This window comes from Dermacentor andersoni, chromosome 6 (genome assembly GCF_023375885.2).
Source record: "Dermacentor andersoni chromosome 6, qqDerAnde1_hic_scaffold, whole genome shotgun sequence".
NCBI lineage: Eukaryota > Metazoa > Arthropoda > Arachnida > Ixodida > Ixodidae > Dermacentor > Dermacentor andersoni.
The window spans coordinates 44512809-44656987 of record NC_092819.1 but is presented as its reverse complement, the minus strand read 5'-3'; the positions used below and the strand labels follow the sequence as shown (position 1 = coordinate 44656987).

Here is a 144179-nt window from a genome sequence, read left to right as displayed (position 1 = left end):
CAAATGCTCTACCATGTGGGTGGCAACTACAATTACAGGCCTTGACTAGACACATTTGTGCTTTGTAAACAAAGTGTAAAACTTCGCTACAGTGTCGATCATTTATTAAGTTAGGCATTTAAATACCACCTTTAAGGATCTGCTGATATATCATTAAACTGGTACAGTGTTAGTATAAAAATGAAAGAAAGAAGCACTCACTTTAAGTTGCTAGCTATAAAAATATGGCATGGCAAAGCAAGTGCAATCACTTTCTGAACAAGTCAGCAGGTGCAAGGTTCAGCTACATTGGAAGGCCAGTGCTGTCAGAAAGCAATTCAGATGCTGATGCAATTTTTCAAACGAAAATAGAAATTTCTATTGGTGTAGCTCCATATTAGAAATATCGTATTCTGGAGCGACTTGGGAGCACGATCACTAGCACTTCATGGTTCGTGTGTGTATGTGTATAATCTTGGTAAAAAAAGAAGCTTATGCTTTAACTTCATGCATATGTTCTACCTACAATATTTTGTTCTTTAGGGCTATGTGATGAAATGGCAACATGGTAGCTGCTAGAGAATTTCATGTTGGTGAACATGAGGGACAGTGAAGAATTTCATTTCAATAAATTATTTATCCCACAACTAAGTTGCATTCAGCACTTTTAGCTGAAGTGAAGACCTTTGCATTAAAAATGGCAAACATATGTTAATATTCTGTAAGCTCCACTAATAATTTTTGTTCTGCTGTATTCAGTGGTGTAGACATGGTAAAGAGAGAAGCTAAAATATTGGTTACATTCAAGAATATCGATAAGTAATTTGGCCAACCGTAAGTTGAACATGCCAACAGAGCAAAAAACAAGGTAGACAATAAAAACAAACGCAAACTGTTTGAAACATAGCAATTTCAAGAATACTATGGACAGACTTTGCTCGGCTAAGCCCTACCCATTGCTTGTTTCACCATGTGTAACCTCTGTTTCCAACGCAGAGTATGGCGAACTGTTACGGAGGTGCTGCGCCGCAGGAAGTTTCAGGAAGCCTACGATCAGAGGCTTAACGTGCTGAAGTTAACTGAGCCAAACTACCAGCCCATGGTAACAGCTCCAATAAACATACTTTGAGAGCACTTCAAATGCAAAGGTGTTGTTTGATTAGACTCCTGAATACTGTCACAAAGTTTTAGTTGTCTTTTTTGGCACAATTTGCCAGATTGAGGAAGATCATTGAGAAGTTGAAGGAGCACGTAACGTTTAACCAATAAGGTGAAGTGGAACAAATTGCTTGTATCAGAAGCGACAAACTTGTACAGAAATTTGATTTTACTGTCAAACCTATAAACACACACACAAAAAAATATGTTGCATTGTAATCGGAGCACAGCCATACCTTACCGTAAAGAACATGGCTATAATAACCGAATGCAACAAAGCCCACAAAAAATAAGTTGCAAGTAACCAGAGCAAACCTCAATATATTGAACATGGATATAATGAATAGTCAAACATAACAAAATAAATCTCAATTTTCCTCCATTACATTAGTATCTAACAAATGTTTGTCTAGAATATCGGATATAATGAGGGTATCTTCCCGTGAGATGACAGTGCATCGCAGCGGGACTCGACTGTATTTGTTATTGTGAGCAGGGTCCTGGGAATATCTGTTTTTATTTCATTGATACCAACATACTGACTTAGGATACAGAACCAATATCTGCTGATTTCAACATCTCTAAGCAGATGTTTCTTTACTGCAGCTGTTCAAGAAAGAAGGGGACGACACCTTCAGCTACAAAAATGATTTGAAAAGAAAGTCCGAGAAGAAACTTCAGTAGTGCCTGGAATGTTTTTTCTACACCGACAGCACTGCAAGACTGCTCTGTGCCTACCCACCATCAGAGAACTGTTGCATCGGTTTCTTATAAGCTGTAAAGACCTTCAAAAATTTTTCTTTTCATTATGAACATACAAGGAAGCTATATTCTAGTCTCATTTTTACCTACTGCCTTAAAAACATAATAATTTCTGCTATTCAGTTTTTCTTTTAATGCATAGACTTGTGCAAGTCTCATGTTACAGTTGGACTCTTTCCTAACGATTTTGCACAAAATTTCCGTAGTGGTGATTGCGCAAATGAAAAAAAATGTTTCCATCATTTTTTTCTTAAGAATATTTTATTATTAAAGTTAAATTATTTGTCCCTGAAAGATGAAAATATCCCGTATACACTCATATCAGCTGATGTGCATAACACATTGGCAAGTAAAAAACACACTGACACATCTTTATGCTGATAGCTACGCATGGCTAATCATGGCTTGTTGGTTTCTTCGTAGGAAGATTACCCTTTGCACCTAAAGGACACAGCCAATACAAGTGCAAAATCAAAATCTACAGTTCATTAATTTTTTTATCGTAAACTGGAGGTATAGGCAATCTTTTAATTATGTTGTTATCAACATAAAAAGTATTAAATGTGAGCTTCCATACACAGAAAAGAAAGCCTAACTACACAAGTTAAACAACACTAAAGCCAAATATACACAGTTAGAGTAATAAATCACTCTTATAGAATTTATCAGCATTTGTTTGGCATTAGGAGATGACTAATTTCCCAAGTGAAAATCACAACTGTAAGCAGCTCCCAACTGGAAACTGCAAATCACCCAACGCTGGCAGATTGTTCAAGAAATTAGACAGTTTTAGTATAGCGTATGCTATACCATTGCATACGCTATAAAATAGCAGGTCATCACTGCACATGCGCAGAACGCTAAAGGACCCATAGAGTATAGAGTACGCACGCCATTTCTCAGATTCAGCATTAGCGTCTTTGCATGGTTTGTGGAGTTTGCGTGAAACATGGCGGCGGTCCCGGCTGCCCGCTTCAAATTGAATTTGGCGTTGCTTTTGTAAAATTCGCTTCGTTCGTAGCAAATTATTGTGTTAACGGCTTTTGCTTAGTCTCAGGCCGCTTCGACGACAGAGCATTATGGATAACTTGTTGTGTTTTCGAGATCGCTTCTCCTTTCGAACAATTCGAAGCCTAACGAAAGAAACATTCGAGATGTCTGCACCACCTATCGGTACAGTCAGGAAATAGCCGCAATGACGTCATATGGCCTCTAAGATCCAAAGATCTCGCCGGCCAACTAAAACTGTAAAAAACGTGCACTTCTTAGCGTAAGCTACACTATAGCGTATAGCGTACGCTAAACTAAAACTGTCTATTGATGGAAATGCATAATCCAGAGCAGTTCGGCAGTCCTGCACTGCGCCAGCAATATTGCAGGTCATGCTCTGCCTTACACCACTGCCCTCGCTAAAGTCGGATGCACTCCAACAAATACCCAATGACTTATTCCGCAGAACAAATCAGTAAAAGTGACCAAACTACACTTCCTTTTATCTTCAAATGCAATATGATTCTTTCTTTATTATCAGGGGCTGACTACTACACTTACCAATTATGAACATGACACAGTACGTCACTGGAGGCTGGTGATATAGTTTCATAGCGGTGAGACCAATCCCATCCTAACATTTACGCTTTCTTGCTTAGCTTACAAAATTTTTGTCTTCAGTAAAACTGCTGTTTCAAACATTTTGATTTCAGCTGTCTGGCCATAGTCCCTTTAAGTACAGCAGAGAAAGCTTGATTGGCTTTTCTCAGATGGCTGCATGCAACCCTGCTTCAACCCTCCAGATGTTACAAATTAAGGAGTTTAAAGAAAAAGCGTTCTTTTATCAAAAATGAAGCAGTCCTAAAGCAGCCATTAAGGTAGGCTGCTATGGTCCTTGTCCAGACAACACCCCACTCCACTAGTGAACCACAGCATTTAGTGGTTCAGCGCGCATGTTCGCCAAGTCTAGATGCATGTCCAACTCGTCGTCCACTTGCCCGACGACAACCCTGGAAACGTACAAGGGGAATGATGACAATGTCCAAGCTCTCGGTAGCCAATATGTCAACAGATCAACATCACGAATAGTTTCACTACAGCACTCCTGCTGCAAAGAATGCCATTAGTGGTAGCTCTTAGTGATTCGAATGGCAAACATGGCTATAAGTACCTAGTTTTATATTTATTTTTTAAATATTTTGCTCTCCCATGACAAACCACATTGAACCTTAAGAAGTAGTGACTAGGATGTGAGCATAACAAAATTAAATGAGAATAAGAGTAATGCAGTCAAAGAAGAGCTGAAAGTGTGTGTCTATGAGTTAACCATCCCCACTGGCAATAATCCATTTGCAAAAACTAGAATGGAGCTGGCCTCTGCATTGAACTCATGGTTGCCCTTGGCCTGAGTGCAGTGGATGCATGGCAAGGACTACTAACACTACAGAAGCAACAGCACAGGTGCGCGAGTGCTCCGAGCCTCGCGAGATTGGTCTACTGCACATGCACTGTTTGCACAAAACAGTGTGCATTAGCTCTGTTTCTTGTGAAGAACAATGCACACGACAAAACAAGTGCTGAGTGACACAAACTGAAATGTCAAGAAGTCAGGTTATGATTACCAGGGCTGGAAGCTTGAAACAAGGGACCCTGTGCAAACGGGTGATGTTTTGACAATGTTTGATTCATGCCACAACTTGAATATTGAAAAATTCTTGCACGTTACCAGTAGTCATTAAAGTAACATATTCTCATCACTCAGATGACGGATGCAGCAGTGAAACACTGTCAATTTAGCACAGTTTTCATCAGTTACAAACTGCCCACTCGTAAGGTCTGCATCAGTACAATAAGGTGTAAAGCTAATCATGTCTGCATCACGACCTCCTCTATAAACTCCCGACCTGCTCACTAACACCGCCCCTATGGGGTCACGCGGGCCTAAAAGCTGTTGTGTAGAGACCGAAGGTGCCACCAGGTGCCGCCTTAACTGATCCCCGCAGTAGACAATGTGATATCACGCCCGACGGTCCTGGCACACTGGTGTGCGCGTTCTTCTGTTTGTTTTTCGTGTTTCTAACGTGTAGATTAACAAAACGAGAACAAGGTGAAAGCAGAGCCAATGTTTCGAGAAGTGGACTTGTCTTCTTCAAGGCGACATATGCTTTCCTCGCCACAGTATATATAGCAACATACGCTTTCCTCACCACAGTATATATAATGTGTAGATTGACAGTATATATAATGTGTAGATTGACTGATTCATGGGGTTTAATGCCTCAAAGCAACACTCCGACCAAGAGAAGCACCGTAGTGGAGGGCTCCAAAATACTGTTGACTACCTGACCCAGTTGCACGAGCGATTTTGCAGCTGGAACGCATAGGTACGAAAAACAAGCAAACAGAAATAATATACAGTGCATGGCCTGGAGAATGCAACCCTTATATTCCTTTCCTTGCTTCATTTTGTGCAGCAGCGCCTCACTGTCTGCTGCAAAAATAATTCGTCCGTGGGCTAGTTGGTACAGTGATTTTGAAACCCCGAGTTTCTGCAGAGCGAATAAACAGAACATATACAAACAATGTACATGGTCGCCCGTCTAAGTCGTTCACCTTTACGACCTGTTCATTCCCACTGCATGAACTCTAATTTCAAGATTACCTTTATCATCCTGCACAAGGGAAGCGAGTGGAAGGAGCAGTCGTGCTTTATGCATCGGGGTCTAATAATAGCAACCTTCTAAGGATGAAAGTGCGCAACATAACCGTCAGCATACCGCTACGTGCTACAGTGACTATTCGCACCTACAATATTTTCAACACGACCCCTAACACCATTAGTTCTCGCGGTTACAGCCCCCGTTCGAGTGTCGATGGAGCTTCGTTCGCATTCACATCGGCGGTGTTCCCGAGCTTTCATCACTGCGGCTGCGTAGTTTTAAGAATGCTTCAGATAAAAGGGTTAGGAGACAAACCGAACTCAAATCAGCAACTCTGGTGAGCAGTACTGATTGATAAGGATGTTGTGTAGAAAACCAAGCTTCATTTAGTATGACTAGTTTTGATACTCTACCCATAAAAATCTTGTGCAGAGAAACTTTTTCTTTTCGTAGGATTTCCGTCTTGGAAAAAGAATATGTATTCTGGTTGGGAATTTTTAGATGTCACAACCTGTTCTTTGCAAAACTAGATTATAACCTGCATGGTATAGCCCACTACTAATACACTATGCCTATCACTACACTATACACTATCAAAGGCTGTATTTTCTAAATTCTTCGTTGACACTTCAAAAGCCTCCGTAGCATAAAATCCAATAACGAAATGGGTAATGGGAAACTCATGGAATGATATCCCAGTCGTTATCCTTGACTTGCCAGCCGCTCGACTTGCAAAAAGGAACGCAACAGTACAGCATTGCAGGAAACGGTGTTACTGCTGCCGTACCCTAACGCTGTTGTTGACTGTGCAGTCGCAAACTGCACACGATCACCGCTGAATGTCACAAAGGCAAGCGCCTACCGCACAGACCAACAAGCAGGCCACGCAGAGACATCAACTGAGAGCGAAGTAATAGGGGTAAGCTGTGGCGCCACAGCATGTGGTGGTGGCAGCGAACTAAAAACAACTAGACAAGCAAAAGCAAATCTAGCATCAGAAGGACTGTCGGCATGAGCAGGTCGGAAGTTTATAGAGGAGATCGTGGTCTGCATGTTGTAGAAATAACACTGCAGAACCCTCAGGAAATGGCATTTGCACAAGCAAACACAACCTGAATTGTAGTACTGCACAGTGTTAAATTCTGAGAAAATGTTCAGTGTTACAAATTTTTAGTACATAAGTGGAGTAACTCCAATGCAGAGCAAAACTTCATGTGTAGGTACAGTTCATGTAACTTGCAGGCGCAGTGCTTTGAAACTAGCAGAAATGCCGTAGTAATAATTACTGCCCCTTCCCTTGTCAGCACATCACTAAGGCCAATGATACTAAAACATTGATCCCAACTAACCACTGTACAGAGCTACACTGCGTTTTAATCTTATGCTCACATTACCCATGCAATGTATAAAAGCCCGCCACATTATGCCATGTCAGGCATGTATTTTCAGATGTTCACAATAAAAAGGAAGATCATTTCTTAAGTTTCAGTTAAAATAGCACAGGCCAGATGCAGTGAGACACTAAATTACTGAGTAGAACCACAAGATGCTGTGAATGTTCAGGTGGATACATACACATTGTCCCCTCGCACAATGTACAGTCCCAGAGGCACCTGCTCAACACCATGGTCTGAACTATAGACGCGTTCATGGCTTTCGTCCAGTATCAGGTTGATGGTCTGGTCAAAGCCTTTCAGGGTGCCCTGGAGACAAAGTGCAGACCATTAGGCCTTCACAATCTTAATTGGCTACCAAAGACATGTGCTGCATGGCCCTCCGTACCAACTATTTTCACCTGTGTATGCATACTATGCTTACTTCTGTTGTGCTTAATATATTTAATACCTTATGGTAAGTTATCTAGCACTAATGCAAATAAATATGTTTTATTTATAATGTGAAGCAGCACTTTTAAGTTCAGAAACCTAATTGCCAGCCACAGACTCACTTTTGTGTGGAAAAGGTTGAAACACTCAGGCATGTGAGGAGCAGCACCACACCTTTGACACTCTCATCTATTGTTGCTCCCCCCCACCCTTGTTTTTGCACTGCCATGACGGATATTGTTTGCCAAGATTCATCATAATAGGATATGAAAAATTCGCCCACTACGCTGCTTTAAGGCACGTATGTGTCGGAACTCGCACTACACAAAACATTCTCAGATGTCATCTAAAAAAAAATGTTTAAAAATCAAACCACCCCAAAGTCAGCACCTAATGCCATCTACTGACAATTATAAACTTGACCAGCTCCAGCATATTTGCTATTGCATCCATGCATGAATAGCTAACAATACCACCTATCCGGCAAATTGTCGGCTTTGGAATCCACTGAGTTAACCTAATTAGAAAAAGATTAACTGTCAATGCACAAAACATATATTCAGTATCAGTGTGTTTGTCATAAAGCAGCCAAGTTGACTTAAATTTCTAAATTGCAATATGAAAACAACATTTGACAATGTAAGCATTTTTGCCTCATTACGCTCACATGCATAAAGTAGTGTAATGCCTTATTAAACTGTTGCACAGCAAAAACTTGAGAATATGAGTTCAGCTGCATGCTGTAGTTAGATATGACACATATCCTGTGCTAATGGCAAGTAGCAAGGGTTGATAACACACACAAAAACAAGAGATACCCTGCATCACAGATGTTCGTCATTAAATGTTTGACACTTGCACTACTCACCTGTACATTAAGTATTCAGGTGGCTTGCCACCAGCGACTTACAATGAATACAAGAGCATGCAGACAGACATAGCAGCTGCAATATTTTGCCAGCAGTATGAACTTACCACTATGTGACGACCATCAGCAGTAATAATTGATACTGTGTCTGAACAACAAATGTTAAGGAAAATCTTGGAAGTAATGAGGTATTTGTGATTCCAGCTGGAGGAGCAAACTAAAGGGGCCCTGCCAACACATTTTCTACATAACTGAGAACGCAATGAAGTGGATGTGATGCCTTCCAATGAATACAGTACCGCCGAAATTTTCTTAATTGGACCTAATAATAGATATAAAGAGTGGAATGTTTACATTCCCAATTTTTCCTATACACAAGATTTTCTCTCAGCTGAGGTAGTAGTCAGAGCAATGTTCCGCCTAGTGCTCCTTTTTTACTTATTCTTTCCGCAGTGCACTTATATTAACCTTTCAAGGTTGGTGTTTGACAAAGGTGTTCAAGCGGTGAAGGATGGGCAGAACACATTAACTGCCACTTCCCCATTTACTAGAAGGGACATGAATGAGAGGCATGAATGCATGCATGCGTGAGATACTGCTGGAAAGCAACCCATGATCATGAACAATCATCCAGTGGTTGCCATGTACAGATTGTCGTAAGACTATGACATCATAGGCCTATGACATCAATAGAGAGGGCCTCAAAAGCCACAGGAGAGGGTATGTGATCTCCCGGACAAGATTGCGGGCATGCAGAGGAATAAGATTTGGCTTGCATGCTCATGGCAGTATTGTCTAGATGGCAAATATTTTCCTATGATGCTGAAAAAGTGTTACAGTGCCCCTTTAATGAATGACAGCTTTACAGCTTAACCTTCGAACTCCAAGTTAGAAGTGCAGTTGTCCTTGCAGTTATCAACACCACATGCCATGAGTCCCATTTGTCCAGGACTCATTCTGCTTCACTTGCTACAAAAAAAAAAAAGCCACACATTTCATCCACATAACATAGGTCACTCTGGGTGTCAAATGTGAACTTCTGCTACAATAGAATAAATCACCTTGAACCTTACCAAATATGCAAAATGACCAAGTGTTTCATATTTTTGCAACTATTAAAAAAAAAGAAATCCTGTGCATTATGCACAGAATCCCTCTACCCCCCTAATGGTATATTAAAACAGTGGTACCCAAAGTACATATCTTCACTGTTGTCTTATTTTAGGGCTGTTAACATTCCCCAAGAAACATATATCCATGTGTGCGTTGAGGAGTGAAGAGAATAAGCATTATTATTTAGTAACTCTGCCACAACTTAAGCGCCTATCCTCAAGTGCTATTTCATGTGACCCGGCTGTCCCAAGAACTTCAAATAAGTGTGACACCGTGCGTCTGAAAGCACTCACAAAAACTAATTTTTGGCACTTACATGGTATGCAAGCTTTAGCATCATGGGTTTGTTCTAGTTTTCCGCTCATCTCATGGCTCATATGCACTATAAGGGTTTGACCAACAATTCGGTGGGTAAAGCAAGAACCAAAGGCGAGGTATGGTAGACTAGTTCGTTCCTTGAGAAATGGAACAACCGACTATGGGGGATAGGCCATGAAAAAGAATTTTGTAAAAAATATATATATTAAAAGAATGTAAATAGTTTGGTTTGTCTTTGCATAGTAGTATATGGTCTCTATAATGTCGGTACTTTGTGCTAAGACTACAGTACAGTGTACTAAGACGAAGCAGTCAATACACACGCACACATGAACGCAGCCCCCCAGCCCCACGGCGCTTTTTTTTTTCCCCCCTCTCAGAACAACTCTCTTACTAAGGGCTGTCTAGGGGGAACAGATGGTCAAAATCAATCGCAGTACATTTCTGAATTTGGAGCACGATGTACAAAAAATTAGAAGGATTGATGGCTGCGAGCCAAACATGCGCGAGTGTACATGTACACACGAAAGTGCGATTCCCGCGTCAACCCAGCACAGACTTTGACATATGAATACTTACTAGGAAAAACAAACTTCAAAAAGGATACGGTTGACATATCCTTCCAGCGATGCGGCCATTGTGGAAGAGTCGATTCAAGCTTTCAACCAAAACGATTTCACGACGTTCGAACCTAGGCGCACGCCGGGTCAATTGTAAAATGACGATTCACATCAGCGCCGAAACACTTATTGTTGCCGTCACACGTTTGTGGAACGTAGTGCGCTACGACAGGCGATCGCTAACCAAGCGAGAAAAGAAGTAAGAATTTCAAGTCAAAGTAGTTGAACTTTGAAAGCGCGCACAGCCATAGAATAAAGACTGCACAGCCGCAAACATGTGTTTTGGTGTCAATACCGATGTCGCGTTAGTGGCGTTAGTGCCAGCTAGTGCCAGCCAAACACCCCTCCATGAACGCCATCCGAGTTTTGCTCGTGGATGGAGTGGCTTTAGTGCCAGCAAGAGTATAAAACTTTTTTGGAAGCTCTTTATTCATGCTGTAATTGACAACAATAATGTATAAAGTCGGTACTTCCTTTTCTTTTAGATAGAGTTTGGTTTTCACATTATTCTCTGTCCGAAATGCAACACAGCAACCGCCAAAGGTTGCCATACAAGACATTACGAAATCTAGCCGAAGCCGGGTGGAGACACACGCGTGTCCGGCTGCAGTCACGGATGATCTGAAGGGTAAATACGTTTTGCGAAATTTAAACATTTACAAATGCTCTTCTCGCTGAACCCGTAGGCGTCTTTGGAATCTGTACAATGTAATATCACCAACCGAATGCAGCTCGTGTGCTTGTTGTGCGTATTCCTACCTTGCGCACACTAGTTTAGCCCTTCGTAGAGGCCCTTCTACCCGAATGTTGTGTTGGACGAATTAGTGAGGCTGCCGAATGTGCGGAGCGCCTCCTTGACCGGGCTTCGCTCGTTTTCGCGGTTATGTGTGAATCATATAGGAAGTCAATTCACATTTTGTTACATCTCGTCTTTGGCATCGTGAGTAATCTTAAGCTGTACTGAAAATGAGTTGTGTTTCGCTCTCACTGAGCATAGCGCTCGCACTGTACTCGCTAATTGGTTTCAGTGCTTGTATAATGCTCTGCTGCTGGTGTTGCAGACTGCCCTAGTGAACCGACCATCAAGCCATGGCGGTGAGCCTCCTAGCAAACATAGCCCGCACGGCGACTTCGTTGCTTGCGGCTCAGTTGGAGACGCAGCTGCAAAGCCTGCGGTTGAAGTCCATGCGGGCGTCGCGTCGGATTCGTGGTTATCCACGACCGCTTCTGGAGACCGTGCAGAGGCCTGAGGCACGAAAATACGGCTGGCGGCCAATATTGCCCGAAGACGGCGTCTACACGACTAAAAAGCTGCCGATCCGCAAACTCGCTGGCCGGGATCCAGTAACAGGTGAGCAGAGCTGTCTTTACCCGATACTTCAGTTTGATATCACGTCGATTGTAGAAACACCGTGTTCAAGCGTGGATGCACTTTAATGGTGATTTCAAACAGTGTCGCGGGAACTTCGACTGCTCTCGCATTTGGTCGCGCTAATTAAGAAATCGTACCCGTGTGAACAGGCCCCTAAATCACGGGCATTTCAACGCATATAAAATGCTACATTCCATTTAATCCATTGTTCGCAATTCGAATCTGCTATCTGCAGCCTAAGATTACGATATTAGCCTTGATGTATTGAAGAAGGACGGCAGTTTAGTATATTAATGCGGACACGTAAGCACCATCACTGGCTGCAAGTCCTTGTTTTATGACAGAAGGAGGAAAAATTACTGTGTGAGATGTGCTCTCTTTGTTGGCAGGTAAAGTGGTCGTGAGGACTATTGGAGGAGGTATGAAGCGCTGGTTTCGTTGGATTGACCACAAGCGAGTAGCTGGAGAAGATGGAAGTAAACTGGAAGAGCGAGTGTACCAAGTGCGCTACGACCCACTGCGCACGGCACGCCTTGCCCTGGTGGCCTCCGGTGATCGTAAGCGATGGTTGACGGCCACTGAGGGCATCAAGCCTGGTGATGTCATCACCACTTCAGGCGAGATCCCACGTATTCCAGGTGCGTATCTCCATGTATTATATTCTAATTGTTTTCACTCTTTATCACTGGTCTGAGCTGTGCTCCACTGACATGGAGAGGCAATCCTTCACTGGGATTGGCCAGTCATGAATGGCATATGATAAAGAATGAATAGAATTTATCAAAAGGATTCGTTGCATTTTACCAGCCCAATGCAACATTTGTCCATATTCAAAAGGCTACGCGTAATGACCTTGAAAATATCTCATCTTCAGCATGTCTGACTCCTCTGCTAAAAGCCAGGCAGGAGGACTTCAATCCCTATAAAAAAAGGCTATATTTTTGGCTGCACTTTTGAATAACAGAGAGCCCAGGTTCACAAAACATCTCTAATGCAAGAGCATTCTTTATTGGCTAGAATTTGGGCACCAGACAATTACCGCGATTGAAGCCAGTCACAGGTGGCATTTGGGTAACATTAGTTTTGTGGATGTGGAGCCCATTCAGTACTCATTTTTATATACTGATACACTGCTGCAGCTATGACATTCTGCTTCTGAACATGAGGTTGCGGGTTCAATTCCCAGCCTCAGCATCTATGGTTACTTGAATGTCACAACAGCGCATAACATTCTTATTTTAGCACATTGAATTCATGTAAACAGGGACATTACTCTCGGAATTTGCATGCACTTCAGTCTGAGCTAGCTTGAATGATTGAAGTTGCCTCTAGTGAATTCATGTAAACTGCTGGCACAAATGCACTTGCATTTGGGCATGCGTTAAAGAAGCCCAAGTAGTCAGAACTTAGCTGGGTCTTTTCACTACAGTGTGCCTCATAGCCCACTGTGCATCTTATAATAACCAAAGGCATGCTCTGTCACTGATCCAGTGCAACCGAAGGATGGTGACGCCCACCCATTGGGTGCTCTGCCAGTGTCCACTCTGGTGCACCACATAGAGAAATTCCCTGGTGAAGGAGGTGTCATGTGCCGGGCTGCTGGTGCATCTGCTCAGATCCTTCGCAAGGTATGCCTTTCGCATTTTCATCATGGAATGCTCTTAAAGCGAATAACTTCCTTTGACTCTTTTGCCCGTTTTTGTGGTTGGTGGTTAAATTTTCGCCACCAGCGCAAGGCACTAATGCAAAGGATGCATGCTCTTGCACGACCAAGTTACGGGGCACGTTTGTAGCCGAGTGCCGACTATTTTAACTCTTTGAGACACACATGTTAACCAGCTATACTGCCGCTGCAGATGTGCTGGTTAATGGCTCTGTTCTCTACGAAATTACTCACTGAAACAACAAATGCTACCAAAATATCTTCACTACAACAAATATACTCCGTCAAGTGCCTCACTCCTTTAATAAAGCAAATAGCTTTCTTGAAGCGTTCGGCTATTCACCTACTAGGATATTGACCATCATGGTCGATGGTTCCTGTACAGTTTTATTTGAGTATTTTTGCAGGTGCATTCCACCCGTGTTTCTTTGTTTCCTAATAGCACAGCCATGTTTATATTCGATGCATCATGTTTTACTTTCCATTGCTTAAATTTTTGGCAGCAGAAATTGTGGGGAGACGGAGTGGGCAATTAAGTGATGGCCAGCAGCTGTATAGATGTCTACTGAAGCACACATGTAGGCATGAAAAACCAGAAATAAAAGCAGAATGAAATGTCACATGCCTGACTGTAAACCTATTAACAAGCTTTCACACCATCTTACTTGCAGATGGTAGCACATTTATTATTACTACAAACCCTAACTCTTGCCCTATTGGACTGTATATAGCACATTAAATGGACATTCACAGCTTTGTTCTGCACAATGCCATGTTAGACCTCTAAACTTCTTTTTCTTTTCTTTTTTTTTCATAGAAGAGTACAAAATTCAACCTCTAAGACAGGACACACTGAGAAGCAAATAATGACATTGTTACACTGAGTGTTTCAGCTGGCGCTAGACAGTATCTTTCAGATGAACTAGACACATTGCATTCTCACATAAGATAATTAGCAGAGGTGGGCGAATATGAATGTTTTCAAATACAAATCGAATGTGAATAGCAAGTATCAAATAGTCAAACGCAGAGGCATATCTTTACAGCAAGAAGGCTTATTTCGGTACAGTTGGATCCCATGCCTGTACTGACAAGGGCGTAAAAAATACAACTATCAGAGACAAATGAGCAATTTTAAACCAAACATCACTAATTGTCATATAAGTGAACTGCATAAATAGCCTCTCCACAACTTTAGATCCTGGTTGCAAACAAGTTTTCTAAGAAAGAATGACTACTGTATGAAATAGCTTTCCAAGAACACTAAATAAATGGTTGCCCGAAAGGAGTTCAGAAGATTGGAAAAAGAAAAAGCTGCTGTAGTACTTGTGTGCCGTAGAAACATGTAAAAAGGCTGTTTGCAAAGAAAATGTCAGGGTTGTAGCATAAAATATAAAACTGCTACATGACTGCCAAAAACACTGAACAACAGACTAGAAGCAAAAATCATAAATTGTCATGTAGGCTTCCGCCGGGAAGATGAAAACAAAGCTTGCATTGTCCATTTTGTTTTGGCATTGCTTTGAAAAATTTTGTCTTGGTCATATGTCTGATAATTTGCAATACTTTGTATCGCAGGCTGAGAACATAAGCTGACTTTAGTGTTCGGCTGTGACAAAATATTTGGGCAGTTTTGAATATTCTAAAGTACTGAATAGCTTTTCTTTTTTAGGATATAAATATGAATAGTTAGTGTGTAGTATTCTATTCGTATTCAAACTTCAAATATTCACCCACACCTAATTATAAGAGAATGTATATCACAAGATGTGATCGATTCGTAAAAGTCAAGCACTAAAGAGGCAGTGGGATTAAGTGAATTGCTCCAACCTCATGATAATTATGTAATGTTACAGTCACCTTGGAGCACATTTCGAACGTAGTAAGTCTGCTCAGCCACTGAACACCTTGGTGAGCATGAGAACCAAATATATAGTATATTGTCTGTTACTGTACTACACACAAAAATTAATATAAAATTTTGCTAGGAAGACTGCCTTCATTTTGTGTTTATTGTGAAAATCAATAAGCAAAATGGCTATTGACTTCTTTTTTTTTTAACATACTGCAGCCCTGTTGGGTTATAGTAGCAGGAGTGGGGAGGGAAACAAACAATGGAAAAGTTTGCACACATGAAAAACATGAACAGAAATTGTTATGAAAGTAATGCATTTAACACTACAGCTCTTATAAAAGGTGAAGTGCAAATAAAAGAAACCAAGAGCACTGACTGGAAAGCACGAAATGTTAATTTCTCGAGCCCATTTTTCAATGGCAGGGAATGAGTAGAACTGGGTAAGAGTTCCAATTGTCAAAAAGGCAAGGGAAAAAAAAGCTATATGTAGAAAGGGGTGTTATTAAGGTCTTGTTGGCAACAAGTAGATGAACTGTTTGTGAAAATTGCATAATTGCCGTCACATGTTTGCTGTCGGCAAAGGGGAAGTTGGTGAAGAACAATACTGTGGCCTCCGAGATTTATCAATGCAGTGAACCAATTTTCGACACCACGCTGATACCAGAGCTCTTTTCAATGACGAGTGGAGCAATGCTGACATTGATCCATATCTTCACAGCAGCACAGTTTTGAAAGAAGCGGAAGCATGCAAAATTGTGGCAGGGGCAGTATTTATTGAGAACTGCCTGAGTAAAGCACTTTGCGACACTTTCTTGCCAGCTACATTAATGTATGCACACACATGTGCACCGAACCATGCCATTTCTACCAAACCATACTTCCTGCTCTTGGCTGCTGTTGAGGTGAACCTGCAGCCGGCAAGTTTGCCTTGGTGCATCACTGGGCCTCTTCAATTTGTCATCCCGGACTGTCCAGAACTGCCCAAACGCTGCATACACCACGCTCATTGGCTGAAAGAATTGCCTCTGACAGTCTGGTGCTGTCGGGGATGAATAATCGAAGAGGCCCATTATTGTCACCAACTTTTGGCCTATTGGTCAGTGCATTTTTCTTTCTCATGCCCCACATCTGATGCGGGGATTTATTTCTTTTCTTGATTACTGTTCACAACGTTCCCTGATCTTTTGACCATCCATGTTGCATTTATTGATGCAGCTCGAAGACCGCGTGATCATCCAGCTGCCATCCAAGTTACAGGTGTCGCTCAGCGAACGATGCATGGCTGTGGTTGGCCAGGCATCCAATGCTAACCGCCGCGAGACCTTCTATCCTATTGGGAGTCCCAATAGATTGCGTCGTTTGGGTCGTCGACCTCGCTCTGGCTTCTGGCATCGTAAAGATGGCTATTGCGGCCGCAAGATACGTCCCCCACCTCCTGTCAAAGTGTACCCGTTGCAGAGGCCCACAATGCAATAAAGTGTTTGCCTTTTATGTCCAACCGAAAGGTGCCTGCATGGTTTGTATTGTAAAAGTTTGTTGGTCCCAACTACCGTCGTAACGCGCTGCGGACGTCGCTGCCAGGCTGAAAGCCTACAATGGCTTAGCAAGCATCCCAACAGCGGTGCCGACGTGAGCGCCACTTCCACCTGCAGCGGTGATCTTGTGCATCAATTTCATGTCGGGTACGCGACGGGAATATCTAGTGGTACCGTGCGGCTCATGCTGCAGTTACCCCGTTACTCTATGCTTCACAACTCCTCTTCCTAGTTGTGCTGTCTGTGACGGAAGTAGCACGATTCCAATCGCGCTAAGCTGGCTAGAGCTGCTACGTCTCTAAACCCTTTGTCAGCCTTATTACTGCGACGACAGTGACAACACTCTTCTGCATCGGTAAGCTCTTCCATACACGCACGAGATTCACGGGAAGAAGCCATATGCACCGAATTCGCTCGTGCTAGTTCAAAACCTAAATATTTGAGCTAAAAAGTAATTGATCTACGAACAGTGACGGACGCTGTTACTTCGGGATCGACGCGAAATAAATTTAAAGCTGCCATGAACAGCGTACTCGATAAAGTACAGTTAACGTAGTGGCGCACCGCGCGCATATCACACGGCGCGTGATTCGACCGGGGAATTCCGCTCGCGAGCGCGCCGGCTTATCTGCAGCGCTATCGAATGTTTTTTCGATCACATACAGGTGATAGACGCTAGTTATTAGCAAAGGGCAGAGAACAAAGGTGCATTTTCTCCAGCCAGTCTGTAATGTTCGGAGAAATTACTCAGCGTCTGACGCAAACGGTGTTGCATAAAAAAAGCCGTCCCACGCACATTGCTCAAGCGTACCGCTACATTCACGCGAAAGGCGGAACGGAAAATCATTCAGGTAACTTTTGACTGCCGAAAAGGGAAACTTGCGTGGCCACTTAGTGTCTCGCCATGGTTCACAGGCGTTGCTTGCGGTGTGATCAACCGGTAAGTACCACCCTTCTACTCTAGTCGCGGTACCGAGAAGGTAGGGTTTGATTGGGCATATTATGCCCGCACATATGCCGTATTTTAATGCGATGTGCTCTCTCTCTCTCTCTCTTTTTTTTTTTTCTTGTACATGTGAGGTCGGAAAAATTCGGTTCCGAGACTTCCCACAATACAAATGCAGTGTGTAGTCACGGGAATCGGAGAGAGGTGCGCCGAGGAAATGCCCTCGTTTCATATTTCCTCATCCGGTGAATGACCTAGTGTGAATATGCCTGCTTATAATGGTGAGAGATGCACTTATTGGGCGCGAAGGGGCAACGGGCTGTTCTATTACAGTTGTGTTAAAACCAGGAGCGATCCTGAACATCGTCTGAAAACGGACAGTTAACCATACATACGTGAGTATCGCGGTGCATTAGTCTAGTCTACTTTTTAAAATTTCTTCATTTCTCCGTAGAAAAAAAATTTTTTTTTTTCATTTAAGCAGTTGGAGATGACGGCAAACTTCTTGCGATGGATCTTTGCAAACTTAATCTGGCAGTTACACATCATATACTTGATTGTAGAAGCACTTGTTTAAGCAATGAGGTGGCAGTAGCTCCCTTTTATGGAAGGAAAAAAATATGTGGTATCTGCACTTTTGCCCTCATCATGGTCCTCATCATAAAATCTGTGTGGTGTTAGCCTCCATAATTGAGCAATTAAAGGGTTTCATGTCAACTTGGGGATTTCGTATAAGTGTGTACTTCATTCTAAGATTAATAATAATGAAGTTACTGTTCCTAAAGTGAGTTCTTGTGGTTCTTGAGGTCAGAACAGAACACTTCATATGAGGAAGGAGTATAATGCAAAGTTCTGATTGGGTGCAAGTCAGTGCCAGTGATCACACCTGCATGGCTACAATACATTTTGTGCACTCAAAATAAGATAACACAGGCTGTCACAATGGCCACACCTCTTAATGGCGGGTTATTACAATGACGAAATAGCTGGAGGTTTCATGCCAAGTTAGTGCATTCAACTTACAAAATGAAGCTACTGGACATTGATGGCAAGAGGGGATTACTGTTTATCTTAAACTAAATCACATTAAGAAGGCCAAGATGGACAGCATCAGCAAGCATAAAACACAGCCAATGTACAGCACAGCTAATCTGAGTTCATTGTTGATGTTTATGTCAGGTGGTACTTTTCACCTCTAAAACTAAGAACAAATGTAACAAATATGCAGACACAAATGTAATTTTTTTTCTTTCAATGTTTCTCTTCAAAGTATAAAAATATTGTAATTTTCTTAAAGTGATCACTTACCCCGAAATATGCTGATGGAAGAGAACAGCAATTTACAATAGGTAGTGAGGCACTGGAAGTGGTAAGGGAATACATCTACTTAGGGCAGGTAGTGACGGCGGATCCGAATCATGAGACGGAAATAATCAGAAGAATAAGAATGGGCTGGGGTGTGTTTGGCAGGCATTCTCAGATCATGAACAGCAGGTTGCCATTATCCCTCAAGAGAAAAGTGTATACTAGCTGTGTATTACCAGTACTCACCTACGGGGCAGAAACCTGGAGGCTTACGAAAAGGGTTCTACTTAAATTGAGGACGACGCAACGAGCTATGGAAAGAAGAATGATGGGTGTAACGTTAAGGGATAAGAAAAGAGCAGATTGGGTGAGGGAACAAACGCGAGTTAATGACATCTTAGTTGAAATCAAGAAAAAGAAATGGGCATGGGCAGGACATGTAATGCGGAGGGAAGATAACCGATGGTCATTAAGGGTTACGGACTGGATTCCAAGGGAAGGGAAGCGTAGCAGGGGGCGGCAGAAAGTTAGGTGGGCGGATGAGATTAAGAAGTTTGCAGGGACGACATGGCCACAATTAGTACATGACCGGGGTTGTTGGAGAAGTATGGGAGAGGCCTTTGCCCTGCAGTGGGCGTAACCAGGCTGATGATGATGATGATGATGATGATGGCAAGTGTCACAGCTTTTGCAAAGATCTTTGACACTTTGTTAGTGGTGATGCTGGCACTAAATACACCACCTACTCTCCAGCTTGCTTTGTTTGTCATCCATTGTGGCTTTGCTGCTTGAGCAAAATTGGCATGCGTGAATCCTGCGCAGGTTCTCTCGGTGCCATACTGCAGCCAGTGCTGGCCTGGGAACCGGCAGACCTTCTCCCAAGAGATGCCTTGGGATCCCAACGGAAGCCACCACGATGTGGTGCCTGACGCCATCCCCATACCTCACAGCAGGCGCCACGAAGTTATTGCAGCATTACACAATTCTGGGACGTCCGGTGATCGCCAACAGGACAGCGCTGAAAGAAACCTGCACAAACCTGCGCCTGCAACCAGGGATGCTGGTACCATGACAGAACCACAACAGAGGCGTTCAAGCTACAACAAACCCGCGTCTCCACACTTGGATTCTCACCACTCCGAACAGCAAGGGAGAAAAGCGATGCTTGGGCATACCACAGAGAAGCCTGCACGCAAATAAGAAATGCAACTGTTTTTACTTTGAGAATTACGTTGTGGTCCAGCACAAGAAACAAGTGGTGGAAAAGGAAGTCCCACATTGGGAAATGAACAGCTCCTCCATATGACTAGGAAGGAATGTTAGTGTTTTCACACAGTGCGATGTAAGGACCACCCTGGCAGAAGTGGCCAATGTCCAAGCCGACCAACGAATTTGCAAGTCCACAGTGTCGTGAACAAAAGGCACAAAGGCAGCCACACCAAGTGTTTGCTCCGCTTCACCTTAGCAGGCAGCGGTGGCCACTGTGGCTGGTACTCGACGCATCCTTCCACCTGCATTTTAGAAAAACGACGACAATGTGATGTCTGCTTTGCCATCCAGCGCCCACACAGCAGCAGCAAAGACAAGGAGGTGAACGACTGCAAGAACGCTACCTCAAATTCTAGTAGATGACATAGTCAAAACTGGGATGAATTGATATGGCTACACAAATGTGTGCGTGTGATGTAGATAATATCTGGATGATTATGTACTAACTGAAGGAGAAGACTCCCAACATTTGCAAAGCATTACATGATACACCAATTCTTTCGACGTAAAAGTGTGTTGACAAAGCATGCATCAATTTAGTGAATGCATGCTTCCAAGGACAGCAAATGTGCAATGCCCGATGCCTTACGCGCATGTTGAACGAAGGCTGAATTATTTATTTGCTTTAACACCTCATGAGACGTTCTAGTAACTTTGCCAGTGCCTTATGGCTGTGAGGCCTTTATTGCCGTCTTTACTTCGCATTCATAGTACTGTACCTGAATTAATTTGCAGCTGACAAATAGCACATACATAATGGAAAGGCTACAAGCTTGTATGAAATTAGCAGAGCAGTACTAATTAAGATAATTAATTAGTTAGGAAACAAATAAAATACTTCCAAGGCAGGTGGTCACAAGAAATAAAAATTTTTTGTTGATGCCTTATTGATTGTTTGCTCAGTAATACTTGTTATGCAGCAAAATTAATGACCTTCACACGAAATGTAGGCAAGAAAGACAAGTCTTTTCGCTTCATCAAAACTGAAAGGCAATCCAGTAGTTTGATTAGCATTCATGAACATGAATGGGCACACAAACTGCTCAAATTGCAGTGGTGAACAAGCCAAAATTATTTAAATTAAGGAAGTGCTGGGGAAAAGGTATGACTAAATGTACTGCTGTAGAAATACAGGGTAAGTCACTCATGGCACATCTGCTAAATTCAATGTACAGTAAAACCTCGTTAATTCGGATTTGACGGGACCGAAAAAAATGTCCGAATTAACTGAATGTCGAGTTATCGAGTATCAAGAAAACAAACAAATGCTTCCTACATCAACACGTTCTTATCTACTGCATTAATCAGCAAGTGCTGTTTATATTTTGCACAATAGTAGTGTGGGAACTGCAATTCTCATGATCTTGACACTGATTAGCGCTCGCAGCGGTGAAGGCCTCAAGACTTCCTTCACAGGGAGGCCGCAGCAGGCGTCTTCATCTGACAGACTCTTTTCACTACCGCGCGCACATCCAGATTATTTTTTTGCCAGGTCGCCACCCATCGCGATGTAGACGGTGCTATTCATCCTGGACAGCCTTGCACTGGTAAAATTGAAACTACTGCTTGCCGCAACCGCTGCGTGCGAAACCGCGGCCGCTGTCGACGTGATCATGGATGGCGACCTTGCGGTTCTGAAGGCGCGCTGCCGACACACAGGCCAAGTCAAAACGAAACTACCGTTTGCTGCAACTGCGATGAAACCGCAGTCGCTATCGACGCAATCACGGATGGCGACTACGCAGTCATGAAGGCACGGAGCCAACGCGTTGCTATGCGCAGCGGTAAATGCAGGAATAAAGGCTGCAAAGGCACAAATAGACACAAAGAGTTCTGGCATTGCTGTCATTCACGTACGATTTCCACTAATGACTATGGCGATGTGAACTCTGCCACTTCGTGTTTGTGGACGCTAATGCCGTACTTGCTCTTGTGCATCGCGCATTTACGGCGCTCGCCAAGCTCCGAGAGTTGTCCGAATTAACTGACGCGTAGCCAAATATGCCCAAATTAATGAGAGTTTCCTTGCATTAAATAATACACACGCCTGCCGAAACCAAAGTACGAGTCCAAATTATGTGATTTTCTGAATTAGTGAGGGTCTAATTAACGAGGGTCGAAATAACGAGGTTTTGCTGCACCATATTTGCACAATTCTATCGCGCCCTCGATTGTAGCGCGCATTTATATACCGCGACAATATTTAAAGATATAACTTGGTGCCAATTCTACCACACACATCAAGTAACGAAACCTGAATCAACATGTACCGTGTTGAAACAATATTATGGAACATGCAAAGGAACACTACACTGGAGGAAATAGCTGAGGCACAAGAAAGAGCCCAGTTCATTAGACTCTCCATCACGCGATCAGGAGGACACATCCTCAAAGGGATTGGTATACCAATCACAGCACTACATAATAACCATAGAGAAATTCCCAAAAATCTGCGGAAGAATATCACAGTCATGCCTGTTCCAAGGAATGTTCACCCCATTCATAATGAGGGCAGAAGGTAAGCCAGAGCTAAATCCCTACTAGAGAAAGCTAACAATCAGGCTGAAGAAAGCTCGTTCGTCGATGCGGCTTTCATGTCAAATAGACTAGCCTTCACAGTGGTTCTTCTGAATGGCAAAGGTGAAGTCGCCAACTCTGCTTCCTCGTGCATCATATAACCAGAAATTGCAGAACAGGTAGCCATTTCATTGGCACTTTTAGACTTAAAGAGATCCAGGATCCACAGCGATTCTAGGGCAGCCGTCCGAGCATTTGCCAAAGGAGTCATCTCTAGACAGGCCCTGGCAATTCTCGACGGAAAGGTCGTCAAACCCCCCAAGATCATCTGGTTTCCTGCTAATATGGGAGAAATCACCGGTGCTCCCACGAGCCTCAACGAATCTGCCCACAATGCTGCATGAGAACTTGCCAACCGTGCAGCCACAAGGAAAGAAGATGCTGAGGTTCCAGATTGCAGGGACCACCTCCTCACGTACAACGAGCTAACCAAGCACTTCTACCTAGGCCGCAGGGTCTTCCTCCTCCGTGCATTAAACTAACCAGATCTCAGGCCATTACGCTAAGACTCCTGCAAACAAGAACCTACTTGAACCCGTTTCTAATCAGCAAGATCTATCCAGAGTTCTCTACACCCACAACATGCAATAAACGTAATGACACCATAGATCTTAGTCATATGCTCTGGCGTAGCTCTGCGTTACACAGCGACAAGGACAACACTGAAGAGCAGTGGGATGCAGCTCTACGCAGTATTACATTCGAAGAACAGCTATGGGCAGTCCAACGAGCCCGCGAAGCGGCCAAAACGCTTGGCCTTTCGATCCCAATGTGGGAACGGCCCGCTTCGGGTAGGAAACTAGCGCAATCTAATGGACCATAATAAAGTATTTCCATCCATACATCCATGCAAAGGCACACAGGCATGCACACAGCTGACTCTTAGCAGCTAGTCGCTATTGGAGCCGGAGGATACCTTCTTTTCGCTGTCTACCGAACACGGAAAGTCATCTTCAGTTTCATCTAATGCATCAGAAATGCCACAGGTACAACGAACTTAAAAATAGTGACCCTAAACCAAATCAGAAAAAAAAAAATGCACGTTCGATGGCAGTGTGGCTAGCTACCTTGCATTGAACTTTTATTTTTTTCAGTAAGAATCTATTTTGTTTTTAATTTTGAGTAGAATTACAATTGTAACGCGCAATATTGAATGCACCTTCCATCTAAAAAAGGTGTGCATTAGAATCGTGCAAATATGGTACTAACTCATTTCACTTGATTATACTCCTTATAATCCATCTCTCATGACTGACCAATCCTAATGATAATGAAGGCAAAGCACTACTCCAACCACTGACAAAGTGTGAAAAAGGAAACAGTTGAAATAGAATCGTTACATTTTCCCAGCCCTGAACTTCCAACTAAATATCGCCTCAATGTGTTCCATCCACATGCACAGATGACAATGACTTAGAAATAGCCATGGTATCTGAGCCAGCTTCAATCATAATTGCCTGTTTATGAAAGAGCACGCACATTGGCTGTCGACTCTGGCTGTGACTACTTTTAGCACATTACCAAAAATAATTGGGCCAAGCTCCTGCAGGACATCTTAGTATATACAAAAGCTTCAATAATGCAGCTTAAGCAGGACCTAAACAATACTGTGGCAGTACTTTGGCCTCCTGCACAGTACAGTCCAGTGGCTTCGTTATTACAATGACTAGAAGTAACGAATGGGGTTAAAACAGCTAAATACAGCAAGCACAAAGGACAGGGAAAAAATCAGAGACCACATACACAGCGCTGTTTTCACCCCCTCCATCATGAACCAACCAGCCCAGTTCAGCACACCCCGACTACAAATAAAACACTGAAGTACTATGTTTTCTATCAGGTGTTTCATTTATCATTAGTCAAATAGACGAATGTAGAGAAAATAGCTGGATGCTCCAGCATATAAATTTGACATCAAGCAACAAACAAGCACAAAAGATTTTCATACAAATAATACAGGAGAGAGGGCCAGCGCAAATGTATGTGTGCGTGCCAGTGTTGTGGTTAAACCAACCAGTATGATGGACAGTACACTGATTTGCCTTTTAAGATTTAAATCCATTATTCTGGACTTGGATGTCCTCATGGATTCTTACGCTAACATCCTTATGTGATATGCTTGTCACTGCAAATTCGTTACATGGCTATGATTAGTCATGGTGATATTCTGCTAATATTCTTGGGTTATGCGCTTGTCACTACAGATTTGTTACATGGCTGATTAGTCATGGTGGTATTCTAGTGCTTTCAGAACGTTACGGAGATAGTTGTTCAAAATATCATGATTAATCTACTCATATCGGGTTTTATTCTTCGGATATAATTTAGATTCAGCAACAAATATATAGTGCTCAAATGTGTCACAATTCATATATTAGCAAGAAATTACTGCTTCATTAACTAATCATGCAAACAGTGAATACTCAACTGCTCAAAAGAAACATTGAAAGGCAAGCACATGGAACAACTGAGCCAGATTGCAAATAAAAATGTCGCTGTGTGTTTCCTTGATGAAGCCATTGAAAATTCACATAAAGTATGAAACAATACAAGAGGGAAAACCTAATTTGTTATAATTATTCACTATGTGTTTTCATCTTAATCCATTATGTTAATGCATAAGAAATAGGTTTACAATTACACACGTAATCTCACTGAACACTTTTTTTGCGGAGCATGTGTGATCAGCCACAGCGGCCTCTTGAAAGCAATTTGCATGTTCCCTTTCATATCTTTCGAGAGGTACTACAAATGCTTACCAAAGTGGTTAAGTTTCCATAGAGTTTTCATAGAGTTTCCTACAAAATTTACATGACGGAAATCTAGCCCTAGTGTCAATTGGAGCTGCAAGCACGGTGATTCAACCAGCATGGAAATGAAGGGTAGCACATGTATACTACAAGGGGCGTTCATAAAGTTTGTGTTATCAGTACCATAAATTTCTGGCACGCCTATATGATAGGCATGAAAATGAGTGCAAGTTTTAGCCTAGCATTAGTGGAATATAAGATTTGTATCCTATGAACTGTTTAACATCACTAGAGCATCAAAACGAAATAGGCGACATCCATCAGGAGAGTTGATTTAAGAACAGGCCGTGATCCGCTTTCTGCATTTCAAGAGGCGCAAGTCCAAAGAGATCCATGCCGAGCTGGCGGCGGTATACCGGTGACCGTCTACCATTGCGGTATACCAGTGACCGTATACCATTGCTAGTCTTGAGCTCTATCACAAGTTCTTTTTCAGTACCCTTCATCATGTGCCATACATCGTTCCTGCGGCACGCATCTCTCACCGCACCAGTCACCAGCCCGCGTGCCCGAACCACTCATTTTTCCGCCTCATTCATTCCTCGAGCAGCTAAAGACTGGAACGGCCTTCCTGCTGACAATGTTAGCATCACTTGCCTGTCTTCATTCCTACAGCGTGTGATTGATCACTTTCAATATAACTTATGAAGTGTACCAAATGTGGAACTTATGTTAAACCCACCCCTTATGTAATACCCCCTCCGGGGGTCTTTAAGGACAATAAACTGAACTGAAACTGACCGTCACCATAAACCGGGCTGTAAGGTGATGGTCACCATACACTGGGGTGTATGGTAAGCCAAGCACCTGAAGATCCATGTCCTCCTGCACATCATTTCATGTCCTCCTGCACATCACATCATGTCACACATCACATCATGTCCTCCTGCACGGTCGCATCGGAATGAATATGTGGCTGACAAACCCCTTTGTCTTCATGCTCCAGGTGCTTCCTGTATTCTTGGTGGCTGGACCGAGTGCCCTCGTCGCCTCCCGTCCAGTCCACATCGACGAGCCTCAAAGCAGTGACCACGCGTTCACGGACGATAACTGGGCTGCGCGACAACGTCTGCACAACGACGCTCAGGCTTCCATTCCGTTCCGTTTGGATCACCACTTCTTCATGGCTGCAGCGACATCGGCAACCTTATCGACATCAACCGCTTTAAATAGCAGCTGCTTCCACGAGTACAGCATTGGGCACGGTCGCATCGGAATGAATATGTGGCTGACAAACCCCTTTGTCTTCATGCTCCAGGTGCTTCCTGTATTCTTGGTGGCTGGACCGAGTGCCCTCGTCGCCTCCCGTCCAGTCCACATCGACGAGCCTCAAAGCAGTGACCACGCGTTCACGGACGATAACTGGGCTGCGCGACAACGTCTGCGCAACGACGCTCAGGCTTCCATTCCGTTCCGTTTGGATCACCACTTCTTCATGGCTGCAGCGACATCGGCAACCTTATCGACATCAACCGCTTTAAATAGCAGCTGCTTCCACGAGTACAGCATTGGGCACGGTCGCATCGGAATGAATATGTGGCTGACAAACCCCTTTGTCTTCATGCTCCAGGTGAGCAAACGTTTTGGCAAATGTTACCGTAGTAATTGCTTGATTCTTCTTGTGCTGCCGTGCCCAAGGCAAATGTGTTCTTTGCTTCGAAACTGCATAGTGTCTTTAAGATACCTGTTGTTGCTGGGAGGGGATGTAGAGAGCAACCCTGGTCCCAACATGCAGGAACTTGCTGCTGAAATTAGAAAAATGGCTGCCGACATCACCGCTATCAGAAACGAAAATAAGGGTTCAAGTGAGTCGTTAGCAAGTATTCACTCCAAACTAGATCTTTTAGGACAACTTGAAAGTCGTATGTCAACCATCGAGGAAAAGTGCATACAACTGGAAAAGACCATGAAATCATTTATGCGTCAAATTGACGACCTAGAAAACCGAAGCAGACGGTCGAACCTAATTATTTACGGACTAAGCGAACTCGAGGATGAAACATCGGAAATCCTAGAACACGAGGTTAGCACTAAACTAATTAAAGAAGTGCTTGGTGTAACGTTTTCCGGTTTCGAGCGAATTCACCGCTTGGGAGGGAAGAAGGCTAACAAAACGCGCCCCGTGATCTTCAAGCTGTTCGATTACAGAGACAAAGCCAAGATACTTAAGAACTGTTTTAGACTGAAGGGTTCCAAAATTTCTGTCAGCGAAGATTTTTCTCTGGCGGTACGCAATACAAGAAAAAAACTTTGGGATAGTTGCAAACTTAATAGAGAAAAGCATGAAAAGGTCAGACTCGTTTACGATAAGATCAAAGTAAATGATGAACTCTTTGCATGGGATGAAGAATCAGGCGAGAAAATACCAGTAAAAAAAGAGTCTCCTCGAATTGCCGAACGGCAACCTGCTAAGTTAAGAAAAAACTAACTTTTCTTAATATCAACGCCAGGAGTATAGTTAATAAGACGGTAGAACTTGAGGCCTTGTCTCTTGAACATGAACCGGATATCATAACCATTAGTGAAACTTGGCTGTCATCATTTATCTTGACAAACAATATATTTCCCCCAGGTTATATAGTTCTTCGTCAGGATAGATGTACACGTGGCGGTGGCGTCGCGATTTTAGTGAAAGACGACATTCAGACCACACCGCTACCTAACATTACCGGCGCAGAAGCACTCTTTTGTAGGATCACGATCGGCGTATATTCCCTTTATGTTGGTACAATGTACAGAGCACCGAATTCTGGCCCGGAGCCATTACATATCTTGTCTGACTACATGCAGCGTCACCTTCAAGGGGACAAAAAGGTTGTTCTTACGGGGGATTACAATCTACCAGGTATAAGATGGGATTCGTACGATGCTGGTGTTATCGATAAGGACAGCGCTGAGGCGACACTTGATATGGCCTTCAATAGTGGTTTAAGGCAAATCATTCAGCGACCCACACGTGTCGCTTTGTCGAGCAGCACAATTCTTGATCTGACCTTTGTGAGTGAAAACATTCCTGTAGAGGACATATCATGGGAAATAATTGACGGAATTTCGGACCACAAGGCAACCAAATGTTGTCTATCACTACCGTCGTCAGCACGCTCAGAAAAATTGATCACACGAATATATGATTGGAAAAACGCAGATGATGTCGGCATTCTTGACTTTTTTGATTATCACTACCCCAATTTTTCTTGTCTTTTCCATGATAATTCTGTGACAGTAGATGAATTATGGGCGAAATTTAAGACCTATGTACACGAATGTTTATCAAACTTCGTACCCATGAAAAAAAAGAAAGTGCACAAAAGAAACCCTTGGATCACAAGGAATATAATACATATGAAACGTAAAATGTCAAGGCTGAGGAAACTTAAGGGTAAGACATCAAATCCCTGCTTCTCTGACAAAATTAGAAAATTGGCACATGAGTTGAAAGTAGCGATAAACCAAACAAAACATACGTACATGAACGTCACACTTAGCAACTTCATCAAGACGGCTCCTCAAAAATTTTGGAGATATTTCAACGCGAACGTGCATAAGCAAAGCAATCTGCCGCAGAAGGATGCTTTCCAAAGAGCAAATCAGTTTAATAACTTTTTTAAATCCGTTTTTACACAAGACAACGGAATTTCACCAGATTTAAACCACCAGCCGAGGGGAACCGGCGACATACTTGGTGATATAGAGATAACAGAATCAGGTATACTTTCACTGCTGCTTAACATCGACATTAAAAAATCTTGTGGCCAAGATGGGATCCCCAATACTTTCCTCAAGAGATACGCAGAATGGGTCTCTAAATACCTCTTACTTATCTTTAAAAAATCTCTAGAATCGTCTGACGTACCCAAAGACTGGAAAATAGCAAAGATTGTCCCGATTCTCAAATCAGGTGACGCAACAAGCCCATCAAATTATAGACCGATTTCGCTAACCTGCACATCTTGCAAAATTCTCGAACACATCATACTAAAACACATCGTAACCTTTGCGGAAGATAATAACTTGCTTAGCATCAACCAACATGGTTTCAGAAAAGGGCTGTCTACTGTTACGCAACTGACACAAACTGTGCATGATCTCGCTCTAACAATTGATAAACGCGGGCAGACTGACATAATATTCTTAGATCTATCGAAGGCCTTCGACCGGGTATCCCATCCTAAACTCCTGGGCAAACTACAACACATTCTCGGATCTGGCAGCATAATAAACTGGATAAAAGCTTATCTTGCAGGTCGGCAACAGTACGTAGAAATTAAAAGTCAGCAATCTGATTGGGTAGAAGTGTCATCCGGAGTACCACAAGGAACAGTCTTAGCACCAATTCTTTTCTTACTATACATCAACGACATGGCAGATAACATAAAATCAACAATGCGCATGTTTGCAGATGATTGCATTATATATAGGGAGATTAGGAACCATAATGATCAAGTAATACTAAATCACGAGCTTGCGCAAGTAGCAAATTGGTGTCAGGCATGGCAAATGAAGATTAATTTAGACAAGACTGTTTTTATGAGAGTAAGCCGAAAAAGAACCCCTCTAGAATTCACCTACACGATCGAACAGCAAAAATTAAAGATAGTCGATGATTATAAATATTTGGGCATTGTCCTATCATCCGATATGAAATGGGACAAGCATGTGTCACACATATATTCTAAGGCATTTACAACACTTTGTTCGCTTAAACGCTCTTTAAAATCTGCCTCACCAGACACTAAGATGCTAGCCTACACCTCATTCGTTCGTCCTATACTAGAATATGGTATTACCTGCTGGTCTCCACATACCAAACAATGCATAAAACGCCTAGAAACAATACAGAGAAAAGCCATCAGATTCATTTATAATAGGTACAACCGTAATGATTCTCCGACAGAACTCCTCGATAAAGCTTGTCTCCCGACTATTTACAAGCGTGCGAAATACTTACGCCTCAAGTTTCTGTTCCACCTCCTTAACGGGGTCTACAAATTAAACAGTGGTGCATATGTATCTTTCACTGAGCAGCGAAACACTAGAACTAAACATCATAAACATTTAATTGAATACAGGTTCCACACAGACACATTCAGGTATTCTTTCTTTCCCCAGACAATCAGAGACTGGAATTCATTGCCTAGTGATATCATAATTTGCTCACCTGACGATTTCCTTCCTATGATGGAAAAATATGTCTATGAATGCGCATCTTGATTTACCAGTACCGCCTGCAGACCCCGCATTTTTTGGTTTTGATGTACTTTTTTGTTGTTTATCTTATGCTTCTGTATTTCTGTTCATTAACCTTTAAACTGACTCAGGAAGGTCACACCCTTTGTTGTATTACTCAACTACGTCTACTTGTAAACCACAATACTAACAAGTGTATAAGTTTGTCATTCTTATTTTGATGCAATGTAGGTATCTTCCCATGTCCTGCAACAGCCTCAAAATGGAGGCTAGCAGTATGTATGAAATAAATAAATAAATAACAGTCCCAGATTTTCCTCTTCAGAGGAAAAGTGTAGAGGAAAATCTGGCATGTCTGGCAGAGGAAAATCTGGCATGTCTGGCAAGTTTCCTTGTCAAAATGTTAGGCCCAGTGACATTCTTTGTTTGACTACTGTTGATCAAGATTTCCCTCTAATTAAGTAGGCAACCCTATGAGTTATACAACAGCAGTGTCCCATTTCCCTCTAGTGACACAAGCAGAAAGCTTGATGGCAAGCACTAACCTTAGCTGCCAGTTGGTCTAGTTTGCGCATCTGCATGGCCAATGAGCACAGTGCCTCGTGGGCTTCCCTGAGCTCCTTACGCAAGTGGCGGGTGCTACAGAGGTCACGACCCAGCTGCAAATCTTGGGGTCTCTTGGTCAGGTGATTCCCCAGGTGGCTTACTGACACCTCTAGGTGACCCAGGTGCTGACGCAGGGTGGACACAACAGACACCGCCTCTGGGCACCTGTGCAGAGAAGCACAGCAGTGGCGCTACATCAGTATTGCGAATTGAAGTAACTCGTAAGATACTGTGTTATAAATTGATTGTGATATTGTAAGCAACATGGTATTACATATTGCAGGTTTGATTACACAAGGTTCTACCAGGCTGGGCTAGCTGGTTCACAATGAACAAACTGAACAGCACAGACGACGAGGCAAGTGACATGAGCAGGACAGACACACTGTCCACATGCGACAGATACAAACCAGTTGTCCTGTCAGCTGTGCTGTTCGCCATGTTGCCTGTGCAGCGATTCAATACTGCTATTAGAATTGCTAAAAGCTGTCGCACAATTCTGAAATTTTCATGTTATAAACAAAGACAAACACACATTATGCCACCAGCTAACCTTGACTCTTATTTTTTGTACGACATACAGACCTTGTCTTCCCACCTATTTCCTTTATTCCAGCTCTTTCCGGGTGCTGCTTCCCCTCCCCACCCCTCTATTTAATATATTCTAAGTCCTTCCATGCTTCTACATGTATCTCTTTTTAGTGAGCCATCCTACCAACCTTTTTTTCCATCACAAGCCCTACCAACCTGCCTGCACCCCTCTCCCCTCCCTTCTTTTCATACTAAAGAATGAAGGGGACAAAAAAAAAGTCACAAAAAATGCTTCCCATACGTTTCCTTATGTCAGCACAGTTTCTGCAGTGCACGCACCCCTGGTCTTCTTCAGTGCCTTTACTTTTTTTTTTTACTTTTGTCTGTCTGCAATGCCGCCAACAACACCAATTCACTAAAGAATGACATCCCTTTAAGGATATTGCTGCTCATTGCAAACTTCAAACAGTTGGCAGTGCATCGATATAAGACCGCTCCGGCTAACCATTTCCAGCCATTCCTTCAGTTTCCCCAGCCCATCTCTCATTGGCTGCTCTCGGACTGAGCAATTGACTGACCCATCTTTTTGATTTATACATGGGTGCCTTTTACATTTAGCGGCTTTTTTTTACCAGTCTTCCCAGTTTGTTGATACCCTGCCTTTCTTCTTTGATACTGCTCCCCCTCCCCCATTACATTTCACCCGTTTTCGCCCTTCTTTATTCAACTCAGCTCTCACCACAGCAATGACTAGAAACACAAAATGGAAGCATTCATTTTCTTTTCAGTTTCTTTCTTTGCAGATAGTCACCATCGCCAGTGACACCAGATCACGTCAGTCTTCTAACCTTTCAAAACTAACATGTCAAGGATGACAAGGCCACTTTTGACAAAAACAGGTCCACCGATTGAAATGTTGGCCACCCTGTCTGAAGCACTTTAACCCTGTTTATCCAAATTTTATCCCGCAGTATGTTCACTCCATGTAATGGGGGGACCATCAAGGGTCCTTCAAGCCAAAAACATCAGAACAAGCTGCAATGAAAGCATTGGTGGTGGGATCTAGTATCTACTTGGCTTTAATATGGGGTAAGGACCAGAAGCACATGGCTAGCAAGCGTAGACACAGCTAGTGCGTGAACTTTTGCATGAGCGAAAGCATGAAAGGCAGCTGAAGGCTTTCATTTCTCAGTTTATGTGTGGTACATTTGGCACAATAGAGGGCGTCTATGCACTATGGATTATGTGTATACATAGTACTATGGGAGGATAAAAGGGAGTCAGAAAGCACTACATCATATCCAGAACACTGGCTCCCTAAAGGGAGCCATATACAATAACTCTAATTCCAGTAATATATTTTTTGCAGTATATGCAAAGTGCGTCGAAAGTGCATGGTTATTTTGCAACCTAGTGAAACGCAAAGAGCACGAAGCTGTATGACGAACCCTGATGTCATGAACACTGCTCGTGACACATAACAGTTGGTCGTACATGTTCATTCCCTTTGGTCTCGCTATTATTGAAAAAAATAACACATACACACGCTCCACTGTTCCCATTTGAATGACTGTAGATTGCACACATTATATCACATGAACTGGGATAAGTGCCCACAGCGGCTATCACAGTGAAAAACGTGCATGTGGCAGAATGTGGCAGAACAAAGCAGGGAAGGGCAGCACAAACTTTTGCAGCAGCACTCACGTGATGGTGGATGCCTTGCGAAAGTCTGGTACGCTACTCTTGTGCCATGGCAACTGGTGAGCCCGACGTATTGCAGCTGCTAAGCGCGCCCGCGAGCCAACCTGGGTGATGCCAGCTCTCTCGAGGCCCTCCTCATCCAACTTCAGCAGGGTGTCCAGAGTGCTCACACCATGCTCTCGCAGAGTGTCTCCAAGTTCTACTGTGTCTACAGCTGACAAGAATGACTCCAACGCATAGTCCACATTGACACCCCTGGAAGAAGTGAAACGCGGCATATGTAAAGGCCAACATGCTGTACAAAAGAAAAGCACACATTTAAGCCATTGTGACTTTGGGCCGCAAAGCAACATAGTACAAAAATTTCAAAATATAATCCAAATACATTAGCCTTCCATCAATTATATATTTTGGGCAATTCAATACAGACCAAAGGTCACAGGTGGTACCCATACATCTTTATGGGCCAAAACATTTATCTCAATCTTGAAACTGATCTTTTCAGATAATTCGAACTTAACTGGTCAGCACGCACACGTCAGGCCTCAACGGCCACAGAGTACTGGGAGCAGTAGGGGACAGAGAATGTGTCGATGACATTGTCATCTTCTGCTGAAGCTGCCCGTCTTGAGCCCATCCTAAGATTTTCAAGTGGAAATAACAGCTCACAATCAATGATTGCCAATTGACTCAATCCTAACACATGCCTTCTTTCCAAGGAGATTTGTCAGAATATTGCCTGCACATTGCAATCAAATTTGAACACAAAACTGCATTTGCTGTGTTCGCAGCAGCTTGCCATCAAAGCCAGCACCATTGCCAAATTCATCACAAAATAGCAACAGAAGTTTTCATGTAGAATGGTGATGATGATGGGCCACTTTCAGCTAAAAGCCCATTCAAAAGAAAAGTTATTTTTCACAACAACCTAGTGACAGTGAGTAGCAGAATGTGGTTTCAGCATTACAGAGAATTGGATGAGTCATAAGAGGAATTGTTGAGCTTTTTTGTCTAGGCGAGGACCATCATACCATTTGTGATTGTTGCAGAGCCATTTGATAAATGCGGAATATAAAACGCACCGGACCACACCGAGGACAACAAGTTGTTGCCTATGTACAGCAATGAAAAGTTCTCGGAGAGAGAGGGCGGTGAAATTTAAGTGTAAATAAATTTACATTCTGTGAAGGTAAACTTCACTGGCTTCATCTTTCCTCAATGCCAGAATCAGAGGCATGCTACATTTTTCTTGTTATATAATGAGCTACGTGTTAGATTTAGGCTCACCTTGTTTCTTACTCTGAACCCATAGTAAATGAGTGCACTTCAAATTCAATTAAATACTGACAATTGAAGCAGCAGTTCATCTAGACGTAGTCTGCACCTTCTTTAATTGGACCTGCTAGATAATTCGTTGAATTCCACCAGCCCCATCAAATACAAATTAACAAAAGTTAACTGTAGAACTAAATCCTCCAAGTGCCAATTCAACGAGTGGCACATATAGTTGCTAAATTTTGCAGCATGGGTCCATTTAGGAGTGTCTCGAGATCTTTGCGACTCTCTGAATATTCTTATTTTCATTGGCATTGCTGATTTAGATGCAAAATGTTGTCGTGTACAACAATACAAGCACCAACTAAATGAGAGAGTAGGCAAGCCAATTCAGGAAATTAAGGTGAAATCACTTCTTCGGTGCATTGTCCCACAACTGTGCAAGCTGTGCGCAAATAAATGACATAATTACATTTCATTCTGCTTGCAACATAAACATGCTGTACACACCTCATAAAAGTGCACTCCAACGAAGAAACATGCATACTTAGATTACTTAACCATTTTTTTAAACTACAAGAGTTTACTAGACAGGGATATGGTGGCAAACATTTGCCTTGTGGTGCAACACTCACGATGATGAGGAAACTATTTGGAAGCGTCTGGTGGATTCTACGCCTGCAATAATCTTTGCACGTTCTTCCTCCGATTCAATACCCATCTGCAAGCGAACAAAAGCACACCCACACGCTGGTCAAGACAACACTAATTCTGACTTATCGATTTGCGAAACCACAGGCTGGGGCAAGTTGGTAAGCGGTTAGAAGAAGATACAGAAGGCCTAAGTACTAATAGCATGAATAGAAAGAAGCATGCACAAGTCCACTCAAAACTAGCAAAGTTTATCACCACAACATATGCTACAGATAGATACATACAATGAAAAACAAAATGGAAACACAAAAAGTGGCATAAGAATTGCAGCACCTCAGCCCGTGAAATACGACACATAAGGTCTCTTTATTTTGGCTGCACTTCCGAACCAGTTCTCAAGAGTGTCATGCACAGTGCTGCACGAGTTCATACCATGCAAGTGCAGCGAGGCACCGGCACGCCTCATGGCCCATGCAAATTGAAAAGTGCAGTGAAAGAACACGCTGTCATCTGCTGCAGGCAGTTAAGCTTTTTCAACAAATGCAGACATACCAAAGGAGGAGTGTTTCATTTTCGTTATTGCAATAATCGCTATTGTGATAATACAACACCGAGGCAACAGAATGGCAGCTGTGGAGACCATCTTTCTGTCAGAAAACACATCTCTGTAGAAAGTCGTTTGAATGAAAGTAACTTAGCAGGCTACAATCTTTAGCAATATACCCTGATAGCAATACAGGCATCAAAGCTGTACTTTGCCTTCTTGTGCCAGCGAGAGGAACTGCTGTAACCAAGCGGGACATACTTATGTGCTATGGGCACCTTTAATCACCTTAGTCAATGGCACCATTTTGTCTGCTAGCAAGAGTTTGCACATTGCCTGCAGTTCCAAAGTAGCAGATGCAGGAGAAGTGCGAATTTGCCTTGCACAAAGGAAAATTGAAGAGGAGCATGGTGCAGCCAGCACAAGCTGCACTGTCAGATAGAGGACAAGAGTGCTGCAACCCTGAACTAGAGCAGAAAGTGCCACCAAACCAAACAGACCTATAATCCAAATTAATGCACACAAAAGACGTACACAGTAAATGTTAGATGTATATCAAACTAACAGGATATCACGTAATATAGCATAGACCGCTTATACACGTAAATTGCCAGAGGCGCAAATTTTCACACTATAAGCGGCACCGCACCATAACCAAAACAGTATTCTTCAAAGGGATGCGTGTACAAAATATGTATACCAAGCTGCCACATGTGTCCGGGAATTGAAGCATATGATTAGAATGTGCCCTCACTTTTGTTAGCAAGGTGGTTCCCTTGTTTTTCCAAGCCCCATGCAGCCATTGTGAAGCAATTCACTGATTCTACCCGCGCCTTTGGCTGCCGGCTCCCGAATTAATGATGCTGGTTAGGCTTTGCCCACGAGGATGGCAGGAGGCATGCCGTCACAAGAAGCTAGCCCTTGATACATTGAAATATGTTCGTAGCTGCAGACGAATACATGTTGATCTGGTACGAGATCATGTGCACAGGCTGCACTACCGGCAATGCGCTTGAAGCAGGGTTCACAGGCGATCGACTGGCATATACCCCGAATGTGTATAGCAAAAGTTTGTATGTGCACACTATGGTAGGAATGTCGAAAGTTCACATGTGTGATTAATTTGCGGAACACAGTTTAAACTGACAGCGTCGTAGAGTCAAGGTGGCACACGCAATATCTGCAATTCGCGACGACGCGCATCGCAACGGGCGAACACGAAACGCACTCACCGCCTCGACCGATTTTTCAGCAGTGCTAGAGTTGTGAAAAACAACAAATTGATTTTACCGTCGAAATTAGTTTTTCCAGCCTACCCGATAATTCAGATATTTTTGTGACCACATCCGCGTCCGAAAAAAAAATCAGTCGGCGGCTGTATTTACATTTTGCACACAAACTGAACAGCCAAAGAGTGGCAATGAGCATACATTCAAGAAGGACTGCGTACAGCTGACCAGCAGCTGGAGCAAAAGGCTTCTCTGTTGACTAGGCAAGACCCACGCACCTGCTGAGCCAGCACACTATGCAGCTGCATTTTTTTTTCTCCCTCTGTTCCTCATTTGTTTGCTCGCTCTGCCTCTACTCCTCATCCTACGCATCACCTTTGTTTTTCTCGGGGGCTGTTGTGCAACTTGAATATGCATTGTCTGGGTACCGCTGACAGCCAAGAGCTCTGTGACCATCTCGACCCTCTCTCTCTCTCTTTTCTATATGTCCCCTCTCCTTCCCCAAGGCACTGAGCTGTGCTCCCTGAAGGGTTGCAGAAAATAATGCCCTCTCCTCTTTGCAATCCCTCTCTCTTTCTTGGTTGCGGGATTTTCTAGCAACAACGTTATAACCGGTATTTCGTCTTGCATGACTGCACTATAAGCAGTATGCATATACATTGTGTTCTATGGGAGGATAACCAGGAGTTGGAAAAGAGTGCATTATATCTGGTCCTGCACTACAAGCGGTTACGTTACTGGTCCTGTACTATAAGCGGTTACGTTATAAGTGGTGCGAGCCGTAGTGCGATACATTGACAATTTGAAATATAAAATATGCGTATCTCAAGGCTATCTGGAAAGCAGTGAAGCAGGAAAACTTAGGGAAGCATGTGCACAGATAACCTACGTGGTTTAAAAACAGAAGACTTCTTTTGTTATTAACTGCACATACTTCTTTTTCTATTAACTGTTCACAATACAATGAATGCAGCTCACAAACACACAGGTGTGGGTGGCATTTGTACCTTGCAGAGAGCCTCTTCGTCGAGGTTCAGCATCTCTTGAAAAGTCACACCATGCTCCTGAAACAATGGTAGGCGTTCCTCTGCTCCAATGGCAGCCAGGACCAAGGCCACATCACCAAAGGCATCCCGATATTTCCTTTAGCAAAACACAGAGTGCATAAATACTATTTACTAACCAGACTGGCTATTAATATTCTGTCACGAAGTGCCAGGTTTCCTGCCAGATCAGGAATCAGTACAATGCTGCAAGACTCAATCTACAGTACAGTCCATAGTTAAAGCAAACACACTGATGTGTAGCACATGCAATAATTTTTTTCTGAAAAATGTAAAATCGCCTGGCTTTGCAAATGACTTGTGATTAGTGACTTGCAGCTAGAGTAAAAACAAAGTGAGAGCCAAACATTAGTGTTCCCTTTAATACTGGTTTGCACTGTACATTAGGGCCCTAACCCACTCACAGAAAAAAAATAAACATTACAAAGAAATACTTGATACTTTCTTTTATTACTGTTCCCTTAATTTTGCTCAGAGTTTGCAGCAAGATTGCCTCTTATATAGTCTTTTCATCGCCTAGTTCGTGCCTTACATATGAGATGGCACTTCCAACAAGCCCAGCCATTTCTTGCCTTAAAACCCACCGCGATGCCTCAACAGCAATTTGATTCCCAGTGACGGCAGCAGGGTTTCTATAGGGGTGGAATGCTAGAACATTCCTGTATTTAGATTTAACCCTCTGAGGGTCAAAGACTTAAACATACGGTGTAGTGAACAAGTTACAAATGGTCGATGCCATATATTTACACCTTCTGTATGTTTTAAAAATGCCATGTTTTAACTTTCTGTTGCCCAACAGGCGCTGCCACTTTGTCTGTATAGAATAATTTTTTTTTTGCCGTTGACAGTGGCGTAGCACCAAAAAAGCATGTGTAACTCATGAGTAGTCATTAACCATGCACGTTTTTCTAAAGCTTGCGTCCTGTTATGTGTTGTTTCTGTTGCAGCCATGGAAAAAAACATTGAAACACCATCTAACTCAAAGCAAGGTATTGCTACAGTGGAAAAATATTGCGGCTCCCTTTTTTTTTTTTTTAGATCAAGGGCAAACTTACAAAAAAGTAGGCTGGCCAGATAATGCAAAAATTTAGTATACACTCACTTGCACTCAAATTTTTTTCAGGTATCCACTAACATCTATCTCTACTCAATCAAACCCACAGACTCACTCATGAGTACACTCATTAGTTATGCCAACAAATGAGTGCTTTACATTGATTACATACAAATGTTCGAAGTTGTACATATAGTCATCAGCCACAATGTAAACAACTGACAAACAATATTATGCCTTTTCTAAGCCTGGAACATAGCAAAAAGAGATTACTGCAATTGGGCACACTCGTGAGTGATTAATCTAAAGGCATCTCACCAAGAAACTACTATACTGAACCAAAATTGTCACATTCTGTAGCTTCAAAACCACTGGCAAATAAAAAAAGAACCTTATAACAAATGACAGTGATCATCATTTATTCAGAGGTGGAATGCATGCACTACTGTGTCATTGGAAATAATTTCTGGCCCTGCCTTCTATACACACATCACTTTGCATCATCTTGACAACTTTGGCCAAAGCTTCAGAGAACATGCAAATTTCGCAAATCCATCCTTTCGAGCTTAGGTGTGATGAGCTCGGAGGGACTGGTATGCAAAACTTACATGTTGTCTTAAGCTTTATGAGCTCAGAAGGACTTTACATTTGACAAACATTTACATGTTTGCTGACACTGGCCAAAGTTTCCTGTCATTCACTCAGTCATTGTTGCCAACAGGTGCTGAAACTGCAGCTTGCTGCACCACACTGGCCCCATACGTTGCCACCGTAAAAAGAAGCAGCGGTGGTCGGCTGGGGCAAGCAACGGAAGCGTCACAGTGTGATCAAACATGGCAGCACCCACAGGGGCATGGTGAAAAGCGTCTGTAGCCTGGACAATCGAACGCTTGACACTGTTACTTTCCTGGTTTGTAAAGTAAAAATAATGCATAGGTTCTTTTACCTGTGCCCCTCTTTTTCAGTGGTACCCAAAGCACCGTAATCCTGATGCATGCAGGATGGCAAAGCATGGCCTCAGAGATTGGTTTTCATTGCTCTGATTAACTTGTCGCTGGGAGGTGCAATGAAGTGGTACCACGGGAAGTGAAGATGAAGGCAATTTCATTTTTTTTTCTTGACAAACCAGGAGAGTAATTATGCAAATATTCTATGTCCTGATTAGGGTCATAAGATGCGATCTTGCCATGAAGTTTGGTCAAAGCTAAGCAATGGGAAGTGCAAAATCTTTTTAAATGTTTGAAGATAAAAATGCAAGTTACCACAAAACTACCGAAGTAGGTCAGTAAGCATTCACTATGGCGGAAAGCAAAACTAAACAAATGCAACAGGCTTACAGACAAAACAAGTTGCCGACAAACCATTTCCCTTAATCATGATATTACTAAAGGCAGTAGTTCTAGATATGATGAGTTATTTGCCTACAGTAATTTCTTGTTTTTGTTTGTTTGTTTATTTATCTGCTGTTTTTTTTTTTAATTATTTGCTTGAAATGCACTGCACCAAGTGCAATGTGTTTCTATCGTTATTCCTGATATGTGCTGATAAGCGAGTTAAAAAGTCAGTGCATGCATATGTTGTTTGTGTGCCTTCATGTCCTGTCTATTTGCACTGCAAATACCCAGTTTTTAAGAACATTGGACTAAACAGCAAACAGCCAGCAAACAAACTCTTTTGGCTGTAACTATTCATTTGCAAAACAACACAAAAAAGCTTCCAAGAGTTACCTATTGTCGCACCTCCAAATGAAGCAAACGGGAAACAGCGTGTTGCCTGTATGACTGCTTTTAAAGCTGATATCCTTAAATATTTGTATGATAGTCATCTTAATGAGCAGCTATAATGAATGCCCTCCCATTAGCAACATCTACAGACAGTTCATTACCTTGTAGACTGGCTTATAGTCCATGGTTCTGCCGAATCGAGGCTTGGTGCATCTCCATCGTTGCGTTTCTGCCGACACTCAGTCTCAAACTTGGACAAGATTTGCGAAAGCTACAACAACCACACAAACAAAAGGAACGAACTTCTCAGCAAAAGCACAATAACCAATATAGACACAAGGGCATGAAGCCAAGGCAAACAGCAGTGGAAGTAGTACCATCTGGTGCATGCATTGTGAAGCAAGCGGCCCTGTGACACCAGGAGGTGCAGCGGAGAATGGCTAAGCCTGTTCCACTCGACATGCCTTTGCGTGTTATCTTGATGCCTATACACAGTGCTTGAGAATGAACTGCGATCTTGTGCAGTTGTTCATGCCCATTTTGTTGAACTGTGGAGTTTAACATGCTGACGTAGCATAGTGGTTTACGAGGGACACCATAGTGGAGGGCTCCAGATTATTCTGACCACCTGGGTTTCCTTGAATTACACCCAAGGCACAGCACACAAGCATTTTTGCATCACGCCCCATCGGAATGAGGCCACCACAGCCGCGACTCAACTTGTAACCTTGTGCTCAGCAGCACAGCACCATAGCCACTGAGCTATCACGGCAAGTTATTCATGGCTGTCAACTCGCATCTACAGCTTTTTAAAGGGGGGACACTAATACCACCATTTCCTTTCTTTATCAATATTAATGTAACATTACACGCTTGTTAAGTTTCTTAAACTTATTTCAAGACTAATTTATTTTTGGTACCACTCAATTAATTCCTAAGATATTTACCATTTCAATTTCATTATTTAAAGCCACGATGTAAAAAAAAAGTAGCATCATACATTTTTTTGTTAGTGAGGTTACAGAGCCTAAAAATTAAGGACAGAAATGTTAGAAGCATTTTATAATCTCACAATTATTAGCTATATTACAGTCAACTAAATGAGAGCTTTGAAAATGTTGCGGCAGTGTGGCAAAATATGTAGCAGCATAATGTAGTACACTCAAGCCTGGTTATAACGAAACAAGCTATAATGACATAATAGATATAATAAAGCGAATGAAATTTCCAGTACTATATGCAATAATGCAGTGTTTCTGAAACTGCAGGTCATGACCCCCAAATAAGCCATCAGCCATTTTCTGCACAGTCATGGAGGGTCCAACTATATGTACATTTTGTTGGCCAAAATATTAAGAATTTTCACCGACACTTACACCAAGGTGTGAGTGTCACATAAATAGGAATGCCATAGGTACATGACTCCTACACCTGAAATGCTGGCTGACTTCCCTTCAAATTTCACACAGATGTAGCAATTTACAGTGGGTTCAGTATAGTATAATACATTTGTGAGCAATATTTGCTTGTTTCATTCCCAAAAAAAGCTGAAGCTCATGCAGTCATCGATAAAAGTTGAGTCTGCCACAATGAAACCGTGCATCTGTTATCGTTATGACAGAACATAGTAGTGCTGTATCGTGCGTAGTAGTGCTGCTGGAGAACACTGTAGTGCTGACAGATGGTGCTGCCATTGCATTGAAAATATATATTTTTTAGCAGTTCTGCCAGAGATGATGTACACTTCGGCCTTACTGCAAATGAAACAGGAAAGTAATGCTCACGAACAGGTGTAGTATTGAACTGAATCCACTGCAAAATGCTACCTCGGAGCAAAATTTGAGCAGCAATCAGCCAATGGTTTGCTGGAAGAGCCTTGTATTCCTGGCGCTCCTATTAATGCGACACTGAGTATATATATGCCTGCTCACTGACCTTGTGGTATCCTTGGGAGAGGGCCAGATCCGAGGGCATCTGTCCATCGAGTGTGACAAGCGAGATCATATCAAAAGGCACCTTCATGAGAAGGAAACGGGCAGCCCTGCCTTGCCCCGCAAAGGCTGCCCAGCTTAGAGACTGCAAGTGAACAAGGTGCAATGTTAGCATAGATGAAAATGGTACAGGTGGTGCAGCATTGTGAAGAAAACAGGCACTCGCCAAAACCACAAAGACACAAATATGGGGAGCTCTTTTTTACTCAGTGTGTCAAATGAGCACTGGTTATTTCGACACGTTACCAGTGCATCGATAAGCTCTTTTCTTTACTGTGTGGCACAGGAGAAGCACATTAACCTGACTTTTACAGAAGAGTAAACAAACGGTAAGCAGAAATATGCTGCAGCTGAGATGACATCCCTCTTGCAAATACACAGTAGTATGGCACAATAAAATACCAAGCGATAGCTCCGGAGTGAACTGATATGGGATTCAGTTAACTAAATATTCTACAGTTAAACCTGGATATAACGAAATTGACAAAGGCTCCAAAATTTTCGTTACAAAGACGGTTTCATTATATGCAGGTTCCACATGAAAATCCGAAAAAGAAATGCACAAATTAAACAAAGGGGGTACTGGAGGTACTCACCCAAAACACATTTATTTAGCGGCAAAAAACTGTTATTGTGCCCTGTTGCTTGTTCGTAAGGGATGGCAACACTGAACACTCGTAAGACGTCAAGGAACACAACGCTGCTCCAACATCGTCAAGCAAGCCTGCGATGTGGCGCAAAACATAGATGGCATCCAGCCCTTCCTTTGCGGAAGGCAAAGCACGTGATGGCTCGACCTCCGAAGATCCATCGTCGTCACTGTGATATTGGACACTTTCCAACAGCGCCTCATCCGAGATCTCTTCGGTAGTGACGGGGCACAATTGTATGCATACAAAAAATCGCAAAGCTGCATGTCGTCCGGGGCTGCTCCATTCGCGCACAGTGAAACCCAAGCGCTGGTGAGATTGCCTAGGCCTGAAAGCTCCTCCTCTCCAGTGCCAGTTTCCACAGCTTGAACATATTTTGTGATCCGGGCCTTGCTGAAGCAGTTGCCTGCAATGTCTGCATTGTTTCCTGCCAGGATGCTTCAAGCATCTCAACTGCTTGAAAAATGTCCACCTTTGTTTCCCGCTGGAGACGAAAGTTCATAGGCAGTTTTTGGATTAGTCTACACTAGTAGGAACACTTTGCACTGTTAATAATTCCTCTGTCAAGAGGCTGAATGAGCTATGTACAGTTCCTTGGTAAAAATTGAAGTTCAATGTTAACTTGAGGCCTTCAACATGGTGCGCAGTGCAGTTATCTATGAATAGACAAATTCTGCGGCTTTATTTCTTGATATCTTTGTCAAACTCTCTCAACCAGTCACTAAATATGTCCCGAGTCATCCATGCTTTCACATTTGCCACGTATTTCACAGGCATTCTGTGTGTCCCTTCAAAGCACCTGGGTAGGGCGCTTTTGTCGCTTCCGTCCGAATTTACGCAGAGAAAAACAGCAAACGGCGTTTACTCTGCTTGCCGCTGTGGCAGACATCTCCTTTTATAATAAGGGTGCGGTTTGAGAGCAACTCGTAAAAAAGGGCCATCTCGCCAGCGTTGTATGTATCAGATGCATTGTAACGCTCCAAAATGCCTGGTAGCCTGTGCTCAATCCAAAAAGTGGCCCCATCGCTGTCTGCAGAGGAGGACTCACCGCTAATTACTTTGCTGACGATTCCATACCTGCTTCTGAAGCCTTGAAGCCACCCATTACTCACTTTTAAGTCATTGCAGCCCACAGTAGAAGCATAATCTCTAGCTTTTAGCTTCAAAAAGAGCCGCTGATGGGAACATTTTGTGCTCTCATGTCCATGAACCAGGTAAACACCCCTTTGTCCACGTCGGCGTATCTTGATGGCTTCAACTTTCTTCTTGCAGTAGGTACCTGGCTCCACTGCACTGCGAATTGTATCTTTTGCATTTAGAATTGCACAGAGAACTAGCTGGGATGCCCAATTTGGCAGCTACATCCTTCTTTTTTCCGCCTCCAGAAACAGCGTCTAAGATAGCCATTTTGTCTTCAAGAGTCAATATTTTGCGTTTCTTCGTCGAGGCACTCATCCTTGGAATGATAAATCGAAGTGACAGGATGCACGGACATAGGAGTCAACTCGCACATGCACACAGCGTCAAAAACAAAGGAACAAAGAGAGACCCCTAGTACACGAGACACGGAAAGCCACAGTCCTTTTCTTCTTAGTAGTGTCACCACTTGGTGTCAGGTTAATGAAGTGAAGTGCAGAGACTTCTGCAGCTACCAATGAGTGGCACTGCTGACGCGCCGCCAGCAACCTGCAAGCAGCAGCAACATTACTCAGAACAAGCTGCGGGATGTTTGAAGGAACGAGGAAATAAGGACACAACCGTGGCAGCAAGAACTGCGTTGCCAGCCGGCTCAAGGGACCTCAAGGGCCTCAATGCGTGCGCAGACAAACGCAGACAGGTATCGTCCTTCCCTACTCTGTGCGCCGGCAGCACTCTGCAGAAGCCTCGCTGTTGCCGGGGCTACTACATGCGCACCAAGCGCAATGACACCGCTTCGCGCTCTGTCGGCGACAGAGCAACCGCAGGTGATGCATGTGACTGCTGCTCGCGCTAAAATACCAAATTTGGAGCAAAATCAGTATGTGGATGGCGGGGGGAATTCATTGTTTCCAGGGCGTCTCCCGCCGCCACTTTGTTACACAGAGGTCACAAATACATGTGCTTCTATGGAGTGACGGCGGGGAATAGAAAAACTTCAGTATATCGAGGAATTCATTGCAAGAAGGTTTGCTACAGGCAGGTTTAACTGTAAATGTAACTAAACTATACACAATCAAGTCCAGTGAATTCTTAGGTTTTACTGAAGAGGTTCCAAAGCAGCACCTGGGCTGATAGACAATATTGTAGAAGGCTCCGGAATAATTCTGATTGCCTGAAGTTTCTTAACATGTACTCAAGTACATAAAAGGCCTGTTCAATAAACTTGCACCACTGCGAACAAGTTCATGACGGGATACAAGAAGTTAAGGAATTGTGCAGCTCAACTTCAGCAGTGCAGGCCTTATGTTTGTCCATCTATTCTTTGCTGTTCACTGAAGTTTGAAAGGCCTCGAACAGCAAATACAGAACACCTTCTGAAGTGTTTTCTCTTTGAAGAACAACAGACAGCAGTAAGCATGTACAAGCTATTTGTCTGGTTAATGGATAACAGTTCTTACACTACAGAGAATCAGACAATGTGCATTGTAGAATATATGTAAGCTTGTCATGGCTTCACTGAGGAACATGAAGGGGGTTTTCTTTCTCTCATTTTATTTCTCAGTTTAAAGGGCCCCTGAAACGGTTCGGACAAATTTTGTAGACGCGTAGGGTACAGCTTAAGTAGAACATTCACACCACAATTTAAGTGAAGCGTTACGTATTAATGGAGCTACAAGTGATTAGAAGTTACCCTCCTCCCTAGTCATGCTTTTCCTCCTCAACTCGTTCGCCGAGCGATCGGGGCTAAGCTCCGCCTTCACTGGTTTCGCGTCACGATGCGACGTCACATCGTCCACTTCCGGTTGCTTTGGAGCCCGCCCCCGCCCGCGTGAAGCCTCTCCGCTAGCCGCTATCGAAGCAGCGTGCGTTGCGAGCATTCTGTCGTAGTGCCGAACGTGTCTGGTATTCCGGTAACCACAGGCAAGCTAGTCATTTCGGCAAATGACTGCAGGCATAAACTCAAGCTGATGAAGGAACTTTAGTGTAGACGTACGTGCGGCCTGATCGGTCTGCACAGTCCAGCCACTTGTTGGCGCAGCGCTTAACTAGCCAAACAAAGCGCTAATATTGCTCTAACCAAGTGTAAAACATTTTAAACATTTATAAAAACAAAGTGTTGATGATTACACTCCGGCGAAAAATACACACCAGCAGCAAAGAAGAATACACTTCGTTACTGCTACTGTGTGTGGTTGAGCTCTGTGTCACCAGGTGGCTGCACCGTGCAGACCATTCGCATGTGCGATTCTGCTCATCCCATGGCTCATCCCGCTACGGCACAGTCAAGCGGCCAGACCCTGTCCCCTTGCGCTTGCATTTGCCCTAATACCGGACTCGCGAAACGCTATTGCGTTAGTAATCTTCCGGTGTAAAGTGACGGCCACAAATGCGCAAACCCTGGCGCCGATCGGATAGCGGCAGTCCGATGCGCAGCAGCCAGCTCGCTCGTATGCTGCCTTGCAGAGGGACACGATGTCGCAGCTTGACATATTGCCAGTCGCTACGTTTGCAGTCCACAAAGTAACAAAGTCGAATCATAGTGCTCGCGAAAAGACTGAGACCGACTCTGACCGCGGAGCTCTCGTCAAAATGGAGTACGCTGTAACACAAGCAGACGACACTTGCTGTGTGCCGGAAGTGCTTAATTGTATTGAAAAATCGTTCTTGTGCATTCTCTTTATGTTACTTTCTGTTTATAAAAACAAATGAACTAACATTCCAACTATTACGAAGATCATTTGTTTACCATAAAGTTGGAAAAATTATTGATCACGCGCCCTGGTCAGCCAATCGGATAGCTCGCCCCACTGACGTCATATGGGTGATTTTCGTCATATGGGTAGGGGTGGCTTAAAATTCTGCCGAGCAGCGTGCTCCGATCGGCAGCGATGTGCATTTTTAAAACCTTATAATAAATTACACGCTTTACACGGAGCACTTAGATGTGTCAATTAATGATCAGAAGGACCTACTCTAACGACTCAGTACGTTTGTAGAAAATCGTCAAAATCGTTTCAGGGTCCCTTTAAGAAAACAATAAGAACACAAGCAACCCACCAGTGCTAACCATTGGCAATGACAAGTTTAATCCGATACAGCACATGGCTGATCAGCACAAGAGGCTGAATTGCAGGTTATGGCGAACATGCAATGTGCTAATGGACACGTGCGACGAACACAACATAAGCGCGTTAGGTAGACATCGCAGACATGTGTAAGTGGGGTTTCAATGATGCTTACACCCTCATGCTGCATCATCTGCTGCGCTGCTGCTTTGCACCTGCACTATTTCACCAAGTTGGCCCTGTCAGTAGGGAGGATGGAGAAAGATTATGAACCAGCCCTGCACCTCCTCTCTTGCACCTTTTGAAACGAATGGTGTGGTTCAGGAAGCACAACTGCTGCACCGCTGAAACGAATGGCAGGGTGCAGCACCTCATGAATTAGTTCAATTGGTGCAGGTGAATCGAACAGACCTATAAGTACACAAGCGTTTTTCACATCAATCTCAATCAGGAAGTGGCAGCCGCAACTAAGAATGAAACCCGTGACCTTATGGTTAGCAGCAGATTGTATTAGCCATTGAGCCATTTTCGCAGGTCGGTGGATTTTCGTAAAGAACTGTTACGAGTTTAGTGTACTACAAGTCCCACCCAGACATATAACAAATGCCACACCATGACAGCAATCAACTTCCATGTATGGTGTGTGTGTACATTCAGCTTGTGTCGCAAAAACTTCCGTTAGCAGCAATTTTCTCTCATACAAGTATACTGTTTTCTCTTACCTATCATCATGCAAGGTTAGTTCCATTTAATTTATAGGGTGGGGATTCAAGTCTGTAGAAAAGAGATTCAAGGTGAAATGAGGTCACTAACCTCATTTCAGCTTATCATTGACCTCATTTCAGTCCCACAAAGATCCAACATATACTTGTGGTAATGATGATTTCCAATAGCATAAGCCTATCTTCAAGGCCCCTTTACGTTAAAGGGGCACTAAAGGCAAATATTAAGTTAAGATAAAGTGCTTGAGATTAGTGCTTGAGAATCTCTAAGGTGTCAATATTATCGCTAACAGAGCCTTAATAATTGAGAAATTGAGGTAAATGCAGGACATGATTAGAGACTCCCCTGGGACATTCAAGTGCTTGCCCGATGACGAAGGCACTCCTAGTTTAGATTCTACTGCTAGTGCTAAACCACTCGTTGCAAAAAAACATTGTTGTATTGTATTATAAGATGAAATTGAATGCTACTTGTCCAATTGTATTTTATTTCTATAAAAATGTAGTAATTGAAATTACCCTTGCGAACAACGCGGGTAGTCAGAAGGCTACGTTTTCGCTCGACTCTGTGCCGCCCACGCTTTCACGATACAGCAGTTTTGTTATCGCGTAGCACTGCGCTGGTTCTGCTGGCTCACACAAACTGCAAGTAGCAGAGAATTCAACTTCAATGTTATGTCGTGGGATGCCCGAACAGTCTTTGACCAAAAAGCAGCTGCAGCGGCGAATCCACCACTCTGTCTTGGCTCGGTGCCGCCGTCTGTCCGGTGCCGTTTTACTCACCGACGGCAGCAACGGGTGGTGATGGTATATGCAATGTCACCACTCTCCTGGTTGGGTGGCGGGAGATTTGAATTTGGAAAAGGTTATTCAGACCCTTCAGATGCAATTTTCTGGTAAATTAAGTCCTTTCCTTTGCACAAGACAAGTGTTGCGAGGTTTCTGGAATGGTATTTATACAGTCCACGTCGACTTAATATTTTCCTGTAGTGTCCCTTTAATATTAAAGCGGGCCTACAATGCAAGTATGAACATTGCACAGCACCTACAAGGTTAAAAAATAAGTACTCTTCTGTAAAGCAATGGCGCTTGTAATAAGATATCTCAACAATTCCAGTTTGCACTTACTGTCCACCCCTGGCTATCCAAGCGTTTTGCATCAACACCTCGATCCAACAGCAGCTCTATAAGTTGACAGTAGCCTTCTCGTGCAGCCAACATGAGAGGTGTTACGCCATCCCTGTCAGAAAAGCCAGGGACAAATAGGGGTCACACTTCTTCAAATCAAGAATCAATGCAGCCTGATTTCTGTGCACGCACAGACATCTCATGCCAAATATCGTCAAGTGAAAGTGATCTACGTGTAGTGACAGACAGGGAACAATGAATGTCAAGTAAAGAAAATATTTACTGGGCAAATTTGGGATCGCGAAAGGTAAAGCACAACATGGCAAGTTGTAGCAGCAATACTGGCAGTATAATCAATGGTCATGAGATGGAATAACAACTGTATGGACACTCCGGGCAAATTTTCACTGTCAATGTCACCATGAGGTTCCATATAATATCCAAGTGCGATAAGATCATGCCTAGAGCCATATACTGTAAGTGTGAGAGTAAGCATGCGAAGGTGAGCCAAGAAATATTGTGACTTGATGAGCGCCATGCACCCATTGTTGAACATCATGTGATCAAGTACATGCAAAGGAAGGAAGGGGGAGCTGAGCATGCGGTAACGTGTGCGCACCATTTGCCAGTTTTTCTTTACAGGCCTTCGGACTTTCATATGTAGCAAAAAACTGAACTGTTGCAAGGGGATTCACTCTTGATTCACCTAACTGTTCACCTCTCATGAAACGTTCATGCTATACGAAGTTGCGAGACTGAACAGGTGGTTCTTTCAGTTCAATTTTTTTATTATGTGCTTTCGCCTGTGAGCACAAGCGCTGCTTCTGCTCCTTTCTGATACATCTTGTCAAGAGCCACCCATTGTACGCACTTATCGTGTCAGTTGGTGCTATCAATTTGGGCCACATGAGTAAAACAGATGCGCATAGTTCATTCGCCTGCACTCGTGCATCTCTGGGCTATGGAAACCATGCTCAGTGGACTGTTGGTTTAGCCTCTGGTCTATGTTAAGGATTCTTAAATTTAGTGTGTGCCAAATTTCTATAAGACCTGCGCACAAATTTCATTCATATAAAGTTTGTACCAGTACTGCCAAGTTATTTCGTTTTCTTTCTCTCTCTTTATTTTTTCATTCAGTTTTGCGTTCACTTTCAGACCTCCCAGTGCCATTTTCTTTCTTGGAAAGATGGCAATTTTAAGAAAGACTACAAAGCTAAAAGAGAACCGTTGAGTGTCTACCTGTCGGCCAAATCGGGGTCCGCCCCATGCTTCAACAAAACCTCGGCACACGTGACCAAGGCTGCCTCTGTGCCTTTCTGAGAACCACACACTGCCATCAGTGGTGTGGCAAAACCTGCAGCATCAGAGAGAGCCAATAATGTAAACAAGAACTTGCTCGTGTAAGCATTCTTTACTCCTGTCATAAATACAAGGACCGTAGCCTTGTCAAAACAAGATTAACATCTGTTGTGTGCTGTTTTTATATACATACACATATTTTTTTTTCATCTACTTCACTCAACAACATGTTGCATGGTACCATTCAGTTTTGCTGCAAGAATAAAGGTTGTTTAACAGCCGGGAACACCTAACGAGGCACTTCCTCTTATGTGTTTTCCGTTGCACATAACCCTCATTATGCACTCTGATCATTGCAGGGTTCATGTTCAAAGGTCCTTGATGTTTTGCGCACAAGAACCATTGTTAACTTTACCTGTATGACACATAGGCAAAGGGAGCTGGTATGAACAGGCTCACCTTTAGCAGCGTTCACATCTGCTCCATGATCGATCAGCAGCTGTACCATCTCAGCACAGCCACTGTAACCGGCCTGCACCAGCGCAGACCAGTTGCATCGGTACTCCCTGTTGACATTCAATCCTGTTGCAAAAAAAAAAAAAGGGACAAAAAGCAGCAACATTGGCCACATGCAATTTTCTATGCAGATTGCAGTCTGTCTTACGCAATACCACTTATAGATAAAGGAGTTACAAGAAAGTAAGAGATTTGAATTGATCAGCAGTACAATAAAAGGGGAAGCTTCGGCATGGAGCCAATGTTTCGGCAAGTGGACTGTTGAAAGGGACATGAAATGCCACTATGAAATGGTGCCATCAACTTGATCGCCACAAACACAAGTCAGTATTGCATGCATCTATTTGTATAACTGTTATTTGTATGACTGTTCCGAGCATGACTGGGTATGTCTATCTCTGTTGAACCATAAATTTGTTATCCAAATAAAATCATTAGAAGTTCGAATTAATGCGACTTGACTGCACTTCTCAGATAGCTGGCTCATTTCCCTCAATTGATACATTCAGTACTACATTGAACAAGGTGCGTGCAATGTGTGCATACCTTAGTTCGTACAGCTGACGTCTCGTTTACTGCTGCACAGTTTTGACATCACAAAAGAAGACGCTGAACTGTTAACGGGCACTAATGCCAATAGGTAAAGAAAGTAAACCCCTAACCTTGCGCAATTAGGTTACGAGCAAGCTCAACATTGCCTCTTGTCACTGCCACTCGAAAGTCTTCCTGTAATTCTGGTGACGTCCGTGGCACGACTGAGATTTCTTCGTCTTTCTCCAACTTCTTGACATCGCACAGAGCTGGCACAGGAGCCTGGAACAATGCAAAAAATTTTGAATAAGTACGGAACAAACACGGTTGTTTTATGCAATGCCAACAAACTTAGCGACAGCGAATATGTGTTTCTTAACTACTTTTGAGCACATGTTTGGCTAACACTGCTTTACATGATTAGTTCCTTCTGAAAGCGCAAAGAAAGCACACCCAATGATGACTACCAATGCTGCGAGAAACCTCGGCTGCCTATGCACAAGTCTCCACTTTCATGACGATCGGAGAGCTAGGCACCGCGCAAGAATGCGTATCTTTGATTCAGCACAAATTTATTGATTCTGAGTACTACGGTCCTGGCTAGCTATACTCATGTAGTGCGCCACCTTTCACATATGTTACCTGATGAACTGACAGTAGTGCAACCCAATGTAACACGCAGCAGGGGCTACTGTTTGGGTTGAATGACAAGTTTTAAAGTGAAGCTTTCTTTGCTTGTTCCTTCGACTTTCCCACTGCTGCTGCTGTCAGGCACACTGCATCGAGGGGGGGGGGGGTCAGAGCGTGTGTATACATGACAGGAGCGAGTCAGAGAGGAAAGGCGACGCTAGAAACTCATTTTCACCCCACCGCGTCGAATGTGCACAATGCCCTCTGGAGCTCCCTGGCCGTCATCACATTACCCTCCTGACCACAGCAATTATCCGTCATTCCCCTCAGAAGTATTGCAGAAACTGCAGCGCTTCCCTTTCTAGCAACGTGCGAGTCCAGAAGGGACGTAGATAGAACTGTAGAGAGGAGGCAGGAGAAGAGGCAGTTTCCATATAAGGGAGGAGGTGACGTGAGAAGTCAAGGAAGCCCTACTACTATACGACAGCGGTTGCGGGAAACTGGATAAGCTTAAGTTGAAAGTACGGCACAGTACGCTGCCGCTATTTCTGAAAAATAAACACCATGCAAATATGTCAAGCGGACAAACTACGCAGTGCGTGCAGAAGCAGAGCCGCATTAATTAAAGTGCACCGCAGGGTCCAGGCGACACCACGGAAGCGGTCGACCGTCAAATCACTTCTGTGCCCGCCGCGGTAGCTTTGCGGCTATGGCATTGCTAGAGGCCGTGGATTTGATCCCAACCGCGGCAGCCGCATTTCGACAGGGGCGAAATAGAAAACGCACGTGCACTTAGATTTTGGGACACGTTAAAGAACATCACGGCGCCAAAATTAATCTGGAGTCCGCCAATACGGTGTGCCTCATAATCCGATTGTGATTTTGGCACGTACAGCCCCATAATTCAATTTAAGTTTAATACTTGTGCGACAATTCCATGTGCCATGTGAGGCAGTGACTATGCTCAACCCTCAGAGGTTACGAAATATGGCGCACAAGAACGCGTCAAGCAAACAACTGTCCCTGACTGCTCTGTGTACTACGCAGACAAACAGCAGCGGTGCCCGCAAGGTTATGTTTAACATCAACTCACCACTCTCGTGTTAAACTAAACGATGAATAAATTAAGTTTTAGCCGTCAACATCACCGCTAATTATAGTCAATCAAAGCATCCAGCACGGAAAGCTTCGCTCATATCGATTCCCACAGTGCGTGGAATCTGCATAATTTTCCTTACGTCGCGGATTTCTCGCAGAACACATTTGCTACCTCATATGCAGCGAACAGACACTGCTACGATAAAGGGAAGTGGTACTGCGGCGACGCTAGCTACTAACGGCTTGGCTGTATAACTACTGAAGCACTTCCCCACCTCCAGTAGTTTTGGCATGTCGTCGGGGCAGTAGTCATCTCCAAATACAATCTCGTCATCGTCAGACTCCGACCACTCAAGATAATCCGCTGGAATTCCCGCCATGGTCTTCAACTTGAAGGCCTAGGTCTCACGGGCATCAAAAAACTTCAAGCGCACTCAGATTTTCACAAACGCGAATGAACGCGGTTGTAAACAAACTCAACCTCGTGCGACCTGCGCGCCAAGGCTGGCTTTTGGCTGTGCTTCGTTTGACTGATAACGGTCTGTGGATACGGCTTTGCCGTTTAGCGAAGCCACAGAAGCAAGAGCGCGAAGTTTGAATTCCTCGCGCAGCGTTCTGGTTACGTTTGTCTGGTTCCTTAATATATAGCTGTTTGACCTTACTTGTGCGGCTTCACCACTTCAACCGATCGTTCTGTCAATTCCCTTAATCGCAATAATAACTGCTTCAGTTGGCTGGTTGTGTGATCCTCGGTGGTACAGTTCGCGGCTTCCTCGACGAGACTTCGGTGGCTTGTTCACAAACACAAGAATCGCCTTTTAGATTTGCATGTGAACCTTGATTGTTCATTTGCTTTCTTGAAAACGCCTTCATTGTTAATTTGTTTTTTATATGCGCGAAAACAAATTACTTTTCCAAAGACAGCCGTGGCCTCGGTTTATATAGGTGTTCTGTGGTAGAGTGCCCGCCTCGGCTGCGGGAGGTTGCGGGTAGCTTCCCACTGCCGCTGGGCATCCGCTGGTTCAAATGAGTACAAGTGTACCACGGCCTGGTGTTCTGCTTTCTTCAGGGGTGATACGCTTGGGAAAGGAGCCTACACCCTTAATTCTCGTCGAAACACTTGAGCCCCCCTCCCCCCCCCCCTCCCACACACACACACACACAAAGAAAAATATTAATAATAGTTTGGGCCGCTCCCATGGCGACAATTTCCAACGTGGCGCCTCAAGTACACCTATTGAAGTGGGGGTGCTTTCGGGCTGGGGACAAACACCGCTTTCCAAGCGTTGAGGTTTGAAGTCCCATAATGGCCGAGCACCAGGGCGGGAGCGCGCTTGTACCTATTTTACCAGTAAGGTATCCTGCGGCGGAGACAACTCGTGAAATATCTACTGGGCCTCCTTTACAGACGTGAACCCCCACGACAGCCGAGCGCCGGGCCAGGGAACGTGTCTGCTCATTAGAAAAAACCGGTGGGTTTCCGGAGGCACTGAAATTTGAACTTGGTATGTACCTGTACTGGGTGTACCGCGCATGCCTGTGACTTGATGCTGTTATGAGTTTAGCCGGAAAATACAAATCCTCCCAACATAAGCAATTATTCTTGTTCCATGACCTGCTCAGCCATATAGCAGTCAAACTTCTTATGCCAGAGTGTCTAGTTAAGCACATGCCGTGACTACATGTACAGGCATGCAATCACGGCATGCTTTCTTTAACAGGCAGCCTTACCACATACCCTGGAGATGGGCAAGAACAATGTTTAGCTGTCAAACATCAGTCAATTTCTTGTGTCACCATATGTATGCATTAGATATTCTGCATTTTTGAACTCTCACTCCAAATACAACACAAAGATGATCCTTAACTTCACACCTCGAAATGAAGCGAGCTCATCCAGCAGCCAACTGAACTTAGTGAGAAGGCAGTCTCCTACGAGCACTTGTCACCAAGGGAGCAAAGCAGTCCAACAAAGTGGCCTATGAACGCGACGCACGCTCATGCAGTCTTGTCTCTGCAACTACAGCTCGTCAAAGCTTATTTGTGACCTGTGGAGACAGCACATTGCTGTCCTGCTAGAATGCACGGTACAGTGCAACTGATCTGTTACTGCAATACAAGCTCACGTAGGTGGTCCTAGATGGGCGCACATCACTGTACCGGACAATGTGTTCTGCTATGCTCAAATGTTTATTTTAATCAGATGACTGATAATGATAAGGCAAAGGTAGCTAGCCACTCGGAAGGATTGGCCAATAATCAATGGTCAAATTTTTAAGTTGCATTTTCTTTATTTTCCCTTCTAGGCCTTCAAAAGTATTGATACCACAAAATTCATACCAAATGCACACAAAGCAAATTTCTTGGAGTTTTGCATGTGCATATGCATTATTCTTGTGTACCACAAAATTGTATTTGGTGCACTATACCATCCTGTTCATGAACAAGTACTTAATAGTACTTGGACACGGGATGCCTAGTAACCTGGCCAAATCTCCATCCCCGAAAATATACTGGCCGTATCACCAAACTAAACATATTCATGTGTATATTAACACTTTAGGAATAGATTGATATTTTCTCAGCACTTTTAAAAAAATACCACCCAAAGGTAGACATATCCCGCCATAAATTGCGTAAAATAATTCACGATTCTTTAAACACCACAGCAGCTGTGTCACACGTTCCTTTAAAGGGGCCCTGGACCACTTTTGATCGAAGTGGAGAAAGGCATTTGAAGTGAATATAGGCTATTTCGGAAATACTTTGCCGCAAAAAGTACTTCAATGCGTTCAGCAGAAGCGGAGTTATTGGCAATCAAGCATAGCCTCCGCTGTGCTCCCTTTCCTTCTTCAATGCCTTGCACTGCGAAGGCTAGGCGCAGTGGGGCATACCCACAATGCTCCGCTTCCTAAATGCCACCGTGGCATGCAGTTCAAGTTTCATTTTGGATGTTAACGTAGACGCCACGACTTCCGCCTTTGGTGCCTGTGCTAAAAAGTTAAGCCAAACGCGGTTATCCTCAGCGAGCCGCAGTGCGCTTAGCCAGTGGACTCGTGGCGCCACCTCGCGGCGGCCGCGGTATCTACGCCATGTAGCTGACCGCAGCTTGGTGTCGGCTATCGGCCAATAGCAGCCACCTAAGGGAATGACTAAATGGTGCATCCGATGACAATATAGTGCATATAGAAGAGAGTGAGGACAGCGCTTTCTGTTGAAAAGGGACCGTTTTAGAGAAAGGTCACTTCTCGATCTACTTGAGAGCTCGACACACCGCGTATGACAGCAAAACTTAGCCGAGATGTTCACAGCAACGTATGCTACCTGCGGACTATATTATTTCACCAAACGAGAGGGGTGGTTCAGGGCCCCTTGAAGTGCTATATAGGCTGAAATACATAGCGCATTTTAACCATCAGGTCACACTCGACCATAATGGCTTCAGCACTTCGGTAAAGTAATACACCTTAGTATTTAAGTATAGTTAGATATGAAGGCCCACCTGAGGTTGCACGCACTTAACTTAACAATTACAAGAAATACACGACAACACACGAAAAAGGGAAAGCTGCATTTATTGTTCGCGAACAATTCATGTATTACAGCCAAAAAAAAAAAGTAATCAGCGCTGCATTTGCCATTAGAGCAACTCGTGCGTGCAGATTGTGTTTGTGTCAGCGTATCTATATTTGTAGTAACATTTAAAAGCCTAAAAAGAAAAACGAGGACATCATCGGAGGTAAATGAAGCGAGAAACCGGCACCCGCATGGCCTTTTTTTTTTTTTTTCGAGGAACATGCGCAACTGTTGGCTTCGACTATATTACATTTGGCAAGCCATATCACACAATTTGCCCAAGGACTCCAGTCATCATTAGTCGGCCGAAAGAGCATAGGGTCACCCTCCCGCACAAACAGGGCAACGAGAAACTGCGACAACTGTGTCTCTCCAGCTGGGCTCTCTCCTTCAACTACGCGCTCAGTAACGACGCCCGCTATAACGACGCCCACTATATACAAAGTACAATCTCAAGCAAAACAAGTTAGTGCTCGCAAATCCCCAGGAAGAAAGATAAAAAAAATGCGGGTGAAACAGTCCCCACCACTTCCTGATGAGGTTTGGCCCGCAAACCTCGGGTCTCAGCCGTGGAGAAGAAAAAAGCCAGCGGCAATATGTGACCGGTGTGTGGAGAACTGCCGTGCCTCCTCGGCACACATTGGTTAGCCTGGTTATAGCCCCAGCACAGCAGTCTATCCTCGAGAAACAAATGCACTGGAAGGGGATTTAGACGTGCGGTCGTCACAAGTCCCTGCGTTGAGGCACACAGGTCTTCTTCACAGTCCACAGATGATTGTGGATGGTAAAGGCATCTATGGTGACTGTTAGGTGCTTCGTGTGAATCTGAGTGAAGCTCTTGGCGCCAGAGTTGTATCTGAAATGAGAAGAAACAAACCAATCAATCCAAGTGGCAACTCAAGAACAGCTGGCCCCACCAAACAAGCAAAATCATTCCAGCATCCATGCTGTGTACCCTTTGTTCTTGTGTATGCGTTCTCTCGCTGCTTTTCATCTTAGTTACCCACAAAACGTGGCTTGGGAAATGCAATGTCACATTCGTGGCCTACTGGCGAGAAATCTTTAGTACTTAAGTAGAACAAAAACTGTTCTTTAAGGTTTCTCCAATATCGGCCCAATGGCGCTGTGGTGGCGTAATATTCGCTGTGCCGTGGGCTGTGGCTGACGATCACGAGCGCCATGCAAGACTGGCAAGAGATTAGAACATGCTAGCACACCCAGCCTGAGCAGCTGCGTCAGCCAACTGCTTTTGGGAACCATCGGCACCATGGCTGGGCCAGTTAGATAAAATTGTGGCCATGGTAGCTCCCTCATCGGGCTGCCTCTACGGATTGGAGGCCCAGGCACGATTATAAAGCTGGGTGTTCAAATCACATCTAGGTCACCAATCTGTGGAGCTGGCCCGAAGAGGAAGCAGGGATGGCCACAACTTATTATATCCAGCCAGGCATAATGCCGATAGTTCCTAGGAGTGGTTGTTAGGACAACCACAATAATAAATGTAACACTGCGAATTCTCAAAAAAAAAATTTTTTTTTTCAGGCTCCCGAATGTCAACAAAGTGCTAACTTCAGCCACTTGGTGCATACTTGGGTGAAGAAATAGCACTGGTTGTATCACCTCCTCTTGCTCTGTTCTAAAGCACTGTTCCTACACGTGGGTTTCCCCTAATGTCGTATCTACTACTTGTCCCCTAGTAATGGGGGAGATTCTGCAGTGCAGCAATGTGGCACAGCTCTTCGAAGAAAACTGGCAGTGTATGAGAGGTCTCAAAAGCATGCATCCCCAATGCTTACTTGAAAAACATGTCCATCATAGATGGCAGAACACTGCGTGGTCCAGTGCCATGCAGCCGCAACACTTCCTCTCGCTCAGGGTAATACGAGTAGAGGCCGCGAAACTGGCAGCCCGAGTCTCGGAACAGGATCAGAAAGTGCTTGCTCTCAGACATGTTTATCTCCTGCAGGCAACACAGAAATAAAGTGTCAAGTGACCACTGCCAAAATGACCACAGTGAAAAAACTCGGAAGCATAAAGCACTCGCATAATCCTCGCACTTCTTTTTGTGTGTGGAAAATCGATGCAAAGTTTGAGGGTGCAATAATTACACTGGGAAAATTTACCGCGAGAACGTACAAAGTTCTAAAACAAAAGACGCAGTTTCGCCCGAAAGGCGAAGCAGCGATTGTGATAAATTAGTAGACAGCTGTACCAAGTAAGGAAAGTAGTCTTATCAGCCTTATAGACTTGGAAATATTTGCTTACTAACTAAATTAACAAGCCTGGTGTCAGCACGCACAAGCGAACATGAACACATCACACTCAATGATCGCAGGCATTTACTGTCAAAACACTGGCACGAGGACGCGCGGCAGCGAGTGAAGTGACCTTCATGGTGTCTATTGCTTCAATGCCAACTGACCTACGAGAACACTGCACGCACAAAGGTATGAACCGCCTGCAGATGGCTTTCAAAATAGGTACGTGCGACTGTGCAAAGTACGCAGTTCGTGCTGGAGAATAATGCCGCCTCCCCTCCCACCACTTCCCTCCCTGCGCGCATGAGATTGAGCTGCGATTGTCAATTCCCCATGCGCACAGTTGCAAAATACGCAGTTGCTGTTGGAGAGCAATGCCATCCCCTCTCCCTTCCTCCCTCCTTCCCTCTCTCATCCTTCCACGGCCTTTCACATGATGGAAGACGGTGCGTTTCCTGTCAGCTTGCGCACGCCAGATTGAGCCGCGGTCGTTGGCTCTCCTCACACGCTTTCAGGGATGGTGCTCAGCTGTCATATGCTATCATCATCAGTGGCTAGAACAAACAGACATCTGCTGCTTCAATTTCTGGGGGTGCGATGATTACTGGAGGAAAAAAAATCTTATTTTTGATGGACAATGTGAGGGGTGCGAGCATTACGCAAGTGCGAGAATTACGCGAGTAAATACGGTAACTCCATGTTTCTAAATTTTGAGCCAAGCGTAGAAAGTGCCATTTGAAGTATGTACAGTCACGAAAGATTGGAATGAGAAGTTAGCATTAACTAGAATGCGTTACTTCATTAATGCTTTTGCCAATATGTGCATTATTAACAGAACTTCAGCTTGCATGCTTAGCATGAGAGTTATGCCATAAGCAGCAGCACAAGATCATGCTCTTGAGCTATATTACTTGCGAAGAGTGTTCCGCTTTGCAATCTTTTTTATTATTATTATAGATAGAGTTCTGAGTATCATTTGTCTGTGAATGTACGTTACTATACATGTAGTCACCTATTTTAAATAATGCTCTGTGCTTTAAGAAATCAGATGATTTACAAAATAAAATGGAAAAGAATTTCGTCGGTGAGTATGCATTGTCAAACACAAGCACTGGAAATCCAAGTGCTGCCATTTCTGCTTGAAAAACGTCCCCTAGGACAACTGCCAAAATCCACTAGAATGCACTAATTAATTTTGCCAGTCCTCCGAAAGCTGACTAAAAAGGCATCATTTCAAGTCTGCCGAAAGATCTATCATGTCCAATTTTGCCTACAAGGAAGCCAAGTGGAAAACTTACAAAAAGCACATTACTTCTCCATGATTTCTGAATAAAAATTCTATAAACAGCCACTCTTATTGTCTAGCTGAAGGCACCAGAAGAACCAAAGTAACCTGAACTAGCCTACCACGCAGAAATGTGTGGTAGGTTAACAGTTGTGCACTGTGCCCGACAGGTGAACCCAAACACAAGGCTTCTAGCACTGTTCCTGAGGAAAGCAAAAAGTGGTTGCGCACCTCCAAAACTTTCCTCTTGGTTTCAGAGTTGACAGCTCCTGCGAGAACGGTGTTAATGGCATTGATGATGATGCTGCGATTGGACTTTGCCGTAGGCTTGACGAATAGCTTGGGCCCCACGTATTCACTTGACGAGGGCAACAGCATGAGCGAGTGGGTCGAGGCTGTGTCTGAGGCACCATCACTGGCCGAAGCGCGCCACTCGGTTCCCGAGGGTGGTGGGCTAGCAGCACGCTGCCGTCCGCACTCTGCACGGAACCAGGTCAGTCACGCTTCAGTCTTCAAGTTAAAGCTCTTGATAAACAAAGAAGCAAATAAGAAAAGTGAGAGAGAGAAAGAAAAAAAATAAAAGAAAATATGGGAGCAAGAGACGAAAAACTTCATTGGGCTGTTTATTCTGGGCATTTAGGACATGACGGCGAAGGAAAAAAATAACACATGGTGAACAACCGAAATATAATACACAATAAAATGTTAATGGCAGCCCAGTAAAAAAAAAAAAAAAAAAGCATTTCGAATCTAAATGTGCACATTTCTGCAAATGCTTACCTCAAATCCAGGTCTATCAAATTATCCTAATAACAGCAAAACGACATACTCAAGTACCAATGTAGCAATAGGGCATTGTGCTGTGGCAGCAAATGCAATTGCTGGCAAGAATAATTTAATAGGCATTTGCAATAAGTGCATTCCTGTGCATGACAATGGCTCTTAATGCCAAAGGCTACAAAGCAATAAAGCTAATATACAATACCGTAGCCAAGCGACCGCAACTAAGGTTTATTAGATAAACACATAACATTCAACTGCGGCACAACCTAATTGCAACAAAGCAAGAACTTCATGCACTTGTGGGTCTCACCATCAAGACTGGTATGAGAGCCGCGCTGCAACGAGCATGGCCCGAGGTGCATCGACTTTGGCCGGGGCCGTGAAGACGATCGTGGCTTCGCACTGCTGCGCGTCAGCGTAGCTCCGCCTTCGCCACGCAAGCTCATGTTGCTGCCCCCATGGACTGCAGCATCCTTCTCAGCCTCTTCCTGGGCTTTGCGCTGTCGGTACTGCTCGAGGATCATCTGTCGTCGCTGACGGTCTTCCTCTCGCTTCCGTGCCTGTTCCTCGCGTCGCAGTCTGCATGCAGTTGGGAATTTCACATGTTGCGTCTGGAACCACCCGGCTAAAGATGCTAATTCGTTCTCATACCTGCCAACCCATTAATGTAAAAATTTTTACAAATCTTGGAGACATGACATCACAAGGCTGGGAGGAGGAATAGCCTGCTATTTTTTTTTAATGCAATAAGCATTCTTAGGGTACTTCACAAATTTTTAGGGTACTATCTGGCTGTCTGGATGAGTCTCTAAAAGTTTTTCCACCAACTTGAGTTCCTTTGTACAATGAAACCTCGTTAAGCCATAGTTGGCCGGAGCGTGGAAAAAGTATGTACTAAATGGTAGTACTGCTTAACCGAAATAGCGAGCGATTGCCCACTTACCTGTCATAAAAGGAACTACAAGAAAGTGTGATGAAAGAGCGGACAACATGCAGTATCTATTCACCTCACGCGACAAAAGTATGTTATTTTCGTTTGGTGTCGCAGCGGGCTAGTAGCAACGACGGCGGCCTCAAATTTGCTCAAGCTAAGAGCCAGCTTCTCCGCCAGCCCCCTCTTCTCGGCAAACACCCGCATGAGGCTGCCACTGTAGGGCATAATCACCTGTGCTGTCTCTTTCTGTGCCGTCCTTATCACTGTCGTTAGGAGAAACTTCAGCAATAATGGAGGCAATTATGGCGAAAAGTCAAACTTCGAACAGTCGAACCTCTTAGTCGACGTATTTTCACAGTCGCAGCGGCATTGCTGGCCAACTTTTCCTTCCCATTCTAAATGCCACACACCGTAGTCAACAGTAGATCCCTCTTGTGTGCCAGCATCGACTTCTTTGTGCCACGTTCGACAGCACAAACAATGTCCAATTTTCCTTCTATACTGAGCACCCGGCTTTTGTCCTGGATTGCACGACACTACAACACAGGCCCCCCACAACACTCTGACTCTAGCACGGCGCTGAAATGACACTGATGTTGATGCGGCTTCACCTTTCCAAGTGTCCTCTGCATTTGAGCTTGGAGGCCATTCCGATCTCTGAGGCTCGTTGTTATGCCGGGCCGACGTACCGCCGTGATTACGTGAAGAAAAGTGGAAACACTATATGTTAACCGATACGTACGCAATAAGCTGGTATGGTTTATGCGGATACAACACATATTATGTTCAATGGCCGCTGAGTCGGGCATCCGACTTTACTACTTTCAAAATGAAACTACAGTTTAAGCGGGTACGGTTTAACGAGGTTTTACTGTATTACAGTACAGTCTGTGGTCAAACGGCTAGAACATCGGGCTACCGTGCTGAGGGAAGCGGGTTCGAAATCGACTGTTGCACCAACTTGGGTCACTGCGTATGGCCAACTGGGTGTGTGCAACTCTTCAATGAACCTCTTTGATGACAACTTGAGTTGCTGGATATGTGAAACTATTCAATGGGCCTCTGACGCCAATTTGAGCCACTAGGTGTGCGTCGCTGAGTATGTTATGTGCTGCTGGGTATGTGCCTGTGGGTGTGAGCCGTATGTGCTGTCCTTCAATGGCAAAATAATCCTTTAATATTTCTCTTGTGTTCGGCGGAATCAAACCTGTGTCACATATATTCAGATAATCCCGTCTGAATATAGCACGGCCGTACTGGTGGCTCATCAGTGATCGGTCCCGAGAACATGCGCACGGGTTACGTTGACAGCTCTTGAAGTAGCATGAATTATGTTCGTCACCACATATCTGACATGATGTGCGTCCCTATTGGCGGCTAATCGGCCTGATTTTGGCACACGCTTTCGCACGTTACGAAATAAGCGCTGCTTTTGTTGCCATTCCCTCAGTCCATGTGGCGTTACCATTTTTTGGGGCTTTGACACAGACGAACCTTGTACGGACAGGGGCAGACCTGGTCGACATGTCACAGTTCTGCGAATTGCAGCATTCGGGCGCTGTGTGTGCAATCCCCACACCCAATCGACATTGGGGAGATCTCGCAGTGACAAAGTTCACTACTGCCTCAGTCAGGGCAGCCTGTTTGCAGTGCAGTTGATGCCCCATTTGCACCAAAAACAAACTGAAACACTCACTTGAGAGGCATCAAGCATGAGGGGGTTCTCGGCACACACGACATGTGGCATTTTACGGTTCTCTACAGCTTAATGAATATTTTATTTGCAAATTGAATGATTGGAATGTTCACTATTGTATTTGATTCGGTGATGTTCAAGCATATTTGCACACCCCTAAAATTTAGTCTATAGTCATTATGCTTAGTGATGCAAAACATAAAAGCACAGAAAATGGCAGGGATTTAAACAAGTTGAATTAAATGCCAGGTGGTTCCTTTAGCAGGAATGCGCACCACGCTCTGCGAGTACAGGATTGATATATGGCTCGGGTGTTCACGACAGCATAGTCTAACAACTACATGGGATTATTCTTTAAAATTCAATGAGTACTGCAGTATCCCTTTAGGAATACTTTCTTTATACTAAACAAACAAGGCAATCTAAACCTGAGAAACATTGAGAAAAAGAAGAAAGACACTGACTGCTCTTGCATTCGCTTGACAGCATTTCGTTGCTCTTTGGCAAGCCTGGCTGCCTCCTGTTCTTCTCTCCTCCGCAGTGAGACCAACATCATCATCTCCTTGCGCCGCTGCATCTCATTCTCCGCCTCCTGCACAACATGCAAAACAAGGCATAAGTTTCATTACCTCAATATTGAGAGGTGTTTGGCCACTGCTGCAATTTGGAACATCTGTAACAAGTGTCACACAAAAATAATGATCGATTCCTTACATGTAAACATCAAAACATTTCTGTAAAGACTGTGACAGATACACTCAAGCATATTCTCGGATATTAAACACCAGAGTCACTTGAGGCAAGATGCCTTATGGGTGTGCGATCTTCCTCAGACTGAAGTGCGCTTTTACACCATAGTATCTCAAAATTTCAACATAATCTCATGGGTGGAAATATCACATGAAGAGGGTTAGAACTTGTGTTCTCAAAGGCAATGGTTGTCATGTGTCAATGAAGGGTGCCTACATTTCTGCGCATAATGCTGCTAAATGCTAGAAACCTTTGTAACCTCTCATTGATGTCCCTTTTCTTTATGATACCTTTGTGTGTGTGTGTGTCCACTAAGCATTGGCTACACAAGACTGCTTTCTCACACTTTTCTATAATCTTTTCAGTAGTTCCATGCAGCACTGTGGAAGCTGCAGGCTTCTTCAACCAATAAGGGGGGCAAACAGATCTTAAAGGTGCCCTTCCGTGCCCTGTCATTTGCTAGCGGCAAGTGCTGCAGTGCTGGAGGCAGCAGCAGCATCTACAAAGATTGGAACTGCGCAGCGAGATCAGCTGTTGTGGTAGCAGAGGTAGAAACCAAAAAGATGCGAGTCTTCAAGATATCTTGAAATAGAGAGGAGAAGGAGCACTCCGCCAGTGTGTCTCACAGGATGGTGGCGCCATCTCTTGATCCCTCTTGTAACATTCACTTGTACACGGCACGCTCGCTGACATTCGTAAATGCATCAATTTTCTAAACCAGAATTCGTGCACATTTACTGCACTCCTTCCGCACTGATCCGAGCGTGTTCAACGCCAACTTATTCGTTCCTTTCGTGTAAAACAGCAGCTTGGAACAATACCACACAAGCAAAGCCTGCGGATGCCATTGATGCGAAGGACAAACCACTGCCCAGGAAGAAGTCCTCCGCAGTGGTATGGCAGCGCTGACTATACGTATGAATTTAGCGACTGTCAAATCAATTAGTTGCTTGTACTTCTTAAACACAAATTAGAATCACGGTCACTGACCAAGTCTGATGAATTGTCCCCGTTTGCGCCATAAGTACTTTATTAGAGAATGAACAAAATCACGCAAGAAGTGCCCCTGTGATCTACAAGGAGAAGCTTCCAAGTAAACACCTGCTGACAAGACCACTTGTCAAGGCCATTTAGTCATCTAACAGGTGCCTAACTGTGGCACTACATCTCACTGCACCTCACTACGTCTCACTTACGAGTCACATAGTCTTGGTTCTGTTGCATGGAACTACTAAAACAGAGTATGAGGACTAGTGTTCCTTTTGTCACCTGTGGTAAATCACCTATGCTTGTCATTCTCATTACCTGGTTTTATTTTGTCAGTGTACACACTGGTCATGGCACCACCTGTGGTGATGGTGTCAAAGTACCTCGTGGCACTCATAACCACTACGCATGGCACCAGAGAGAGAGAAACCATGCATGCACAGCACATGCGTGCATGTGTATATAAAAATTCATGGGGGTGGGATCATCCTAGCCACTGTAACTGAAGCTGTCCAGGCCGAACAATTTCTGCATAACTGTTCTATTTCCAGCGATAAATCGAACTAAAATGAGGAAGCAAAGGTTCGTCAATTGCTTCTTGCATGGGACACAAACGTGCACAAACAATGTGTAAATAAGCTAAGCAGAAACTTCTTACTTAGATTTACTCAGATTTACCGGCATTCTGCATAACGAAAGGACTGGCGGCACTTTTCCTGTTGCAGACTCTTATTTGTCATCTTGTTTTGTTCCAATTGTACCAAGATGAACTTGTACCAACTAGGCCAACAACAAATCCTACTCAAAAGCATTTTACCATCTGCCAATGCCTGCACTTTTCCCTACTCCTAGACTTGCAAAGAACTTAGAACTATGCTGCCACTCACCGGGTCAGGATTCACCAAGTCAGCTCCTATGACAAAACCAACCCCTAATGACCCACTGGGAGGTCCTTGGTTCTCTGATGGGGCGCTGTTTGATGAGTTCTCAGAGCCTGCAATGAGAGAAAAAAAAAAAAAAGTTCCTGCCATTCCCATGCTGACTGAACTTCCGGATTGCCCTAGGGTAATTCTTGCACAAAATTTCATACAGATACAATAGGCTCTCATAATGCTGCTGCATTTCTGAAGTGAGACAAGAAGAAGTATCCGTTTACCTTTTGTGCTTTCTGTAGATGCTGCTGTGAGGGTACCATTGCTGAGGCCAAGCTCTTCTGGCCTAGCATTTTCCTCTGGTTTTGCAATTCTTGGTCGGAGCTTGGGCTTCGGCTTTTTGGGTTGCTGATCATCAAAGCTGATAAAGAAGCCCACTTCACTGCCGTCATCAGATGGTTTGGCCTGAATCCGCGCTGGCTGCTGCCCTTTAGAAACACGGTACGTCTTGCCAAATTCAACACTCCTGGGCTGCGAAGCTAAGCTGCCCATTGACAGATTCTCAAGACGGTCTGAAAGCTGCTCTTCCACAGCAGGCGGTGGCGGCGTCCGTGACGGGCGCTGAGATTCGGACTGAGTGGATGCGGCAGCAGTCACCTGCTCTGTACTGACTGTGCAAAGTGCTTGGAATGGTGGGGGCAGTGGGTGCTGCTGTTGCTGCTGCTGTGGCTGTTGCGGCAGCTGCTGCTGCACCGGCTGCTGCGGTTGCTGTTGCGATGGCATTGTAAAACTGGCATAGCCCACTTGCTGCATGGTGGTAGCAGTGCCATTCTGGTAAAAAGGCGGTTGGTATGCAAACTCATTTTGGCCTGAGGGATAGACTACGTAACCCGGGTCCACCAGTGCAGGGGCTGGGGCCCCCCAGCGCATGGGTTGCTCGGCAAGTGTGACCACAGGAGGGCCCCATTGCCCTCTCCTAGGCTGCTGTGGCGGAAGGATGGGTGCCATTGGGTATTCCCACTGACGTCGTTGATGGGACTGTTGCTGCTGTTGTTGCTGCTGCAGTTGCTGCTGCTGCAGTTGCTGTTGCTGCAGTTGCTGCTGCTGCTGGTGTTGCTGGTGCTGCAGTTGCTGCTGCTGCTGGTGCTGCTGGTGCTGCAGCTGCTGCTGCTGGAATAGTGGTGGTCTCACCACTTCAGTGAGGTAAGGTTGAGGACTGGCATGTGCAAATGTGGGCAGGCTCTGAGGCTGGCCGCCATCATTGCCACTATGCAGGAAGAACTGCTCTTGAGGCTGTGGCTGCAATGGCACCGCCTGGGGTCCGTGCAGAAGATTCTGAATGGCCTGCTGCTGTTTGGTGATGCGCGAGATGTCAGACTGCAGAACCGTCAGTTCTGTGCTGAGTTGTTCAATGGTCGTGGTGCTATCCTCAAGGTCCACGTCATCACTCTGAGGGGATTCCTGCACGGGTTGTGGGCTGCCATTTTGATGCAGCCACTTCTGCTGGGAATGCTCAGAGTCAACACTGTCGGCAGAAGTCTCGTCGAGCAGTGTTTCACCAGATGACTCGTGGATGCTACCACCTTCGGAGACTTTGCTGTCACCGCGTGCAACAGCTTGCAAGAAAGCTGCCTTGCTGACCTTTTGTCGCTGCTTCTTGACACGATCTTCCATGCGGCGCTTCTCTTGTTCGATTTTACGCCGCCTTTCTTCAAGCTTTAATCGCACATTGTTCAGCTGTGCCGCCAGAGGTGATGAACTGTCCTCTGCAGTCCTGTTTTCCTCACTGTCTGCAGCCTGCTGCTGCCATGTGGTTGTTGATGATGACGATTTACTAACACCATCGGTTGGTGTCGTCTTCCGCTTCTCTGGTGGCAACCGATTGCCAGAGCCGTCCTGCTGCATGTAGACAATATTGATGCTAGCTGGTGCCTTACCGGAGTCTGTGGTATCCTTCATCTTTGACAGCTGTGCAAAGCTCATAACCTGAGCAGCCTTCTTCGTTCGTTCCCTGTGCTCTGCAAACATGTCAGTCTCAAATGGATCTGTCATTTCCAGGGCTGCTTTTTCGCCAGAAAAATTGTACATGTGCGACAGGGATGACTCTCGCCGAAGTGGATAGCCCGCCTGTTTCTGCAAACCTCCCCCCAACTGGTCGTAGTAGGTTTCCAAGGTTGAAGGCTTTTTTGCTTCGGTCTCCATTGCAAGCCGACCCGTCCTCCGTATGGGAGAGCCTCCATAGATGTCAGTCTGCGAGGTGCTGCGACTCAGCGTTGTTGGCTGGAACAGGTCTGATCTGGAAGAGTTCCTCCGCAATGGTGAACCAACATCGGACTTGGAGGCACTCCTGTGCAGAGGCGAAGCGTGATCCGAGCCGACGAGGGTGCTGCGTGACCCACTCCGGTGAAGAGGAGATCCCAGCTCCGAGCGAGAGGTGCTCCTTCGAAGGCTCAGGTTTCCGCTTATGGATGATGCCCTGTGTGCTGGAGACCCCTGCTCCTCTGCTTCCCGCGCTCGGAGCATAGCTTCATGCAGGCTTCGTGCGGGGGACTGGGGCGTAGGTGAAGAGCCTAGTGAGGTGTCTTCACCGCGCTCCAGGTACTTTGCGACATCACAGTTATTTCGCTCCTTGGGCTCCCGCAAGCGTGCCGGCAGAAGAGGGTCCATGGCTTCGACTGAGTGCCGTCGCAGAGAGGAGCTTGGCCTCCGGCCAGTCAGAAAGGCATCATCTTCATCCGAACGACACCTGCAGAAGAGGTGGGTGCTCTGGAGGTTCACAGCAGCTAGCAAGCACACACAATCTCAAGGCACCACAATGTTAAACATTGCATCGTTACCCTAAGGACATTAAGCCACGACCGAAATAAATGTTTAAAATATTGTACTTTCTTTTTCAGCCCATTCTGTACAGCCTCCTGAGGAGCCATGCTTACAAAAATTAAGGTTTAACTCTTGCATCCCAACTGCAGAGCCTGGTGTGTGGTCTACCACTACTTCGTTGACAGCATCTGCCAGAGTTAAAGAGTCACGATTACTGTTTGTAGTGTATTGTGTAGTACAAGCTGCACGAACATGATCCTAAAAAGCTCACTGCTATCACTATAAAGAAAACGAACCTATTAGAGTATTCAATATGTTTTTAAGACACATAAGATTGAAGGTATGTACAAGGACCACCTATCTCTGCTTTGCTTGACGTGACCCAATCTGTGACTTCGAGTTAGTTTGGGCCATGATAAGAGAAAATGGTGAATAATATGGAGAGCAGAAGCTAAAATAAGCATGGTTCCACTTAGCCATTTTGAAAATGAGGGAACCTTGTATATACAATAAGAGCTTGCAAGAAGCTCAAACATTAGCCTCCCGTGAATGCCTGGCCACAGTCGAGCAGCATATCTAAGCAATGTTAAAGGAAAAAAATGACCTTAAAGCCAATTTCAACATGTCTACGCACGAACTAGCTCACAACTGGTACACCTGACACGCAATTCAGCTGCTCCTTAGAAAATCAATGTTTATGCCACATGCATAAACTTGTGAGTATGCATCAGAAATGCCATTTGACATCAGTATGTAAATCACAGAGGCTGCTTACACAGGAAAACTTAGGAGCGTGAAAAAAATGTGTGCATGCATGAGGTTTACTGAGTTTTTTACAAGTAAACCTCGTTTACATTAACTGTTTGGTTTGGTTTTCAGGGTTGTTTTTGTTGTTTCTTTCTTATGCATCAACAAGAACATTTTGAGTTATTAGAAACAAGAGAGATATAGCAGGCACCATAAACATGAACGGCACACGCGGAGGTAAGCAAGGCAAAGGTCAAGCCAACAATCACTCGTGGCAAGAGCTAGGGCACAGTCTAAGAATAAATGAACTGAGGGATGCAATTGAACTATGTGTAACAACGCAGTCCGTGGTCACATTGGAAGCACGCACATGCAGGCACTCCAATGTTGACAAATGTGCACTTCACGTGGCACACACTACGTATCTATTGCTCTAGCTTGTCACAGAGGCACGGTCGCATCAAGAAATGAAAAAAATATGTTCTCCCAGACATCTCGAGGTGGTATATCCTCCTGCTATCACTTTCGGGGCTAGAGAATCACTTTCTCAAGCTTTCATGCGACTCAGCACGGAATGCATTGACATATACCACTGACAACACTTGTCACACCATGCCAAGCTCTCTATCGTCACACAGTACTAGCAATGCCAATCCACCAGGGGCTCAGGGTTGTAAAAGTGATTGCATGCCCAAAAGTGATGACTGGAGAATACTGCACCTGCTTTAATGTTATAGAGATGTGGCCAGAATGGTACTGGCGTCTGTGTCATTCAGTGATGTCATTGTGTCACTAAGAAAGTGCCCAGTCATGCTGTCACATTTTTTATTTAGTGAAATGCAAGTCGCCTTTGCACATGCCCTCACGGAAGCAATTGGTCACAGTTCTAATACTCTACCATGGCCTCCATAATCATGGCTGCCGTGCTGGGGTACTATCAAGGTGAGGTGCTGCATTCATTAAAAAGAATTTGACGGTGTGTTGCTCATGCAAGTAAAGATGATGCATCGATAAACAGCCACATAATTGTTTGTCTTTCAATAACTCTCAAGTTTTGCCCACTTAGTCAACAGGCCTCGATTATAAGACAGAATACACAACACGGTCACATGGCAGTTGGGAAAAATTTATCTGAAGGAGCTTTTACAACAACCAAAATTCAAGAAACAGATGACACAATCCTTGCTTTCGTCCTCTTATCAATGCTCTTTAAGAATGACATTACTATGTTTGGGCTAGTTGTATTACATTGTTAAAACCAAGAGTGTGAAAACAAGACACAGAAACAGACAGAGCACAGCGATTTTTGATGTCTGTCTCTATGTCTTTGTTGTTTTCATGCTCTTCGATTTTGCGAATGAGCCTAGCACACTTGTACAGCTAGTGAGGCCATCAGTGAAAATGTTACCTAGGCGACGAGCTCAGCTGATCCGAATCTTCATCCTCCCGGACAGAAGAACGTGAAACACGAGTGCTAGGCTTTGCACCTGCAATTCAAAACATGTTCACAATGCATCAAAAGCACGATTACACTGTACATGACTGTTTCACAAGCTTCAGGTTGCAAAGCCTAGAGACATAACATACTGTGGATACTACATCGACCAGGCTTCGCTAGTTTCAGTTTTGATGAGGCGCCAGCAACATGGCCTGCGACCATGCCTGCAATGCATGAAGAAAGAAGATACCAAAGCAACAATATTGCTCTTTCTGCTCCGACAGGCGGCCGAATTAGCATGTGGTCATGCAAGCATAGTCCGAATTACTGAACTTGTGGATGCACAAAGCACTGTGAGGTGTTCAAACTTTGGTTGCCCTTACAGATTAAGTCTATAGGACCAGTTGTGGCGCCATGAAGCTGTCCAAATTATCAGTCAATGCAAGTATTTCACCAAGAATTCCATTGTCTGGTGAAAAACTGAAGTGTGCTCACCCTGGCTCAGCCTTCGCACTCCTTCTGGCCAGGCCCCATTGTGCTTTGTTTGGCTGATGGAGGAAGCAAAAATAAAGAGTGGTTGGACGGTTAACTTTACATGTCTACACCAGACTGCACACTGAAAGTTGTAAGTGCACACTGTTGGCAAGCATTTACATGTTGGCTTCTGGCAAGTATCTACGATTCTTACACACCTTACAAACATTTCCTGCTACTATTATGCCAAGATATCGCTTACTGCCTTTCTCTGACAAATTATATTTGCTGGCATGGAGGGCGGTGAGTCGGGATACAATTATTAGCGGCAGCACAAAGGACAAGGACGAAGCGAGACTACAAACATGGTGCTGAATGAGCAACTGGAAAGTTTATGGAAAAGGTAAAAATATATATATATATGTACACAGTACAAACCACGTGATTTGCAAACAAAACATCAACAAAAAGTGGCGTAAAAGCACCCCAGAAGAAATGCATATTTTTCCTTTTTCAATAAACTTCCAGTTGTTTGCACAGTGTTTGTGCACAGTGTTTGTGCACAGTGTTTGTGCACAGTGTTTGTGGTCTTGCTTCATCCTTGTCCTCTGCGCTGCTGCTAATCATGAACCTTAACCAATTTGCTCAACTCACCGCTCTTCTAAAGTCAGGATATTACAGTAAATGGTTTCAATATGGTGGTCAATGAAAATTTTTATTTTTGAATGAACAGAAATTTTCAATTAAGTACACATTTGAACTTGAATGATTGCAGGTTGACTGTAACAGCAAGAAGTGTGCCTACAAACAATCAATCATACATACTTTTTATGCTTTTGGCAATCAGTAAAAATAAAAAATGAACAACCTGCAATATTACCGTTCCAAAATAAGACACATGGGCTTTACACTGTACAGAGTGTGGATGGGAGAGGGGCAGCGAAAGAGGCGCCCTTACTTGTGGTCGTCGGGTGGGCACAAATCTGGAATGTGGCTACATGAGTTCTGCAGGGCACGCGCCTTGCGTAGGGACTCCCCGCGATGCCGAGCCGCTGCACACAACAAAGGCATGGAAATGTTACATTGTGCTTTCGGACATGAAACACAATGTAAGAATGATGGCCGCTGCCCCTTTACGACAAGTGCTTGACAAATTAGGGTTCGGAAACTAAACTTCCCAACCCCAAATTGTGTCAGGCGCTGTGTGCACAATTATGCATGCCAGGACAGTGCATCAAAAGCAAAAGCACTGATCAAAATAATATTTCTTATTTCAAACAAGTCACATACATCTTGAAACACTTCTCATAGGATCTGCGCTGCAAGTTTTACTAATATTTGTCAAATATCTCAGTAAAAGAAGCAAGAATGTAGATGGACCGGAGTTGCTTTTGGCATCGGTATGTTGTCATGTAATGGGTTCACTTCATTCACCGTTTTTCTATGTGTTTTACATCAGGCATACTTTTCATGTGGCTGAGTAGGTGATTTCCAAGTATGCTATACATGAAATAATGAATGTTTCCAAATGTGCCATTCCTATTGAGAGTTGTCGCACGGAGTGTACATTTTGTAAACTTGAGAAAACTCACTGAAGAATTGAAAATGTTTAACCTGTATTGCAGCTGTACGTTTCTTGTGATTCTAAAGATGTAGAAAATGTGGCGAAATTAAATTTTCAATGGACACAATCAATGGACCTCTGAAGGGAATAGTGAACATCGATAAGAGTGGTGCATCCAATTGGCTGATGTCAAGTATGTGAAATAAAGAAGTGTCCTTTTGAACTCCAAACCACAGGGATGAGCACGGTTATACCAGAGCATTGCATAAAGAACTTAAAGCTTTACAGTTTCCATATTCGAATAAAATGAATTAGTGTGTTTGTTGCCTGGAGAGATAATCAGTTCAAATGTTTATCATAAAAAAGAGTAACAAATGCTAGCAGATCTTAGTACAGTACAGTACAGTAATGCTTCTTTCACAACTGTGAGCCTTCAACGTTGCAAAAGCTAAATACTGTTAATAAAAGCTTACTTTGAGTATTTATGGGCTTTGTTTTCATTAGCCGCAAGTTGGTGTGTGAGTTCATACTTACCCAAAGCAATATTTTTTGTACTATCATATATTCTACAGAAAGGTAATGGTAGTAGTGACACAATATTGACAAATGCAATAAACACTTATTTTACGTCATAAAAGCTGATCAATAAAATTTATTCCCCACTGCTGTATTTTTAGCAAGGTGCGTGCTAAGTTTAGTGTTGAATTTCACATCAGACATTCTCGAGCTGCAGGCAGACTTGCTCCTTGACCTGCAAAGCTCCACCACATACAAGATTTTGCAGTAGGCCAAAATGCCACTCTGATGAATAGCAACTGCTTGTGGGCGGCCTCTGAATATGTAAGATCTGCCAAACAAACAGTGCTATTTTACATACTACCTTCAATTCACCAGCCCTTCCAAGCACCAAATATTTGAATCCTGGGCTAGGCTAATGCAGCAATTCTATTCCAATGCTATTCCTTTTCACACCTTGTCAGTGGTTCGAGCGGTGCTACACTCATGTTATAACAGGGATGGGCTGGCCGTGACCGGTGGATGATAAGAAAGGAACAGAACTGAGCTGAAATAATACTTGCATTATACTGGCCGTGGGGTGTTTAAATGCAGAAGCTAGTGTATTGAAGAATTTGCTCTCCCTCTCAAGCATGAATATTCCCAAGACATTATATTTGCTGAAAGTGACTGTGTAGATTAGAGGCACGTTGTATGCTTCACAATTTAAAAGATACACCTGATACAGAACTGTGAGAATGAGTTTCATCAGCATTTACATAATATGGAAGAATCCATTCACAAAACAGCTGAAAATGGTTCATTTTACTGGGAAAGCGATGCACACTGTTGTCACAGTGAAATGCTGATTTACAAAACCATTGCTCTTTAAGCAGGCCTAGGAGACCAAAAATTGAAAAAAAAAAAAAAAAATTAATTTTTAGAACTGACTATTTAGACACACATAATTCTTTTTGCACTAATCTGTAGAGTACCCCGCTTCACGGATTGCTATTGTGGTCAAGTAATAACAAAATTAACTGCATATATCCACATCCATCCTATCCCGAGTTGATTTTCTGCAATTTTCTCACAATTAAATTTTTTTACACTTGCAATCTGCCAGCACTGATACTTCAGCACTACAGTGCAAGATATATACTGTCTGGGTGGGGACACTTCTCGGATTGCTTGTGAGATGCAATCGACCGGATAAAATAGCAACAGTGGGCATCCATCTGCTCGGTGACAACAGCAGATAGCTATCGGCAGGATGACGCAACTTCAGTTAGAACGTAGGTGAGAGCTTGAACGGACAAGAAATGCGTAGATAACACAAGCAACCAGAGAACAGTGTCTGTATGCGGCGTAGCGTTGCTGTATCTGCTCCGACGAGGCGATGCCCTCTCCTCCATGCTTTCCCCTAACCACGGTGACCTACTTTCGCACATCACTCAATCATTTCGGATTTCCCGCGAAGCACCAGTTTCTATAGCAACAGCAGATAAAACCTTTTCTGTCTTGAAGTTGCGTCTTCCCTCCGAAAGGTATCCATTGCTGTCACCGAGCCGAGGGACGTGTGCTGTTGCTACTTTATCTGGACGATCGTGTCTCGCGAGTGTCCTCACCTAAAGAGTACACACCTTACACCGTGGTCAGTACATAGAGCAGATACAATCTTTTTTTTTTTTTTCGGTATGAAGCTGCATGTATGATAAGTGGTATAATGCAGGCAGATATTAAAGTTCTGGCTTAAAATTTATATACTTTGCTCTATTTCTTGCTGCATTGTTTCCACATACCAAGAAGTGAACTGCAATGTATTATAAATACTCATAAAAATATACTTATACTTATACTTACAAAATACTTATGCTGGCATTACTGTTTTCACCTTTTGGGCTATTGATGCATGCATCAAAATTAAATTTTATTTTTCCATTTTCTCACGATAGAGGCTGGAAACAATAGTATGTGATTTTAGATTAATTTTAGTTAACACGTGAAATAATTAACTAAAACAAAATAATATTTAAAATCAGCAAGAGAAACTAAACAAGTATACCTAATTTCATCAAGATTTATCGAAATATAATGATAAAAAATTTTCAGTTTCAGAGCCAGGCTACTCCCTGGCATGTCAAGGACAAGCATGGAGGAATTCATATGTTCATTTAATTAATTTATTCAAAATACCTGCAGCACGCAAAGGCATTACTGCAGGGGAGGAAGAATACATATACATGTTGGACTTGGAACGGTGCCCGCATGTACACATGGCCTTTAAAGTAAAATGCTCTACTAAAGGAAGAAGAGTCTAGTAAGTGAGTTTGTGCCCAGCCCATCTAAGCATCAGACACACGAGATTGAGAAATAGTGCTTTACACAATGTTATAGTATGTGGGCACATATGCACATGTGCACACGCAAGCACATGCACACATACAAATGAAACAAACAAAAGGACATTTGCCACTACAGTGCAATCATGAATAAAATACGGTCATGATGAATAAAATTAATCCGGACTGCGGGGTTTCAGTCTATTGTAGTAAGTGTGGGGGTTTGCTCGATTTAGAACAAATGCTTTGGCGCTGCTTGGCATTGGCCAGTGATGGTCCTCGAGGTGAACAGTGGTGGCAGCGGATGCTGCACAGTGAAGTGCTGGCAGACCAACTCGGGGCTGTGCAGAGGGCCCGTGTGACGGCAGAGGGGCTCGGCCTCTCTGTAGTACTGACATGGGAGCGGCCCGCATCAGTCCCAGACTGATCCCTCAGGAGCTAAATAAAGTTCTTCATACCATACCACACTACAGTGCAATCTGCAGCACATTGACTGTGACAGTTTCAGCCTTAATGGCCCAAACATGAGTCTGGTCACTTTGATTTCATTATGTTTACTTGCTGTTCATATAAGCAAAGTTTAGTCCTGCAGCAGTGTGTGGCTGGTTGAGGACAAAGGTGAAAAACGCTTCTCGTGAGAAGCAAGGATTGTGAGGTGACAATATTTTCTTTTCTCATTTTAAATCTTTTGCATTCAGCATAGTGGGGTTGGGGATGAGGCTGCTTATGACAGGACGACAAGTACCAACAGCAACAACCACATCACTTTTTCTAACAAGGAAAGAAGCTCACAACCGCTGTTGCAGCACATCTCAAAAGAATTTTAAAAAGAGAGAGGAGTCTTACCCTGAAGAGAGTTTTCAGCACTGGGCGGATCGTACCGCAGTCCCGGCCGTCGCACACACTTCGCCGGCCGGATCTCAAACACAAACATGAGGTCGGCAAGGAGGGCGAGAAGGTTTTGCCGGATGGAAGGGTGCACAAAGAGCACATCCTCCACCGTCAGGAAGAACACATCGTGCGGCAAATGCGCATCACAGAAGCGCTGGCTCAGCTGCAGGTTGTAAAGCGAGTCGGCTAGGCTGTCGCCCGGCAGGCACAGGTCGTGCCAGGGCAGGTGCTGCGGGCAGTAGAAGCTGAGCAGCGCAGCCAGCGCACAACCGTCATTCAGGTCCGCCAGGTCCTGCAGCACAGGCGGGCCCCCAACAGGCGGCTGCCCGGGCCCCAGCTCGTCCTCGATGCGATGCCGCATCTTCACTGAGCACTTGTTCAGCCAGAGCAGCGCTGCATCCTCTGCGTCCACGGGAACTTCCTCCGGGTAGCCGACAGCTGAAAACCGTCTGCGGGAAGAACAGTGACCCCTCGCCATTGCTTACAGTGTACAGTGCATTTTGCTGTTAAAGGATCCCTCACTAGGCTTAGGCATTGAAAATAGACAAGTGCAGGGCATCGATCACACACTGACGATGGTGTATGCAAAGTATCAAACCATGCAGCAAGAATAGAAAAAGAAGGCATGCAAAGCTCATGAGATAAACGGTATGTGGTCTCTCGGCTCTGGTATGTGAGAAAGCAGAGAATAAAAGTTGCTTGCTAACACTAGTTGAGGCAAAGGCAGAGAGTGCTGATGTTATCAGTACAGCTCACCTCCTGGCAGAACGGCAACACAAATAATATCTCCTCTAATAATGAACTAGTTTGAAAATTTATTGTGGTAAAACACTCCCTAGATGGCACTTAACAACTTCCAGTATACAAGCAAAATTTCCAATGGGGTCTGGTGACAGGCCTTTTCACTTTGCTAGCATCCTAAGCTGCAAGTGTCAGCTGAAGCTATGTCCACGTACAACACAAGTACCCGGGTAGTAAAGTCCCAGTGCCACCAACCACAACTCATCTGCTGCAAATCAGAGTGATTGTACAGAGCGACTGCCCAGCGATTGTACCAGAGGGGGACAATTAGCATGAGCTCTATGCTCATGTATCCCCTTTACCATTGGACTGCACTGTACAATGTATGTTCTGCAAGAGGTAAACATGCCACTGCAAATGAGATAACGAATACTGATAAGCCACATGATGGAATTTGTGTCACCCCAGTGGCATTCCATTTATTTAACATAACACCATTTTGGCCATTAATGGCACTGACTAACACAGGACTAAATTTAGTACAAAAGAAAGTGGATGAGATGATAAATGTCACTACAGCTCAATTAGTGGAGCATCACATGGGTCACGCAGAAGTGGGTATGGCTCCAAGCTGCCCGTTTGTTTACTTTAATTTCTCAAAATTTCAATTAAAAAACCAATCAATTTTTTTCCCATGCTTTCCTTGATTTCGTTGTCTGTTAGCTTCCTCCAGTTGTAACTAACAAAAGAAATCAAGGCCCTCAGTGTACCGTTACTTGTCACTCATAATACATGTCAGAATAATAATCAATGTTTTTACGCCTAAGGAGGAAGTTAACAGAAAATGAATATGCTGGCTGGTCATACCTAACAGCTCAAAAGCTCATTGTACACAGCCGTACCGTGCTTAAACTTGAAAATATGCAGGCAAATTACAAGTCTTGCGCCAAGGAGAGAAACTGGACACGTCTGGCATTCGGCCAATTGAACTTACCTGACCACTTCAAAGACCTTGATGGGTATGAGCACTTCTTTGATGTACAATTCCATAATGCCATTGATGACAGCCATGTGGGCACTCTGTACAGCAAGAAAACAAGCACTGAGAACATGCCACAAATGTTTCTTTCATAAACTGTGCTCACTCAAATGAAACGTATTAGTCAAAAAGCATTTGTAGATCACCTTTGTCACTTAGTTACGCAAACTGTACTCATGAAGCAACCTTATTTGCCAAGGTTTGTACAGAACTTTCACTCAATATACAATGACAATTCAAGGGTTTCAAGGATGTCAAAGACCAAACTTCAATGAGGGGAAACAAACCTTACTTGTACACATACACTGAAAGATAATGAAACCTCGTTTGTTTTTGCTGCAATTTCTCGCAGCTAAGCAGTTGCTGAGTACGACACACGCTTTGAGCACTTCAAGTACCTTTTCAAACTTGACTTTTCCATTGTAACGATGTCCTTCTAGCATAATGGTTAGTAGTCTCTGGCTTCAGTCAAAGATACTTGTCACATTAAAGGCAAATGACTGAAACTTACTTTTCACCAGCCATTTCTAGTGCGTAGGGCTAGAAATTGGAGTCATGCTGGCTACGGTACGAAACCAGCCAAAACAACAAAAATAGTGGGGCAAATTGGTCCCTTGATCTGGCTTTGTCTAGTTCCATGATGGCAATGGTAATTTAAACATGCCTGTCATTGATGGCTGCGGACACTTCACATTTCATCGCTTAGCGGCACTATGAAAAAAAAATATCCAAGGTCATTTCCCGATACACAGTGTCTATGGTATAGCTGTAATGCGGAGTTTGTTACTTTGAATGTTCAATAATTGTCCCCAACCCCAGTTTTCAAGGAACACATTCATTTTCAAAGAGTTTTAAGAGCCCTTGAGTTTCTTTTTCCAAATTCAAGTGTTTTCAATTATTTCAAGGAGGTATACGGACCTTGATTCACTCTTCCTTAAAGGGACACTAAAGAGAAAAATGACTTGAGCTGTATTGGTAAGTTACTCTTCCACAATACCAAAACAGATGCTCTTACTGCAAGAAGCCTGGTAAGGCAGAAAAAACACAAATACAGAAAATTGGCAGTGACAACGCCTTGAACTTCCCGCATAAATTCCAAATTGAATCTTTGACCTTTATTTTCTTTTCTGATAATCACCCTATTACTGCGAAATCAACGAAAGCATAATTTTTCAAGAATACTTTATCAATTTGAACTGATTCAGCGTTTTTCTCTAAGTGTCCCTTTAAAAGCTGACGATGCACCCTCAACTGCAGTCGCTCTAGAAACAAGCTACAAACCATGCGCAGCGGAGCAGTCTGGGCAAGCACGGTCTCGGTGAGGGGGGTGTGGTCGGCAGGTGGCTCAACCTCGACACCCTTTCGCTGCAGTGCCTGCACGACGCCCTGGTGGCTGAGGCTGTGATAGTTGGGGTCGGCATAGATGTTGGCCAGCGCAAGGCAGTACAGCTCGCCACTGGCCAGCGCCTGCACCAGCTGCGGCCGCAGCCGGTCCTGTTCCGCCTGGTCCCGGTAGAAGACCTCACGCAGCTCGGGGGGCACCCGGTTCTGGTGTGCCTTGGACACCAGCCACAGCACGGAGGCTCGCTGCTTGGCCTGCATGTGTACACACACTTCATATAATTTACTCGCTAACACACAAGCTTTTTTTTGCACTAAGGCAATATGCTATCCAATGCGCTGCTGCTGCATGAAGTGCCATAATTATTCAACTCCTGCACACACACAAAAACAAAATTTTGGGATTAATTATCCACCTAAGGAGTTGGGTTGAGGGAAGTGTGCTGCAAATGGTGCTCAGTTGATGCAGTATTGCTCAAACATCCCAGAGCTGTACAATGATATTAGGGCACCATACTGGAAATTACGATTGATTACAGCCACCTAGGGCTTCTTTAACACGTTGCCTATGGCGTGAGTGATCGGTACACCACAGCAGTTATTCCCACTGCATGGCTATGTAAGGCTTTCCTGGAGTGCAAAAGCGACACCTTTGCTAGAAATCAATGAAAAGAAAGAAGAATCCTTGTTTCTGATCCAACACATTATGGCGCTATCTGTCTGCACCTTGACGAAGTTTCAAAGGAGCACAACTTTCTGGTGACTCACCACTGGGTCCCTACACATGAGGCATTGAGACTTCAAAATGTACTGCCGCAGTGAACGTGTTAATGTGCACCCAAAGCATGACATGCGAGCATTTTGCCTTCCTTTCCCATCAGAATGCAGCCACCGTGGCTGGATATCGAGCCTCCAATGATGTGCTCAGCAACCATGGCAACTGTACTTTTGCAGAATGCAAGGATATTGTGCAATGCGTTTAGTTAAGTGCAATCTTTCTTCTTTCAAACTTAGTTCACTCTTGCACAAAGAGATTGTGCTGAGAACCATGCTTAGTTTAAGCAGTATTGCATAAATGTGATGCTGACGATAAAAGACAAAATCACTAATTATGAGATCTTAAAGCAACTAAAAAGCTTAAATGAGCAAAGCATTAGTGATATAAAAAGAAAGGCCAACAATACACTACAAACACCCTACACTGATTGACTATTATAATTAAGAGGAATGACACACAAAAGTGCATAATTCCGAATGTAAGTTGAAGTGCTAAGAATGCTTGATAAAATCCTGCACCTTAATCGCCCCTCTTTTCAGAATTGCAGTCAGAGGCCCTATTTTTCCATTTCATTTTCCATTCTTTTTGCTCCTCGTCATGGTTCCCCTATCAAAATGTGTCATATTACACATAAAAACATATGTATTCATATCATCATCATCATCATCATCATCATCATCACCACCACCACCACCACCACCACCATCCTGTTTTATGTCCACTGCAGGACGAAGGCCTCTCCCTGCGATCTCCAATTACCCCTGTTCTGCGCCAACCCATTCCAACTAGCGCCTGCGAATTTCCTAATTTCATCGCTCCACCTTGTCGTCTGCCGTCCTCGCCTGCGTTTCCCTTCTCTTGGTACCCATTTTGTAACTCTAATGGTCCAACGGTTATCTAACTGCCACATTAGATGGCCTGCCCAGCTCCATTTCTTTCTCTTGATATCAATAGAATATCGTCTATACCCGTTTGCTCTCTGATCTAAACCGCTCTCTATCTGTCTCTTAACGTTCTTAATATTCCTATGAGATTATTGAATTTGTCGCATACGTGCCATACCGAGATTTTTCGGTAAGATCGGTTATGACTCGCATGCCACTGCGCCGCCGTTATCCGCGGTATCGGCCTCGGCGTTACAACGTTACAAAATGCGGGCCCCGACATGCAACACCATTACACAAATCGCACAGCCATTAAAAAACACAACCAATATTACACAATTTCCATGTACCGTCTTACTGATATCTTGCATGTCACTGATAACGAATCAAAATGACGTGCGTAGGTGAGATAACACGCTCGAGAAAATCTAGAAAACATGGAATTTGACTGCAATTTGTAGGCCGGAGTATAGGATGAAAAAAGTAAATCGTATATTTCAAGTACACTTTTTCGTAACTACACGATTACGTAATGTTGCCAACAAGTTAATACGCCAGGCATTTATTTCACATTAAATCACGGGAAGGGCGCAGGCAACCCGCGAACGCGCACCCGAAAGCAGGCCTCCGAGAAGCAGCGTGCGGCGCGCATCATGGAGGCCATACATAGTCCGGGCGCCTTTAGTCCGCAATCAGGCTGTAATGACGCGCACTTTCATAAGTAAGTCAACGATCGGTGATACGCCAGCGTTAGTAAGTGTAGGGGCTTCAAGAGCTAACGCAATGACGCGACAATTGCTGCGCGCTTGATGCGTACTACTCCAAGCAGAAGGCACCCATTTCCTTACTTTCATCTTGAGCATTGGCTTCAGTTTCAGTTTCCGGGAACTGTGCACGCCTTGGTAACAGACTATAAATAACATTCATAATGGTAATAGCGCGAACAAAACGATGACAGTGAAAGGACACAGGACGAGCGCTGTCTGTGTGTGTGTCAACGCTAGCCCATGTGTCCTTTCACTCCGTCGTCGTTTCGTTCGCGTTGTTACCATTATGAATGTATATACCGACTCACCCAACTTTCCACTAGTAATAACATTCAGTTTTTCCAAAATGGCAGGCTGTGTCGTAGATCCACAACTCTCGGCAAACGAGGCGGACTGCCATTTCTTCTACTACGACGCGTCACATTCAGGGAGGAGGAGGAGGAGGAAAGGGGGAGGGGGATGCACTGCCGGCGGCCGCTCGACCAAAGCGCGTGCATGAAAATCGTTTCATTAGGAAGGGATCACCGCACCGCCAGCTGGTCTGCCCCACGCACGCAAAGGCGGCGCGCCGGAATACCCGCGCGCCCATTGAGGGGATTTCGCGCGTGTTTGCGGAGGCCCCAGCGGCGGCGGCCCGCACAAACACACGCAGTGTGCGGTGTGCGTGGTTTACGGCGGCCAAAGCCAGCGATCCGAGCGTCGGCCGAGCGCGGCGCGCCCACGGCACGACCCACGAGTCGGCGGCCTTGGCAAGAACCCTCGCGCGCGACGAACGAATGCTGCCGCAGCCGCCGGAGGCGTTCGGGGCTGCCCGCCCAACGCCCCCCACGACCACGCGCGCGTCGGCGCACCTTCGTGTTCGCCCTCGCCTCGCACTCTCACGCCGGACGAGCAGTCCGTGTGGGGTACCGTCGGTCCGAGCAGCACCGGCAGACTTCCAGCAGCCCTGCACGCGCAAAAAGACGCGAGACCGTAGTACGAAGACCGGTTAAAGTATGGGGACGATTGGAGCACGATCTCCTCTTTTCGCACGACGATAGCGCTGCGCGATCTTTAGCGGCACGTGATCGATCAGGCAGACGATCCACCCCTTTCGGGCCCGCTTGGAGTGCATCGTTATTGCCGGGCGAAAAGATGATAGAAGAACGCGCCCCCCCACCCGTTTCTCGCATTGCGTGTAGAGGTCGAGATGCGGTCTCTCAGCGTCCGATTCACACCATCACGAGATATCAGAACACGAACTGTTCACCACAAACAAGTCGACCTCGTTAGCCGCGGTGGACGCAGTTACCTCGATCATTTGGCACGTGCTGTAAAATAATAGAGAGAATAAAAAGAAAACATGAAAGCGTCACAGACTACTCTTGCTTTCGAAGGGCAGGTTTGTGTCGCCTGTACGCTGCTGCCACACTTCGTTCTAGCGATCATGCGCAATCGCTCAAACATGTTCCCGAACGCAGCCGTGCCCAAGCAAGCGACCAAACGGAAAGGAAGGGGACACCGAAGGCGCCAGCGCGCAACACCTGGCGTCTGCCAGCTACTATCAAGGCGGCGCTTCCCTTTGGCTCTTGCGTCAGGCACGCAGCCATGACTTATGCAAGACTATTTGTCGCCTGAGAAAGGCTGTGTGTACCAGTGCCTTGTAATATCAATGAATTGAGGCTCAGGATACGTTTCACTGTGGTTTAAAGGGACAGTAAAGGAAAATATTAAGTCGACTGTGTCGATAGATTCTTCGTCTAGGAGTCTGTCATCGTTTCTTGTGTGCCAATCTGCTACTTTGTTGCGAAGAAAATAGCTGCCGCAAGTGCCGCTGCTGCTCCTCAAGTTCAACCGGCCGCGCCACAGCGGACGAGTTGACGTAACATTTATGTGGGTGCATGGATGATGCATGGAGGAAGAAAAGTATAGGAGGGAGCACTGCGTCACACAGCCAGCCTTGGCAAGAGAAGCCACAGTGGTGGCCCAAGCCGTGACTTCTTGCGTAGAGATCACAGAGCAAGAATCGAGATTTGCTGAGGCGCTTGGTTCCCAGTGGCTAAGCCAGTAGTTTTCATTCGGTGCGCATTTGTTCGACTGCTCTGCCGTGGCTTTGCCTGCAGAGCGGGAACACTAAAATCAGAGTACTTCAATGCTTTGATGGATACTGCTAAAACCAACCGCGCATTTTGACTTGCGATCGTGTCGGGCCACCAGGCTGGCTTCAATCGCGTTGCGGTATGCCCCCTCCTATCTTTTTCTTCCTCCATGCATGGATGGACGGGATAGAGGGATCGATGAATGTATGGATGGATGCTTTGAGCATCCCATTTGAAACGGGGCGATGGCTCGCGCCGCCAAGCTTTTTTTCTTCTTATTTTGCCTGTCTAACAGACAAAAATTTCCACTTCTATGGTGCCCTTTGTGAATTAGTCAGTGCTAAAGTGACAGGAGAGGTGCTAGAGTGCACAACAGGTGGCGCCATTTCGATTTTCCATTTTTCTCTTTCCACACTTACTAAAACTCTGTTCTCGCTACGCATGACGAAATTATTAGATGTCTAATCTTTCAATCTAACTCGACTTAATATTTTCCTTTATTGTCCCTCTAAGCCGACGATAAAGAGAAATACTAAATCAGCCTCGGACAGGCATACCGACCCTCAGAGAACTATTCCTGCAGTTCTTCGGCGGCAAAAGACTGGCTCAGCGCAAAATAAGAAAGCCAAATTTTGCTTCCCGAAGAACGCGCCGATTCGGCTAGGTTGCTGATGTCAATATGACGTCACAGACGTCGCAAATATGACGTAAAGATGGCGTATTTTTCGCAAATAGTTCTCGCGTGCTTCTGTGCAGGAAAATTGCACAGGCGTTGCGAAAATGAGTTCTTTTCGAATGCAGCGCGACTGTTCTTATTCGTAAACGATTAGCTAGACTCGGCCAGATTAATGCTAAAATACATGACGGCATCAAGAGCTGCTGCCTATGGCTGGTGCAGGGTTTGCAAAGTGAAGTCGCTACCTGCATTTTCTTTTTAATTTTTGCTGTTTGCAAATCTAGTTGTGCAAACAACCAATGTACTATAATAGCTTGACCTCATTCTCATTAGGGCCCCTTTTAAAAAGATTATGCGACTGTTCATTCGATGTTGTTCCTAAGGGCGTTTGCGGTATGTGAAGAGCAAACGCACGTTCCAAAAGCATTCCACACGCTGTCATGGTCAGATATCGCGCGAGCATTTTCTGTGACCCAGAGAGATATGAAGGCGTTGCGAGTTCCGAAGATAAAATGAAAGAAAAGAAAAAGAAATACCGCGACAATGCAATTTTTGTCGAGAGCGCGTTACACATCGCGTTCGACGTATATCGAAAGATTAACATCCGGGCAAACGTATCCAGTTTTCGCACTGTGTGGAACTTGGAAGGAACCCGTGCGCCAAGTTGTGGTAGAATTCCAAAGTTCAATTTTTTTTAAACCCTTTCAGGCGCTGTGTACACAATTGTGTACACCAAGGTGTTGCATCAACAGCAAAAGCATTGATGAAAGTAAATATATTTAAATTGTGTCGCATACATATTTCAAACACTTCTGATTGGAATAGTGCTGCATGTTTGCAAGTTTGAAAGTTTGAATAACAAGTGCAGAATGTTTTAGTAAAGGTTTTAGTAAAACGAGTGAGAAGGTAGGCAGCTGGGTATTTCTTATCGGTGTCAGTATGTCGTTTGTAGCAGGTTGACTTCTTTCGTTGTTTTTTTTCACAATGTTTTCCACCAGGCATTATTTTCAAGTGGCTAGATAGGTGCTTTTCAATCCTGCTAGACATGAAATAGTTAATGTTTTCATATATGATGTTCCTGTCATGGGTTTTCACATGGAGTCCACATTCTGTAGACCTGACAAAACTCACTAAAAAAATTCATAATTCTTATATGCTTTTTATGATTCTGAAGAAGTAAGAAATGCAGTGAAATAAGTTTTCAATCAACAGAATTAACCGACATCTAAAAGGGTTAAATTCGGCCTAGTTGCAGACGTATCTGCTGATCAGAGACAAATCTACAGGACTTTATATACCCAATAAAGGCTGTAATACGACCTTTGTCGTACTCCAGCAGGCACAGGCGACCTTTGTCGTCAAAGCTGGTCTGCGCAGTCAAATGTGTTCCTTTAATTGGATCATGCGCCCCACCGAGGACTACAGGGCCATCCTATACTATTGAACACTCATTCATTCAGCATACGGTACGGTGCGGTATGCTGAATACGCAAAACAGATTCAAGGCAACGTCGACCGCTAGAATCGTGCGACCGGAAGTGTTCTGCTGCAGCAGTCGCATTCCTGCCACCGCGAGCATCGACGAAAGGATAAACAGCTCCGCAACTGCCCAAAGAAAAAGGCAGCAGTTCACGGCGCAAAACCGGCAGACGGCAGCAGCAGCGCCCTGAGGTAGCCCCTCGGAAATGCGCACCGCCAGAGGCATGGCCTCAGGAATCGGAGCGCACCCCCCGATGTCGGAGGAGACGCTCGAGGATACACGGCGTATGGACCTTACACGGCGCCACAGTCTCGCAATACGGGTGTTCCCAAAAAGGAGCCGCGGGTACTTTGCATATACCTCAACATGTCACCGCCCGAGAGCGTGCCCTCTTCTGCAGCCCCTTCCCCTTCACGCTCGCTCGCTCCCTCTCTTTCCACCCCAACCCCGCCCCAGTTTCAAACATGCATCGTACGTACTACATGCACGCACTATAGGAGGCGCCCTTATAACGATCCAACGCGCTTCGCTGTCTAAACATCCCGGACGGTTGGCACGAATGCAGCCTATACAACGAACGCGAGGTCAGTCCAATCGGTCAGGGGCGCTCTTGACAAAGTGAGGAGCGGCGTAGAGAGCGCTATACGCACAGACGCCATGGGTGTGTAGAAAGGAGGCGACGCATCGAAGCCAAGTATAGTTACGGGAAAATATTCGCAGCATTTGGCGCCGCTTGTGCCTTGGAAGCAAACGAAAAAAAAAAAATATATAACAGCCTGTTTGTCCTTACACGATATCGAACCACAGAAAAATTTTTAACACCCATCACCTGACCAATACGACAACGCGCTCAACACCCCCTTCTTGCCGACAGCTACAGAGGCGTTCACTGCATTGCATCAACGCAATCCCCCCCCCCCCCCCTACACCCCCCACACACACACCCAACCGCACGCTCACACACAACGTTGCTAGATTAGTAACGTTGGCACACATGCGAGCGCGCATATACGCAAGTGCGCTCGTTAAACTCCTACCGGCACGCACTGGGGGGGGGGGGGGGTCTATTTCTTTAGTTTCGCACACTTTGCTCTGAAAAGAAAAGAAACAAAGAGAGAGGCTACCGAACCTTGGCAGCACACAGCAGCCCTGTGACATGTGTCTGCTAATGAACACATTGTCATCTTTACACTCTCAATACCAAATGCCCAGTTTTTTTTTTTTTGTTTTTTTTTCCCACGCACTTATTTCGGCGGTGCACTCCTCTCTCGCGTTTTCCTCGTCACCGCCGTAACTGCCTGAATAAGCATAACACCCACCAGACTATCACCGTTATTTCAAACATCACTTACAGCGCATAGAAGGACAAGGGACCGAAAGAACGACGAAGACAAGCGCTGCCACCTAGCCCGTACCCAAACCTTGCTTCAGTACATCGCCGTTAGTTAACGGTGCGCCGTCACATACCGAGCGAAAGTTTTGCCGGGGGTGCCGCGCCCGGGAAATTCAGGCACCTGTGGGTTCAACTTCTAATACCCATGAGGCGCGCCCCCGAGATGAACGCAACTTTTTTTTGTTGTTGTTGTTCGCGCTTGCTACCGCCGACGTCTCCCAAACACGGATCGTGCACGCACGATGGTCATCCGCGCAAGGTCGCACACACGCCTCCGTGCCCTCGTTTTCCTGTCGCATTAAAAACATCACGGCGGACCAAGCAGGATCTCGTCAGTCGCCGGAGGGGCTCGGCTTGGCTCGGCTCGGTCCCCGCTTTCGGAAGAGCGGCACGGCTACAGGCCGACCCGGAACATAACGCGGCGGCTCGTACAGAACGGACTCCGAAGAAACGTCCGAGATAAGAGGCTATTCTGGGGAGGCGCCGCAGAAGAATGCACCGTCCCTTCCGGGTTCCAGACAATTAAACTGACATTACGACGCGACGCGTACGTCATCAAAGAAACACTTAAAGAGAAAAATAATTTGGAATGTATCCGTAGATTACCCTTCCACAATGCATACAAAAAAAAAAAAATAGAAAGAATACTATCAGCGAAAGGAGGCTTGACATATTTATGTAAGAAAAGAAGCAAAAGAAAGGATCAGTCCACCAGAAAGACCCACCAGCTCAATGGGACGTCATGGATTTTGACTGCGGCTACTCAGGCCTAGTTGAATATTAACTGGCAAAGATGGGCTACGTTGTACTCTATATGAGCCAAAGAGTCAACTGGCCAAATTCCAAGAACTTTTGCCGAGTCGCAAGAACCCAAGTACGAAAGAACAAAATACTTTGAGATGCATGACGTCGCTCTAATGTACTTGTGCTGGGGTTTCGGAGCGAATTGCGAAAAATTTAACTCGGACCTTCATTTTGTATCCCAATAATGAGCACCACGACATTAAAAAAAAAAAAAAGCGGTTTTAAAGAATAGTTTATCGGTCCAAATTGATTGAGTGTTACTTAAGCAATAAAGCAGATTGATAAAGTAGGTGTGCGCGAATATTCGAAATTTCAAATACAAATATTGTGCAATTCGATTCGAGAGTTCGCTTTTCGAAGTCCACGAATATTCATTTCTGTTCGGGTACTAAAAGGGACCACAACAGCTGTTGTGTATGCAGGGGGAAAAAAACGACGTAAGTGGTATTTAAGACATTACCGTAGTAGTCATTGAAGCAACATATACATTTACCTTTCCATTTTTTTTTAACGATTTACAAGCCTCTCAATTGACGCGCAACCTATAAATCACATGTAATTTCTTTCCATATTTTCCCCCTTACTGGAAACCTCCATATGGTAATTTGTTTAGAAAAAGAACATATTCGGTATTGGATACGATATTGGGAGATCGTGTTTCTCCAATATTCATGTACGATCCGATTCGAAGTTTTCGGTAATCGAAATCCCGATAAATTATTGTTTAAGAACTTTATTTGCGTTCATTTCTCGGTAATCGGTTTATATTTAGAATAGGAAATGAGGGTCAAAATTCCATTCTCTAACTTTCGCGCCGAAGCATCAGCGCCCGTACGTACGTCAGTGTGACGTCACAAATTTCAAATATTTTTTTCTCGCGTATTTGGACTGTAATGGTGCAGGAAAAGTTTTTGAAACTCGCTAAGGTTTTGGCTCCTTTCTTCAGAATACACTGTGGTCAACCTTTGCAGATAAAAAAAATTAAGACCAGAGAAGAAGCCGGCAAAATCCGTGACGCAACAGCGAACTAGTGCGGCAACTTCACGGCGGCGTCGCCACATTGATAGGAATGGCCTTTTCTATTAGTTTTTTTTTTTTTGGTCAATAGTTTACGATAGCCGTGCGTCGTGCGACACTTTGCTCGTACGTGTGTATACAACCGCTGCCGTCAATGGCACGCACAACTTCAGGAATGTCGTTCACAACGTACGTATTGTATTTCTTCAAACTGCACGACGGTCTGCCACTCCTCTCTTCCTTTTCTTCGTGCCGCGGTTCTTGAACAAAGTAAACAAACAAAGCGCGCCGGTTGAAAGGCGGTAGAAGGTGAACGACCTTCGCGGGCATTCACGGCTGCCGCGGCACACTGAGCACGTTTCGATTTCCAGAGAGTGAGAAGGAAAGGCTGGCAGTTTGGAAGCCTCTGTCTGTAAAACACCTCCGGTCGTCGTCGTCTCTCTCAAACGTACGTCTCACGGATCTTGCGACACCCCCCCCCCCCCCCCCAAGCACGGCCGAAGCTCATTAAATAGATCACTTGCAAACAGCGGGCGGAAAATTTCAAAAAAAACAACCAGCACGCTTACAGTCCAGGAAATTACACAACCTGGCGGCTGTGCATGGGTTGCCCTCTTGCTTCCAGGTACACAATCTGGTACTTTTGCGAAAAGACATTCTTACTTCACAAGGATACGATCGAGATGGCAGCACGCCAGTCTCCACCATTTCGAACTTCTAAGCAGTTCCATATACCCAACATATGTTCTTCCTGCTCCCTCCTCCATGCATCCCTTATGTCTTCAGACAATCATATATATATATATCGCCGAGAGCCCACTAGAGCCCAGCTAGCTGACGAAACATGATAATTCCGTGCCTCTTACGAGAAAATACAAAATTCAGTGAATGCGACAAGCACGAAGCCAACTTAATTTACGGGGAAATGTCGGAAAGGAGCTAAAGCTAATGTGACACACGATATAAAGACGAAATAAAACACGGTTGGAGCACGCAACAGTCTGATGCCTCATATTGAAAGGGCAACTTCGGCTTTAAGTGTGTAAATGCATAGGTCCTCCCTGCCACATGTTACAGTGGACCGATTTGCTCGGAAACGTGGAGATATCTTAAATAATCGAAAAAGAAGGTATCGTAACCGAAACCGACCAGGCCAGCTTCGATATGTGTGATGACCGTGTGATGACGTCAGAGCCTATCTTTCGTGAACGAGTAGAGCGTCGGCACAGCGTCGTTCTCGAAGCGCCTACCGTAATTTGGCTTGGCGAGCCTGAAGGTTTCCACCAAGTTCGAATATAAGAAATTTAAGAAAATCAATGAAGCCGCTGAATATGCTATTCTACGAAAAAGTAGGTGTGCCTAAACACACAGTCGTCCTAATGCAGGTCGAAGACACGGTCCTTGCATCTGCTCGCGTTCGCGCAAAATGACTATTCGGCAAGCACCCGCTCCTCGGTCATCCTCGTCTGTTAGTAGGCGCTGACGTCAGCAAGCACAGGGTGGTCGGTAAATGATCATACATTCGCGTGCATGAGCCCGGAGCATGTATATGGCAATCCTTCAAACTTATTTTAAGGGAAACCATAAAGAAAAAACTTTCAGTCGTACCGTTTGGCACAAATAATCAGAGTGTCGAAACAGAACACGTAGTAAAAATTTTGTTTAGATCCGTTGAGCTCGAAAAATCGCCGGAGTTGCCCTTTCGTTATTCAATCAGACCGTTATTGCCTATTATTCAGCATCTGGAAGGTTCAGGCACCCATCACCGTATTCCTCTAGACGTCGGCTGAAGCGCGCCACAACGCTCGCGTCCGAGTGTTGGGATCCTACACACATCCACCACGCACAGTCGTATAGCGCGGTTTGTTCGCGGAGCAGCTGTTTTCTCCAGAAGTGCGCGTGATTTAGCGCGCTCACCGGGCTCTGAATGCACTAGCAGCAGAAGTCGCCGACAAAAGATACGGGGGCGGCTCTACACACAGCGGTGCACAGGGGTACGGTCCATCATTGCGCGCTGTGGCCGAACCGCCAACGCTAAAGAAGAGTGCAGAGGTTTAGTTCGTCCGCTTCTTCTTACAGTTTGTGAATTACCGTTTACCGAAGGCGTAAACATGAGATGACGGGCTGGTGGTGCCACCTGGTGGCGCATAGCTCAACCAGAGAAACACCGAGCTATTATTGCAGTAACCAAGTACATTCCACTTCGCTACTAGCGCAAAATTTCGGCAGATGTGTAATCGTGAACACGTTGCCTCTTAAAATGTCTTTTTTTCGGCGGGAACGCACATGGAACATGAAAACGTGTCTATATGGCAGTGGCAGGTTAGACGAAGCGCCACAAGATGTCGTTACCAGCGTCCGGTATTACCCGTTATTACGCAAACGACATTGAGCGTACCGGAATACTGGACACGCCAAAAGACTCTAGTTTTAGCGTGTCTGTAAACGCATTATCCTTTAGCGACACCGGATTACGGGAGCTGGTAGCGGCAGTAGCAACGCTGGTAGCGACAGCTTGTGACGCTTTGCCCAACTATACAGCGCGTTTGAAACGTTGTTAGCGCTGCGTAAGTTTTATTCTCGAAGTAAAAAAATAGCGAGAGACCGAGAGAGAGGCTGCATGTTAACGTTTAGGGGTCAGTGCCAGCAGTCAAATATAGAATACGGTTCGTCACTACAGTAATTGCTCTGTGTATTCTCTGGTTAACGCTTTCGCTAAAAGATGGCGCCCCGCTGGAATGTGGTCCACGAGTCCAGCTGAGCAAGTCTGGTGGCCGGTTGGGCTGAAGACCCACACGGCGCCGATGACGTCGATAACCAGAAACACGTGTGAGCTTGGTAAGCCGGAACATACGTAAAACGAAAGGCGGGCTTGAAGTGCCTACGTTATGCCACGAGATTTGAACTGCCACAGCTTGGGACCAAAATAGTTTCGAAATCAGCTGATAAATAGCCCATCGACAGACAATGATGTTCGCGACATACTGCGGGAACAAGAGACAAGCGAGTTTTGGGCACTTTTACGGATCAAAATGTATGATTAAATACACAAGTATATAAATGAAACAGAAAGGAAAGAAAACTGAAATAAGTAAAAAAAAATGCCCATTGAAATCTGTGACGTCGTACGAACACACGCACGGGAGCTAAGAAAAAAAGCGTTGCCGCTCACTTTCACCGCTAAGAACAAGACGTTTTCAGTCAAATAATTACAAATCCTGGGGGGGGGGAGAAAGTGGGGGAGGGAATCAGGTTAGAAGATGTCGGGGAAATGCAAATATTCGAGCATTTCAAACGACAAATTTATTATCGTCCCATTTGATACGGCCCCTAAATAAGATGGTCACTATTCGCAAATTCGAATACATCTCGAATATTTCAGACTGTCAACAGTGTACTATTAAAGAAACTGAAGCAAACATGCCACAATTTTCATCCCGGTCATAGCAGACGCAAAACATGAGAAGTTACGCAGCAGACATAGGTGTGAGAATATCGAAACTTTTAAATAACAAATAGAACTTGCAATGCGCTAGAAGCAGGCGCGCCATCGAATAATCGAATAACGACTATTCAATTTGGTCTTCGAATCGAGTAGACACTATTTGAAAATATATAATTTTCGAATACTTCTTGTCATCGACTGTACACAATCAAACAAAATTGAAGCAAAAATGCGATATTTTGCATCACATCCACAGCGGACATAAAGTACTAAAGCACGCTACTCGCTGTCCGTTAGCCACACTTTGCCTGTTAAACCTTATCACTCGCCATAAAATGTCGTTTATGCACAGCATTTGGCAGTGGGTATTGTTTGGTACTATTTATAGACGCAACACGTGTATCCTCTCATGGCATTAAATCGGAATACGTTTCACTGCAACATACTTCATACAATGGTGGCGCCATCTGCCGCGACAATTAGAACTCGAGATATTTTTTTTTTTTTTTTACGCTCTACTTTTGCAGCAGACGACACACATGTCTGGTCACGATACTATAATAGATGGTATTAATTGGCCAACTAGGTTACGTTTATAAATTTTACATGATAATGCATGACCGCGTTTTCTCCTAAGGGCCCTGAGTTGGTGAACCATCTGCTCAGTTGCTCCTAATAGTCCATTGGCACTTTTCGTAACGTGCAATGTAATTACCAACCTTTCTAATGTTGTGAATACCGGGTTGCTAAGATTGCCTGATATCAATCGTGAGAAGGTAGTACATCATTCGCAAAGTATTCGCAAAACATTCGACTCGATTCTCGCACTATTCGATGCACATTCGATTCGGTCTCAAAAACTGCTATTCCCACACCCTTAGCAGTAGGGAGCATGGTTCGTCGCTCAGGAAGCCACGAGGTGTTGACGATTGGCGACTAAAGTGCGACCATTAGCACCGACACTTCGCTCAGACATGAAATTAGGCAGTGGGGAATTGTATCGTACTACTTATGGATGCAGTGCCTGTGTATGCGGAATAAATCTGAGTACATTCCTTTCCAACTGATATGTAGTAACACTCATCTATAGCTGTCATTCCAAATAAAGAAATTGTGCTCTATGGCGGAACGGGAAAAAAAAGATGACATGACTTTTTCGATTCATCGCGAACGTTTACGCATATGCTAGCGGGTTCTCAAGATTGCCTTTATATAAACTTCATTCTGATAATGCATGACCCCGTATTCAGCGAGACGTTCAGAGTACGAGACCAGGCTGCTTATTTGTTCCTAATATTCCATTTGTACTTACAATAACGAATGCTTCAGGATATGCCGTGTAAAAACGGAGACATGCTAATGATGCGAATGCTTATAGGATGTGAACATTTTTATTAATGGTGGAAAAGGCTGTTCGTAATTCGAAAGCTACTCGATATTCCATTCGGTTTTGACTCCAATCGATTCCCATTCGGTTCGGCCTCAAAAATACTACTTGCAAACTCATATATTTCAAGCTTTGCTCTTTCGTGTCCCTTTAAGTACCACTCAAGCAGCTGTCCCGAACGGCGGCAACGACGCTCGCACAAGAACGACATTTGTGGATTGACCTTTTTTTTTGTGTGTGTGCACGTTATGAAGGATACAACGAAAGCCAAAAGCAACCATTACAGCTACGACTCAGGCGAAAAGACCTGCCGTGGTTGCTTAGTGGCTATAGTGTTGGACTGCTAAGCACGAGGTCGCGGGATCGAATGCCGGCCACGGCGGCCGCATTTCCATGGGGGCGAAATGCGAAAACACCCGTGTACTTAGATTTATATGCTCGTTAAATTAAAATTAAATTATGGGGTTTTACGTGCCAAAACCACTTTCTGATTATGAGCACGCCGTAGTGGAGAACTCCGGAAATTTCGACCACCTGGGGTTCTTTAACGTGCACCTAAATCTAAGTACACGGGTGTTTTCGCATTTCGCCCCCATCGAAATGCGGCCGCCGTGGCCGGGATTCGATCCCGCGACCTCGTGCTCAGCAGCCCAACACCATAGCCACTGAGCAACCACGGCGGGTCTTATATGCTCGTTAAAGAACCCCAGGTGGTCCAAATTTCCGAAGTCCCCCACTACGGCGTGCCTCATAATCAAATCGTGGTTTCGGCACGTAACACCCCATGATCTAATCTCAGGCGAGACGGAGAGTGAGAGAGGGAAATAAAAAGACCAAGCAACGAAGGAATGGCTCTTCCAGGCAACTGAGCTCATTAAATGGCAGTTGGCGTAGATGAGAGCGAAGTTCCGATATCGCCAGAGCACGCCTCGGATACGTTCCACTTCAGCGCATCAATTTGAGTATCGCGGTGCCTCGATCGTGATTGAAAGTCCAATGTCCATCGACTTATGCGAGGACCCAGACCAACCTCGTGTGAAAGGGATTGATCTCGCATGTGTGAAGCCTCTGCAAATGTGCTTTCCAATGGCGTACCGAAGCAAATACGAGAAAAAATAAAACACGGAAGAAAAAGGACGGTGACAAGAGAAGCCGTTTTTTATCCTGACGCCTTTGACGAAAGCCTGGAAAATCGAACGCCCCCCCATCCACACACACACGGTTCAGCACTTCCTCCGAGATGGTAAAAAGGCGTCGGCCGACGATGACGCGTGAGAAGCACGACCAAAGTAGTGATCAACGGAGCGGATCACGGCAGTTAAAGGAGGCGCAAAGGAGGAAGGAGGCGTTAATTTATTCCGTAGTCAAAGGGTCGCAGGTTTCTTTCTTTCATTTTTTCACCCCGCTCCTCGTCGCCTGGTACAAACGGCCATTGCACTTTCACTCGTGCTCAAACCGACGCGCGTGTGAAGCCTGCTGCAATACGCAACGTTTCCTACAGGTGCGAGGGTGTCATAAGAAAGGTAACGGTAAAAACTGTATACTTACAGACGCCAAGCGTTCGAGGGCCCCTGGAACGGAAGGCGTACGTTAATACAGATTGTGTTGATGCTCTTCAATCGTCGCTAAGCGCTGAATGATCGGCAGTACCTGACATACATGGCAACGCCGCATGTAGCTGTTCGCCTAACAACTGCCTCGTCAATGCTGCTTGTTCTTATCGCAACCGTTTTCGGTCTAAGTAGGATCAGGAGCCTCGACGTCGATTCCGAACGGGAGCACTGCTTCAAGGCCCTTATGGCCGCCGCTCCATCGTGTGCGTATAGCCCTGGTAATCGTATACCATCTGAAAAAAATGTACACCATTTGGGGCTTATCTTGTCCCAAAACAATAATTGTCATTGCGCGCACTTCCTTTCTCGAACACTCGGCCACTCGCAACTTTCCTGTTAAGAACGCTCTGTCGCGTAGATGGGCACGTTCCGTTCGTGACCTGAGCGGATGCAAGCGGCTTGCATACCCAAGAACCCAGATTCTGAGTTTCGCTGGGACACGAGCGGAGTTCGAACATGCAAGCGGAACGCATGTCTCCTGCGTCCTCTAATATAAACCTGTATGATGTTCGGGAACAAGATAAGCTCGAAATGGCGTAAGCTTTTCTTAAGAGCTTAGCTTTGCTATATATACACGGTGACAAGCTCCGCCCACAAATCCACACAGCACCTTCCCTCTGTGCTCCGGCGCACCAAAACATATACCTATTCCGTTTCATACTTAGCAGGCAACGCTGTGGAAGACAAGTGAAGATATGCGCGCAGTGCGGTCACGGAAATGTATCACTCCGCGCATTCAGTAGTGAACTGGATTGCAATGTGCAACGTATTCTACAGGCCAACTTCTTGATGTATTAGAACTATAACGTATGGAGCTAACATTACGTCGAATCCAGCACTGTTTTGTATGCCTTGTGCTTACAGTAGGTAACGCACTACGTTTCGGTCGCGAATGCTGGCGGTGCGCTGCAGATGCTGCGCAGTGAGTGCGGCCGAGCACTCCGCCCGTCGTTCTGCGGTTACGGTTCAGACCTGATGGGTCACCTATGTGATAACTGTTTCCTATATTGTGACTGTAATGGATCAACTCAACGTAACGGCGAATTACCTAGCACAGCCCTTCTTCACGTGGGACGCGCTACATTTTGGTCGCGAATTCAGGTAGCGCGAAAACTTGCTCTAGCGTTCACAGCGCTACCTGATACGTTCGCCATGACGTCACGGAAATAAGAACGCAATTGGCCAACGCATGCACACAAACTGAAACGCAAACACGAAACAGATAATAACGAGTTAAACTAACTTTCCTTAGACATAACAGTAGCTCGACATTAAGTCCTTCTTAAGCACTGTTAGTGGCGCTCGAGTCAACTCACGGCGCCAGATGGAAATCTGACACAGAGGTGCATGCGCTGAAGACAAGCGCGTGCGTCGTCAGCACGATCGTGCTCCTCCTGATTGAGCGATGCCAGCTGCAGCTTCCGCTTCGGCGCCAACACAACTGTAAACACACTGTAAACGTCGCAATTGTCGAGGGAACACCCAAGTTAACTATTCAAGTTCCATAAGTTCAGTCCTTCCGTCTCACGAAATATCGAACTAGCGAATATGAAACGCCGGGAACGGAAGCCGTCCTGCTTCCCAATTGTCGATTAGCAATGAGTAAGCGCGCCATAAAAATGGGGCACCACGGAAAACAGGCGTAGAAATGGGAACCGCTAAGCACGCATGTGCTACGAAACTTCCCAGGCTCGACCGAAACCGAAACCAGCGGATACGGGTTGCTAAGCTTCGTCGTAGGTTAAAAAAAAAAAGAAAAAAAAAGGATGCAACTGTTACAGCTAGCAGAGAGAAAGCAAAAAAAATATGCCAGCTATCAGCGACGCCATGGCGTCACGATGCCAAAGCGATCGTTTTACGCCTGCGAGACGACAGTTCAGGCGCGGGCGCTTCGCCTGATGCTGATGTGGGCGCGGGGATGTGGGAGTCGTGTTGAAGGAGACCAGCGAATGCAATGTTGGGCGGTGTCCTAGGTACAATATTTCTTTTTCGTTTCTTATTCTGCGCAAAAAAAAAAGGGGGGGGGAGGGTGAAATGACAAAGAATGACCCCACCACAGCTCGCTTCCTCCGCAACCGAAAGAGAACCGGGCGCTTTTGTTCCAACGGTGCTGCTAAATACACCGTATTCACTCGAATATAACCAGCCTCCACCTCCAACCTCATTTTTATTATGCCCAGGCTGACCAAATCCTACACGTCACCAAAATTCATATAAGATGTGCTTATTTCAAAACTTCAAAGTAATTAATGGCACTTCAGCTAAGTCAAACAATGGGAATAGCCATGCTGACTTTGTTGTTATGCTAATATTTTGTCAAGCCTAAAGGTAATACCAAGCACAGTAAAATTTGCAGGAATAGTTTAGAGGTAACTTCAGAGCCTGGTGCCATAGGAGCTTGCACACACTACCGTTTATTTGAGTGCTTTAACTAATTGTGCCGTGTTGTCTTGACCTCACACGCAATATTACGTATCCTGCCAACTCAAGTGTCATGACAATGGCTTTAAAGATCCAGTGTCGAATGACTCTGTGCTGTTGAGCACGTCTCTGTTTACTAAAATGTTAGCAATGCCGATAGACTGCTCCCAAACATCGCTGCACCAACAGGAAAAAGGTTTTCTTATTAAAAGCATCATCAACTTGTCATCGAACATACATTTTTAAATGATCACACTTGTTGTGAACATGCTCTAGAAAATTCGTTCCCAGGGGAATCCAAGAATAGCCTAGCTTGTTTTTCTTGTGCCTTCTAAAGCAGCAGCAAAAAGGAATGCAGCATGGAGGCTATGCGAGAATCATCATGACTCCAGCCTCTTTCACAAAACCTTCCTTAACAGCGGATTATTAAATGAAAAAAAAGGAAGACATGGCAGTAAAGAAATAAAACACTCATCCACACGAGACCACCATGCAATGTGTAACTAATTGCCTGTACATACCAATCTGTACAATGTCAGTGTATCATGTCCAATGCTGTACATCCAATTATATTGCCCATACAGCCTACAACTTGTAGCAGCTCTGGGAGCCCAGGCTCAATAGCCAACAAGGAGCTGATGCTTGAAGATATGGAGAACCTAGAAACCAAACCTGTTCGGCATGGACTCACACTGGTGACTACATTTTTGTCTGAAGCTCTACGTTAGCTGTCTGAAAGAACTCCTGACAAGCCTCTGTCTTAAAAAACGACTAGGCATCCGCATTTGTATGCCAATTCAATACCAATCGATTTAGCTTTGTCAATTTACATGTAGATCATCAATAAGAAAGGAGAAAACTATGTTTCTCATCATAGAGCTTTTCTTTGACAATGGCAGGTCACTGTACCATGGCCAGGGTGGCTGTTCTTACAAGTCTATTGGCTTTTCTTTTTTTGTAGTTTTCATAGTTACACACTATATGAGTGCTGGTGGCAAGTGTAGGTGAAAGCCACACTTAATATCCCACTGCGATACAAGCTGCGCAATTTAAATACGAACTATACTCAGCAAGTGCTGATGAGCCTGGAAAAAATTTACCGGTTAAAAGAAAGTAACTGCAGTCATAGCAATAATTTATGATCATGAAGTAGTGCTATTTAGATGCTCCTAATGGCTGTTTTTAAAAATCTAAACATGGCAATAAATGTAAATATGCTGCTTTCGAATCTATCACTGTTGACAGCTGCTGCCCTAACACAACTCCCACACAATACTCACATATATTTTATCAGGGCAGCTGTAATTTCTGGGTTCTTGGGACACCAGTGGTCGAAACAGGTAGTACATTCATTCTTCATGTTCGTGTTCAATTCTCATGAAGAACGAGAATGCTTTTAAATTTGCATGACTGGTTTTTCAGACATGAGAAAATAATACTGACCTTCAGGGCCCTAGAAAACAAGCAAAATCACCCCTGTGAGCAGGTGCTACCAATGAATGGGCATAGAAACCTAATTGTGTATATTTACACACAGCTCAGTGAGAACAGTATGAAACCCTGCTATCACGTTATGATCAATTATGTGATGGTAAAAGCACGCACTGAATAGTTATTTGGCGCCAAAGTTTACTTAAAGTAACCTTTGATCGGTGCTTTGACGCCCACCGTTTCGTGATCAACAATTTGTAAGATGCATGCTCAGTGATCAATCCTCTGGGTGCAGTGATAACCAAACTGGCCAACGCATGCCACTTACACAAGTGTTTTCAGACAACACTTTATCCTACCTAGTGAAAAGTGAAAACGAAACTAGGCGATCATAGATAACGCAACCTAAACTACTTCAAAACCACCCGAACGTAAAGCAGAATATCAGGTGAACACATAACGAATGCACACAAACATAGATCATCCGGCCTTTGCACTGAATCTGTCACCCCTAAAACACGACAAGTGGAAAGGTGTTTCGCGTTGGCTGCCCGCTAACCCGATTATCTTTCATCGGGAGAAACGAGACAGCCATCGTCGTACGCAAGCCGGGCTTTCAAGCATTTCGGCGGATCGTGCGCTTCCGGTTGAAAAGGGGGCCGAAAGATTTTTCTTTTTTTAATTCGTGGGCGCTTGGCGAGACGTGGCCCGATCGTGTGCCTGCCGCAGAGCCACGAACTCGAGTCGTACGGCGCGGTCCGCGACCCTGTTTTTTTTTTCTTCTTCTCTATTTACGGTCACACAAACGGCGCCCGCGCAGAGGCGTCACAGGAATGCCTGCAAGAGCCACCCACACCCCACCACCGTGCCGAACCCAAGGCGCCCATGAAGGATCATCTCTTGGCGGTGCACTGGCCAGCCACCGTTTTTCGGGGCATCGCTGAAATGAGGCCTTAGAGCCGCAGGCTGGCCGAACGAAGGGACCAGTAAATGTCCAAATAAGGACCGCTCCGTTGAATGTAGGACGCCAGTGACCCGTAGACGCGTTCACTCGCACGAGCCCGCGAGCGCAAGCGGTAAGCGGACTTGTCGCACTATCACCACCTGTCAAAAGGGGACGTAAACTCGAACACGGTAGAAATGCTACTTCTGGCGACCGTTTAGCGGCCAGACGCTCGCCCCCGCGGCGGCCGTACCTTGGCGAAGTCGTACTCTTCGATCGGCGTTAGCTCCACACCGTCCAGATCGTAGTCTTCGTCCATGGTGTCCATAACGGCCCGGTCGGATCGACGGGAGCCGCTGTCGACGACGTGAAGTGGTCCTCACGTGTGCCGTTGACGGGTTGCTGCCGTGGCTGTTGCAAGGCCTAGCATCACTGACTCACGGGCCCGTCAGTCGCCGTCGGCACCGTGCCGCTCCGGCAGCATCGCACCTCGCCCGCGGACAGTCCCACACGTTGCTCCATCACCCTCTCCGTTAATGTGACCGCGAGTAAAAGTCGTTCTATGCGTTTACGGGAATCGTATCCGACCATTGTTGCATTTTGAAAGGGGCCAAAATAAAAGTCATACCCCCACCACCACCAACGACAGCAACTACACCAACAACACGCCCCGAGCCGAGCAGCAGCACGAACGAGCGAAAAAACAAAACAAAAAAATCCGAACTTAATGACTTCAATGTGGCCAGGCGACTGGCTTGCGAGCGACCAAACTTGGACACATCGAGATGTTAAAAAAAATGTACATGTTGATGACAAATAAAAAACAAAAGCTTGCAAATAAATTATCTCAAAGGCGCAAATAAAAATATTGGCAAATTATTTGCTTTATGGTTCACACTGCTGTTGTAAGAGATGACGTGTGTTTTGAGGCGATGTGATGGCAACTTGGAGGTGGACGCCGGCTGCTGCTGCTTCTGCTATTTCCGCTGTTTATACAATGCCTTCTACTTTTTGGTGCAAAATATCTCTGTTATTTATTGCCCTGGTGCAACTAGGGACATTAGTGCGCGCTGGTAAGTTAGCCGACTTACAGTTCGTGGATGAAAATATCAATTTTTCATGGTATAAGTCTCGTCGGTCGTACTTGAAAAAGTTTCGTTGCTTGATGATTCACTGAATCTGGTATCCGCGTGTTCTGTGCAAAGTGTGGGGTAGCGAATGTAGGAAATTATGGCACCGTTCGTCAACTGCTGTGTTTTGTGCGTGCTCGCGACGTCGCGCCTTGCTTCAGTGCTACGGGATTCGCACGCATATACTTTCGATCGGTACACAGTTCTGATTGTGTTGAAGTCCCTTTGAGAAGTTGAGAGGTTTCACATCTTTCTTAGTGCAAGGAAATACGTGCCACCTTCCAGCTTTTCACGTTACCGTACAGATGTGACGCGCTGTAAGAGCTTGCACGCACAAGAGCTGCGGTGTGTCCGTACGTGTAGTGTAAGTGACGTGGTAACGTTCTTACGTGTCACGTCTAGACATGGCTACAAGCACACTCATTCATTTTCTCCGAACAACTTCTGTTCACTGTTCGAAAGCCCTGTTGCCCTTCTGTGATTTGTGGTTTACTTCACTATACTATTTGAGCTTCGCGTGGCAGTAGCTTCTTAGGAATTCCGACGTTGCCCTGCTTTTCTCACTTTTCCTTTTTTTTCTTTTTACTAGAGTCAGTCAATCACACTCACACTAATTGTTCTCCCGCACCTTGTAGACCTACAGTATGTAACGTGCGGTTCGGTGCTGAAGCTGGAGAACCAGCAGTACCAAGTGCGTCTGCACTCCCACGACATAAAGTACGGCTCAGGAAGTGGTCAGCAGGTGAGTTTTACGCATACTGTGTGTGTGTGTTTGCATGTAGTTTGTTAGTCGGCTAATCACAGCATCTCATTTTTCATTTGCAGTCTGTTACGGGAACTATGGATAGAGAAGATAACAACAGCCACTGGGTCGTCAAAGGCAAGCGTGAAAAGGCCTGCCTGCGTGGGTAAGGATCGCAACCTGGCCACAGCATGTCTCTCGCCTGGGTGTACTTCCATGCTTTCATGTGCAGTTCGTTGTCTTTCTGTTTTAGCTCACTAGGTTTGTGCAGGCTCGCCACCACTTTTTGTGCCATCAAAAAAGCAGGTGCACTGTATTTGTTACTCCAACTTCAGGAAAGTGTATAACTTGTCCCTGAAGTCGTATGCTTTCCTTGCAAATTCTCATGGCACGTTGCCAGCACTTCATTACCAAAGAAGAGACTATGACTGACCAAAAGTTGAAGACTGTGTTAGTTCGTATCTTTTGCAACATAGGATCAATAACACACTACTGCACTGCTTTTTGGGTCTTTTATTTCTTCATCTTCAGCTTTCTGCATTGCTCTTACCACATTCAGGAAGATGCTGTGCCTAAAATGCTGCTCAACATACCTTGCACACTTCTGCTCAAATTAAACGAGCTGGTCTTCGTCGAAAAGGAGCTTATGCAGACATCCAAATTTTCATAGGAGGCTGGTGCAATGTAATGGATTAATCTTGAACCTGGGGCACTCGTAGACTATACGCAAATTTGATCAATTTGTTTGCTTGTTCCACTTCTGTGGGGTTGCTTGTGATGGTGACCTGAAGTGTTTACAAAGGGTCTCTTCTTTTAATATCAGAGAATCTACTCATTAACTATGAACTTTTGTGACTTACTAGTGGCAGAGGCATATCTTATTCCTGGAGATGAAACTGAATCGTCACTCTAGTCGAAATGCTGACCTGAAAACAGCTCTGCACATATTAGGAACAAAAACGACACGTAAAAATGTTACATGATTAAATGCAGCATAAGCTTTATATGTTATAACTGTTGTAGACAAGACCTAAACACATATAGATCATCATCATCATTGCAAATTTGGACAACTTCACTATGAAATGCATGGAGTGATTTTACAATCCCACTTATTGCATGCCCCCACAGCACTTCATATGAAAAGGAGGGAACAAGGTTGTAACTTCTTCAACTTATGGTAGTTACAAGACTTTCATGAGTAAATTGGTTCATACCTGAAAACCGCATTACAGTGCACGGATTGAAAAGTGGAACTGAAGGGCTCAATCTTTAGTAACAGCCATGTGAAGCTAACACACAATTATGTACAGTGAATTGCAGCATATGTGCTTAAAAGGAACATGTAAATGAAACTGAAACATACAGATAATGCATGCCCCTCCCTTGTCATCGTTGTTGCCTAGCTCAGCGCCATGTTCTTGCAATAGCCCCGGCGATGACCTCATGACGACCTCATAACCTTATGACGACTTTATGACAACATTATGAAAACCTTGTGACCTGCAATGACCTTATGATGACCTCCGTCACTGCAGCTGCAGTTACTATCAGTCCTTTCCCAGGGCAACACCACCTGGCTGTGCCACCTACGGCTTTGGGTAGCCTTCACAAATTCGTACTCTTTTCTCATTGGAATAGTTACACCCCCCCCTCCCCTATGCCACCACTGCAACTGCAAAGAGACCATCAGGCACGTCCACTCCCACTGCACCCACTTCAGCATTCAACGTCAGTCTCCTCTGAGCGCGCATGGCCAACTGGACAGTTGGCCCTTTACAGAGGCAAAGATCTTAGGGGCATGAGCTCACTCATCATCAGTCCAGAAAGCTGTGTGCTCTCTAGTGACTTTCCAAAAATCAATGGACCTGAAAAACACGCCTGTAGACACCCTGCATCTGCTACTGTGCATGTGAACGCTCGTTTCCTTTACCTTTTGCTTATTTCTTTCAATCCTTCATCTCCTTTCTCCTATAGAGTGTAGCCAACCGGATGTCCATCTGGTTAACCTCCCTGCCTCTCCTTGTTTTCTCCCTCTCTCTCTCTGTGAATCTTGTGACAACTTTGCATGCGTGCACCAGTCTGGGAAGCAACAACTTCAATAATGAATGTCTCCATACTGCACCATTTTGAGCCATTGTGCACCAGCCTGGGACCCTCAATGATCAGCTTGAACTGGGCAGCACCACATGGCAGCCAGGGCTGCCACATTGATGATGTAATCATGTTTGTGTGAGACAAATGATCTTGTTGACAGCAGAGTACATTATTGCAGGGATCCAATTCCGTGTGGGTCACCTGTGAGGCTGGAGCATCTGGTCACTCACAAGAACCTGCACAGCCATCATTTTGTGTCCCCGCTGTCAAACAACCAGGAGATCAGCGCATTTGGGGATGGAGGCGAGGGTGACACTGGTGAGGTCACCCAACACTTCTGAAGTAGAGCGTGCACCGCAAATGAGTTAGGAGGTAGCTTTATTTGAGTCAAAATGTTCATTTCCCTGTACGTATAAATGTGGGACCTGAAACTGCTCCCATTAGTGCCACTGGACTCATTTGAATAAACTTGTTGCACTTTAAAATAAAGTCAAAGTTTAGTGGCTGCTATAAGCAGAGCTTTTATTTAGGCCATCTGAGAGAGATATCTGAGATATCTGAGAGAAAACTTTCCCTTTTTTAAAATTTTGTGAAATTTCAAATTTCATCAATGTTTATAAATTCACATAAAGGGAAGTTTCAGCAACTGGTAAAGGTGATGTTGCTCTTTATTTTTTTTTTTTAATGCAACAAATTTCATTCAAATCGGTTGGCCACTTGCTTAATGAGATCTTATTAGCTTTTCACTTGTGTTTGAGTAGAGAAATCATAATTAGCACTGAGTTAATGATTCAAACAGTAACCTGGAGGATAACTTGTGCAGAGTGCTTCATTCAAACACTGGGAAGCTCTTATGCAATCATTGAGAAGTGATTACACAGATGCTGTGCCACAAGAGAGAGGCATTTAGCTGTGTGTACAATATGTTGTGATATGCTTTTAAACTCATATGCTCTCCAGGACATTAGAAACTGTAGTGCTTCCTTAGGCTCCTTCAACTTGAATTTAACACTAATGAACAGTGCAGATATGCTTGTAGCTCTGGCTTTGGCTTCAGTCCAGGGAGGAACTGCACAGGTATACAGCTGCCGCTTATTGGGCAGCTTCAAGGCATTAATTGATTACTCCTTTCCTTCTGTTTGATGCATTAGCATGACCATCATGCACTGCCTGAGTTTAATGTAACCATGCATTCGCACCAGCATGTATTACAGCTCTAATGCATAATATATAAGTGAAAGAACACTTCTGAACTGCTAGAGATCAAACAAAGAGCGATTTATTTCCTAAGTCCAGCATACTATTTGCACCTAATAAAAGATGTATGCGAAATGATAGATGCCCACACAAGATACTAAGTAAGTCTAGCATTGTGTCTTAGCCTGCATACACATTCTAGCAATGTCACTTTTGTGCAAAACTTGGTCAGAAACTTGAACAGCAATGCTGGTAGTGGCATCTGGTTATAGTGCATTCAAACCAGAGTTTGCTTGAACATTGTCCCGTTGTATGACATGCCTTGGCAGGGAAAAATTGTGATGGTAGAAAGTTGGCACTGCTGCGAAAACCATTGCGCCAGTCACAGATTGTTGCCAGCAGTACTGCAATATGGCACTGCATCACGGTATTCAGCTGTAGTAGGAATGTTGAAAAATCTTGAAATGTGACATGTATCAATGAACTTTCTGAAATTTGCCACACGCTCTGTACAGCATGACGTTGCCAAAGCATGATTTCTTCGAGCACTACAAGTGCATGACGCTGGAGACAGTTGCTAACGCACAAAACACAGAACAGAAGGCACATCAGTCTTCTGCTGCGGAAAGCGTTGGCACCATACCAGGTTTCTTTAGGCTATGCAGAATTTTTAGTATCACCTGTGGCAGAAAGCACAATTTTAGCCTTGATCTAGATTACTGAAAGGGGCTGACATTAGTTGCACAATAAATCAAAAATGCATAGTCTACTAATTAACAAAACTCACTAATCAAGTTTCAAATTAATTGGTTTAAGGCCCATATAGCCAGTGAGCTTGCAAAGTGTATCCACTCAGAACGAAATCACTGGATGACATGAATGTCAAGATATTCATTTCTAAAGCGTGTCACAAAATACATTGTCATTCCCATTATTTTTATACTCAAGTGCAGAAACAGCCATTTTATTTAAAACGTAATTGGAACAACAGTTCATTTTTACCGCGAGTTTGATGGCAATATCTCGAAACCTATGCCATCCTCAGAATTCATTCCAAACTCACCGGCTACAATTAGTAGATTGCTAATATGTAAGAAAGCAATTACTTAAAGCTTAATTTAGTGAAGCTTCATTGATTAGTCAACTATGCATTTCAATTTATTGTGCAAGTTATGCCTGCCTCTTTGAGCAATCCAGTTCAAGGATTACAATTGCGCTATCTGCCACAGGGAATTTTTTTTAAAATTCTGCATAGGTTTAAAACATCAGGTATATGTACATACTTCCATTGACTGCCCGAGGACATCCAATATGGTAGCAAAAGGGGCTCCCTGTTGTGTTGTAATTGACCAGTGTAACTGGTACAGATGGGAGTATGCAGGGCCATAGGGCATGTAGTAACAAGGGTGTTATAATTGCAGACACAAATGTGCAAGCATAGCAAGCCAAGCCAGCCTCATATGTGTCCACCAGCAAGGCAGTGATTTTGCAGCAGTATGCACAATGTGCTGTCATGCTTAGGTGCATCTGTATTGCATCTCACAGGCTTTGCAGTGTGTAATTCACATCAATAGTGCGAAGGTTAGGTTAGGTTAGGTACGCATGTGTGTGCGGGTGCATGTGGTATTTGTGCATTGTAGAAACTTCATACATCGACACATGTGAAGGGAGGCTTCCTTGTTGCTTACACGAGATCTGGGAGGAAGTGGCTTGAAAGAGAGGTTATGGAAACCAATTATGTACATTGCTTTGCAGTAACCACAGCATTGTTTGTAGTGTATGTGTCATTAAGTAGGACATGAGTTGCTTCCACTTTTGAAATTGTTAACACTCTTACTTGAAGGTGTCACGAGAGCACTTACTAGTCCTGCTCCTTTTATTTGATGCTTGCATTGTGCGCTCAACTTCAAATCACTGATAATTAGCGGAACAGGTTGCTGACTAATGTAAAAAGTAAACTTGGAGTACAAGAAACCTCTCTTTCTCTCTCTTTTTACGTTGGTCATTGACCTGTTGTACTAATGATGCTTTTACCTCATGTAACGGTGTTCCATTGAACTCTTGATTAAATGACTGATAAGTGTCTTCTCTGTGCAGGTGATAACTGGACTGTAGTCTGCAGCTCAGACTTCTGGGAGAGAGGCTCACCAGTTCGCTTCAAGCACGTCGACACTGATGCGTAAGTATTGGCACTGTAATGCACGTCTAGCACCTGACATTTTTAAATAAGCTTTCCTGAGTATGACATTGCAGAAGGCCAGCCCCCAAGATGTTTGCTTCATGTAGGACATTCATGTTCACGTTCGCATGCAGCATGCTTGTTCACGTGCCTACACACTATGCTGAGGGCTCTTGCAAACCACTGCCTCATTAGATTAAAGTACTTGGAAGAAGTGGGGACACAATGGTCCACAGTATGTTATTGTTACCTGGGAATTAGATTTGATTGGAAAATTCCTTTGGATCCATTTGTGTTGTAACTTTACCACTGTACCTGCACTTTACTGAGTGGCAGTGTATTATATACATGGATGTCACATCTAGAACAAAGAACTAGTTGCAGGTAAGCCCTTGTTCCACTGCCTTTATTGTAGTATTCTGTTTTAATGCTAGTGTTTTCCTATAGTATGCTGTATGTCTGTAAATGAATCCTGCTGGTGCCACACACACACTAACAAATGTGGAGTGGGAAATGCTTCATAGTACTTATATGCACTGTAGTATGGACACATGTGTTTGACCTCTTTCAACCATCTCCCTCCATTCCATGATGCAGGTGGCTTTGCTCCTCAGGCCAGACATATGGAAGGCCCATAGGCGGCCAAATGGAAATATGTGGGCTGAGCTACCCAGACAACTCGTGTCAGTGGAAGAGTGTTGAGGGCATCTTCATTAAGCCAACAGCAGAGATATCTTCTAGTCGACTGCTGCATGACCACTCAGAACTGTGAAGCCCCCCTTCCCTACATTCCTTGTACATCACTCTTCACTGCATGGACTTGCCGTGTGTCTCCAGGTCCTCTTCCGTTTGGCTTGCACTTGCTGTACTCCCACCTCGTGCAATTCTGTGCCCGCATTGCCTTTGGGCAGAGCAGTTTGTGTTACTCCGTACCACTTCTCAATGCTCTCTTCAGCATTTGGCATCTGCTCAACGATTTCAAAAGCATCTGCATCAAAATGTCTTTGCTGTTTGACTGAAGATATAGTACAGGGAATGCAAGCTAGTGTTGTGACAAATTCCACTGGCTGTTTTTGAGGAGCAACTTGAATCCTGGAGCTAGTGCCTAAATCCCACTTGGATTTTCAAGCCAGCAGAAGCAATGCAACATGCTCAAGGACTTCAGTTGAGTCTACATCCTGGTTGCAGAGTGAGAGAGCAGTCCACCGTAAATCAAGTGTATTGAGGACAACGAGTACAAATAGAAAATGTTTGCTATATGGACGAGTGGGAAACACATTTCCACCACGCAACAGAAGAATGTGCTCCAAGTCAAACAGCGGGGTTGACCTTTAGGTTGAATTTCAGCTCACTGCTACCCATACGGGCCAGGCTCAGCTAGTGCAGGCAACAAACTGACGAGACCTGCGGTGTTTCTGCTGGCATCACTGGTGTTACTGCCCAAGTCACAAGCAGGAACGGAATGAAGAGACAAAGCCTCGCAGAATGCGCCTCGATTCAAATTGTGTTCTTGTCTCACTGCACCTCTCATCAAAAGAACTGTTCCCTTCTCGTCCGGCATGTAGCAGCTGCCAGTCATTATCAAGTTGCTGCTTCGCGGGACAGTTGAAAAACAGTTCTTCAGGACTTTATTATATAATATAGTACACAGAACCTCGTATGTGACTCGCTGCAACAGCCCAAGTATGCTATGACGTTTGAGGTTCACTTTTTTCGTGCACAGTTGTGGACAGTGCTGCAAAGGTGGCGACTATTGTTTACGTTTCACATGGCAGTTTATAAGACTACTTCAATGACAAACCCGTCTTTTATGTTTCAGCGAAATGTCTCGGTCTGTCACAATGAAAACAGCATGCCGTATGTTTGAATGAATTGCAAGCACGAGACATTACATGTTTAATAAAGCATTTCAAAATTAACAAATGCATTTAGTGTTCATTGCTTTTTTTTTTAGCCATATTAGCTTATCGATGCTGTGCATCAAATCTGCACTATTTCTAAGGTTTTGTTCATTGATAAGGCTGCTGCAACCACACAAGTATGCTGCAAGATTTGAGATTAATGTTAATGTTGCTGGAAGGCACTAAATACAACTCTGCTATCAAGAGCACCTTTTCCAGCTTTTGTTGCAACCATCACAGTTATAATCATCACATCCCTCATTTCCTTGATAGAATATTGATAGAAGATATGACCTTTCTTGCTTCACCCAGGATTCTTGCAGCCATTATTGTTCGTGCCATCATGCTGTTGTTGTTGCCCCTGGCACTGATGCTTTGGACAACACTCTGGGCTTTCCTCTAATTGACTCTCTGCAGTCGTGAAGTGAAGCGTCATTTGAAAACACTGCCAGACTTTCCTGGCCATGGTGGTTGCTGCTGTTTTGCCGAATAGCTCATATGCAAGATAGCACTACCATCATATACTGCCTGGCTGCTGGCCTTGTTTTCTATGGAATGACTCTGTGTTAAGAAAGTAATACAAATGTCCTCACTGCGACAAATGCATGTCGTAGCGAGCACAATTCCTTTAATAAAGCAAACCTTTCTATGTCTATTTTCCTAGGGCTTGAGGTTTGGCGCATCTGCTTGGTCAGTGTTTCACTGAGTAAAATGAAATTTACTGTTGCGCTATCTTCAGGATCGACCTGCTCTAGTCGGCACAGCGTCATAGCAAAGGGGGCCAATCCCAGAAACAGTATAATGAGCGGTCATGTGGTGAGCCATGTGACATCTTCAATGGCAGGCAGGTAATTGCTATGGTTCAAAATGCTGTGTAGAACATCAATTACATGGCATTTAACTGCATCGCAAAAGCTTTGCTTCTCAGATTCCAACATATGTGTTGGATCTGCATAATTGTTTTCTCACATATAGCAACCATTGAAAGGAGTACCTCACTGAAACAGCTAAGAGCCTGCTGCAGGATGTTGAGAATAAAAAGTGTTCATTTCTTTATGCTGATCTCATTAATGTGAAACACTTGCTGCACCTAAGGGTGCGAGGAGGTTACATGGCTCAATGCTCTTGCAAGTGGTTGCTAGGCAACGCGTGGCGGTGCACAGCTGGGCCGAGTTTTCTGGTAACACTTCACGGCGGAACTAAAGCTTAAACAGCTCTGCTGTTAATAAGTTTTGGGAATTTGTGGAACTTGCAACACCTCACAATTGTGAATCATTTGCATAGGTATCCTGCAGAGTTGGGAAATTAACCTGGTGCTTTGGCTTGTACCTAAAACAAAGTACAGTGCCACAGCCCAGAGGCCTTGTGAAAATGTATTATGTTCCAAAAAACATACCTGGTGCAAAATGCACATAATCAGAAGCTGGTTCACGCCTACAGTTGGGAATAGAAGTTTGTGAGCCACAACTGCAGCAAGAAAAGAAGAAAGCTTCCCCGCATGGCTTTTGCATGTCCTGGCGTTCGGCTTCCCTGCACCGCACACGCGATGACAGAGGGTCGGTGTCGTTGCTATATATTGTTGCTTTCAGCTGCGACGAGAGATAGCGCGCACGTTCAGATGCTACCGCGCTACCTGACGGCGTGGATAACGTGCTAGCTTGCTCTTCGGCTGGGGGACATCGGCGTGCTCTACAGAGAAAAATATTCTGACCGGTATTAGCAAATTATGTTTATACAATACCAATAAAATGCCATTAGCCATTATATTACCAGGAGAAAAGGCTCGGTAAGTGAAAAAATGCCCAAAAACAAAAGATTGACAGGTGACGACACCGCCTTGAAGTACCCGCACATGTTCCCGCTCCAGCTTCCCGTGACTGCATAAATTTTGGACGACGTCTGCTCAAGCCTTGATAATTCTTTATTGGCAAAGATGGACTACAGTGTGTTCTAAAAGTCCCAAATACTGACCTCAGCAAGCGTCAAGAACTTCTACTGAGCCCACAACTGCACAAGTACGAACATTTTACTTTGAAATCCGTGACGTCTTGCCGACGTATTGACGCTGCAGAATCGGCGCGAAATTCCAAACAAAAAAAGAAACTGACCTTCGTTTCAACTTCTATTAATCAACCTATCGCCGCGAAATGAACAAAAATGGACTTTTGAACTACTTTATCAGTCTGAACATAGTAGTTCACGATTGGCGGGACTAACCCGTGGGAGGCTTCCCGTTCGGCTTCTGAGAGCGGCACCGGCATGGATGAACACGATCGCTCCAACATGGTCGCTTTCGTTCGCAAGGTCGCACTCGGCAGACGATTCGCCTCAGACACTGGCAAAATATTCGCTTGGCAACTCTTGCGTGGCGAATTGAACTTCATCGATTTGGAAACATGTTCCACCGAGGAACTATTCCTTGTATTTCGACGAACTGGCTTTTTCTATAGAAATTGCTTAATAAATGCCTTTTTTTTTTCGTGTGCACTACTGTGTTGTCGCTTCTTTTGTTAGAGCACTCCAGACCCCACAAGGCATTACGGCGACCTGAAGGTTGGCATGTAGCATTCTGAATGTGCAGATTCGGCTAGGTTATTGGTGTACCGCATCTTCCCTCAAAAAGGCACTGAAAATATTAAACAAAAAATATATTTTTCTATCTACTAATTCATCTGTGTATGTTTCTGTCACATTGCAACACTGGGCAATCAGATAGTTCTACATAAAAATATTTCTACATGATCTGAATATGAATGGCTGGGTGTAAACGAGTTCCCTTTATGTGCATCTTTCCACCACTTGCATCGAGCTGTTTGCACAGCTGTTTAGATTGTCACACCAGTGCCACATAGGCGTTTTCGATAGAAACTCTATCCAGATTGGGCTCGACCATGATCAAAAGTGCCCCGCGGGACTTCGCTATTAGGGGTGAACTACACAATATAGGTGTTGCCACTTTCCCCGTTTTTGAACGAGTTTTGATGCTTGTTCGCAAAAGTCCAGCATGTGTTGCGCCAACACACAGCTTTTTCAAGAGATGTGTTTATTTAAAAGCTTGCCTAGTCCCCACAGTTTCGCATCGGTCGGTTGGCATCTCACCATATAGGACACAGCTAACAGGCTTATAATGCATAGCAAGGAATTGGTCCATACTATGTATCAGTGAGCCCACCAGCATTGTCTGTAATAAAATATTAAATCACGACATAAAACCTGCACGTCAGCTCATAAATGTCTCTAATGCAAATTCACTTACTTAAATACGATACTCAATGGCTTTCTTGAATTTCTTAAATTTGGTTTACCCCATTCTTAGGCCATTTGGTATATGCAACTGGATATGTCCTACTCAACCTAAGGGGTATAGAATCCTTAAAATATGTTTACATATGTGTCGCACTTTCTATGCATACTCTCAAATCGCCATTCTTTCCTCGACAAGCATTGTACATTGCCTTTGTCCTCGCAACATTGCTGCATCAACATCTCACATTGTGCATCCATCTTATTAGGTGCTTGCATTTTTCCATTGCTTGCGAATGATGCAATGCATAGGCAGAAATTTTGCATGTTTACACGTTGCACCGCATGAAAATAATTTTATGCATCACATTTAGGTAGTCGCATAGGATTTGAGACTTCATTAAGCTTCATTTCACGTCATTCCAACAAGTGCATTCTATATGCACAATTTTTTTTTTCCACAGTATTCACAGGACAACCAGCAAGAGCCATGTTATGTCAATCCTGCTAGCAGAGATGGAAACCAATAGCATTATCAGGACCTGCAAGTGTCAGACTGCAATATCACACATGGCCTAATACAAGAGTTAAAAGTAAAAAATGGAGAGAGTTGGTATCAATCAAGCTTTTAATCCAGCATATCTTTCCATTCATACAACAGCAGCAACAGGAGCCAAATAACAATGACATCGCACTGGAAGTGTTTGAAATTTCACATGCCAATAGTTGCTTCTTGCAGAACAGATTAATCTTTGGCTTAAAAAAGGAAAAAAATAATAATAGTTTCTTGACAACTGTCTAACACAGAAAAGTACAAACAGCAAAGCATAACCTGCTACACTGGTAGGCATGATGCAAATAGCTGTGTGGTCAAGAACAGTTCTGTATCTGTCACAAACAATGATAAACTGCACAATGAAGTCAAACAGCCGGGGCAAAAAAAAAGAGTAAGCAGAGCTATCCAGCCTGTTTGCTGGTACTGCTTGGTTGACCAGATAAAGTTAGATGCATAACTTTAAAACTCCTCAAGCAAATAATTTCTACAGCCTTAAAAACTCAACATAGTTAAAGATCATTAGTAGTAACATATCACAGCTTCTCTTTACAGAACCATCACCAATGAGCAAAGCAAGAAAGAAATGCCTGCTGCAACCAAACATAATAGAGGAACGTTATTGTACCTTGAATACAACAAGCAACTTTCAACGCAACACAAAAGTGCATGATGCACATGATTCTTGTGAACGCACAAGAACGGCAATGCTGCAAGAAGAGCCACAACAGATGTCTCAATCACACATTGTGCATCGTGTGATCTTATTCACAATTCATTTATAACAGAAACAAGCACTGTCATACGTAGCCAAGCATGTGACTGCAGCATGAAAAGGAGTTCTACATAATCACATAAGGCGCACCCATCCCTGGTTCCAATTGTTTCTGGGGGACTGCAAAATGTCACAACGAGGCAAACAATGCCCCTGTCTCACAGCAATGGCAAAAACAAATATTGCATTCATAAAGTGCTATGTGTATAATCTGTAACAACAGTAAATATGATTCCATAACAATCAGTACTGCTTTCCTGAAAAAAAAAAAAATATTGCTATGCAAGTTTAAGTTTGCTTTTCTCACAAAAATATGTACTGCTGGGCCAGAATGAAATGCAAAGTAGAAAAAAACGATGTGGAGCATGACTCTGCATTGGAGGAATTAGACAAAAGTGTTACGATTTTATTTTTTTCCTACTTGCGTATGATTGCAGCTCAACATCACAAATAAATAAGCTTCAAAATCTGGAACAACCACACCAGATACATTGCACTGCATATGTGGTGCGATATATGTTATCCGTCACGAACAGATTTCATCAAAAGAAACCAAAGCCGCTGCACCTACGACTGCAGCTAACTCTGGGACGTTCAGTTGGCTTCTTGTTGCATCCCTATTTTTTAAAAGTTCTGAAGAGGTGTCTGAACCCTTGTCCTAATTTTCCAGGAATCAAGAACTCTACAGGTACAATGCGATGCAGCGGTTGCAACACTGATGTTTCTAGTGGCTAAGTTTCTTCACAAGCCTTCCTTGTAATTTTACATCATGACACTTTCGTGCTGTAATGCACATAATGGACAAAAATTTTTTATCAACCACGTTATATATTCCCAACTGGCCAAACTAGGGCACTGTTTTAATCACAGTTTCTACTGGAATGGCTCTCCAGCAAATTGCTTTGGTAATGAACAAAGATGTTGAAAAAAAAAAAGCAAAGCAATAAAACAAAGAATGTTGCATCGCACTCCATATAAGCAGCATAAATGTTTTGAATGGGTTGGTATAATTTCATACTAAAGTGCACGAAGGACACTGCGAGGAGATAACAGCTCAACACAACAAAGCCAGAATGGTGCCGTCATACCAACAGCATGAAAGATGTTGGAGATAGCACCCGCTTTCTTTCCTTCCTTCTCGTGTGTCCTTTGTGCCAGTCAGTATGAAACTCTAGGTGAACAAACGATGTCAGTAACACATATCAAAGGACAGTAACGACCTGGAGCTCATCACTGTCTGAACATGCTCACTGTGCTGCTGCATTTCGCTCAAATCAACCAACACCGTCATGCGAGTAAGTTGCCACGAGGCTCCGCTGCATCATTCTTGTGGGATTTGCTGCTCATTCTCGTGTTCTCTCTCTAGGATTTCGAGCACAGCCTGGGGAATGTTGCCTTGGTCCATCTCTTTGAAGTACTGTTGGTACTGAAACACAAGGAACGAAAATACCATTTTTTACACAGCTAGCTGTCATTCTAGCAAGAAACACTGCAAGGATATGCTACATGTGCTTACCCCAGACATTTACCACCTAAATATGTACACTTCCTATAAGACTTAAGCTGAACAATGAAGGCACGCATATGGCAGCCGAACTTTAACGAACACAGGCTGCAAGGAGCAGAAATTGAATGCATTGGATGAAAAATGCATCAAGCAAGCACCCAATCACAAATGTCCAGCGCCCTCCTCAAGGAAGCAAAGAAGCACTTATGGTGTGTTGTGTTCAGTTTAAGTACAACATTTACCGCATGCTTGTGCGTAAAAGTAACTGAGCTCTTCTTCCCCCTCCGATTCTGGCCTCTATTTTTGCATTAGCCAGCAAAGATGTTGCCGTCCTTTCTACTTGGGATGCCCTTTAGGTGTATGCCTACATCGTAAACAAGAAATAACATAGCTGTTTTGTCAAGTGACGTGCAACTGCAGTTCGCAACATGATGAAAAGTCTATTACTTTAGCATGCAAATGTACATTAAATGTTACAGTTACGTATATTTACTTCACAACAGGAGAGGAACGTAGCATTTTATGTGCACTTAGCAAAGCTAAGGTATAAAGGGCCACTAAAAGAGAATTTCAGTGCCACAATTAAATAATTAACTGTGATAGCTGCTACTTCACTCGTCTTTTTCTATGACTTGTCCTCATGGCACTTACTTTGTCACTACAGCCATCCTGTTGCTATGGTAGCTTTAACCACAGCTCAAAACGAGGTGGAAAACCAGCTTTTATCATTCATGGTGGCGCTTTTAATTCATTGTAGTATAGCTACATCATTTACAAGATGGACGCCTATGTTCAAAAATGCTTTTGAGTCCCATTCCCCTGGAGTTACCCTGGATCAAGAAAAAGGCAACAGTTGATATTCTAGTTCACATCAAGGAAAGAACATGGAGCTCGGCAGGCCACGTAACACGTAGGGCAGATAACCGGTGGACCATTAGGGTTACAGAATGAGCAACAAGGAAAAAAAAATTAATTTATGGGGTTGTACGTGCCAATACCACTTTCTGATTATGAGGCACGCCGTAGTGGGGGAGTCCGGAAATTTCGACCACCTGGGGTTCTTTAACGTGCACCTAAATCTAAGTACACGGGTGTTTTCGCATTTCGCCACCATCAAAATGCGGCCACCGTGGCCGGGATTCGATCACGCGACCTCGTGCTCAGCAGCCTAACACCATAGCCACTGAGGGTAACAAGGGAAGGGAAGTGCAGTTGAGGATGAGAGAAAATTAGGTGGGCTGATGAAATTAGGAAATTTGGAGGTGCAAGTTGGAATCAACTCGTGCAAGACAGGGGCAACTGGAGATCGCTGGGAGAGGCCTTCGTCCTGCAGTGGACAAAAAAAAAAAAGAAGCTGATGATGACCCTGGAGTTGCAAGCTGCGGCACTTTTGTGCACACATTTACTACGGTGATATTGCTCACAACAACAAACATAGAACCAAGCAGTGATATTGGGTTAAAATAAATATGCCCACACTAGAATTCTCTTATCACTACTGTTGGTGCACCATGGTCGTCAAAAGTGCTGAAGAGACATCATGACAAACTGCACACTGTTATTCGAAGCAGCTACAAGGTTTGTGCAACATAGCCACAAGATATGCGGAGCAGAAAGAATCTAACAGCCAACCACTGTAGACACACAATAATTCGTCATACATTGAATCCTTTTGCTTCACAAAACCATCATGTGCAATTGCCCAATGGGCAACAGGAACATATCAACAAGTGCCTTTTGTTGCAGCAAGAGCATGTACCGACTGTTAAATTGCGTAGACATGGAAATTGGAGAAACCAATTGCACTTGGTCAAGATATAATTTGCAATGGTTATTTTTCTGACCCATTCTGTTGATTTTTTTGCTAGTGGCAACATAAATTTAAGCTTTGCTTTCCTCACATGCATGTCGCACCATGTCACTGAAGTACAAAGGTTCACGATGTCAAAATAATTATTTGCACAAGCTTTATAGTAATCAACATGAATACTTTTAATTAAGGAATTGGAGCAAGTATCCCCATTAACGTAGATCTTCTACACAGCTGTCCCTATCAGCTTGTGAGCTTGGAACACAGAAACTATGAACAGAATGACAATGAAAAGCTGGGCTGGCATAATGTGACGATTCTAATCCTTTACCTGTTTCATCAGAGGTCCAAATGGTGCTCCACCAACATTATCAGCAGGATAGGCCAGTCACGGGCGATGAATGATAAGAAAGGAATAGACTCAATTGAAAAACGTCGTCACATTATACCAACCCTGCTTGCAGAGGTATGCCACATGTCTGCGTTATGCCCATGTTGGTGCTGTCTCTATATTGACGACAGCCCATGCCAAAAGCGTACACCTAGGCATAAAAATGGGCAAAGAAGCAATTTTGCACGTGCTTATTACAACAGCAAGGATGATGGTGTTTGTAAGAGGGCACACTTCAAGGGGGCCAGATCACAAAATTTCAACATTCCAAGGGGCATTCTTGTCATGGGCGACAAGAACGGATCTCAAGAAGAGCCACTGCAATACATGGTGCCACCAGGAAGCCTGCAGCACTCACCAAATCGAGCTCGTGGCGCAGCACCAGCACGGCCTTCTCCCGGTCGGCCACCAATTCCTCGAGGTACTGGTAACGCAGCTTCTTACGTGCTCGGCACTCACGTGCACTTTGTCGGCTGCGCTCCAGCTTGGCTCGCATATCACCCCTCTTGCTCCCACTGCTGCCACTGCCGCTGCTGCGCCCTCCTCCGCCAGTCGCCGAAGTGCCAACAGAGCTGCCCGAGCTGCGCCGACCCCGTCTTCCGCCGTGGCCCTCCTCCTCTACACTCTCCTGCATTTGACGGACACAGCATGGATGAGCAAATGGTCAACTAAATGGAGTAGTAGTAGAGGGCACCAGAGAAATATAAAAGGTGATGAGATTAGGAAATGCGTGGTCATAGGGTAAATTCATTCATTCATGGTAAGGGTGGCTGGAGATCTCTGGGAGAAGCTCTGTCCTGGAGATTTTTTAATTAAGCTGCCGTTTTAAGAGTCAATGATGAAAGGCAAACATAAAAGACACATTTTCAAAATATGTTATGGGTGGCAATACGAACTGTGGCATGGACAGTGGCCATGTTGTATCCCATTCCCAGCCAACCAGACAACCCACACAAGCCAACTCCAGCATGTGGCTTCAGCCAACACTCATGTGATTCAGCTCTTGCGATTCAATTAATTTAATGATGTGATTTTGCATCCTGGAAGTAGGCATTTTCAGTTTCCAAATGTGTGGCCATGTTTCTGCGAAGCCCTCGGCAGCATATGCTGTACTTCTGCAGCACAGAGTAATATTAGTGTGTAACGCATGCCTGGTTCTGCACGGTGACAACATGCGGCAGCTACAATGATACAGGAGGAAGGTCTTTAAATTGAAGAGGTGACAAGATGCATTACACAAGCATAAACAAACACCCACTACTCACAGAATGGGGGCGTAAAAAGGAAGAATACAACAGCAAAGGTGCAAGAAAAAAGGGCAGCAAATGTGGTTTCACTGACACTGAACAACCTTATGCTGTCAAAAAAAATTAAATTATGGGGTTTTACGTGCCAAAACCACTTTCTGATTATGAGGCGCGCCGTAGTAGAGGACTCCGGAAATTTCGACCACCTGGGGTTCTTTAACGTGCACCTAAATCTAAGTACGCGGGTGTTTTCGCATTTCGCCCCCATCGAAATGCGGCCGCCGTGGCCGGGATTCAATCCCGCGACCTCGTGCTCAGCAACCTTATGCTGTCAAGAACAATAGGCACCTGTCTGAGAATGCCACAGCTGCAGGGGTATGGTTAGGGGAGTAGGGGCAGAGGGGCGCACCAAGCATGTGCCCCCTTTCTCCAGTCAAGTGGGTGACCCCCCCAAAAAAAATTCCTGGCTATGCCACTGCACAGCCGAGCCTTGACTAAATGTTTATCATCAGCACATCTCTCTGCTCTATTTTTTATATGTTCTGAGACTTTTTCATGTCACTGACAATCACTATTCTTTAGTGTAGCAGGACAGGAGATCCAAACACACTATGCATTGACAAAGAAAAATCTGCTCGCTTTCTTCCATATAACTATAGAAGTGGGTGGCCTGTTAGCTCAAAAACAACAAGTCACTTTGATATGGGCATGTGAATGAAGCCTCTCCCCAGCAAACCACAAATATTCATTGGACATACCACAAAAGACCAAATATCCAAAGTATTTAACGACATCTAGTTCACATCTATAATATGCTCCACTACTGCATGGCAGTCAAGGGTCGTACGAAGGACGCCGAACATCCTTGTGATTTGGACATCTCTTGCACAACCAAAGCTTCTGTGCATTGTCTGTACATTGTGCGTTGTGACTAGATGAACGCACCATCACGCAGAAATACAAGCAAATTGTCTCTAATGCCTAACAATGAGATCCTGGGAAAGGGAAAATCGCCCTGCTGTCTGTTCCAGAACTGTAGCTGGACATTTACTTTGTCTTTTCCCATCATGTACATGTCCGAGATCCTACGAGAGGGAGAATGTGTTCCTGAATTGCGAAATATCCATCTGTTCATGTTGAAATGATTCAAGTTGAAGTATTAAAGCTCAGAATTTCACTTATGACCCCACTTACTTTTTTGTAACGTGTTTATCGTGCGTCAAAAGCCAAAACTTTCAGTTTCGGTTATGTCATTTTTTTTCTCATACATAAATGCTTTCTTTTTATCTATTAGTACACTGTTAAAAAATGTAATCTTTAACTTGCCAACATATTTGGATAGATTATAAAGAAAAGCACACTTCAACTCGCAATATCAATATCTTTGACTTGACATGGCCACCGATATCAAATCAGCATGGCCCTTGACGTAAGCGCAGGGTAATTTACCAAATGCAAGCAACATGAAGTGTGCTGCATTGGTGTGCCTTTTTCACTTTTGTTCGGTTGACCATGGCCCAAGTACTATATACTAGGCAGAACTGTACAGCTGCTTACTGAAATTTAGAGCTGTGCTTCCGACTACTATTTGTGGTACGTTTGTTCGCCTTGCGGAAAACTTATAGAAATGTCCTGAGGGCAACATTTTGGTAGTTCAGTTTCAGACATGTTTGTATGGCTTGGTTTCTAGCGTACCTCTTCAAGTGTCAAGAGATATTTCTCATTTGCAATGCTTATCCCGAAGTCTCTAGCAGCATTATGTTTTTGGCACTTTAGTGGTGTGAGAAGCTGCCTAAGCAAGTTGCTTATCAAGATTAATATTCCATCAAAGGATTCTGTACGTGTGGGTTTTCTTTTAGTACATATTTTTAAAGACAGCTAGAAAGTACTGGCTTTCTATCTTTAAACTCATGGCCCCAGATGCAGGTGCTGGCATGCAGGTCATTTTGGTGCTTCATTAGTACGATATTACCTCCTACTAATCAGTTTTAATCTTTTAAATGTAACTGTGCCATTGTGACTGCTGGTCATTTTCTGAGTTTTAACACCCTTTTCTCATTACTTCTGCTTTAGTCAAGTTGAATTTTTTGAAGTTCTTTATGTTTTTTTTTTTAGATCCATGTTTAACCTGTTTGTACACAGCCAGAACTTGCAATGAACATTTTCATACATGTGCCTGGCTGTTTGCCAACAATTTTTGCAATAAAGCTTTATCAAGTGTATATATAGTAAGTAACGTTGATATGACATTGAGTCTCACTTGTGTGCTTTACCCAGTGCTTACTGAACTCACTTTTTCACATAGACATTGCAGTATTTGTAATAATTCACAAGGTTCAAAATACAGATCTACGACTTCGTCAGCCCAATTTTCACATTTTGATCAGTGCTAGGACTACATATAAAAGTTGACAGTCACTTTAGCATATGCTAAAAAGGATGAAGGCAAAAAGGATGAAGCCTGAGCGCTCACAAGACATTCGTTAAATTACTTGCCATCCTCATTTAAATGCATTTCCTATTACTTGTTTTCTCCCACCGAAGGTCGGGGGTTCGAGTGCGTTAATTTACTTGACCTCAATGAACTGTGCCTTGACTAACTTTACCCTAATTAAAACCATCGGTTGGACCTCCACCAAAGGTCTAGGGTACGAGTGCTCTTATTAACCATATCTTAATTAACATGTCTTCATTAACTTCATCCTAATTAACACCACATGTGGGTTCGGCTCCCACCAAAGGTCGATGGCATGTGTGTTAATGACATCTTAATTAACTGTACCTTAATTAACATCGCCCTAATTAACACAATATGTTGTGGGTTCGAATGACTTAACTATCATAATAACCTTCACCTTAATTAAAGCCAAAGGTAGTGGGTTCGATTCTCTACCTTCACCATGGCAATTGGAATCGAAATTGGAGATATGGCTGGTTCGTCCATATCTCCATGTTGAGTCATGGGTTCAAGTGCCTTAACTTTGCCTTAATTAACACCAAAGGTCGCCGCGTGTTCGACTCCTAACAACGGTCGAAGGTCTGGCTCACACCAAAGGTCATAGGTGCCACTCTCGACCTTTACGATGTCAATTGGAATCCTACTTGGAGATATGGCTGGTTCGCCCATATCCCACAAAATGTCGTAGGTTAGTGTGTCCTAATAACTATATCTTAACGAACTGTGCCTTAATTTGCTCTACCCTATTTAACACCAAAGGTCGAAGGTTCGAGCCCCAATTTTGATGCCATCAAATTTTAGTGTCATAATGTCGAACATCAGGTTTTTCAGTGCATGAGCCATTCAAGTACTTCGCCCTAATAAGAAAGATACCTCAGGAGTGTTGCAATCTAAATTTTGACATTTACATGTTTACATGTTAACAAAACATTTGAAACAAGGTCACCAGTTACTTGACGAAAATGGTGCTAACTGTGGCATTAGTGTGCCTCAGCAGATGTACCACTGAGGACAAATTAAATGCGAACAGCGGAGCGTGTGGCCAAGGCATAACGAACAGTATAGTGCGTGTCCTCGGCCAGTGGTTGTGCACGTGCGTGGGCATGTGGTTCTTGCGCAGAGTGTAGCGCTGCTCGCCATGCTACCATAAACATCCCCCATATTTCGTCTGAAAGTTGTTTCCTCATCTCTCCATGGCAGTGCCATTCCCATCTGGCAGTACACTGTTGTGGTGGCTTGCACCATCGCTGCATCTGTGGCATGATATAGCTGGCATGCACCCAGTTTCATAATGTCTGTTGCTTTGCTTTTGTTACCACAATCAAAGCTGCCAGTGTCCAAGTGTAATTTGAATAGCACCAAAAATGTATTGTGCTGGAGGAGCAACAGTGCTAGCCACCTTAACAGTAATCGCAGATGGGAATGGCACTGCAATGGCGCATCGAGAATACAAGCTTCAAACAAAATACAGGTGACACAATAGCACTAGGACAAGCAGCCCTGCATTCCGCGTCAAAACCACATGCGCGTGCATGTGTACAACGATTGCTGGCCGACGCTGCACACTTTGTGCTCAGTTATGCTTCGGCCGCATGCTATGCTGTTTGCATTTCATTTGTACTCCATAGTACATCTGCTGTGGCACTTGCAGGTATGCAGCTCATTACAGCGTGAACAGGTGAGATCCATTAGATGTTCTATGAACCTACTGTATCCCTAAAAGAAACATCTATAAGAGGTCACTTATGTCCAGCTGCGACATCCTTTCAATATTACAGCAACATAATCTGGATGGGACTTATATTACCCATAGTACGCATTTGTAATGTTGTTTGGAGAAACATAGATATCTCTAGGATGTGTGCAATGTCTAAAATATGATGTTCTCTGGACATCTATGGGACACAGATGCTTCACTGGGTCTATACTTCCGTTATTGAAATACTGCTTGAGTACATATTGCAAATATATGTCATGTCTACATAAGTGTTCCGTATGTCAGGATAAAGAAACGTCAACAAAGCCTGGAATCGTAGCAAATATTATAAGCACAATTCTAAAGCATACGTAAAAGCAAGGTCAAAAGCGTATTGTGCTATGGTATGACCAATCGCAACACGACGATGAAGCTGGGTCAACAAAAGCCGACCTACTGCACTTCCCGAACTGTCCAACGCAGCCGAGCCGCACACGGCGTCACGCGCAATATGACGCAGATGCGCGGCGGCACGTCAGCAGCTACTTTCGCTACTCCAGTATCACCGGCTGCACAACCGACTGGTATACAGAGGCCGGCGATCGAGCAGTGAATACTATGGAGGTGCCGTTGTCGGCGAGCCGACGACCCACCGGAGTGGCTTCGGCGAAATGCGTCGCAGTACGAAACCCGCCACACAAAAACAAGCACCAACTTCTCGGGGCCCTCAGTGCGCCGCGCCGCTGTATACGACGGCTATACGTACGTGCTTCACTTGTTTCAGTGTCGGATCTCTTTCGTTCGAGGATGTTGCTCTGTGAGCCGTCTGTGCGTCCTAAAGATAGCGGTAGTAGTGAAATTCTGATCACATCAGCGGTGTGCGTCGCGCATGAACTTACGTGCCGCTGACCGCAACCGTCGCACGGAGTGGTGGTAGAGAAGGTAGAGAGAGCGAGAAGGTGCTCGCCCCTAGGGACAGTGAGACACCGATTGCTCCGACGCCGGGTCCGTCTTGTCACCAGATTCTGAAGCGCTTTTTAGCCGCTTCGTGCGATGGGACGCTCAGTGAGATGCCGAGTATTCCAGCTACACGATACACGAAACGCCGTTATTCTAAACAGCTGGGGAGGCGTCAGCCGTGACAGGAAGTGCCTTTAGCGATAGCAAACCGCTGTCACGAGCGTTATCTAATGATTAAAAGTAGCATACACAGGGAAAATAATAAATGTTCACTTCGACACAAAGTGATGGCGATAAGAACGTTGTCCCGTAGAGCTTGTATGCGTGCGCGGTCGCTTCACACTCCGGTAGCAAATAGCACAGCACGGGATGTTCACGGCGCCACTGCAACCGGATCGACCGGATGCAGTGGCCTGATGAAAAGTACCTAGGAGCTAGGGAAACGAAGGAGCCAGACTCAGTAGAGAAAACAAGGTCTTTGAATGGATTGCATAAGGATGGATGATTGACACCGACCAAAGGTATCCTTATGTAACAGCAGTCGCTGCAAAACAAACTGCCTAACGTTAGCAGCGATGTATACGTGCGCTCAACAAATGTAACACGACATGACCAAGAACACAGATTTAGGGACGCGCGTTCATCTGTTCTCTATGCACACACCACATACATACCAGATGAACGCAGGGCACACTAGACCTGAAATGTGCCGCACGCGTGGCAGATTGTGAGCGCGAGACATCCAAACCGCGAACGATCATCCAAAATGGCAGCGCGAGCACGTCACGACATGCATTGCAAGGAGATCCGCCATTCTGCTAAGGCAACATGACAACATTCTTTGACAGCGACTGGACAGAAGAAATGTGCATTAATTTCACCACTTGAGTGACTCGCGAGGGGAAAGTGACTGCGCGACAGTATTAAGTACCTGCAAGCACTCAGTATTACGAGACAGAAAGAAACCGTTCGGGCGAACGACGCTAAGGAACCGAAGGTATACCGTCACTATATGAACAGTTTAGGCATCGAAGTTCTCTTTTGAAGAATTTAAGCTTCATATACTCACCCTTTTAACGTAGTGGACGTCGTATTCGGCCGTTTCCATCTGCATTATCCGAGTGACATATTTAGTAGCAACCGCATTCAAGCAGTCACATCTCTGCAGCCAACGTGTGTCTGTTTACCTCGTCATATGTTTTGGAGGGTTTTAGCCGTTAGTAACGAGCCGAGTTTTCGTACGCAACAACACAACATTCAAGGTCGGCTTAATTCAGCAAATTCCACAGGTACAAATTTCATCTGAACGTTAACCCTTGTTCAAATAACAGTGCAAAAATATGTCTAATTTACCGATTCTTTAGCGCAACTGCATGTACGCGCGGAAAAATTTGCACCTTTAACATTGCGCGCGAATTTTGAACCCGGATTTGAAGCTCGATGGAACTACGAAACGTTGTCACGCGTTCCATGCGTTCCCACAGCTTTGTTTAAATAAGTCAACAGCTTTACCACACCGGTGTACGATCTATGTCTACAGGTTACCGTTTGCTTAATGGAAAACAGCGATCGGGGACGGCCCCGAACTTTAAAAAATGTTTACCATTCTGTTCCTTAGCGTGTAAATGAATAATCACAGTTTCGCCATACGGGCCAAGCAATGAATGCGATATCAACATGTTAGAATATTGCACGAAATGCAAGACTCGTAGTTGCAGTGGCAATATGAAGTAAACGTAAGCTGAGTAAGTAAAAACGAGCTGTTGTGCTAGGGGTCGTCTGTTTGAATCATGCCATCGGACAATTTCATTTATGTTTATTAATTAAAGTCGCCGTCTTTCTTAGCGGCTTTACCACCACATTTCCGTATCGGGCATGTTTCACATTTCTTCTGTGGGCCGATCCGGGAGGTTGCGCAAGCCACGCCAATGAAATTAAATAATTTGGACGTTTGAACTGTTATTGTTTCGCACTTTTAATATTAAAACCTGCGAAGATTTAAGATGAAAGGCATGCGCTGTCGCTGTTTTATTTGATAACATTTCATCGTGGGTTACTATTCTCATAATTCTGAGGAATAATTTTACCAAGCATGCAAGACCTGGTATAAGCAACTTTAGTGATAGAATGGTTTGACAATAAAACCCGCATATACCGCATGTAATATAACAGGGCGTGGCATATAGCACACATATACCTAAATATATGCGGAACCTCACGGCGGCGACGACGGCAAAAAAATTCGCTTAGAGTGCCCATATATCGCAATAAAGAATCCCAGTGCCACTCATTCTAGGCCACCCCACATGTACATATTTTTTTAAAGGTAAGTGTAGAAGTCGCAAGACCTCTCAGTTATCTAACTTGACACATTTTACCGAAGTGGTTCGTTATGAGAAAGGAAAAGTTTTCGCTATCTTCTGCAGCTATTCTGCATTTAAAAGTATACTCTCTCTCTCTCTCTCTCAAAATCAGTCGCTCTATGTCTTTTACTGTTCTTCCTTACTCCGTGCAGCGACGAGCATCTGATAACACCTGGGGTGTGACATTCTATCGCCCCCCTCCCCTCCTCCCCCCGAAATATTCTGATGAATCCGCACCGCCCCTCGCCCACCACCCCATCCGTCTTCAAATAACGGAAAATTTCAGGGGGAGGGCTCTTAGAGTGGAGAGGCATTATGGAGACACGAATGAAATTGAAAGTTTCAATGTGAAAGCAAGTCAGGGTCCAGTGGCGGTCGCAAATGGGTGGAGGAAGGGCCATGGAGCTCTCCTCCCCCGATTTGTTCGCATGCCGTTTGTATAACTGTACCGCGTACGATTGCCGAAACTTGTGGTTTTTCCCTCATTCTCTCGATGCTTACAGAAACTAGTATATCTCTGGGTATATCCATGACCGCAGTGATTTCATCAAGGTTTTGAAAAACGGTCGGATTGACTCGCACCCAACCAGTTGTGAATGCAAACTACACCCATTTCTCAGTGGCAACACTTCCGATTGTTTTTGGCTCTGATGCTGAGTAAATATACGAAAAAAAAAATAATGCCATAATCAGTGGCGTAGCCAGAAATGTCGTACCGGGGGGGGGGGGGGCTCACGTTACAGCTCGGCCTCCTCCTTACAGAATTTGTCGAGGGATCAAATACATGAATAATAACTGCATTGCAATTACCAAAGATGCTGCAAACGAATTTTTGAAAGCTACGCACTGTCAAGACAAGTAAAACATGTATTTTTTTCATGAAAGAATATCCTCATATATCCCCAAAGTTGTGCCCGAAATAACTGATATCAATGCTTCCATAAAATTTTGTTTCCTTAATAAGTAAAGAAAATATCATACGAGCTTTAGAACTATATCAATTAGAAACCAGTAAAGCAGTGCATGCTGTTGATATGAAAAATGTAAAGGCCGTGAAATGAAGAAGTTGAGGACAAATATTTTAATGAAGCTATGTCATGCAAGAAACTTGTTTACATTTTTGTACATATACAACGGTCAATGACGCTGTCCTTCGTTTCAATGTATTGCGCAGGAGGAGCTGTCACCGGTCGTGTATTGTGAGTAATTGCACCGAAATTACAGTCGCAACAGAGAGCACATATAAAGAGCAGGAGCAAGATAATCGAGGGCGAGCCAAATGAAAGTGAGCCGATGCGAATATATGACAACTGCGGCACTTTATTTTGAAAGTGGTCTCCATGAGTATTGAGGCATTTGTCCCACTGACGAACGAGTCGCGTGATTCCCATCTCAGAAAGTTGCTGCTTCAAAAAGTCTGCAACTCACCCCTTCACGTTATCGTCCGACATGAATCTGGTTCCCCTGAGCTGTTCTTTTTTCAATTGCCCCAAATTGTGGAAGTCGCAAAGCGACAGGTTTCCCATTTGAACTTTGCCACTTTTGTGTTAACCACATCAACGACTTGGGGACGGGCATTGTCGTGGAGCAAGATGAACCCATTTGTCAATTTTCCACGTTGTTTGTTCTTGATTGCGACACGCAGCCAATCCGGCGTTTCACAATATCGGAAACGATTGATAGCCTTTCCAAGTTTAGCAAATTTGATCAGTAATGGCCCCTGGCGATCGAAGAAAAGAAGTCAACACCTTTCCGGCGGAAATGACGGCCTTTGCTTTCTTTGGGGGTGGTGAATTCGAATGTTTCCACTGTAAGCATTGCCGTCGTGCTTCAGGCTCGTAATAGTGGCACCATGGGCCCTATAACGTAAAACTATTCCAATATGTTTTTATTCCAATCTTCTGACGTCAAACTTGCGTAACCGCCGACGGAAGCATCGGGCGGTCACCCGCAGGATTGTCTGGACAGGCCAATCAAACGATCTCCTAGTTCATAGGAGTTCACTTTTGTTTGCTTGAAAAACGAATAACACTGCCTACACTGAGCTGGTTGTCTTATCTAATTGGCTGACAGGAGGCGAGGGGCACACTCAAGTGGAGAGGGATTCGGTGGGGCCGAGCCACTGCACTTAAAATCAATAACCGGATAAATAGGGTGGTGCCGGCGTCTGCGATTGGTCCGATTTCTTTTGCTTAACTTGTGGTTGCTGGTCCAAAATCGCGGCGGCATGCAACGGAAGGTTAAGAATGACGCTAAAACGGATCCTCAGCAAAGAAGAGTTGACAGAAAGAGGTCCTAAACGTGCTGAAAGTGCTCGAAAACGTTACACGGCCACGCAAAAAGTTTTATTATACGCAAATAAACCGATGCTCTCCGGCACGTGCGACTAGCCAGTGCCTAAGAGATCGGCGGCAGCCATCTTTTATTCCTTTCGGAACAGGACAGCGTACGGCTATTCAGAAGAAAAGTCAGTTTTGTTCGGCATATTAATGGATATTTAACGCGTACACGTCACTTTGACGCGGGGAGGTTTTGTGGTTTTGTGACGTCGCGTGACAGGCAAGTGAAGTGGGTGCAGCCCCAAAACTTTTGACCAACAGCCGAGGGCCAACGGAGAAAAGGCGTCGAATCAGAAATAAATATTCTTCTTTTGTTCGGTCAAATCGCGCATAATCAGTGTGTACACCTCATATCAGGTGGGGAGCTATCCTGGTTTTTGTGACGTCGTTTGACAGACAGATGAAGTGGGAGTGGTCCAAAAAAGTTTTTGACCAATCGCGGAGGGCTTATCGCAGAATTGGAATAGAAAATTTTGGAATAGTTTTACGTTATAGCGCCCATGATTCGTCCCCGGTTACAATTGCAGACAAGAAGTCGTCACGCTCGTTGTGATACCGGATCACATGAGTTAAGGCAGTGCCGAACCTCTCGGTGTTCTGGCGGTGGTTCAAAATCTTGTGCATCCATTGCGCACACAAGAGCCGATAATCGATATGTTCATGAATTATGGTGTGAACCGAGCCGTGAGTGCTGTTCACACGCTTTGCCAGTTCGTCGATGCTTATCCTCCGTTCTTGTCTAATCAGCTCATCAACCTCTGCAATTGCGTTGGGGTTGATTGCACGGTTGCTTTGGCCCGGTCTTGGATCGTCCTTGAAACTTTCACGTCCTTCTCTGAACCGTTTGCTCCAACGCTTCACAGTGACCAATGAAATGCAATGTTCAACGTATACGGCAGCCATACGGCGACTAATTTCTTTTTGGGAAACACCTTCAGCTGTCGAAAACCTCACGAAACTACGCTGTTCAACTTTTGGAGCGTCCATTATGTCACGCAACCATGTTCAATCCAGTCTATGAGAGCATTAAATAACATTTATCCTCACACTTGCGTGTCACTTTTCTAAATGAGAGATGCGTGTGTGTGCTACGTGCATGCCTGGCAGATAATGAACCGAACCATTATTACGCGGGGTGGGTTGGCTCACTTTCGTTTGACTCGCTCTCGTGCATTAGAAACGCGAAGATACAATGGAATATACAAATGCGAAGATACAGCTTGATAAAGGGCAAAAAAGCATCACTGGAAACAAAGTTCACTGCACGTCTACACAAAACCTCGCAACAAGATATATTTAAATATGCGCATGTCTCCAATAAATCTATCTCAGAAAACGTCACTGTATATAACGCGTCAAACAAGGCAAATAAATACGTTGGGCAATCACAGATTCACACATCACAGAATCCCCAAGACCCCCCCCTCGCTCTACTCCTCCCGATGTATCGCGCGCGGAGGAAGGCGGCGTGCTTCTTCCCCACTTTTCGCCCTTGCGCAAAGACTGAGCTATCATCGTCGGCTCACCTATGTCACCCCCCCTCTCCCTCGCACTCGCAGCATGCGACACGTGGTCACGATGTTATCGCCCTCGGACTTTATACGGAACATAAGGGCGACGGCGACGGTAGGAATGTGCCTGGAGTGTCCATATAATTGCTATCGCAATAATATAGTAAGGTTATCCGGCAAATGAAGCGTCCCGTGGCCCTTTACTTTCCGCAAAAGAAGTAACGAAATCGAACTTTCACCATGCGGCAATTCGCTGCGCCGCAACAATGTCTTTTGTTCTTTTTGAAGGGGAAAGAGAACCGAAATGAAAAAAAAATGCTAAGGAAACTATGTTGGCCACAATCTAATGCCTAGTTTGGGCACCTAATGTGGCTATCGAAGGAATATTGAAGAAAACGCAAGGCGCTTGGCCCACAGAGAACCATACGCATACTGCTCGGTGTCCTACACCGGCGAGACAAGAACTTCCGGGGCGTTTGCACTCAAGCGAACGTGTTGCAATCCGTCGTGTCCATGCAATGATAGCGGCGAGCGACGATTGCTTCTTTTACTTGTCTAATAGCCAGAAGGCGCCCAAAACTGCCAGTCAAAAATCCACTCGGCCAGACAAAAACGAACGCGCACCACCGAAGTGCCCCGCGCGATGGTCGGGGCAAAACGAGAAAAACGCATGCGCTCAGGCTGGCTCTGGCAGCCCGCAGGTAGCGAGAACAAGAAAATTGAAGAGGCTCAATGTGTCCTCGCGAATAAAAGTCAAAGTAGAAAAATAAATAAGAACCTAGTTGCCTTTGCTGGCTTTAGTGTCTTGACATGGATGCGTTGGCGTGGGTAAAAAAAAATGTTGATATTCTTTTCAGTCACATGAAGGCACAAATGAACCACCACAACGCTTCGTGGCTTCGTCTCATGGGACCTCGCTACGTGCTTTGTCAACTTGTCTCATAGTGTGTTGATTTGGCTCTTCTCTTTGTATGGTCCGATGTACGACTTCAGAAAAGTTAATGCACCTTTAGCGTCAAATGTTTATAACATTAAACCCACAAAGTTCCGGAATTGAAAATCTAAAACACGACTTTGGAAATGTCAATGCACCTTTCACACAAAAAGTTTATGAGAACTTTATACCCATAAATTATCGGAATTGAAATCCGTGCGCTCCGTAGATTACTCAGCCTCCGCGAGATGTCGCGACTAGCCCGCTCGCCATCAAAAGGCCCTTGAAACTGTGCTCGGATGGGGCTCCTTGGCGTTATGTGACCCCCGGTGCATGGCCGTTGCCGCGAAATCCAGCCCGAGTTTGCAATGTTCGCGCTAAAATGTATTTTCGAGTGTGAAAAAGACATTCTAGACAAAATCCATGATTTCCGGCGCCGGGGTTTGTTTTGGTCGGCGGTGCATGATAGCCCGAAAAAATTTTGGGAATGGGGGGGGGGGGGGGGCGAAGGAGACATTACGGAAGGAGAATTTTGGGAAGGGGGGATGGGGGACTTATGGGGCTGAAGCCCCATAAGTACCCCCCTCCTCCCCCGGCGGCTACGCCCCTGTCCATAATGTCTCCTTCTCACTCAGCACAATGACTGGAGGCTCTCGTGCTTCTGCGATCACCAGGGGGCAGCTTTGTTCACGGGTCCGTGTCGAGGCGCTTTTGAAGTGAATAGACAACTTTCCATGCCTCGACCCGCCCCTCAGACTCTTGAAAATCAGAATGTGCGCCGATATCTCGCATGTGCAGACAAATACTTTCTCGATACGCATAAGACAAGCCTGTACCGATTACGGACAAGAGAAAAATTGAGGAAAGTGAACGAGGACGTGAGAAGCTGTCCCCTGGCTACCTCGTGCGTCTACAGAAATTCAGTGCTCCCGCGGTGCCCACTAAGTTAGTAGTAGAAGAAAAAAGAAAAGTAGAAAACAGAAAAAAAGTAAGCTGGTGCAAATGAATGAGGCATGCATAGACGTATATACTAAGCGAGGGGGGGGGGTGCAAGGGGCACACCCCTTCCCTCACTTTTGAAAGCGGGCTCTATCGGCTGCGCACTGGCTAACACAAGAAAGCAACAGCTGATGACAAGTTTCCTTCGGAATAGCGGCCACATAATTAATTTTCTATAGCGCTTTTTTTTTATTCCGCCACAAGTTTCAAGCTCCACCGCTTGCATTATCCCGAGTTTCTTGGGGCCGTCAACATTTCTTAAACAAAAGCAACGTTCCTTCGGTATGGATGAAGCTTTATAATTTACAGGTCCCTACTGGTTGAACACGCGTGGTTGTTGCAACCAAGTCAATTAATTATAAAGTAGCGGTGCGCGAATATTCCAAATTTCGAATACCAATTCAATAGTCATTGGTATATTCGAATCGAATTCGATTCGAGAATTCATTCTTCAATATTGTCGGTATTCGATCTTTTCTTTCTTTTTTTTTCAAATATAAGTAATATTAACAGTCAACAGGGAAAGGGAGTGATGTAGGTGATGAGTGTTCCGCATGATTTTGATACAAGAGAGCCTGAATTGTATTGCGGAGAACCAGTTTCTAAAAATAAATATTTATACATCTAATAAAAAAAAAATCCTTACGAAAGCATCGGGCAAATAATTTATCAAAAATGTCCAGTCATTAAGATTAGGATGGCTCGCCTCTAAACAGCTTATGACTTCGTCGTCTCGGTTTAGTCAAAGAAATTTATTATTTGTTTAACTCATCACGTTTGGTGGTGTAGCGTAGCCAGAGGGGGGGGGGGGGGGCTTCAGCCCCCCCCCCCAAGAATAAAGTAAACAACAACAAATTTTCCTGCCGGCGTCCTGCTCCCTTTCATGCCTGGCACGTCGCTATCAACAAAGGTGCCTATATGCTTCGAACGCGCGCCCGAAACAAGTGCAGGATGGTACACGACTTCAGGCAGACCAAGGGCCTGCTCAAGGTAATGGTTGTATTATTATGCACCAAGCATAATGGCACCTTAGCCTTCCTGCCCGAAAAAAAAAAAAAAGAGAGAACATGGCTACGCGCTTGGAGCCTTTAAAATGGTTTTCGGTGCTGGAGTACTACACTTTGCAACAAACTCAACATTCTACGTGCATCCGTCAAATCACTATTTTGTCTCATTACGGTCATTGTCATGTTACATCAGACACGATAACTTTTCACTTGCTTCTCATTCAAGGCTCCCCCTTTCACTGTGTGTCCAGTTCTGAACTGTAGTACATGTATCCAATAACGTAAGCAAACTTTTTTTTACGAAATGCACTCACAAAACGCACTCCATAAAGCACTTTTATTCCTACTTCTTAGAAATCAGAGAATATTCGGTATTCAATGCAATATTCCAAAGTTATGTTTCTCGAACATTCGTATTCAATTCGGAAATGTCACTTTTCGAACGCCCCATTGCTAAAGATAACTGCCACTGGCGTATTTTTCAGCCTCTTTTATGCAACGGCGGTGCGCAATTATACATTTATTTTAATGTAAACAAATATAAAGAAATGACAGTGTTTATCATTGCGCACACTCGTGCATGTGGAAGTCCGCTCGTTTATTGTGCATGGTAATCGGATTAAATATAAGGGCTGGAGTCGTCTCTCTTGTCGTCATTGGCATCATCGACAAAGAATTGCAAGAGGGGTGCGTGCCTTCAACCGTCAATATTCTTGATTTCCATCGCTTCGGCCGCTCGAACAAGCGTATAAGCTGCCTTTTGAAGGGAAACGCTCTACCTCCTCACGTCAAGGTGGGTTATTTACGTGCCTCGACCATTGTAGAGCCGCGAATGTCTAAATTTGGGACATGTTATTAGCTGCACTGTTGGCACTGACCAGACGACTCCGCTGTGCAGGCAGTCGCGGCTGATTTCTTTCTCTTTTTTTCTTTTGTACGGTCGAGGCAACAAAATGCTCGAATTGCGATGGCAGCCACGAGGCAAACTCTAAAGATTCTCCCGCGATAAAATAAAGAGATTACAATACTGCGCAACACGTGAGCATGAACAGCTCGGGGTACACGGAGGCGCCAGTTCGCAAGCAGACGAAGCGATAGAATCGAGCTCCCTCGCTCCGGTCATGCCGGACCAGCAAGAGTTGTCTAAAACGACTTCGGGTGGACCTCCAGAGGCGACGCGTAAAGTCAACAGCGCAAGCCTGGAAACGAATGCATGGCCACGCTCAACACCGTGGACACCCGAATGTCAGCAAGAAACAACAATATCACTTCGAGACGACCCGATCGGACTCGGTCATCAAGGGAAATGCTGCGACAGTTGCTGTCTCGCTCATATATGCACCTCTAGTGAGAACAGCTGTGGATATCATGGGTACCATATAGACGGCTTCCTGGGTATACGATCCAGTATAGCCTCGATCCCTCTCCGTCAGAGTGGATGATATGCCGCGCAGCGTGCCCGTGCAAGTTGCACAGAAACAGTAGACTGTGCAGCAGCTGTCGTCAGCGCCTTCGTCACGCTACCTTGTCTTCCTACCCCTGTCTCTGTCGTTCCCACAAATGCCTTCTTCAGCGTGGAGTAGCAGGCTAGAGGAATGCGGATCATTCAGGCTGACCTCTCCGTATATTTCTCTCATTAAAGTTTATCTCGCTCCTGAATGTCGGAATTAACTGTGAGATAGATTGTGCCAGACTCTTTCTATTATGTGCCTTTTTTAACCGCCTAAATTGCTTCTGCCTCCTGCGACGTCCTCCAACACTACCCCTGCAACATGCTGGCGTTAAAACAAGAATTAAAGGTTTGTTTACGAATCTTTGTTAGCGAATAGTTTGCGACCATCTAGCGCTCGCCTTGCTAAAAGAAGAAGAAAAAGAAAAGCAAATAATAATCACATCGGTTCCATTCTATTTTAAAGAATTAGATTTGTTGGAGAGAGAGAGAGGGAGAGAGAGAGAGGGTGAGAGGGGATGAGAGAACTTGCTGCTCCCCCCCCCCTTCCCCCCAAATGCTTGGTACGCCACTGGAGGCACGACAATCTGAGCGCGTATACATTTCGGCAGCTTCTGTGGCTGTGTGTAAAAGCGTGTCCAAAAGAGATTTCTTCGGGGGACCTGCAAGGTATGGCTGTAATACGTGCCCTATTAGCTCGTTTCTACCAATGCCGGAACAAAGTGTCCTTAGCCACGGCGAATGTGCTATATACGTAAGGCGCCGCGCTCAGATTATAGCGTTTGATCGAATCTGTTCTAGGTCTTATGCGAAAACTTTACAAAGAGCCTACACCGATTGCTATCCGAGAATACGTTTAGCATGCATTTGAGAGGCGGTTATTTTTGGCATTATGTGTTATGCGTTGCGCCCTCCTTACCGCCATGCCTTACGAGTACGCAGGAGCCAACCGGTACTACGAGCACCACTTCCTCAAGGACCAAGTTCGGAACCCCGTACAGCGTCTGCCACATTCTCTGGTGTGCTGTTCTGGACATCGCCAAATTCCGATATACTGTCGAAAATTCGCCATCTAGTTAGCTCTGACTGGTTTGGAAGGTAGCTACGACCTCTCTGATTGGCTCAAAAAATACCGACATGACGGAATTCCAGAATGTGACGGAATTCGGCAGTGTCTAGAATAGGCGCCCCTGGTTGCTGAGTTACAGCGGCTCGACGACAGCGTCTCAAAACTCAGAACGCGCCCCCCCTGACACTTTACCTACCACCAGTGTCCCTGTATATGCAGGAACACTACCTACCACCCAAACACCGCGCCACCGGGTGGTACCGCATGGTACCACCACTAGCTGTGCCGGTACCACCACGTGGTTTTTAACGCCGTTAGACACCGCACTGTCTTCAATTAAACACGAGAACTCGAGATATATATATATATATATATATATATATATATATATATATATATATAAAAGAGAGAGGGAGAGAGAGCGGCACAAGAAAACTAAAGGACACCTCTTCGAGAATTTCGAGGTCGAGCTTGCGCGCATTCATTACAAGTTTTAAAAAACGAGATACGATACGTTAAGTAATCCTGGCGCCCGTGGCGATAACATCGCTAACATACAGACCTCGGATTCATCATGCGCTGGCTCGCCAACAAGGTGGCGGCCGAGGCCATGCTATACACGAGCCAGCGCAGGACGTCGCGTCCTCGACGCGGCCACGAGACGACGGTGAGGCGAGATCATCGCTTCGTCGCGCCGTGGCTTTACTTGCCGGGGTCGAGGGCTCCGTGGTTTGCAGTTCGCGTGCTAACCCCTAGAAGTCGTGAGAGTCCGAAAGCATTGTGTTCAACGATACGTGGCCGACGTAGCCAATGTACCGAAAATACGCGGCTGTAACCCAGCTGCTATGGCGCTGTGCTATAGTAAGCTCGAGGTCGCGGCTTCGATCCCGGCCGAGGGTGACCGTATTCCGATGGGGGCGGTATGCAAATTAGGTAGAACACATTCTTGATGCCTGCATGTCCATGTGAGCGAAGCTCTCTTGGTTTTTGGAGAGCGGTACATTGAAAGGCAACACATGGTACGTGCAACGCGGAGGTCTCTTTTATTTACAGATTACTGCTTGTCCATAGTTTTGGGTTGTTTCCCTTCTTTTTTGTTCCGCAGCTGTCTGGATGTTCCGTGAGGACGCCAGTCACAACTGAGAGAAAAGGTATTCTGCAGCCTCCTTTACATACGTGTGCTGACATCAGTTGCCTATTTGTAATTAATTATAGTGCTTCCGAGTAGCTTTTGCCAGTTATTTGCGAAACGTAACTGCTCTCGCTACTGCAGAAAGATCCCGTGCTGTCTCTTTCCGCGCACTTGTACTGCTTTCTACTATACGCGTGCCTCCTAAATCACGTGAATGAACTAAGAACACATGTAGCGCACGACCTTCAGTCAAACGCCGCAGTCTATCGGGGCTCATAAGTATTCATGTATGAGCGCTGAGTGCGGGAAGGGTGTAGGATGTGTGGTCCGAATTAGGATACGACACCGTATGACATCGTAGGGTTGACCACTGTTTCTTGCGGACCAGAACAGAAACTATTGAGCACGTTTTGTTCTGGGATGTCCTGCAAAGGACCTTAAAGAAAGATTTCGCTTTGGGTGCGCAGCGAATAAGGTACTTCATGATTGAAATTGAAGATCGCTTTCCATATATGGTATTACTATGTTATTGGTTCTGCATAGTATTTGGACGTCATGCATGGCTGCTCGCCTTGCACATCTTCACGCTCGTCCTGCTATACAGTACTTTCGGAAGTCTCTGATTTCATTTCTGGTAATTTAAAAAGTGCGAAATCGTGCACCCGATTGGTTGCACCGTATGTAATCTTTGTTACACATGAAACAATTGTAAAAACATTAATTTATCATTACGTGGTTGACAGTTATAACACTGTGATAAAGAAAGAAAAATGCCAGTACCTGCGCACTCAATAGATGCTAGAAGAGACGAGCACGTAAGTGCGGGAGTGATGCTAAGAAAGCTTCGCTTTAAATGGGGCGCCGGTGCACTGTGCATGTGATCAACGTTAAATAAAGCCAGATGGCCCACATTTATCCGGAGTCCCCCCACCACGGCGTGCCTCGTAATCATGTCTATGATTTTGCCACCCCGTGAGACCCCAGATTTCTTTCTAGTATTCTACCGAAAGCCGCACATCCTGACGAAATCGGCTTCTTATGAATAAAAGGTTTTACTCCTCCTCTTCCTCCTCTGCGAACTAAGGACCCACTCATTTTTCGTAATCCCAATCTTATTGCTCTAGCTTTCCTGTGCTCCGCGGATTGCTCAACCAGTTTTCGGGACTCTTGTTGGATGGATCTTCACAGTGTCTTCGTCTCGTACATACTCCCGCAGTTGAACATGTATACCTTATTATACACGGGTGAAGCAATTACCGTCAAATCCAGATGATATTGTTAGTGTTCGCGATTCCGAAGCCTTCAGAACGTCACTAATAGCCATCGTTCTACCCCTAGTGAATAAAAACAGAATGCGCAGGATAATGTATTTAAAATTCCAGAGTATCGGCTTGCGCCATTATCGAACGAATAACACGCTGTATCTATTCTGTTTACTTTTAAATATTGCATGTCGATTAATAATGTTGTAGCTAACTAGCCAGTAGTGCTCGCCGTCACGCAACCAAACAATATATGCGCAAAATCTGTCTTCCTCTGTTTTCCACATCGATAATGTTCCAGTGAGAATGTACAACAACAACAACAACAACAACAACAACAACAACAACAACTCAGGCGAATAACTAATAATAATAAAGAATATTCAAATAGAAGAAACAACGTAAAGGGTCGGAAAATGTAGAGGATACAGTCATATATGCATACACGAATATATCGGCTGTCCCACGTAACTTGAACCAAACTTAATATATACGCTAACGACACGTAGCTGGACAGAACCAAAGTAATGTTGTTTGCCATCGCTTAGAGACGCTCAGATTACATTTTGCATTCCGCCTAATTACATAATTAGACCATTAATCAATCACCTTCTCAAATATTATAATTAGATGAAAAGTGTCAATGAGAAAATTGCGTAGCACACACACACACACACACACACACACACACACACACACACACACACACACACACACACACACACACACACACACACACGGACTAGAAGCTAACAGAGAACAGAAAATATATATTATAGAAATTGCAGTACTCTGTCGTTTTTTTTTTATCTTCACAAAATAGTTTTAACACTGCACTCAAATCAGCTCTCGAATCAAATATGACAATATTGGATTCGTTAGTCGAAAGTTTCCAATATTCGTACACCCCTTATATATATAGAATAAAGGAGACGTGCGACACATACAGTTTCCTACAATATGCTAGACGGAACTCTGGCGCTGCAATCGTTGAGCCACCATGGGAATTATGGGAAGTACATGGATTTGTCTGAGCTTCGTGCTTGTTGGATTCAGACGTTCTTGTTCATTCGTTTGATGCGCTTCGTGTGCCTTCATTGCTGTAAACTGCAGCGCAATCTAAACTTTTCCAAAGTGCAGAAGACGCTGTGAACACGCAAAATCGCTACTAATTGCAACAGTTCAGCTTGTCGAGGTGGCCAAATAGAAACGCGCCAAGCGTCTCAAGGCGTTGGCATTGCCTGCGATAAATTCATAACGGTGTTATATATGTCGCTTGCCGATCGATGCATGCGTCCGTGGCGTAATAGTTTCGATATCGGGCGTCTGTGCTAGAGGCCCTGCGTTCGATTCCTGCCGTCTAACCATCTAAATAATTTTGTGTAATGATTTGTTACGCATTACATTGTGGAAAATGACGTGTTTACAAAGTCACGAAGCCGTTTGAAGCCAGACGGACGAAGTTTAGGCAAATCCACGTATAAGCTTCTCAGGACCATGTAAATAAAGTTCTTTGTCTGTCTGTCCGTCCCATAGTTCCCATGCTGGGGCTCAACCGCTCCCATTGCAGCTCCCGTGATCACTAGCGCCAGAGTTCCCTCTAGTAGCTGTTGCATGAAACTCTAAGGTGAGAGTGCTAGTTGCCCTTACGCTCGCCGCAAGTGAATTTTGCGCGTTTTCCATTCCCCGTATACCATCATCTGGCGGATAGGCGCACTTTTCTGTGCTTTGCGCTGCGGCAACGAGTCATGCGCATCAGCTCGATTGTTGCACCGATAACTGCTGGCTTGAGGCACTTAGGCGTGCCTCAAGCCAGCACTCATTTGTTTCTGTACCACTCTGTACCAATTCTGTACCACTCATTTGTTTGGCTGTCACGGATGCATGGAGAATATTATTCCAGACCTTTTGCTTGTCGATATGGAAGAAGCGCGATGCTCAGAGCGTATGGCTGCCGGCACGCTTTTCGCCACCGATGTGCGCAGAGGACATCGAGCTGATGCATCGTCGCATGCGCGACGAAAGCGAGGGCATTTCTCTCGCATTATGACTGCACCACGCTGTCGTCCAGATATTAAGTTTAAGGGGGAAAAATACAATTCCGATGGTTTTACGTGCCAGAACCACGATCTGATTGTGAGGCAAGTCCTGGTGGGTGACCCCGGATTAATTTTGACCGCCTGCGGTTCCTTTTTTTCTTTTTTTCAGGTGCACCCCATGCACGGTACACCGGCGTTTTTGCATTGTACTTTGTGAAATACACTCGGCTGACGTGTTTGTCAATGTTTTCGTTGATTGCGAGGGACAAAACACTCATCTAATATTTGCTTTTATTTACTCGCGGAAAAAAGTAACATTACGTTAAAGGAATTGACAAAGAAAGCAACTTGGAAAATTTTTTTCTTCAAAATTTATACGAATATAGAAGAAATGATGCCATCCTATGAGAGTGCAGGCCTTTCCAGTTCGCATAATAGTAACAATAATAAAAAAATATTCAAATAGTAGAAGAAACAACGTCGAACGGTCGGAAAATATAGAGCACACAGTCATATATGCATACACGAATATATCGGCTGTCCCACGTAACTTGAACCAAACTTAAAATATACGCTAACGACACGTAGCTGGACAGAACCAAGATAATATTGTTTGCCATAGCTTGGAGATGCTCAGATTACATTTTCCATTCCGCCTAATTACATAATTAGACCATTAATCAATCAGCTTCTCAAATATTATAATTAGATGACCAGTGTCAATGAGAAAATTGTATAGCAACACGAAAAACTCCCGATGGAGCTTTCTGTTGCTCAATATGTGCTACACAGAAGTGTTTTTCCGAGCATTAAAGAAGCCAGCGAATACAGAAAACATCGCCGTGCGACTGGCCGCTCTAGGCACTTTAGCGGCCAGTCGCGCGCCCTTTCATTCATTCATTCATTCATTCATTCATTCATTCATTCATTCATTCATTCATTCATTCATTCATTCTTTCTTTCTTATTCATATTGCATATTCATTTTTGTTTGGAACGGCCGATAGCGCCAAATGCAATTCCTGCTGTGTCGAAGGGGCTATAGAACACCTCCTGTGCATCCTTTAAAAATGAAAGGCATGACCTCCACACATCTTTAAACCAGTTGGATGGAAAAGCTTTCACATTGAACAAGATCCTGGGACCATGGCATCGTATATCGCAGCTAAAGAAGGTCACGAAATTGATGCTGCGGTTTATGAAGGCTACCAGACTGAGTGAGTGACCATCTGTGATACAGAGCAGAGAGCTTTCACTACGTCGGCGTTATCAACAGTGGACTTTCTCTTCTCTTAATCTTTTCTTGCCATTTTCTCCTAACCCGAGTGCAGGGTAGCCAACCGGGCTCAGTCCTGGTTAACTTCCGTACTTTTCAGTTATCCCTTTCCCCTCTCTCTCATCCTTCTTTCTTTCTCTTTCCTTTCGCTTCTTGCCAAAAGAGACGTTCAAACCACGGCACGAAAGATTAAAATTTTCCGCAATCATTTAGGGCGCTTTTGGTTAGTCCCCTGACTTAAGGGACGTATAAATCATTACTGTGCAGCTTCTTGGACCTCTGTTTTCTCCTAATGCTTTTTTATTGCTACATTCTCATTATGGTTTCTCTTCGCTGTCGTGGTGGTAATTGTTCTCGTAGAAAATAATCGTACGACATGACCACCCGTTTCTTGTCCTATCATCCACAATTGGTTTGTGGCGATCCTGCACCATAAATTACTGCAGCAAGTCCGCGAAAAAAAATTATAGAGTTTTACGTGCCAAAACCACTTTATGATTATGAGGCCCGCCGTAGTGGAGGACTCCGGAAATTTCCACTACCTGGGGTTCTTTAACTTGCACCTAAATCTGAGTACACGGGTGTTTTTCGCATTTCGCCCCCATCGAAATGCTGCGGCCATGGCCGGGCTTCGATCCCGCGACCTCGTGCTCAATAGCCCAACACCATAGCCACTGAGCAACCACGGCGGGTAAGTCCACGGAAGACCTAGCCTTAAACCGCAGCCTCTGTGGTAAAACAAGTCTTGCTGCGCACGGCCCATAGCTTCTCTAGGCGAGTGTTTGCGTATGTTAT

The 144179-nt window shown here is 44.6% G+C and overlaps 7 protein-coding genes across 9 annotated transcripts in view; 3 read left to right on the top strand and 4 right to left on the bottom strand.

Annotated features, from left to right (window-relative positions):
• The window catches only part of LOC126522010 (oxysterol-binding protein-related protein 9-like), a 44699-nt gene extending 42682 nt beyond the window's left edge, over positions 1-2017 (top strand). The window contains exons 19-21 of the mRNA XM_050170781.3: positions 1-15; positions 976-1081; positions 1744-2017. The exon at positions 1-15 is cut by the window's left edge and continues 77 nt beyond it. Of these exons, the coding sequence (XP_050026738.2) occupies positions 1-15; positions 976-1081; positions 1744-1821 (199 nt within the window). The 3' untranslated portion in view covers positions 1822-2017. The remainder of the gene's footprint in view (positions 16-975; positions 1082-1743) is intronic.
• A 1372-nt stretch (positions 2018-3389) lies between these two features.
• LOC126522009 (U6 snRNA-associated Sm-like protein LSm8) lies at positions 3390-10645 on the bottom strand. The gene is made up of 4 exons (XM_050170780.3): positions 10282-10645; positions 8351-8391; positions 7125-7252; positions 3390-3899 (listed from the first exon to the last, which is right to left on the bottom strand). The coding sequence occupies exons 1-4, from the start codon at positions 10310-10312 to the stop codon at positions 3809-3811; spliced, it is 291 nt and encodes a 96-aa protein (XP_050026737.1). The 5' UTR covers positions 10313-10645; the 3' UTR covers positions 3390-3808.
• Positions 10646-10817: 172 nt separating this feature from the next.
• On the top strand, positions 10818-16682 carry mRpL2 (mitochondrial ribosomal protein L2). Its single transcript, XM_050170777.3, has 5 exons — positions 10818-10922; positions 11356-11645; positions 12056-12304; positions 13158-13294; positions 16400-16682. Exons 2-5 carry the CDS (start codon positions 11384-11386, stop codon positions 16658-16660), a joined length of 909 nt encoding a protein of 302 aa, XP_050026734.1. The 5' UTR covers positions 10818-10922; positions 11356-11383; the 3' UTR covers positions 16661-16682.
• A 3485-nt stretch (positions 16683-20167) lies between these two features.
• LOC126522006 (ankyrin repeat, SAM and basic leucine zipper domain-containing protein 1-like) lies at positions 20168-54484 on the bottom strand. The gene is made up of 12 exons (XM_050170776.3): positions 54244-54484; positions 52372-52522; positions 51653-51775; positions 51134-51248; positions 49895-50006; positions 43134-43274; positions 41360-41469; positions 38364-38499; positions 35565-35650; positions 33658-33909; positions 31359-31584; positions 20168-20481 (listed from the first exon to the last, which is right to left on the bottom strand). The coding sequence occupies exons 1-12, from the start codon at positions 54346-54348 to the stop codon at positions 20299-20301; spliced, it is 1740 nt and encodes a 579-aa protein (XP_050026733.1). The 5' UTR covers positions 54349-54484; the 3' UTR covers positions 20168-20298.
• A 3040-nt stretch (positions 54485-57524) lies between these two features.
• On the bottom strand, positions 57525-102943 carry Patronin (calmodulin-regulated spectrin-associated protein patronin). The gene is made up of 14 exons (XM_050170775.3): positions 102372-102943; positions 80942-81256; positions 79616-79701; positions 77836-78329; positions 73547-73640; positions 72610-72662; positions 72085-72163; positions 67394-69855; positions 67125-67231; positions 64965-65092; positions 62181-62449; positions 61319-61566; positions 59341-59504; positions 57525-58400 (listed from the first exon to the last, which is right to left on the bottom strand). Exons 1-14 carry the CDS (start codon positions 102444-102446, stop codon positions 58268-58270), a joined length of 4707 nt encoding a protein of 1568 aa, XP_050026732.1. The 5' UTR covers positions 102447-102943; the 3' UTR covers positions 57525-58267.
• An 81-nt stretch (positions 102944-103024) lies between these two features.
• Positions 103025-111390, top strand: LOC126522004 (stromal cell-derived factor 2-like). The gene is made up of 6 exons (XM_050170774.3): positions 103025-103191; positions 103884-103990; positions 104074-104156; positions 106266-106405; positions 109382-109463; positions 110061-111390. The coding sequence occupies exons 1-6, from the start codon at positions 103056-103058 to the stop codon at positions 110233-110235; spliced, it is 723 nt and encodes a 240-aa protein (XP_050026731.1). The 5' UTR covers positions 103025-103055; the 3' UTR covers positions 110236-111390.
• A 3827-nt stretch (positions 111391-115217) lies between these two features.
• REPTOR-BP (REPTOR-binding partner) lies at positions 115218-127204 on the bottom strand. Of its 3 annotated transcripts, XM_055066210.2 has the most exons (4): positions 125944-126066; positions 125811-125879; positions 120002-120271; positions 115218-117361 (listed from the first exon to the last, which is right to left on the bottom strand). In XM_055066210.2, the coding sequence occupies exons 3-4, from the start codon at positions 120137-120139 to the stop codon at positions 117257-117259; spliced, it is 243 nt and encodes an 80-aa protein (XP_054922185.1). In that variant the 5' UTR covers positions 120140-120271; positions 125811-125879; positions 125944-126066; the 3' UTR covers positions 115218-117256. The 3 variants fall into 3 exon arrangements, with proteins under 3 accessions (XP_054922185.1, XP_050026730.1, XP_054922186.1); XM_050170773.3 differs by lacking the exons at positions 125811-125879; positions 125944-126066 and adding an exon at positions 127074-127204; XM_055066211.2 differs by lacking the exon at positions 125811-125879.
• Between the last annotated feature and the right edge of the window lie 16975 nt (positions 127205-144179).

What these genes read in the sequence shown, in the direction of transcription:
- LOC126522009 (XM_050170780.3), bottom strand. Translation starts at nt 10,312, where the DNA reads ATGGCCGCATCGCTGGAAGGATATGTCAACC. An exon ending in CTGATGGTCGTCACATAGTG is followed by an intron (nt 7,253 to 8,350) that starts GTAAGTTCATAC and finishes CTTTGTCTCCAG; the next exon opens with GGCACCCTGAAAGGCTTTGA. An exon ending in ATTGTGCGAGGGGACAATGT is followed by an intron (nt 3,900 to 7,124) that starts GTATGTATCCAC and finishes GTACGTTTCCAG; the next exon opens with GGTTGTCGTCGGGCAAGTGG.
- mRpL2 (XM_050170777.3), top strand. Translation starts at nt 11,384, where the DNA reads ATGGCGGTGAGCCTCCTAGCAAACATAGCCCGCACGGCGACTTCGTTG. An exon ending in TGGCCGGGATCCAGTAACAG is followed by an intron (nt 11,646 to 12,055) that starts GTGAGCAGAGCT and finishes CTTTGTTGGCAG; the next exon opens with GTAAAGTGGTCGTGAGGACT. An exon ending in CGAGATCCCACGTATTCCAG is followed by an intron (nt 12,305 to 13,157) that starts GTGCGTATCTCC and finishes TCACTGATCCAG; the next exon opens with TGCAACCGAAGGATGGTGAC.
- LOC126522006 (XM_050170776.3), bottom strand. Translation starts at nt 54,348, where the DNA reads ATGGCGGGAATTCCAGCGGATTATCTTGAGTGGTCGGAGTCTGACGAT. An exon ending in ACATGCCAAAACTACTGGAG is followed by an intron (nt 52,523 to 54,243) that starts GTGGGGAAGTGC and finishes GCATTGTTCCAG; the next exon opens with GCTCCTGTGCCAGCTCTGTG. An exon ending in AGATGTGAACGCTGCTAAAG is followed by an intron (nt 51,249 to 51,652) that starts GTGAGCCTGTTC and finishes CTGATGCTGCAG; the next exon opens with GTTTTGCCACACCACTGATG.
- Patronin (XM_050170775.3), bottom strand. Translation starts at nt 102,446, where the DNA reads ATGGACACCATGGACGAAGACTACGATCTGGACGGTGTGGAGCTAACG. An exon ending in TGCTGAAAACTCTCTTCAGG is followed by an intron (nt 73,641 to 77,835) that starts GTAAGACTCCTC and finishes TGTTGTGTGCAG; the next exon opens with CGGCTCGGCATCGCGGGGAG. An exon ending in CCAAGAGGAAAGTTTTGGAG is followed by an intron (nt 59,505 to 61,318) that starts GTGCGCAACCAC and finishes TGTTGCCTGCAG; the next exon opens with GAGATAAACATGTCTGAGAG.
- LOC126522004 (XM_050170774.3), top strand. Translation starts at nt 103,056, where the DNA reads ATGGCAACTTGGAGGTGGACGCCGGCTGCTGCTGCTTCTGCTATTTCC. An exon ending in GAAAAGGCCTGCCTGCGTGG is followed by an intron (nt 104,157 to 106,265) that starts GTAAGGATCGCA and finishes ACATTATTGCAG; the next exon opens with GGATCCAATTCCGTGTGGGT. An exon ending in TGGAGGCGAGGGTGACACTG is followed by an intron (nt 106,406 to 109,381) that starts GTGAGGTCACCC and finishes TTCTCTGTGCAG; the next exon opens with GTGATAACTGGACTGTAGTC.
- REPTOR-BP (XM_050170773.3), bottom strand. Translation starts at nt 127,118, where the DNA reads ATGCAGATGGAAACGGCCGAATACGACGTCCACTACGTTAAAAGG. An exon ending in ACGTCCACTACGTTAAAAGG is followed by an intron (nt 120,272 to 127,073) that starts GTGAGTATATGA and finishes CGTCAAATGCAG; the next exon opens with GAGAGTGTAGAGGAGGAGGG. An exon ending in TGCGCCACGAGCTCGATTTG is followed by an intron (nt 117,362 to 120,001) that starts GTGAGTGCTGCA and finishes CTTGTGTTTCAG; the next exon opens with TACCAACAGTACTTCAAAGA.